This window comes from Rhinatrema bivittatum, chromosome 13 (genome assembly GCF_901001135.1).
Source record: "Rhinatrema bivittatum chromosome 13, aRhiBiv1.1, whole genome shotgun sequence".
NCBI lineage: Eukaryota > Metazoa > Chordata > Amphibia > Gymnophiona > Rhinatrematidae > Rhinatrema > Rhinatrema bivittatum.
The window spans coordinates 23,432,450-23,576,628 of record NC_042627.1 but is presented as its reverse complement, the minus strand read 5'-3'; the positions used below and the strand labels follow the sequence as shown (position 1 = coordinate 23,576,628).

Sequence of the window (144,179 nt, the reverse complement as noted above, 5' to 3'; positions counted from 1 at the left end):
CCTGTGGCCCCTCACGGGACTTCCCCCCGTGGGCGTGGTCAGCTGCCACAGTGTCCAAGGGTCCACCCAAACCTCACTAATTATAACAATCATGGGTTACAAAAAGTGTTTCAGTATTAAGAATCCTCAGAAGGGAGGACTGCACTAAACACAGTTAAACTAAGTACAGTATATACAGATATAAACATGTACCCACTGCTGGGGACAGAACACTTGCATAATATCTCCTTCAGGTACATAGCTCCTTGTTCAGGTCAGACAGCTGAAGACAAATTAGACAACATTTAATTCACCAAATGATAGGCCTTGGGATATAAGCACCATAATTGATGCTCTGAATAAAATAAATTTTGCTAATAGAGACTAATAAGCTAGTTAAGAGACTGGTACTTCAGGCCTATATTATTCAGTTATCCCCTAGGTTCTTGGAAGAAATATTTAAAAAGGAAACACTCTAGATGTTACGATTCCGTCTGTGGCTACGCCACAGGAGGCATTTCACCTTTTTCTGGAGGCCGCTCCGAAGCCAGGGCCTTGCCTGAGCAATTGTCCGGATCCTGCTCCACGGCCTGGGAGGCCTTCGGGGTTGTTTGGGGCCTACTCGAGGCCTCCTCCACTGCAGCCTGGATGCTCTGGTGTGGGCCACACCCTTCTCCTAGGTGGCGGGCCCACGGCTCCTCTCCACTCTTGTAGAGCCAGCGAGGGACAGCCCATCTGGACTCCTCCCAGGGAGTTGCCTGCTCCTGGGCTATAAAAGCTTTGCTCCAGCACTCATGCTTTGCCTTGCATTGGAGTTACACGATTCCTGGATGTCTCCTCTTCCAGTGCTCCGTCAGGCCTTCGTTGTTTGTTTCAGCTTGGTGTCCGGTGTTTTGCACGTTCCTGATGTTTCCTGTTGTTCCTTGATGTTTGTTCCTGACCCTGATGTTCCAACCCTGCTTCAGACTGCCAGTGTGCAGCAACCTCGCTTCAGACTGCCGGTGTGCAGCAACCTCGCTTCAGACTGCCGGTGTGCAGTACATTACCCTGGACTGCTTTGTGCAGCATTCTTCCTTTCCTGCGCTGGTTCTGCTCCCGCGGAGGTGGACCAGGCCAGTGGTACTGGCTGTGTAGGGTGCCCTGAGGGACAGTGCCAACGTCTGAACCTCACTAGCTTCTGAGTCTATGTCTACAGTCTACAGTTCCTGCGTCCTTGTCTTCACCTCCTGAACCTTCATTTGTGTTGTCCTGCGCTGGTTCCGCTCCCGAGAATGTAGGACAGGGTGGTCCGTGACCAGACCAGTGGTACTGGCTGTGTAGGGCGCCCTGAGGGACCGTGCTACTGTTTGAACCTTCTATGTTACGGAGTCTATGTCTACAGTCTATGGTTCCCGAGTCTTCGTCTCCTGTTTTTGAACCTTCGTCTGCCCACGGCTGAGTCCGGCCTGCTGCCTCTTGCCATCCCAGCGGCAGGTCCGAAAGGGCCGGGAACGGTCGGAGGACTGTTCATCACCAACACTCCACAGTTGGTTCCAGAGGCATGCAGGTCCGGCTGGGGTCGGGCTGTCTCTCGTCACCCATGCTACACCTACCCTTGGCCCGGGATCGTGCTAGGGGCCCAAGGGCACACTCCATCCAAGGGGGACCGCTCTCCCAGCGCGCGCTCCTCGTAACACTAGAGGTGGGAGGGAGGGAATAAACAGCAGAGAGAAAGCAAATTATATTGGGAAAATACAGAGTAAAGTTAGATTAAATTAGACTTTTAAACTTAGCCAAAAGCAGGAACAGCTAAGCGGTGCTAGAACCAGGTAACTGTGCTAGAATATTATGTATAACTGGAGTTAGTAGTGCTTGGCTTGATTACCACTTGCTGAGCAACTGATTATAATATGCGCATGTTATAAAAATAGCGTGACCGTGTGCCCATGTGCGCGCAATTTTAAGTAGATGCGCACCTAAGCGTGCAAATACTGCTTCTGTATAAGTGGGGGGATTTTAAAAGCCATGTGCGCGGGGTGGAGTCAAGATGGCGCCCTGACTGGTTGCACTGTTTGTTTGCTGCGGGTGAATTTCCCTGTAAATTCGTTTTTTCCTCCTTTGAAATGCCGCCAAAAAGAAAAGGCAGGGTGAGGAACTACCCCTCCGTAACCACCCTACCTCCCGGGCAAAGAACCATCTTACAGTGCGCCCCAATACCCACACAACCGGGGAATAGTGTTCCGGCTGTTGGACCCGCAGAAGGAGGAGCGGAGCTAACTACGGATGAAATATCCCTATCCCCACCTGATGAGAGGTCACCACCGGAGCATAGAGAGACTTCGACACCGGCTCAAGGGCGGACTCCGAAGTGGAGATTAATTGCTCGCAGGAGGAGGGAGCTGTGCCGCATGACTCTCTAGCCACAAGCCTCCAGGAGATAGAGGCAGTTCAGCCTGGTGAGTGTAATCGGGACGGTGGAGAAGTGCAGGCGGGAAGTCGAGAAGGTAGGCCTGCATTATCCCCTGACCCTTCCACCAGAGTGCTGATAGGCCTGAATAAGCCTGAGGTGGTGACACTGGACGCTCTCTGGCATCTAACCTCTGCCATAGTAAAATCATGTGGAGACTGTTCTGATAAAATCAATATTCTCTCTCAACAAATGGATTTGCTGAATAAAAATCTTGAAACACAAAAGCAGGAGGTAACAGGGAAATTTGAAAAGTGGAAAACAAGATTAAACAGGTGAAATCTGTGCAAAACGTGATAATTCAAGATTGCGGTAACATCAACAGAAAAATAGAAATAATTGAAAATGTGTTAAGACATCTTAATTTACGTATACTGAATTTTCCTAGGGTAGTGGGGGAATTTCCTCGTGGTATTTATTGAAATATTGGAATTTCCCTCTCAAGAAACCCCACCCCTAGATAAAGTATACTTTTTGCCAAATAAAAACAGACAGAATGTACAAGAAATCCCAAGAGACTTTGCCAACTTGATGGAGTTTCTAGAATCTTCGGGATTTGAAATAATTGAAAGAAGTACTTTATTGATTACATTCTATAATGAGAAAGACCTTACAGATGTAATGAGAGCATATTTCAAAAAGATGGAGACATTGTTTATGGGCGCAAAATTGAGAATATATCCGGATTTGACAAAATCCACACAGATGAAAAGAAAAAGCTTTCTGGCATTGAAGCAGGAAACATTGGCGTTAGGAGCCTCATTTCTCCTGAGATTTCCCTGCAAGTGTGCAGTGAAATACAATAGAGATAGTTATATTTTTTTTCAGCCAGAACAGTTGAAGGATTTTATACAATCAAAAAGAGCTCAGTTGATGCTTGAGAATTAAGATAAGCTCATCATATTGTTAATTGGGGTATTACAGGGTTGCCTGAGATTTTTTGTTTTAGAAATTAAAATTACCTGTATACTCCTTCTGTTCCCTCCACCCCCCACCTTCATAGTGGTCTAAAGGGTAACAATAAGGGATTATTTCTGAATTATATATTTCTCATGTATAATTAATGCGAATAGGATGCCATATTTCTGTACAAAGTGAAATACTTTGATGTTTATTTGGAAAAGTTAATAAAATATAAATAAAAAATAAAAAAAAAAGGCCATGTGCGCCGATGCCATTAGCTGTTTTCCAAATTCATTCCCATTTCGTGCAGTGAAGGGATAGGATTTCCAACCCCCCCCCCCTTCCCCCAGTGTAATAGACTTCCTTCTCCCACTTAGACCTGACCCTTAAAACCCTGTTGATCTGTCTAGATTATTTTGTTTTACAACTTGCACGTTCTCCATAGCAGAAGTAAAGTTATGTGGCTGGGGACCCCGGTGCACACTTGTATGGGTAAGAATTTTTTATGCACTACTTTCAATGAGAAATCCAGGAATGCCTATGCCCCGCCCAGACTATGCCCACATCCATCCATTTTTCAGAACTTTTCATTTGTGCCCGTGTACGCGGACAGCTTTTAAAAAACTTCTTGGCATGTGCCAGCCCAACATATTTGTGTATCTCCCGATTTTGCACACTCCATGCTTTTAAAATTCATCTTTATATGTATAAATGCAAGTAAAAATAAATTTAATGCATGTATTACTCTTTAACAATTTGCAATTGGCAAAGTTTCATGCCCTGGAGCTTAAGAGAAAGATACTTACTCTGCTATTTTGCAACTGTGCAACCTTTTATTCTAAGGCTTCAAATCAGTTTAGTATTCCTGCACTGAAAAAAAAAAAAAAGAAAGAAAATAGAAAAAGCTCATGTGAAAGGTGAGCCATTATTTTGTTTCTGAAAGTGTGAAACACTGTAAATAAATACTTGCATCAGAACTGGGCTAGTCAAGTCTTGTGTTCCTGGACTATTCCCAGGGCCGCAGCAGGCACAAATACACATGATGTCAGGTCAGGTATGTTTTTGCTTAAGCAGGAAGCACTAAAACCCACAGACTCCTAGAAAAAAAAAACCTCTTTGCAGAGTTTTCTTTCCTGTGGCCCTCAGACTTCAAATTCTACTACAGCAGGCAAAGGGATCTATCCCCACCTGGATAGTCAGGAATCAAATAGTAAGTTAGGGCTGGACAGGTCCGCAAGTGTTTTTGTTTTCTTCACCTTGTGTGAGTTAGCCATTTGGGAGCTGGCCCCAAAAGGAGACAAAATGGAACAAATAATCTAGGTCCTGGCCACGGGTCAACAACAACAGCTGTAGAATGCTCTGCAAACACAAACAGATAAACAGCAGTGGCTGAAAGACCAATTAACGCAACAAAGCATAGTCTTAACTCAGCTAGCTGAGGCCCTGCCATCTGTTCTGACCAGAATACCTCAGGCACACTCATCTTCACATATCCTGTTTAAGATAAAGGCAGTTAATTTAAATAACATGTCTCAGGTAATTAAATAGTGTTTAGCTTCTTCTGGGATCTCCAACTTCTGACCATCACCAATCAGTAGCATTGTTTTCTGAGCAGGATACAGCTTAACACAATTTACAAGAATATTTACTAAGCTGCCTTAAAGTGATACATTAACATGCTGGTTTACGCTGTTTTTTCCCCCAGAATTTACTAAACTGCAGTCTAGGGGAAATTTTCTAAAGGATTTATGTGTGAAAAAGTTGCATATATTGTAGCAATTTTCAAAAGCATATTTAAGCGCTTAAAGTGCACTTACATGAATAAAACCTATTGACAATTCAATAGCATATATCATAGCAATTTTCAAAAGTCCACGTATGTGTTTAAAATGCATTTATGTGCATAAAATCCAGTTTTAAGTGCATAAATCCTTTTGAAAATGATCCCCTGGGTGAGCGGTGTAGTTAGTAAATCCTGCATTTCCATGGCTAGGAACTCGCGAATGTTACCAGGTGTGGGAATGCGGGTTTTGCAGGCCTCTTGGATGCAAATCTTAGGAAGCAGGTAGCCCTGAGTTTAATCCCTTACTCCCCTCACCCCAGCATAATCTCCCTATCCCTCTAACAGAACTAGGTTGTAGCCCTGCCCTGCCTATGTTGCTAAAAAGAGAAGCCCCCTTCCTTTCCATGAACCCTCCTTTACCTAGAGACTGCCTGAGGTCTTCAGGGGCAGGAGAAGACCCCAATCGCTCTTGTCACACCAACACCGAAATTCAAAATGGTATCGGTTGACCTGCAGCTCCACTTTACCCCACTCATCTCCAGTAAATTTTCAAAGACTTTGATCAGGGGAGTGCCCCAAGAATCTGTACTGGGTATTGTGCTGTTTAACATATTCATAAATGATCTGGAAAAGGGAAAAATGGGTGAGGTGATCACATTTGCAGATCAAACAAAATTATTCAGTTATTAAACCAATAGCGGATTGTGAGGAACTGCATAAGGAGCTTGTGAGACTAAGAAATTGCGCATCTGAATGGCAGATGAAATTTAATGTAGAAAAGTGTAAAGTGATGCATATAGGAAATAAATAATCCCAATTAGAGGTACACAATGCTGAATTATGTATTAGGGATCACCACCCAACAAAAGGACCTCTGAATCCTGGAGGACAATATTTTTGAAATCCTCAACTCAGTGTGCGGCAGTCAAAAGAGCAAATAGAATATTGGGAATCATCCAAAATGGCATGGAGAATAAAATGGAAAATAACATATTGCCTTTGTATTGGGCCAGGATGCCACATCACCTTGAGTTTTTTGTACAATTCTGGTCACCCCATCCCAAAAATCATAGCAGAACTAGAAAAGGTGCAGAGAAGGGCAACAAAAATGATAAAGGGAATAGAACAGTTCCCCTATGATGAGAAACTTCACAGTTTAGGGCTCTTCAGCCTGGAAAAGTTGGCTGAGAGGAGCCATGATGGAATTTTATAAAATCATGATTGGGGTGGAAGGAGTAGAGGACAGTTATTTAACCTTTCAAATCATATTAAAACAAAGGAACACACCATGAAACAACCAGCAATTTAAAACAAATCATAGAAAGTACTTTTTCATTCAACACACACTCAAGCTATGGAATCTGTTGCCAGAAGACATAGTCAAAGCAACTAGCATAGCAATGTTTGAAAGAGAACTAGAAGAAAAGACCATAGAACATTATTAGCCAGGTAGATGAGGCCCTATTGGAGTCTCACCAATACTAGCCCACGTTCCCCTTAGGTTGAGCCCTCGGGTACCAGGCCGACTGGTCTTAAGTGCAAGGTGATGATTTGTCGCGATGAAGACGTTGCAGGCCAGCACGGAGGAAGAAGCAAAGTCAAGGCAAGCAGCGATCAGGGTAGGCAACGTGAGACATGATCAAATTCAGGCTGTGGTCGGAGGCAGGCAGAGTTCAGAGAGAGTCGTGGTCCAAGCAGTGCTCGAGGCAGATGGAGTTCAATCAGAGATGGTGAGAAGGCAGTGCTCAGTGGCAGGCAGAGGTCAAGCAGTGTCGAGATCCAGTCTGAGGGTCAAGCCAGAAATCCAATCCAAGGGGATGGAGAACGAAGAGGAGGATGGAGGACCACAGGAGTAGGAGATGCTGAAGAAAGACTAAGGAAGTCTGACCACAAAGACAAGAACTCAAGATGAACAGGACTGCCAAACAGGAACAGGAATGAGTCACAGGAACATACAGCAGGAACAGGGACTAGGAACAAAAATCAGGAACAGGAACACAGTAGCAAGTACTTTTCAAGCGAGATGACCTATTACCGAGGCATTGGAGGGCATCCAGGAAGGCCTTATATCCAGTAGAAGTTGTGTTGTTATCAGGAAGCGCCTTTGTTAGATTCACACTGCCGGCCCTTTAAATAGGAGGTGATTAGTGCGCAAGCACCCTAAGGGGAGCAGGACCAGGGACTGTGGTGTCTTGCTGCATTTTTCACGGGTCGTGCTGCTGGGCTGCAACGCAGCCTGCTGCAGCGTTCAGGGAAAAAGGTCAGTGTCGGACAATTCTGGGCCTCCTGGGGGAGAGGTAAGAGCGGCGGTCCGCAGGGTGGAACTACGGATCGCCGAGCACAACATAGCTACTCTCTTCTCTAGCATCAGCATTTTGGCGCCAACTGTTTTTGGCACAAATGTTTTAAGTTTATACATTGTGAGGATAATTTTCAAATTTCCCACCCAAGTGCAAAGTAACCATGGATCTTGTACCTAATTTTCAAAAGGAAAGTGCGCATGTACTTTCTTTTTGAAAATTGCCATGAGTACAAGACATCTGTGGACATTTGTATCTGCTTTTTGTGGGGTAAAATGTATCTGGAAAATAGCAAGCTTAGATTTGAAATTCAATCTGAATGAGTTATTTTCTGATCCTGACCAAAACATGCACTTGGGAATGCTTCCCATAAATATGGCTAAAAGTATGTGTGTTGTGAAACAGCATGCAGTCTTTTTAGACGCATTTGGGGGGGTGGGGGGAGAATTTTCAAAGCTGGCATTCTATCTGGATAAATAATTTTTCACCTCATAAATACTTTTGAAAATTGTTGTCCAGGTAACTCTGTGTTCCATCTACCTTAAGAGGGCACTCTTGTAACACAACCTATGTAATACTCTTTCTATTAGTATGAGATGCAGTGTTAAAGTGTTGTGGAACATTTTTAAGGGGACTGATGGCTACCCTGGGACTTTGTGACACCACTGCAGAGCAGGAGTTCAGAGGTCAAGTCTCTTGTCCAGTGGGATCACTAGCAGGGATTTTCATGTAACCCATTTCTTGGAGGGCAACTTGTGATCATGCCTAGATTTTCAGTGTTCATTTCAGTATACTGGTATTTATAGTTCTGCTTCTTCTATTTGCAGTTGGCACTACTAGTACCACAAATTTTGTTTTTCTTTTTTTAGCAAAAGGTTTAATCCTCTTGCATTGGTAATGATATGGTTGTTACAGCATCATGTTCCCAATAGGGTAGGGTGGCAGGGCATTATTCTCCTATACTGTACGGATTCTCAATCTTAGCCAAAAGGCCAAGAAGAAACCATCCTCAGCTTATAGCTCAAATTTTTCACTTGAATTTTTCCCCCAAAAAAGGCTGCAAAGCTATCTCACGTGCTCTTATACAAAAGGTTAATAAACAAATATTAGAAGGCACTGTATGGTTTATACATATCTTGACTACGTTTAGTATACAGATGAGATTTGGGCAATGTTCTCTCAACCTAGCTTGTAGCTAGGTTGAGAGTCAATCAGGCCTACCCTAGGGATACAAATACCTGCCTATGGGCCATGATATTATGGCCAGTCTCTCTCTCTCTCTCTCTCTCTCGGGCTTTCAAATCGTCTGAAATAAGCCTTACGGGACACATCGCAAATGGCGATGAAACCTCACCGCATGGTCACGGCCGCTATCGCACAGCCTAACGCATTTCAAAGAGGTGTAGTTAAAATCTGCGTTATGGCTGTGCGATAGCTCTTCACAGACAGGCTAGCCCAGCCCACTCTCCGCCCCTAACTCCTCCTATTTTTAGAATTTGCATCGCACCATTCGATATGGTGCGATCGCATGCTGTAAACATGTTTTCGCATGCGTTAAGGGCTTATCGCATGCGTTAAAGGCCTATTGCATGCGAAAATGGGGCTTTTCGCATGCGATAAGCCCTTAACGCATGCGAAAACGCCTTACCGCATTTTGAAAAATGACCCCCTAAGTTTGTACCTGAGGCAATGGAGGGTAAAGTGACTTATCCAAGGTCACAAGGAGCAATAGCGGGACTTGAATCCTGGTCTCCTGGTTCATAGCCCACTGCTCTAATCACTAGTCTGTTCCTCCTCCCTATATTATATTGACAGTTTCTGGCTGACTCTATTTAAAGCACCAGCAGCACTGAGTTCCTTAAGGTGTCACCTATTTTTATTTTGCTCCTTCCTGTATACATACGTCTTTTTCTTATGTGTCCACAAATATTTCTTGCACATTTACAAGAAAAATGAGGTGTGCACCTCTCAAGAGCTACAATTTACCAGCATTGAAAGATCCTCCATTTCAAAATGAAACCACACTGTCTTAAACTATAATCATTTTCCAGGCTTTCAGAGTTCCCAATGCTCTTTATTTAGGCAAAGACTCCCTCTTAAATGAACTTTTATTCACTTTCTCTTTCCTAAATTCCCCCTCCCCATGCACTCCACTAAGAAAGTGAGACTTTCCCTCTTCTGAACATCACAGTGTGAGCAGGTATGCATTATGTATGCTGTAGATATTGTAAAACAGGAACCTGCCCTTTATGTACAACGTAACGTGATATGTGCTGGTAAATAAGAGACATTTGGAATTAGCAGATTGTGATTTTCCTTACTGCTTTTTCAAACCCACTGCATAAGAACATAAGAAAATGCCATACTGGGTCAGACCAAGGGTCCATCAAGCCCAGCATCCTGCTTCCAGCAGTGGCCAATCCAGGCCATAAGAACCTGGCAAGTACCCAAAAACTAAGTCTATTCCATGTTACCATTGCTAATGGCAGTGGGTATTCTCTAAGTGAACTTAATAGCAGGTAATAGACTTCTCCTCCAAGAACTTATCCAATCCTTTTTTAAACACAGCTATACTAACTGCACTAACCACATCCTCTGGCAACAAATTCCAGAGTCTAATTGTGCGTTGAGTAAAAAAGAACTTTCTCCGATTAGTTTTAAATGTGCCCCATGCTAACTTCATGGAGTGTCCCCTAGTCTTTTTACTATCCGAAAGAGTAAATAACCGATTCACATCTACCCGTTCCAGACTTCTCATGATTTTAAACACCTCTATCATATCCCCCCTCAGTCGTCTCTTCTCCAAGCTGAAAAGTCCTAACCTCTTTAGTCTTTCCTCATAGGGGAGCTGTTCCATTCCCCTTATCATTTTGGTAGCCCTTCTCTGTACCTTCTCCATCGCAATTATATCTTTTTTGAGATGCATAAAATCTCAGCTGATAAAAAATAGAGTACAGAGGGGGAAAAGATATGTGTTTACACCTAACAGGTAGAAGATGATTTCCTTGAAGCTTAACTAACTGATTCACCTTGGAATTATATGCAAAATTGTGCCCCTAAGGAAGAAACCTCTGACATATTGCCAAGAAAACCTTCCTCCTAGTTTGCGTGGTTTTACACATCTCAGGGAACATTCTAATCTTATGCCTCATAAAAACCATTTGCTTATTTCTAAAGTTGTCAATATATGCTGCTCAATGTCTACAGCACTGAGGGGCTTACAGAATAAGCATTCATTCAATTAGTACAAACAAACAGATTACAATAAAAATACAGGTAAAATGATAATGCCAATATATTAGCATGGCAGGAATGCACATTCCAAATTACAAACAATACCTAAAAATTGTAATATATTTTGACAAGAACTTCTTAAAATTTGAATTAGGAAAAAAACCCAAAAGAGGGAACAAGTTAGCCAATAAAGAGGCAAGTAGCTATTCTAAAGGAAATATCTGGCGTGGCTGCGCTGTAAGAAATAAAGAATGTTTGTTATCACATTTTGAATACTATCAGAATAGAAGCAAGATGTCCATGTTACTATTTAGCAATCAGTATTTTAATTACTGATTTAAAAAAAAACAATAAGAACATAAGAACATAAGAAAATGCCATACTGGGTCAGACCAAGGGTCCATCAAGCCCAGCATCCTGTTTCCAACAGTGGCCATCCAGGCCATAAGAACCTGGCAAGTACCCAAAAACTAAGTCTATTCCATGTAACCATTGCTAATGGCAGTGGCTATTCTCTAAGTGAACTTAATAGCAGGTAATGGACTTCTCCTCCAAGAACTTATCCAATTCTTTTTTAAACACAGCTATACTAACTGCACGAACCACATTCTCTGGCAACAAATTCCAGAGTTTAATTGTGCGTTGAGTAAAAAAGAACTTTCTCCGATTAGTTTTAAATGTGCCCCATGCTAACTTCATGGAGTGTCCCCTAGTCCTTCTACTATCCGAAAGAGTAAATAACCGATTCACATCTACCCGTTCTAGACCTCTCATGATTTTAAACACCTCTATCATATCCCCCCTCAGTCGTCTCTTCTCCAAGCTGAAAAGTCCTAACCTCTTTAGTCTTTCCTCATAGGGGAGTTGTTCCATTCCCCTTATCATTTTGGTAGCCCTTCTCTGTACCTTCTCCATCGCAATTATATCTTTTTTGAGATGCGGCGACCAGAATTGTACACAGTATTCAAGGTGCGGTCTCACCATCCAGCGATACAGAGGCATTATGACATTTTCCGTTTTATTCATCATTCCTTTTCTAATAATTCCCAACATTCTGTTTGCTTTTTTGACTGCCGCAGCACACTGAACCGACGATTTCAATGTGTTATCCACTATGACACCTAGATCTCTTTCTTGGGTTGTAGCACCTAATATGGAACCCAACATCGTGTAATTATAGCATGGGTTATTTTTCCCTATATGCATCACCTTGCACTTATCCACATTAAATTTCATCTGCCATTTGGATGCCCAATTTTCCAGTCTCACAAGGTCTTCCTGCAATTTATCACAATCTGCTTGTGATTTAACTACTCTGCACAATTTGTGTCATCTGCAAATTTGATTATCTCACTCGTCGTATTTCTTTCCAGATCATTTATAAATATATTGAACAGTAAGGGTCCCAATACAGATCCCTGAGGCACTCCACTGTCCACTCCCTTCCACTGAGAAAATTGCCCATTTAATCCTACTCTCTGTTTCCTGTCTTTTAGCCAGTTTGCAATCCACGAAAGGACATCGCCACCTATCCCATGACTTTTTACTTTCCTAGAAGCCTCTCATGAGGAACTTTGTCAAACGCCTTCTGAAAATCCAAGTATACTATATCTACCGGTTCACCTTTATCCACATGTTTATTAACTCCTTCAAAAAAGTGAAGCAGATTTGTGAGGCAAGACTTGCCCTGGGTAAAGCCATGCTGACTTTGTTCCATTAAACCATGTCTTTCTATATGTTCTGTGATTTTGATGTTTAGAACACTTTCCACTATTTTTCCTGGCACTGAAGTCAGGCTAACCGGTCTGTAGTTTCCCGGATCGCCCCTGGAGCCCTTTTTAAATATTGGGGTTACATTTGCTATCCTCCAGTCTTCAGGTACAATGGATGATTTTAATGATAAGTTACAAATTTTTACTAATAGGTCTGAAATTTCATTTTTTAGTTCCTTCAGAACTCTGGGGTGTATACCATCCGGTCCAGGTGATTTACTACTCTTCAGTTTGTCAATCAGGCCTACCACATCTTCTAGGTTCACCGTGATTTGATTCAGTCCATCTGAATCATTACCCATGAAAACCTTCTCCATTACGGGTACCTCCCCAACATCCTCCTCAGTAAACACCGAAGCAAAGAAATCATTTAATCTTTCCGCAATGGCCTTATCTTCTCTAAGTGCCCCTTTAACCCCTCGATCATCTAACGGTCCAACTGACTCCCTCACAGGCTTTCTGCTTCGGATATATTTAAAAAAGTTTTTACTGTGAGTTTTTGCCTCTACAGCCAACTTCTTTTCAATTTTACATTAAATCAAATATATGTTTGAGGCAATAATTTAACATGGCAATGAATAAACAAACAAGACTCTTCTCATAACGAGAAGAGAAATAGACACCGAATATCAATATAGAACTAATGATCAAACTGCTTCACAGAGTAGATAGGTATCTAGCTTGCTATTTCAAATTTTCCCTCAAATTTATGTTGGAAGGGTGTGGTCAAGTGGTTATCTACCTGCATGTGTGGTGGGAATGTACTTTGGTGGGGGATTTCTGGAAGCAGATTATGACAGATAAGCCATATTCTGCACATAGATCTAGATTTGTTGCCATTGGTCTGCTTACTGGATCAGTGGGGAGGCCATAATCTTAATACAGCAAAGAGGACCTTGGCAGATCATTTGATACATGCAGACAGTTCACGATAGCTATCTTATGGAACATAAGAACATAAGAAATTGCCATGCTAGGTCAGACCAAGGGTCCATCAAGTCCAGCATCCTGTTTCCAACAGAGGCCAAACCAGGCCACAAGAACCTGGCAATTACCCAAACACCAAGAAGCTCCCATGCTATTGATGCAATTAATAGCAGTGGCTATTCCTTAAGTAAACTTAATTAATAGCAGGTAATGGACTTCTCCTCCAAGAACTTATCCAAACCTTTTTCTGAACCCAGCTACACTAACTGCACTAACCACATCCTCTGGCAACAAATTCCAGAGCTTAATTGTGCGTTGAGTGAAAATGGATTTTCTCCGATTAGTCTTAACTTCATGGAATGCCCCCAGTCCTTTTATTATCCGAAAGTGTAAATAACCGATTCACATCTACTTGTTCAAGACCTCTCATGATCTTAAAGACCTCTATCATATTGTTTATTTATTTATTTAACATATTTCTATACCGGTTTTCATGAAGGGATTCATATCAGACCGGTTTACATGGAATTTATGGGATTAACTAATTAACCAAACAAGAGAGCCGAAGCAAAGTTACATATAACAAGGAGATTGAACTTGGGGGCTAGAGTAGCCAGGAAGTAGAAAGACAAAAATTAACTTGAGGTAAAATACATATGAAGAGTACTGGGACTTGTGCGAACGTCCCATCAGTTGGGCTGAGTCTGGATTGAACACTTTAGAAATTAGGGGAAGGCTTGGAGGAAAAGCCAAGTCTTAAGTTTTCGTCGGAAGGTAAGAAGACAGGGTTCCAGTCTTAGGTGAGTTGGCAATTTGTTCCAAAGGACTGGGCCCGCTGTGGAGAATGCACGCTCTTTGGTGGAAGTTAGGCGGGCGGATTTATTTGGTGGGACTAGTAGAGTTCCTTTATATGCTTCTCTGATGGGTCTTGCGGATGAGTAGAGTTTGAAAGGGATCTGAAGGTCTAGTGTCAGCTGATTGTGGATGGTTTTGTGTATTATGGTGAGTGCTTTATGTAGGATTCTGTATTTTATTGGCAGCCAGTGCAGATTTCGGAGAATATCCCTCCTCATATCCCCCCTCCGCCGTCTCTTCTTCAAGCTGAACAGCCCTAACCTCTTCAGCCTTTCCTCATAGGGGAGCTGTTCCATCCCCTTTATCATTTTGGTTGCCCTTCTGTACTTTGTTGGACGTACTGGGTGGAACTAGGTGGGTATACCAACATATGATTTGAGTCTGACCCTTTTGTAAATGGATTGAAATGGTCTTGACAATACATGGGGCTATATTTATTGGGAGGGAGTGTCTACTCTTTGAATGTTGATGGCCATTTGTAGTTCAAGTGGGTATTATATAGAATTAATGTGTATATTATACCTTATGTTTTGATGGTTACTATGTACCTGCTGTAACGGAGATGGATTTGGGAGTTGTTGATTTATCTCTTACGTTCATAATTATGGCTGTTCAAAAATTAAAATAAAGTTTAAAAAAAGAAAGGAAAAAAGAATAAAGAGGAGTGTGTACTTAATTACATCTAGCAGAACCCCCAGCCCTAGTTCAGTCATTCAAAAAGAGTCTTAATTGCTAAGAATCATGAAAAAAGTATTGGTTTCCCCTGAAACTCAACTGAACATTTACCTGGGAATTATTTACAAAATTGTTACCCAAAGTGAGAAACTTCCTGATGTTACTGATTTTAAGAAAACCTTCATTCTAGCTTGTGTGATTTTTACGTATGTCGAGAAAAACGTAATCTTATCCCCCAGAAAAACCACATCACTATTTTCTAAAGGAAAATTTCAGTGTATAGTCCTGATCTGGCTCTAACATATGACACCACTAAAGTAGCCATGGTGACTTCTTGTTCCAAAAGTTACTACTACCAATATACTTATCACTGCAGTACTGCACAAAAAATGTGTTTTTTTACAGTGCTGCATATAGAAGACTAGAAGTTTGTCTTAATTAGATTAAGCAAATACTATTTCTTATCTATAGTAGAGTTTGCAATCTAATCTAGACAAATGTACTGTGAAGGGTAGCGGGTGTGTGAGTCCTTTATGTATTTGGCACAGCCTCAAGGGTGAACCCATGAGGTCTATGCTGGCAGCTGGTGAATGAACCCTGTGGCAGGACAGCTTGGAATGTCACCTATACCAGCCACCTCCCCTGTAGGTTGAGCCTTTGGGTTCTAGCAGCCAGCAGGACCTAGGGGGCTCTCTAGGGCAGAGAAGGTAACTAGGTTTGCTAAGCGTAACTAGGTCTGCTAAGCATTCCATCAATCCAAAGCACACATTTGTCAGAGGTGAGAGATAGACCCATTTCAATTGCCGGCCAAAGATTATAGAAAACATTGCCAAAATGTTCTAAGGATGCAGAAAGATTTTAAAATATTTAAGCAGGAATTAAAAACATGGATTTTCAAAATGGCATTTGAAACAGGTCAAATCTTTTATTTTTATTTATTTATTTATTTAAATTTCTTATATACCGGCATTCGCGATGGGAGTCGCATCATGCCGGTTTACAAATAACAAGGTGTGACAACAGAATAAATACTTAATAACTTAATACTTAAATTAAATACTTAAAAATTAAATACTTAATAACTTAAAAACTTAAAAACTTTTAACAAAAAGAAGGTGAAAGAGCTGATAGGATTGGGCGATGTTTAAGGAAAAGATGCTGTCAAACCATAAGATTGTTTTATATTCATGTATTGTGTGTTTTTTTTAATTTTGAATGTTAACTCTTCTGAACCGCCATGCTTGATTTACAGAATGACGGTATCTAAAATAAATAAATAAATAAATAAACAAAGGCACACCGGGGTCAAGGCAGGCAGCAGACTAATGGAGTCAGAGACAAGCCAAGGTCAGGGCAGATGGCTAGCAAGTGTGCTCAGGTCCAGGCAGCAGATAATCTGGGTCAGGTCCAGGCAAGGAGTCAGGTCCTGGTGGCAGGCATTCGTAGTCAGGTCCAAGCAAGGGATCAAGATCTGAAGAGTCAAGCCAAGGGTGGACGAAGATACACTGAAGACACTGGACAAGGCGGATAGGACAAGGCAAGACTGGATGAGGCAAGGCTGGAAGAGACATGGCAGGAAGACAAGGCTGGATTGAGGAACGAAGGAGAACAGGAACCAAGAACACACAAGCAGCACGAACTGCAAGGCAGGAGACCTGATGCTGACGCGAAGCATTGCTAAAATGCCTTTGCTTAATAGCACTGCCCATCGTTTCCCGCTGTGGCGCCTATACTATGTGCGCACGTGTGTGCATGCCTAAGGGAAAGTGGTGGCCTGGCAGCATCAGCGGAATTTGATAGCATGTTGGGATGACGGTGTTCCGCCATGACAGAAGGCCTCTGGCAGCATTGGTCAGTGGAGAAGGGTGAGTGCGGCGGTTCGCAGAGCTGTCCTGCAAGTAACCAAACATAACTCATATAGGTTAAAAGAAACTTTGGGAATTTAATTTATTAAGAAAATGATTAAAATCAATAAGGCTGTGCACAAGTTAATCAGGGGGTTTTGATTTAAAAGCAGCTTCAAAAAGGTATTTTATTTAGAATAGATTTGAATAAGGCAAGAGAGGAAGCATGACACACCAACTTAGGAAGACTATTCCAAGCATGCAGTGCAGCCAGGTGGAAAGCATTGAGTTGGAAGTCGGTGGTAGAGAAGAGCATAAAGGTACATGTACCAAGCTGTGATAGATAATGCACGTAAAACCAGATAATGCACGTAAAACCAGATAATGCACGTAAAACCAGTGTTTATTGCGTGATATACTCATATTGTGTCAATATCGCTTATTTTTCCCCCAGAAATCTGTCCCCTATTGAAATTAACTGCTTTGCATGCATTTGCAGGCATAAAATGTACTAATGCATAGATAATCCTATGCAAATAGAATAACACGGCTTGTCTCAAAAATGGAAGCTGCATTACTGTAACACAAACTCAAGTGTTGTAGATAAAAGATCCCGGGGGCATTGGGATACTTTTCAAAGGGCCACTCAGCCTAAAAATAAGCTCCCCCTCCTACAGTGTAAAATGCAGCCCAGTGGTCTTGGTAGACTTCAACCCACCCACCCCACAACCCGCCACCTATTGAGGTAGCCCTGTGTAAAACAAATAATAGTAAAGCCTTTTAATGGTGCATGGTGATGCTGCGCCCCCTTCCAGAAGCCTTCCCCTTTGAATAAAATAACCCTCCCAGTTCAACTCTTCCCCAGGCATCCCCCCCCCACCCCTTCCATAGAATAGAATCCCGGGTGTATAGTGGTCCACTCACTTTGCCTTACATAGAAAATACATTCTGGTGGTCTAGGTGTGCCCACAACTCCCCCACCCCTGGACTCCTACCATATCTTTAGAAGACACCCCTGGTGGTTCAGTGGCCTGGAGCGCTCCCTAGCCTAGTAATTGTAATAAAGGTTCATGGCTTGTTCTGATTAAGCAGGAAATCCAAAGGAGCAGGAGGAAACAGCTGGGTTAAAAAAAAATGTTCTGGATTTAATATTAAGCAATGAAATGGACTATGTTCCATAGAATAAACAGTAACAATCTATGATCTAATGTTTATTCTAGTCTCCTTTATTTTCCAGTCTTACAACACTTGTAAGGACTGGTTTAAATAGTTTCCTCCCCTCCCTAGTGTTGGAAAGGAAGTTGTTTTGGGGAAAGTAAAAGGTGCAGGGTGGGGCAGAAAAGACTAGAATCGTTTCATTCTTGGGTTCATACCCATAATATTCTGTACTTTGTACACAAATTCCTTAGCAACACTGAACTTTTGACTTTAAATGTGTGTTCAAATATATGTCCACATAGTTAGTAGTAGGCCTTTGTCTTCTTGTCAAAATGCTGCCTCAGGAGGACTGTAAAATTTTCAAGACAATGAAGTAAAGGTCAGTTAGTCCATCTTCCAGGTTCCAAGTGGCATGTGGTCAAGGGCTTCAGTGTATTCACTGAATCCTGTAGAGGCCCATCTTGGGTTCAGCATCCCGAGGGCCATTTTGGGATTGATGTGACCATAATGGCATACCTGGAAACTCTCCAGAATTGCTGGGTCTCTGGGCCAACACCGCAAAGCGCCTATGCTGCCTAGAAGGGGAAGTCACCTGGGCCTGTGCAAGTGGGAAGCAGCTGAAGCATCAGCTGTGCAGCCCAGAGAAGGGGCAGGTACAGTCCACAGAGGAGGAAGAAGGAGCAGAGCAATATTGGTCCACGCATCAGAAAGAACGAGGAGTCCCAGCATCCATGCGGGCCTAAAGAGGAGGCTGCTGCCACTGGTGGATTTAGGGTAAGGAGAGAGTGTGTGTGTGAGAGAGAGAGAGGGTGAGTGAATGGGTATGTGAGTGGGCATGTGTATGTGTGTAGAAAAGAAGTGAAAGTAAATGGGCACATGTTTTGTGAGGGAGAGTGTGTGAGTAAATGTGTGTATGGAAGAGAGAGAAGTATGTATGTGAGGGAGTAAATGAGTGTGAGTGGGCATAAGTATGTGGAAGAGGGAAATGAGAGTGTGTGTGTGTACATGGAAGAATGAGAGGAGTGTGGTTGTGCCAGCAGAGGTTTAAGCACAACTCATTACTGACTGGTATATGTATGAATGTGAATATGAACACATGAGTGTGTTAGAGTGTGTTAGAGTGTGTGTAGAAGAAAGGAGAAAATTTGTGTGCATGTTTGTCTCCCCCCGCTAATCCATGGTGACTTGAAATCAGATGTTCCCTGGTACACCACATACGCCTAAAGATGGGCTGCTGCTGGAGGAAAGAGCCAGTGGAAGCTGGCAGGAGCAGCACAGAACAACTGTCTTGCATGGGGCCAGGAGCCAAAAGAAGAGCTGAGGAGGGGAGGAAGAAAAAGAAGGGGAAAGGTGTTAGTATAGGGGTAAATGTCTTTTGTGGAAATATGGTTGCCCTTCATCCCCTCCCCTCCCCATCCCCTCCCCTCCTGCACAGCTGCTCTCTACCTGCTTGTGGATATGTGTTTGCAAACAGCTGATGCAGGCAAGCAGCTGATCTGGAGCGGCCATGAGAAGAAGTGCTTCTGACTACCCAGCTGCTTCTCTCACCGTCTGCAGATCATTGGCTTATTCTTAGGTGAATGATACAAAAAAATAGGCAACTATGACCTAAAAATGGACCAGTCATTAATAAGTTATGCTTAAACCTCTGCTGGCTCTGTTTTGTTAGAGTATACTGATCTGGTGAGGTGCATAGAATTAGCAAAAAGGGCGAGAATGATTATTAAATCAAACTAAAGGATAACGATTCCAGTTCCTCATTAAGACTATTAGGGGACACCATATGTAATTTAGATAGATCAAAGTGACAAACTAAAGAGTAGCAAATCTCCAGGACTGTGGGGTATTCACCTCAGTTCTGAAAGAGCTCAAACAAAATATCAAACCTGTTTCTATAATCTGTAACCTATCATTTAAAACAGCCATAGTACCTCAAGACTGGAGGGTGATTTTTTAAAAAGCTCTAGGGTTGATCCAGGAAACTATACACCAGTGAGGCCGATGTCTGTGCTGGGCAAAGTAGTAGGAGGTATTCTTAAAAACAAAATTACTGGCCATATAGATAGATGTGGTTTTAGCAAGGGGAAGTCTTGTTTTGCCAATCTATTAGATTTTTTTGAAGGTGCAAATGAAAATGTTGATAAAAGGTGACCACATTGATATATTTTAGGATTTTCACAAGTCATTTGATGAGAAACTCCTTAGGAAAATAAAAAGTTATGGGCTAGGAGACAATGTCCTGTTGTGGATTGGTAATTAGTTAAAAAGACAGGAAACAGTAGAATTAAATGGTTAATTTTCCAAATGCAGAAATTTCAGTTCTGGAGTGTCCCAGGGATTTGTACTGATACCTGTACTGTTTAAAATGATGTGGAAAAAGGAGCAATGAGTGAGATGATCAAATTTTCAGATAACACAAAATTATTGAAAATTGTTAAAACAGCAGATTGTGAGGAATTGCAGAAGTACCATGAGAGACTAGGAGATGACATCTGAATAGCAACTGAAATATGTGGGCAAGTGTAAAATGAGACACAGAAACAAATAATCCCAATTACAGACATAGAAGGCTGGGCTCCATATTAGAAATCACCATCCAGGAAAAGGACCTTGTAATGTGGACAATACCTTCAAGTCCTCAACTCTGTGTAGCAAGGTCAAAAAGCAAAGAGAATGTTATGCATTATTTGGAAAAGAATATCATAATGCCTCTATATTATTTCACTGTTTGGCACTTCAAAGCAGATTATATTCAGGTACAATAACATTTTCACACTTTGCAATACCTGTTGTATGAGAGAGAGAGAGAGAGAACCTAGCCACAATGCCCTCTCCCTAGATAGGTATTTATAACCCTATGGGAGGTCCACCTAGTAACTCGAGGTGAGGTTTAGGTATTAGTGTAGGGGGTTAGGGGCCACTTTGACATTCAATGTGAGATGTACGAACAGAACAGTTGTCTCTTTTGAAGATTTGATGACCTTCGGAGAGAGGAAACTCACCCAAAGATGAGATTGGTGCAATGTTCTCTTCACCTAGCTTGATGTTACCTAGGTAGAGAGTCCATCAAGCTAGGTGGAGAGAACATTGCACCAATCTCATCTTTGGGTGAGTTTCCTCTCTCCAAAGGTCATCAAATCTTCACAAGAGACCACTGTACTGTTCATAGATCTCACGTTGAATGTCAAAGTGGCCCCTAACCCCCTACACTAATACGTAAACCTCACCTTGAGTTACTAGGTGGGCCTCCCATAGGGATATAAATACTAGGGATGTGAATCGTTTTTTAACGATTTAAAATATCGTCCGATATATTTTAAATCGTCAAAAATCGTTAGAGCCGATATTTAATAGGAATTCCCCCGATTTATCGTCAAAAGTCGTAAATCGGGGGAAGGGGGAGGGCGGGAAAACCGGCACACTAAAACATCCCTAAAACCCACCCCAACCCTTTAAAATAAATCCCCCACCCTCCCGAACCCCCCCCAAATGTCTTAAATTACCTGGGGTCCAGTGGGGGGGTCCCGTTGTGATCTTCCACTCTCGGGCCACGGGTGCGTTGATAGAAAATGGCGCCGGCGCTACCTTTGCCCTGTCATATGACAGGGCAAAGGTAGCGCCGGCGCCATTTTGGTTCCTATCCCCCGACGTCACGAGCGTAGGAGATTGCTCCCGGACCCCCGGTGGACCCCCAGGGACTTTTGGCCAGCTTGGGGGCCTCCTGACCCCCACAAGATTTGCCAAAAGTCCAGCGGGGGTCCGGGAACGACCTCCTGCACGCGAATTGTGTTGCCGTACGGCAATATGGCCATATGGCCAGCGCCATTTTGCAAAACTTTTGCAAAATATGGCCATATGGCCAGCGCCATTTTGCAAAAATTTTGCAAAATGGCGCCGGCCATATGGCTAGGCTGGAAATGCACTAGCAACCTGTGATAGGACAGGCCCCCCCCACTTCGCTCCCCCCGCGATTCATAGAGCTGTGCAACATTAGAAAATCCCGGCCTAAATTTGTACCTGAGACAACAGAGGATAAAGTGACTTGCCCAAGGTCACAAGGTGTGATAGTGGGATTTGAACCCTGGTTTTCTGCCCACTGTTCTAACCATTAGGCTACTCCTCCACTCAATAATGATCACTTGAGCCTCAGTGCAAGTTTTCATTTTGGCGCCCCCATCCACCCACACACACACACTCTGGGCACCAGCTGACAGCAGGAGAGCACAGCCATTAGCACAGTGGGCCACTAGCATTTCCTGCCACCAGCACTTCTCAGTGTACCCCTGTGAGGGGTTTTTTATTGGTTCGTTTTGGGTTTTTTTCAGGATGGCAAACAAACCAAATCGAAAAACAAATCAAACAAACCAAATTAAAACAATGCCTACCATCCAAATGAAAATTAAAAAAAAAAATTGGGGGGCTGCATATCCCTACTTCCTACCCAGGCTCCCATTACTAGGGATGTGCATTCACTGGATCCATGAAACAAAAAAAACCACTGAAATTTTGTTTTTTATTTTACATTTCGTGTTAGTGCACACTAAGACGGTAACTTTAAAATGATCATGCAGGTGCACATATATAGTACATGTATATATGGGCACGTGGCTAGATACACAACAGTTTTATATCCTGTGCACACATATGTGCGCATGTTATAAAACAGCCCTGGTGCGTGTATGTGTGCACCTAATTTTAAACTTGTGCATGTATAGCAGTGTAAGTCGGCTTTGGGATGCACAAGTGAGGGAATTTTATAACAGATGCACATCCAGGCCTTGACTAGTTTCACCAGCTAGTCCACCAGTTTGCCCAGTCTAGGACTAGGGTCTCCAAACCCCCCTGGTTCTTTAACCTGTACTCCTCCCAGTTATCCCAAACACCACTTAGATGCCTGGAAACAGTTTTATTCAGACTTGCACCTCATTCATAGCAGAAGTAACTTTGCGCTGAAATATACCTGGGCACAGGCCTAGGCACATACCTACTTGTGCGCATATCTCTTAACCCTGCCAGCAAGGGCCTCATTTCTGGAGATGCTTAAGACTGGGGGGGGGGGGGGGGGGGGGGGGAGAGGAGTGGAGATTAACTGGCGAACAGAGATGTGAGGAAGTGGGGAAATTGAGCTGGGGGGGAGTGGGGATCTTATCATTGAGGGGGCAGAATGGGGACTCAAGGTATTGGGAGGGAAGGGGAGGCAAAAGGACAGGATGAGGGGATTGGGGAGGAGATAACTTGGGCAGGAGAATGAGGGGCTCAGATTGGGAAACAGAATGGGGAGAATAGGTTCTCTGGGATGGGAGAGAGAACAAGGACTTGAGTCTGAGTAAGGATTGGGGGGACAGTGGGGATTGCTGTGATTGGGTGTTAGTTGGGCTGAGGACATAATTGGAGGGTTTCAGAAGGGGCTATAGATGTCAGAAAGGTGTCAGAGAAGGGGACTGAAGGGTGGAGAAAAGTGGGAATGTGGTGTGGAGAATTGAGGCAGAGAGTGAGTGAGAGGCAATGGAAAGGAAAAAGAGAAACTGGAGAGAGGGTGAGAGATAGAAGGGATTAATCTGTGAAGGGGTGAGAGATGGTAGAATGCAGTTTCAGAGGTGATGGAAAGGGTAATGAGTAGGGGTGTGCAGTGGGTTTTTTTTTTTCCATGTCATTTTGTGTTGTTTCTTTGCTTGATTTCATTTTTAAGATGGTTTGTTGTGGTTTTTTTCATTTTCCCCTAATTTTCTGGTTAGTGTGCAGTAAATAGACAGTGATGGTAATTTTAAAATGAGCACATGTGCGCCAATATATGTGCGTATCGGTGCACGAGTGAAGATATGCTGTAATTTTTAATCATGTGTGCACTTGCACACTCATGTTGTAAAATACACCAACCGCGTGTAAGTATGCTCCTAATTTTAAGGTTACTTGAGCACAGCTAGCGCACGTCTTCCATAGGACTTTGTCACCTTTTACCCGCGTATGTCAATGGATTTTAAAATGCCTGTGCAAAGCACATTCCCAGTTTTCCAATTAATCCACCAGTTTGTCCAGTTAATTTTGAGGTCTTTCAGACTCCTCTGGTTCTTCATCCTGCACACTGCCCAGATGACCCCAGACCCTCACCCTGTCATATAAGCCCTAAAACTCATGATCTACAGACTTGCTCCTTGTCAGGAATAGCAGTAAATTTACACAGATATCTAGCCTACACGCGCTGCGGTTTTCAGTTTTAAAGTATGGAGGTATGCAGGCAAGTCTTGGCAGCACCCCAGAACGCTCATGCCTTGCCCATGTCCTGCCCTTTTCTGCCCTCTTGTTCCTCATGCATGCATGGGTACATATGCACGTATTTTGCGTCTTTTTAAAATATGCGTTGCTCGTGTGCAGTCCACATAGATGCGTATATGGGCAGTTTTGCGCGAGCAACACTTTTAAAATCAACCTGTTAGTGCGTACTAAGTCTAGTTAGTGTGCACTAACAGAACTTAAAGGTGAATTTTTAAAGCCGGATGCCTCCAAACTTTGGGTGAGCATCTAGCACATGTGTGTCCACTTGATTTTATAAGCTGCCCACATGCGCACACAAGTCCCGATGTGCAAATATCTCACACTGGGGAAAAAAGAAGCGGATTGTGGGTGGGGAATGGCTGTTCTGGGACAGCCTAGGCCAAGGACTAAAATGCTGGCACTTCCATGTGTTTAAAACCTGCGTTAGGGCTGCACATGGACAGAGAGGCAGCAGAAGCATAAATCAGTGCTTCTGAGCATACTGCTGCGTGTGCCTTAGATCCGCCTCCTGCTGCTAGTGAACTAATGAGCCACAGCAGGAGGAGCTAAGGCACATGCTGAGCATGCTCAGAACCAGTGTTTTACACTTCCGCTGTTTCTTCATCCCTGTGCAGCCTAAATGCACGGCACACCTGCAAAGAAGGAAGCGCCGGTATTTCAATCACTGACGTGGGCTGCACTGTAGGTGGGATCCCCCTTCCCGCGTTCTCTCATTCTGCCAGTGGCTGTGGGGCCCCTCCTCTGCGTGGACCCCGGAGCAGCTGCCCTCCCTGTCCTCCAGTACTTCCATCACTGGTGCAACTTCACCTTGAGTATTTTGCGAGCTCTTCTGGTTGCCTCAACTCAAAAAAGACATCGTGGAATTAGAAAAGTGCAGAGGAAGGCAATAGAAATGATAAAGGGGATGGAAAAGCTAAACTGGTTAGGCTGTTCAGCTTGGAAAAGAGATGACTGAGAAGAGATATAATCGAAGTTTACAAAATCATGAATGTGATAGAACAGGTAAATAGGAGACAGTTATCTACCCTATTAAATAATACTAAAGCAAGGGGACACTCCATGAAACTAACAACCAGCAGATTTGAAGCACATTGTAGAAAGTATTTTTTCACTCACACTATGAAGTTTAAAAGAGGTTTGGACATGTTCCTGGAGTTAAAGTTCATAAATAATTATTAGCTAGATGGGAAAGTCTGAGAATGAGCAACAAAAAATTGATCTACCAGGTACTTGTGATCCAAACGGGCCACAGTCCGAGACAGTATGCTGGGTTTGAGGGACTTTCATCTGGCATATCATGGCACATCTTGTCCCTGTCCTGGGTATTATTAGTGACGTATGATATTTCTTGAGAAATGTTTATACAGCATATGAGTGTGCACACACTGATAATGCTGTATCATGACTCATAGAAGTGACAGAAGTAATCAGTTTGATTGCTGCAGAAAACACATTTTTTTAGATTTGCAGCAAGAAAATAGCTTATTACATAGGCAGCATGCTGAGCGCCCCATTATACTCCTTGTTCACCCTGCCCTGTTGAATTCTCTGCCCTGCCCCATGTGAGTAAATTAGATTACGGTTACAAGTAGATGTTGTAAAAAACCATACAGATACAATTTGCATCATCTTAATCAGCCACACAACACAGCATTTTACTTTTCACAAATTATTACTCTAAAATTCATCAACTGTTTGGTGGAGGGAACTGGCTTTAAATCAGCCAGTTTGGTCTAAGTGAGGCTGTCCATCATAGCTCAGCCCTCAAATTTTCCCAGACAAAAGGCTACTTTTGTCTTCTTGTTTTGATCCCCAGGTTCATTACAATATATTTGATCATTTCAACTATCAAAAGCCTGAGGGACATGGTTGTCACTACAGGGTGACAAGAGATGGCAAGCACCTCCTGCAAAAAATGATTTACTATTCCAAATTCAGCCTGCACATTTAACCTATTTGGGCTGCAGCATCGGGCATGGGTTCCTTCTGCTGCCCGTGCAGTTAATCCCTCTCCGGTCCACTCCGAATGTATTCATCAGTGAGCCTATTGTATTGTGTTTTCTCGTCCTGAAAGGGGTTAAAACATCCATTGTGTGAACAATGGGGCTCTAAAGCCCCATGTGGTTTAAACATCAGCTGTTAGAACTTCATGGGGCCCACACAGTTCAAACAGCAGATGTTTCAACCGTGTGGGCCACAGGAGGCAACCGTGTTTGAAGTTGCAACCAGGGGCATTGCTAGGTACTTTAAAGATCTGGGGCACAGGAGAGACAAAATGGCCGCCTACTGAGAGCACGGCAAACACTCGGCTCTTACCTTTTTCAAGTTTCCTCGGTGAAAACTTTGCTTCATGCTGACGGAGAATGCCCCATACAAAGCGAAAGGCAAAGCTGAAGAGCCTGCCTGTTGCCTTAACAATAGAAGCCTCGCAAAGAAGCATTACTGAGTGTTTTGGCTTACCTCCTGCTCCACCCATTGAGAGGACTGCTGACGGGCAGGGACAGGAGCAGATCTCTCCCATCCTGGTCGACGAATATCACTAAGTCCCGGGGCGCTGGAAACACCGTCTGTTGAGACCAGGGGACATATCGGAGGAACTCCTGGGAGCTGCAAGTGAACCAGAAGCTCAGTGGAAGGCGATGAAGGAGCGGAGCTCCGTGCAGAGAAGCGAATCGAACAGCAGGGAAAACCGGCAGACCTAAAGCAAGGCTCGGCTGGGAATGCTGTTAAAGTCCCCTTTGAAGCCAGCACACCAACTGCTGAGGACCTAGGCCGGAAAATCCAGCATGACCAGGGAGCAAAGCCCAAGGTCAGTAAAAACATAATTATTAAACCCACCATAATTACTTTGGATACCATATGGAATGTAATCGTGAAATTAGAGGCTTCTATAACTTCATTAACAGAAGCTGTAGTGGAGACAAACAAATCTTTAAAAGATAATACTGATAAAGTGAAAGAACAGGAAAAGAAAATATTGAGTATGGATGAGCGATTGAATAAAGTAGAGAAGGTACAACAGCATCAAATTCAAACAGAAGGAGAAATGTTGAAAAAAATTGAAAACTTAGGGGCGGATTTTAAAAGCCCTGCTCTCGTAAATCCAGGCGGATTTACGCGAGCAGGGCCCTGCGCGCCAGTGCGCCTATTTTGCATAGGCCGCCGGTGCGCGCAGAGCCCCGGGACGCGCGTAGGTCCTGGGGTTTTTTGAAGGGGGCGTGTCGGGGGCGGGGCCTGGGTGACGCGGCGTTTCGGGGGCGGGGCGCGGTGTTTCGGGGGCGGTGACATGGGCGTGGTTTCGGCCCGAGGGCATTCCGGGGGCATGGCCACGGCCTCCGGAACAGCCCCCGGGACCGGACCACGGAGCGGGGCAGCCGGCCGACGCGCGCAAAGTTATGCCTGCTTTTAGCAGGCGTAACTTTGCCGACAAAGGTAAGGGGTGGGTTTAGATAGGGCTGGGGGGGTGGGTTAGGTAGGGGAAGGGAGGGGAAGGTGGGGGGAGGGCGAAAGAAAGTTCCCTCCGAGGCCGCTCCGAAATCGGAGCGGCCTCGGAGGGAACAGGCAGCACGCGCTGGGCTCGGCGCGCGCAGGTTGCACAAATGTGCACCCCCTTGCGCGCGCCGACCCCGGATTTTATAAGATACGCGCGACTACGCGCGTATCTTACAAAATCTGGTGTACTTTTGTTCACGCCGGTGGCGCGAACAGAAGTACCCACGCGCGTAGTGTTTGAAAATCCGCCCCTTAGAGAATACAGTACGTGCAATGAATTTAAGAGTACTCAACTTTCCTGTGATGGATCAACTCTCGGCAGTGGAATCATTCAAAGAATATATGACACATACTCTTAAAATACCATCAACCTGTCTTCCAGTTATTGTCATGGCGTATTATCTTGGGGCAAAAAAAGATCTTAGGAGTAAGCAAAAAATCCAGAAGAACAAAATCCCACAGATTTAGCACCACTGAATATTTACGAAATATTACAAAGCTCTACGGATTTAGAAGTAAAAAAGAGAGAAACACTCTTGATAACTTTTGCCTTTATTTATGAAAGAGATACTGTAATGCGATTCTTTTTTCGATCAAGACTATCTACGTTCTATGGACAAAAAGTATGGTTGTATCCTGACCTCGCAAGGAGTACGCAATTGCGTAGAAGTAAATGTATTGCTCTTAGGCAGGATCTGTTATCAAAGGGGGGGTAGTTTTACCTTGAAATATCCATGCAGATGTATTGTAAATTATTTGAATGAAAAGTATGTTTTCACAGACCCGGAACAACTAAAGGGGCTTTTGGGAACAACAGTACAAATCTCTGATAATTAAAATGCAGGGGATTCAGTATTTTCTCTTTGAATATGCATTGTATTGGATTGCTCCATTTTCTTAATGTCTCTCCCCTAAGTTTCCTATATGAATGGGGTTAGGTTTAACTTTGGATTTGTAGTGAAAGTTTATTATATGCTGTTTCTTTTTCTGTAAACCTCATGTTTCCTAATGCAAGAAAGATTCTTGTTAATTTGTTTAATATGCAAATAAAAATAAAATTAAAAAAAAAAAAAAGATCTGGGGCACAGGCCTATAGATCCCCCCTCCCCCCATTTTCCACAGACCAGTCTTTATTATGTTACATATTTGTTGTTACTGATATGTATTTTTATTATGTATATATGCTTGTAACCCACCAAGTACATTGGATTGTGCAGGCTAATAATCTGTTTAAAATTAAATTAAAATTAAACTGGACACTTATTTATTTATTTATTTATTTATTTATTTATTTAAACATTTTATATACCGATAGCCATTTGCACATTGTACCAGTTTACAGATAAGAGATGGAAGGCCACTGGAAGTAGGCATATCCTTTACATAGAATGCAAAACATTAACAGATAACCACCATAATGACAAAACTTTGGTTAATTATTTAAAGATTAATTGGTATAACATAAATACATAATAAATAATTTGTATAATTAGTATAACATATTTACACAGTAGTTATTTGAAGTATGATCAGAAATGATAAAGTACTATGATTTGGAAAAAATAGAAATGTTTGGATTTCAAATGAAGGGGGGATTAAGTAAAGGAAGGAGATGAGAGGGGCGGGGGAGATAGGGGAGGGGAGAAATTGGAGAAAAGCCGGGGGAAGTGGCAGGGGGGATGAATAGGAGTGTAAAAGGGGCATGTCAGTTTATGCTTCGTTCAGTGTAGGCAAGAAGGTAGGAGGGGAGATTTAGGGCGCTTAAAGAAGGATTTGGGTGGGTGTTGTGATGTGGTTAAAGACTGTTTAGGTGAAGGCCTGTTGAAACAGCCAAGTTTTTAGGTTTTTTTTTTAACTTGGGTGTGAAGGTTTCTGTGCGGAGGTCGTGAGGCATGGAGTTCCAAAGGGTTGGGCCAGCCAGGGAGAAAGCTCTTTTAGTGGTGGAGGAGAGTTTAGTGGATTTGTGGGAGGGGAGGTGTAGCGTTCCTTGATGGATGGTACAAGTTGGTCTAATGGAGGTGTGGAGTAGGAGGGGGGGGATTAAACCAGTGCGTGTTTTCATTTACAATTGATTTGTGAATGAGGGATAGGGCTTTGTACTGTATTCTAGAGTTGATTGGTAGCCAGTGCGGGTCTTTCAGTGTGGGTGTAATGTGGTCGCTCTTTCGGGTATTAGTAAGGATCTGGGCGGTGGCATTCTGCAAGAGTTGTAGGGGTTTGATGGTGGTGGAGGGGAGGCCGAGGAGCAGTGCGTTACAGTAGTCTATTTTGGAGAAAATGATAGACTGAAGCACTGTGCGGAAGTCGGAGAAGTGTAGAAGAGGTCTGAGTTTTTTAATCATGTGTAGTTTGTAATAGCAGTCTTTGAGGATAGATTTGATAAATGGTTTTAGAGTTAGTTGGTTGTCGATGGTGATTCCTAAGTTTCGGGTTTGTGGGGAAAATGCGATCGGGGGAGTAGAGGGGGGGTTGGCAGAAGGGGTGTGGTTAGTGGAGATGATGAGAAGTTCAGTTTTTTGGGGGTTAAGAGTGAGGTGCATGTCAGTGAGAAGTTGGTTGATAGAGGTAAGGCATGAGTCCCAAGATTGCAGGGCTTTCTGAAGAGAGTCTGTGAAGGGGATAAGAATTTGAACATCATCTGCGTAGATGAAGTGGTTGATTCCCAGTTTTGTGAGGAGTTTGGCTAGGGGAAGCATGTAGATGTTAAACAGGGTGGAGGATAGTGAGGAGTCTTGGGGACACCTCGGTCGAGGTTGATAGGGTCGGATTCGTGACTGTTTAGGGTGACCGTGTAGTGTCGATTTTGTAGATAAGATTGTAGCCAAGAAAGTGCAGTTCACTTGAGGACCAAGGGGAAGAGGGAACTTGATCGCCTGGTCCTCCCCCCATTTGCATAAATTTTCCCTACAGCTCCTGAACTGGCCTCCTCTCTCTTGTCTCTCTTGTTTCTATTCTAGCATCCCCAGGACAATGGCAATGAACAATCTAACAATGGATTAACGGAATTAACAGGGCCATCAATGATGAGTTATCTACTCATGAATCAACTTGAAACATCACGAGAATTCAGGCATTCCATTAATTGTGTGTTTGCAAATATTCCCATTGTTATGGAAATATTATGAGTGCATCAATCATCCACACTCTTCACTGATCTCTTCTTAAGCTGCTCCCAACATCTGACTAAGGGACCCAGACACAACATAGTACAGCACGCAGTCACTTACATACAACTTTTAGGTTACAGTATTGTAGATATTTAAAATTGTGCTGGCTTTAATTTGATGCTGAAAACAAATTGACAATGAATCTTCTGAAAAAAACAATTATTTATTTATTCCACTTTTCGCACTTTTTTCAGCGCTTCAAAGTGGATTACATTCGGGTACTGTAGGTATTTACAATACAATATAGTAAACCTCCCAAGGCAAAACAGCACTATCTTGCAGCATTCAAACAGTAACAACCATACCAATGAAAAGGCAACACTGCAAATATTACACCAGGCCCTAAAACACCAATATACCTCCTATTATGAAAATAGAACAAGCCAAACTGCTTTAGATCCCTACACAAAATACATGCTAGCAGAATATCTCATCTCAGTCACACATGCAGAACAAACACAAACCCTCACCAAAAATGGAATAAAGATACTATAAAGTATAAACAGAAACATGCAAACAAAAAGTGAACTTGAAACCGCAACAAACCAGAGTCTGTATGCAGGGCAACAGTGGAAAACAGAAATCACATATCACATAAAACATCAAACTATAAAATCAAGAAATATAAAACATCATGATAGTAAAGCCATATTCATAAAACAAATACATATTTCAAAACAGCTGATGGAAAGAATATTCAATAATAAAAACTCATATAATTTTTTTAAAATTTCTCAAACACCAGTAAAATATTTGAAAAAAGCAAACACATCAAATAACACACAATAATTAAAACAAATAAGGATTTTTTTAAAATCCCCCACTTTTCATACCTGGGAACTTTCGATTTCCAGTCATCCTGAGATTGTTTTGGATTACTGGGGGGGGGGGGGGGGGGGCATACAAACTTTCACCTCACTCACATAAACACAATCGTCTACTCACCCATGCTCACAAACATTGTCTTACTCTATCTCTCACACACAAATACATGCTCTCCCTCATATGTTTTCACATGCTCTCTCACACACACACAGGCATACAGATACATTCCCTCTCCCTCGCTCTCTCCCCAGAACATAGAGGGGGAAGCAGCAGCTTCCTACTTGGGCTTATGCAGTGTCTCTCACACACACATGCTCTCATACACAGACATGCTCTCACATAAGCTCTTTCCCATATGTACTCATATGCTCTTTCTCTCACACAACGCACATGCTCTTCTTTCCTTGGAACATGGAGGCAGCAACAGCCACCTTCTTGGAATCGTGCAGTGTTTCACACACACAAGCAATCTCTCTCACATACAGATATGCTCACATATAAGCTCTCTCACATGCTCTCGCTTTCTCTCCCATATGTTCTCCCATTCTCTCTCTCTCTCGTACACACAACCTCTCTCTCCCTAGAGCAGCAGCAGCCTCCTCCTTGAACCTACATAGTATCTATCTCACACACAGATGCACATACATACACACACACATACAAGCTCATACATGCTATTGTTCACTCACACAGTCATGCACATGCTATTGTTCACACACACATGCTATTGCTCACACACTCGCAAGCTCTCACACTCTCTCTTTTCCCAGAATGTGCAGGCAACAGCAGCAGCAGTGTCCTCTCTTTGACTGTGTGGTCCAGCAATGGGGCAGCTTCCTCTCTTCCACCACATGGACCAGATGCAGCAGCCTCCTCTCTTCAGCACAGGGGTTGGGCCGATGTGGCAGCCTTCCAGTTTCACAGTGATTTGCTTTAGTTCCTCTCAGTCATTACCAACAAAGATTGTATTTGGTGTTAGTATCTCTCCAACATCTTCCTCAGTAAAGTCCAAAGCAATGAATTCATTTCATTTTTTTGCTATGAGTGTCCCTTTTATCCCTTGATCATCTAGTGGGCCTCTTTTCAAATTCTTTCTTGGCCTGTCTAATTAATGTTTTACATCTAATTTGCCTGTGTCTATGATCATTCCTAGTCTCCTTATTTGAGTCTGCTTTTTATTTGTTATGTTTAAATTTGTTTATTAAAAAGCAAGTTTCAACAGCCAACCAACATATATTCTCATATCTTGGACATTATAGAAAAACAGTTTACAAATGTATGCTGCACTATGATAGGGAGTTGGTTTCTGCTCCCCCTGCCATCAGCATAGAAAAGTAACCCAAGACATTAGACACACTTTTCAATATAACAGCTGTAATAGGAGTCCTCTTTTTCATCAACCTCTAAGAGGTGCGCTTCTTTCTCCCTCCCTCCTTTCTTTGACCAGAATGCACATGCTTTATCTCATGCTCGCCTTATGCATGCACTTCCTCCTATGCCTTCTTCTTTCTTCTGTCAAATGGTGTCAGATCTCATAGTAAAGAAAATATGTAAATCAAGTACATAAATCAGCATTTATCACCAAAAATTGGCAAAACCTTATGCAAAACTGAAAAAATGTATCAAACTTGAAAGAAATAGGCACTAAATTCTAAAGTACATGTCCATTTTAATCTTGTGCTTGGGAGAGTTCAATTTAAATTCTAATTTTCCAATGCACTTGAAGGAGGCAATGTTCAGACTGTCGACATTGGGACAAAGTCCATAGATGCTGTCCTCTTGCGGACTTTGTACCAAGTTTCAAAGAGAATATGTGCATCCTTTGGCTTTGAAACTTTCCAATGGTGCAAAGTACCCGTGGACTTTTGCAGTTGCTTTCTGTACGGGTACTGCACCTAGTCTTGTAAATGCAATCTGCGCGCATTATTTTCTCTCTAAAGGTGGCTAAAAGTAAGGGGGGTTGATGAACTTACTTTTAGCCATACCGAAAGAGGGCAATTTTCACACAGTCATCTTACACATCTAAATGACTTTGAAAGTTGCCCTCAAACTAACATTACAAATACTTCACCGTTTCCCATCACAGGTCATAATTTCTCAAAGGAGACCTAACAAAGGCTGTGCTTTGGAGATAATGCTTGCTTCAAGGACAAAGTAATAAACTTCTATCCTTGTTATAGTCTCCATCATGTTGTCCTTTCCTCCTTCATGAAAGTACAGCATTCACAAGTCACACACCTTTCCCCTTACACACACCATGCAGTCCTCATTCTCTGCAATTCTGTCAGGGCTTCACAATAGCTTATGGCTTATTAATGTATTTGCTGGTTATGCATAGACCCTAAGTGACTTTCAAAATAATATACATAATAAGATCAATAAACAACCATCACATACAAAATGAACACTCCAAATTATTAAAAACATAAAATAATCTTTTGTTACAGTTGGGTTAAATCATCTTAAACAATCAGGAAAAATCCTAAAATCATCTTTAAACACAATAAACAGGACCCTTTAAACAATTCATTCAGTAAAAATATCCTAAGAATAAGCATCGATAAAAAGAAAAAGTCTTTGTTTTTTTTAAATTTTAATGCTTGAAATGTTTCTCTAGTCAGAGGGCAATCTCACAACCTCCTTCCACACAGGCCAACAACATAGGGTCTCATGTCAGATAAGGGTTCCATTTCTGCATCACTAACCTTACATTCTCAGCAGTCATGACATAATAAAAGTGATCCTGCCTTCATAATTCCCACACCTGGAAGCATTCTGCTACCTTCCACGATGCAACTATTATACAATACTAGCTGGCATAGTACCTTCCACGCTAAGATGCATGCCTCCTATAATTACTTTGAACAGGGATGCATGTCTGTACTTATGGAGGTAACAATGCCATATACAAACAAATGGACACCTGTAGAACAAAGAATGCTGCCGATCACCTATCTTGCCCCTTCTTTAAACCCAGCACTTTAGAATTAACAAAGAGCATAGGAAGTCTGTCAGATGTACCTAGACAGCACAAGCATTTGTGGACTCTTTAAAAGCTTATAATGTACCACCTTTGATACTGTATGAAAAACTGCAGGCATCCTGTTCTCATGCTCATTGCCTGATCAAAAAGAAATGTCAACCATAATTAATACCTATTCCATGATCCACAATCACTACCCACCAGCATTCTTGGAGCTTCACCTCCAGGACCAATACTAGGTTGAGAATTACCCCTGGTGGGTTTTCCTATCAAGTTCAGAAAACTTGGTATGGTCTTGTTTCCAAGCTTTCTATGTGTGAAAAATATGGTCTGCTCATATTGTTGAGCTTAACATATGCTACTAGCGTGTGTCTTTTCTCTAGTCTAATTCTTTGCACTTGTTGGACCCAGTCCATCGCATGTCTTCTTTTTGCAAAGGTTTTGCAGACTGACCCATTTTCCATGAAGTGTCTGATCCTGTCTTTCGGGCATATTGTATGTTTTCTTGGTTCATGTGGCCTTAATGTTTCTGTAACCCCCTTTATATCTGAATTTCTTCTCTTTTCCCCACATTATCCAGAGCATGCAGTAGTCTCTGAAAAAGGCTGGTGCCAGTAGACGTGACATGGCACCACTGGATGCATAAATGCATCCTTGGGGTTTGCTCTGGAGGTGAAGAGATGCCCTTGTTGGATTTGTAATTTTATGTGCTATTATCATTTCTTCTGTGCACCTGCTGCTTTCTGATTTATCTAGGAGGCATTGTGAGTAACTGTCCTTTTTTCTTTCTTTAAATCTTGAATGAACATGCTCATGTACCACCTCTGTGAGGAGGAGCCCCCTTCCCAAGAAAATCAAGGAGAAACTTTACCCCACTCAGAGTTTCCAAAAGCCTGGCACCTTCATTCCCTTTACCTCCCAAGAAGGCAAAATAATTAGAATATTGTTTTTCTTTTAAAATTAAATAAAATTTCTTCTTTGCCATTTAGAGGTCCATATTAGGCATGTTTGTCTGGCTAAAACTAACACTTATCTGGACAAACATCTGGATCTGAAAATCCCACTGGTCGGAGCGCCCTAGACATAACTGGATATGTTTTTAGCCAGCTGAAACTCATCCAGCTGGGTCAGGGGCATCCCGGGACAGAGAGACATTACCTGGCTAAATTCATCAGATAACTTTCGAGCAGCCAAAGTGCAGTCCTAAAGTTAGCCGGATAAACTTATCTGGCTAACTTTAAGATAACCAGGTATATTCAGTGGCGCAAATATGCCGCTGAATATCCTGGCTAAATTAGCTCTACAAGTTTATCCAGCAAGCTTTCCCAGCCAGCCAGCAGCTGAATCTAGACCTCGTAGTATGCTTTGTGATTTTTTCTAGGTGAGAAAATCATGAGTGGGGGAGGCCAAGGAGAACGTGTATGGAGATGCCTGTGCAGTAGAATAGGGGATGTCAATGTCACTTGGAAACAGAGAAGTGCTGCAATGTGCTGTGGTTATCATTGTACTGTCTTTTTTAAAAATGTCCAGAAACAGCTACAAACAAGAGGGGATTTTTTTTTTTTTTGCAACTTTTTTCCAATTCCATTCATACAAAGTAAAGAAAAGAGTGCGACATGGGCCAGCTCCTATCATTTTTTCATCAAAGGGAAAGGAAATTAAGAATACATTTTTCATCCAGAAATGAAATAATGGGAGCTATGTTGGGAGATTTACTCTTGCTTTGAACTTTATTTGGGATAGAGGTCTCAGGGAGGTTAAAAAAAAAGCCCTGTGTCTTAAGTGGGTGAAGAGACATTTGTGGGTTAAAGTGGAGATCAATAATGGAGAGAGTAGGCAGAGTTTGAAAACATACAAAATAATGTCTGAATAGCCCTTGTACAAGAGTAGATATTCAGGAAACACTAATACTCTGCAATCATTTGGAGGCCAAATCCACTCTTTAATTCAGTCTTTCTAACAAATGTCATAGTATTTCCGAGGTCCCCCCCCTCAGACATCGAGCCAGTTACCTATAGTTAAGAGCTGGCTAGCCAGCTAAAGTTGTTCTCCTTGTATTCACCATGTTAACATTGTTACTGAACCCAAGTTTGACTTCCTTGTTTAATGTAATGCCTTGTTTGCACAGGTTTTATGGTTTAATGTAAACCGAATTGATTTGTAACTTGTTACAAGAATATCGGTATATAAGAGCCCCTAAATAAATAAATTAAATAAATAAATAAAACTGGCTTGAATAAGGAGAAAGATTCTACAGGTGATCAGGCTTCTGGCTGCAGCTGGAATTTAGCCTTAACAGTGCAAACCAGAAAAACCGGCTGGGCCAATTCGTCTTTATCTACCATTATTATTTACTATGTTCTATGACGCCCAAATCAATGCCGAGTTGATGCACTGTATCCAAACAATAACCTTTCACCGAATTACAAAGTGAAAGAGCACTTTAAAGAAGCTTAGGGTTCTCCATATTAGGACCTGCAAAGTAGATAAGCTGGCAGCAAAAGTCCCTCTCTGGCTTTAATAGATCAATAAAGCAAAGTGTAATTAAATGAGACATTCCTGAACAGTGTTGACAGCAATAAAAGAAAATAAACAAGGAAGCAATGCTTTGGGCTCAGTTTAATTGTCTGGTTTGGAAGTTCACACAGATTCACATAAATGCTGTTCCTGTTCAGTAAATGATTCTTTGCATAATCCCCTCTACAGGGTACACATTTACAGGCCGGTGGAGCGCACATTTACAGGCCGGTGGAGCGCACTGTTAACCCGCATTTGGAAGCGCGTTTAAAAAGGGCTCCAGGGGCAATCCGGGAAACTACAGACTGGTTAGCCTGACTTCAGTGCCAGGAAAAATAGTGGAAAGTGTTCTAAGCATCAAAATCACAGAAAATATAGAAAGACATGGTTTAATGGAACAAAGTCAGCATGGCTTTACCCAGGGCAAGTCTTGCCTCACAAATCTGATTCACTTTTTTGAAGGAGTTAATAAACATGTGGATAAAGGTGAACCCGTAGATGTAGTGTACTTGGATTTTCAGAAGGCGTTTCACAAAGTTTCTCATAAGAGGCTTCTAGGAAAAGTAAAAAGTCATGGGATAGGTGGCAATGTCCTTTCATGGATTACAAACTGGCTAAAAGACAGGAAACAGAGAGTAGGATTAAATGGACAATTTTCTCAGTGGAAGGGAGTGGACAGTGGAGTGCCTCAGGGATCTGTATTGGGACCCTTACTTTTCAATATATTTATAAATGATCTGGAAAGAAATACGATGAGTGAGATAATCAAATTTGCAGATGACACAAAATTGTTCAGAGTAGTTAAATCACAAGCAGATTGTGATAAATTACAGGAAAACCTTGTGAGACTGGAAAATTGGGCATCAAAATGACAGATGAAATTTAATGTGGATAAGTGCAAGGTGATTCATATAGGGAAAAATAATCCATGCTATAATTACACAATATTGGGTTCCATATTAGGTGCTACAACCCAAGAAAGAGATCTAGGCGTCATAGTGGATAACACATTGAAATCGTCGGTGCAGTGTGCTGTGGCAGTCAAAAAAGCAAACAGAATGTTGGAATGGTGAATAAAACGGAAAATGTCATAATGCCTCTGTATCGCTCCATGGTGAGACCGCACCTTGAATACTGTGTACAATTCTGATCGCCGAATCTCAAAAAAGATATAATTGCGATGGAAAAGGTACAGAGAAGGGCGACCAAAATGATAAAGGGAATGGAACAGCTCCCCTATGAGGAAAGACTAAAGAGGTTAGGACTTTTCAGCTTGGAGAAGAGACAGCTGAGGGGAGATAGGATAGAGGTGTTTAAAATCATGAGAGGTCTAGAACGGGTAGATGTGAATCGGTTATTTAGATCGGATAATAGAAAGACTAGGAGGCACTCCATGAAGTTAGCGTGTGGCACATTTAAAACTAATCAGAGAAAGTTCTTTTTCACTCAACACACAATAAAGCTCTTGAATTTGTTGCCAGAGGATGTGGTAAGTGCAGTTAGTATAGCTGTGTTTAAAAAAGGATTGGTTAAGTTCTTGGAGGAGAAGTCCATTACCTGCTATTAATTGAGTTGACTTAGAAAATAACCACCGCTATTACTAGCAACGGTAACATGGAATAGACTTAGTGTTTGGGTACTTGCCAGGTTCTTATGGCCTGGATTGGCCATAGTTGGAAACAGGATGCTGGGCTTGATGGACCCTTGGTCTGACCCAGTATAGCATGTTCATATGAAAACGTGAGTCCCAACCCCCCCCCCCCCCACCCCCGAGACTAATAGCGCCCGCAATATGCAAATGCATGTTGATGGCCCTATTAGTCATTCCCGCGCGATATAATAAGTAAAATGTGCAGCCAAGCTGCACATTTTACTTTAAGAAATTAGTGCCTACCCAAAGGTAGGCGTTAATTTCTGCCGGCACCGGGGAAGTGCACAGAAAAGCAGTAAAAACTGCTTTTCTGTGCACCCTCCGACTTAATATCATGGCGATATTAAGTCGGAGGTCCCAAAAGTTAAAAATAATTAAAAAAAATTTTTTTTTAAAACAGCCCGCAGCTCGCGGGTTGAAAACCGGACGCTCAATTTTGCTGGCGTCTGGTTTCCGAATCCGTGGCTGTCAGCGGGTTTGAGAACTGACGCCCGCAAAACTGAGCATCAACTGTCAAACCCGCTGACAGCCGCCGCTCCTGTCCAAAAAGAGCGTCTCTAGCGCCTCTTTTTACCACGGGCCCTAATTTAAATATTTTGTTTTACTGTATCGCACGCGCAGGACACTAGCCTGTGCGCCCGCTCTCCCGCGAACTTTACTGTATCGGCCTGTAGTGATCATAACACCAGCTATTCCTAGACCCCTTTATTCAAGGGCAAGGCAAATGAGAACAGAATTGTAACAAAAATCAGTGTAGTTGTGCAACTTACTTTGCTCATCATTCTCAGACTGTTTCTCTGCAGATTACCTTTTCCCAAAAAATAGTCATAAATTGGTGCTATGCTTAAATTTTTATCGTAGCTGGCTCACTGGGAGGTGCATTTTAAAATAAAACAACTTGTAGTGCTCCTAAATGGGATTTCTTGTACCCAAGCTTCTACACATGAAAAATGGAAACATTTAATCAAAATTAGATATCTAAAATGCCACAGTGTGGCTAAGTGGGAGACCCAGGTAGATCCCTAAATACTTGGTGCAGTAATGTATAAGAGATGTATTTAGTATATTTTCTTTATCTAACAGTTTCATTCGACTCTTTTGGGCTTCCATGTTATTTGGAAACAGGGCTGGAAATCTGCTACCATAAGATCTTTTCTCCTATTTGATATCCCCTCCCACAAATATCTACTCTGGTCACTGTAGCAACAGACCTTGACTGAATTCAGCAATCAGAGACCCTGAATCCAGTCACTAAGCATCTTTTGTTAAACATGACTACAGCTCCCCTTGTGAACACTGTCTCTATAGTATCCCCAGCCCTGGCTACTCCAGGGTGTGGAAAACCTGACTCTGGGATCAAACTAGGGACCTTCCACAGAGCGATGCAGAGCACTGCCACTGAGCCATCTCAAGGTATAGCATATTTAGACAACTGACACATTGAAAACTAGGTGAGTGCATCCAGTTTAAGCTGGCTACAGGTCATCGGGACAGCCTGAGCCAATCCTGGTTTTACAGTTGAATAGGGGTAAAACCAGGACCGGTTCAGCCTGTCCCTAATATTCTGGGGCTATCTGATAACCTTAGTCCAACTGCGATGCTAGGCCACAGCCACCACCATTTTTTGGATGCAGTAACTCTAATTTTATGGACATCAGTTAGGTGACTAACTGTCCAGTTTTGGCCAGGCAAATCTGGTTTTGAACATCCCATCCCAATCCTAACCTTCCCACCCACCCGCTACCTTAATAAAGGCTAATCTGACTCTGGAATCATGGTAAGCTAGTACTGTGATCCCCACAGCTTCTAATGTGTCTAGGACAATAACATCAAGAGCATAAGCTCCCAGTGTTGCCTTCTGACAGCAACTCTGGGAGCTTATGCTTCAAATGTTACTGCCGTAGCAACACTGGAAGCTGCTTGGATTGCGCTACTAGCATATCTCCCACCCAATACCTTAATAAAGGCCATATTGGGTAGGAGGGAGTGTTAGAGTTAGGATGAGGAATAAGACAGGGGAAATGGAGGGGAAAAATTACAAAAAGAATGAGAAAAGAATGAGGGACTAGAAGAAGTTAAAACATAGGCAATTTCTGCCATCATATTCCCATCTAGTCTGTCCATCTGCTTATCTGCCAAACTAGTTTAGCTTTAAAATTCCCATTACTCTCGCAGAGATCCTCTATGTTTATCCCATGCAATGTTGAATTCAGATACTGGCTTTATCTCTAAAACCTCTACCTGAAGGCTGTTCCATAAATTCACTGCCCTTTATGTAAAGAAATATTTCCTAAGATTATTCACACTTATCCCATGACCCCCTTGTTCTTGAGCCTCCTTTCTGTTGAAAGAAGTTCGCCTCCTGTGCATGAAAAACTTGGAGGAATCTAAATGTCTCTATCATATCTCTTTTATCTAATCTATCATCTCAGGCATACATGTTTAGGTATTTAAGTTGGTCCCTATATGCTTTAGACTGAAGACCTCACACCACTTTAGTATCTACCATCTAGACTGAATCCATCCAGTTTACATCCTTTTGAAAATATGTGCTCCAACACAATATTCCAATTGAGGTCTCTACTAGGGATGTGCGGGGGGGAAATAGTTTTTATTTTTGGGTTCATTTTTGGGAAGTTTTTGTCCACAAATTACGGTTCATGGAATGTTTGATTTGTTTCATTCATGTGAAAAAAATGAATCAAACATACCCCCCCACCAAAAACAAAAACAGGGCCTCCCAAAGACTTGCATAGGCCGAGGACACAGTAGGTTACCACAACCTCGGCCTCAACCTACGCAAGGTCGACACATTGGTCTAGGCTGGAACCCAAGCCCAGGCCCAATGCCACAACCCAGTCCAGAGGCCAGATCCTGACTCCAGAGCCTCGACCTAGGCCAGGACTTAGGCTTAGGCTCAATGCTGCAGCCTAGCACAGAGGCCAGGTCCCAATGACTGGCCCTCGGCCTAGGCCAGAGCCCGGACATAGGCCCAAAGCCATGGCCTGGCCCAGAAGCTGGGTCCCAATGCTGAGGCTTCGGATTAGTACAGCAGATGCAGGCATCACAGTTAGCTCAACTTCCGTTGCCATGTTATAGAACTCAGTAATAGAAATAGAAATAGAACCAAAGAGCTAAGAGAAACAGATAAGTATGAGAAAAAAATGTGTGAAGCTTGCTGGGCAGACTGGATGGGCCATTTGGTCTTCTTCTGCCGTCATTTCTATGTTTCTATGTTTCTATAAGTACCAGCCTAATAAATGAGATTTGGAGTTTGAGCTAGTATATTTAGATTTTATGCCTTTATTTTGTTACATATTAAGGTTAGTATATTGTTTGACAATAATGTAAAAAGTATTATATTGCAGAATGCTTGATAAGAGTGATAAAAGATACTGCAAATGTTTGATGTTGTAATAAGGAATTTTAATTATGTTTTGGAATATACGGAATGTGGTATCAGGTGCATAAGACAATAGACACAAGATGGTTAGAAAAAAATCTAAATTGTTCTCTGTAATCAACTAGATTGCTTTCTCTCGTTCTCCTACTCTTCTCTATATCACCCTAGTTTTTGTCATGTCTCTCTCCTCTGTCCTCTTGGATGTGTTCAAGATTCCTAATTCCCTTTGTAAAACCAAACTTCTAAATTGTGCTGCATCTCCTAATATTTCCCACCCTCCCAGGGATTTTCCCTGTATTAGCTTTATACTGCTTTGCCTATTTCCTTCTGCCAAAAATCTTGGAGTAAGTCAAGGAGTTTACAAATGTTCTACAGGGATCTTTCCTCTTTCTACATGTGCATCTCACTTTGGTTTGTATTGAACAATATCTATAAGATCTATTCTTCTTTCAGCACTTTTTATCCTCCTCTTTATCAGTTTCTTTTCTCATTTTGAATTCTGGAAAAGAAATTCTTGAACAATAGGTAACAATAAGATGCTCCAATGGGGTAGATGTAGGAGTAATCAGAAAATATTTCTTCATGGAAAAGGTGATTGTTGTGTCTGTCGGTCCAGACAGATACAACCACTCTGCCTCACCTCTTTTTACCTTTCTCCACCTCCATGGGCAAGATGGCTGCCTCCGGTGCTGAGTGCCGAAACCCTCGGCGTCTCCAACTCAGCATGGGCGTCCCCATCAGCCATGCTCCTTCCTGTGGCCTCCTAGGGCGCGTGCACACAAGCTGCCTACGCTTATCTACATGTCATGGCGGGAACCTCAGGGGCATCCCCACCGCATGACGTCAATACCACCGGGTATTTAATAGGGATGTGAATCGTTTTTTGATGATTTAAAATATCGTCCGATATATTTTAAATCGTCAAAAATCGTTAGAGGAGATATACAATAGGAATTCCCCCGATTTATCGTCAAAAATCGTAAATCGGGGGAAGGGGGAGGGCGGGAAAACCGGCACACTAAAACAACCCTAAAACCCACCCCGACACTTTAAAATAAATCCCCCACCCTCCCGAACCCCCCCAAAATGTCTTAAATTACCTGGGGTCCAGTGGGGGGGGGGGTCCCGGTGTGATCTTCCACTCTCGGGCCACGGGTGCGTTAATAGAAATGGCGCCGGCGCTACCTTTGCCCTGTCATATGACAGGGCAAAGGTAGCGCCGGCGCCATTTTGGTTCCTGTCCCCCGACGTCACGAGCGCAGGAGATTTCTCCCGGACCCCCGCTGGACCCCCAGGGACTTTTGGCCAGCTTGGGGGGGCCTCCTGACCCCCACAAGACTTGCCAAAAGTCCAGCGGGGGTCCGGAAGTGACCTCCTGCACTCGAATCGTATTGCCATATTGCAAAATGGCGCCGTCTATATGTCTATATGTATGATTTCAATTATGAATATGTATAGATTAATGTTAATTGTGAATGTCAAATGTTAATAACTAGCGTAACATAAATAAACTAATCAAATTGAAAATGGACAGTGTTCATCTAAAAAATATAATTCAATACCTATAGCATGAGATGCCAAGGTAGCCTGAATCAAGCAGATCGACTTCACTGTTTGTGCTAGAAATAAAGCATAACACCATATCTTAGGCATCATGGTAACAGGCACAATGAATCTTATAAAAACAAACAGGGATACCAAGTAACTCAAGCATTACAAACCTAGCTGCACCAAATGAATCTAACTGAAAAAGACTATTGAGTATCTTAGGCAACATAGCAACAAGCACAATGCATCTTACAAACATAAAAAGGGAAACCAAGTAACTCCAGCATAACAGCACTTGTTATTAGGGATGTGAATCGTTTTCCATATCGTCTTAACGATAGAAATCGTGTGGCAGGGCAAGAAAATCGTCTTAGGCACGATTTTTTAGTTAAAAAATCGTTAAAAATCGTTTTTTCCGATTAGTGCGCACTAACTCGAGTTAGTGCGCACTAACGGGAGTTAGTGCGCACTAACTGGGAGTTAGTGCGCACTAACTGAAAATGATACAATTTGACACTTTTCAGGTCAGTTAAGGTCAGTTTAGGAATGAATATGTATTCCTATTGGCTGCCCTCTTATTTATTCATGTTACCAAGTTTCCTACTGACAGTATATGGGGGATGGGAAATGGAAACAGTTGGTAGCTTGACAAAACAAGTAATGTGATCAGTCAATGTGACTAGAACTTGTGCCCTAACCCTGATACCAGGGGTATTGTGATCTTCCTGCACACAGTGCCCTATCCCTATTAATACCAGGAGTGTTGTGATCTTCCTGCACACAGTGCCCTATCCCTAATACCAGGGGTGTTGTGATCTTCCTGCACACAGTCCCCTATTCCTGATACTGGGGGTGTTGTGATCTTCCTGCACACAGTGCCCTATTCCTGATACCGGGGGTGTTGTGATCTTCTTGCACACATCCCGATATCAGGGATAGGGCACTGCATGCAGGAAGATCACAACACTCCTGGTATTAATAGGGATAGGGCACTGCATGCAGGAAGATCACAACACTCCTGGTATTAATAGGGATAGGGCACTGCTTGCAGGAAGATCACAACACCCCTGGTATCAGGGATAGGGCACTGTGTGCAGGAAGATCACAATACCCCGGAGGAGTGAGGGTCAGGCAGCTCCCCCCTGTCTGTGAAGCCAGCCTCTCACTAGTAATGCAGGGAGGGAGCTGTCTCAGACTTCACCATCCTCCCCCCCCCCCTTACCCACACACCATTCACTAGCTGGGACATGGGGGAAGTCAGGAGTGAGGGTCAGGCAGCTCCCCCCTGTCTGTGAAGCCAGCCTCTCACTAGTAATGCAGGGAGGGAGCTGTCTCAGACTTCACCATCCACCCCCCCCCCCCTCACCCACACACCATTCACTAGCTGGGACATGGGGGAAGTCAGGAGTGAGGGACAGGCAGCTCCCCCCTGTCTGTGAAGCCAGCCTCTCACTAGTAATGCAGGGAGGGAGCTGTCTCAGACTTCACCATCCTCCCCCCCCCCCCTCACCCACACACCATTCACTAGCTGGGACATGGGGGAAGTCAGGAGTGAGGGTCAGGCAGCTCCCCCCTGTCTGCGAAGCCAGCCTCTCACTAGTAATGCAGGGAGGGAGCTGTCTCAGACTTCACCATCCTCCCCCCCCCCTCACCCACACACCATTCACTAGCTGGGACATGGGGGAAGTCAGGAGTGAGGGTCAGGCAGCTCCCCCCTGTCTGTGAAGCCAGCCTCTCACTAGTAATGCAGGGAGGGAGCTGTCTCAGACTTCACCATCCTCCCCTCCCCCTCACCCACACACCATTCACTAGCTGGGACATGGGGGAAGTCAGGAGTGAGGGTCAGGCAGCTCCCCCCTGTCTGTGAAGCCAGCCTCTCACTAGTAATGCAGGGAGGGAGCTGTCTCAGACTTCACCATCCTCCCCTCCCCCTCACCCACACACCATTCACTAGCTGGGACATGGGGGAAGTCAGGAGTGAGGGTCAGGCAGCTCCCCCCTGTCTGTGAAGCCAGCCTCTCACTAGTAATGCAGGGAGGGAGCTGTCTCAGACTTCACCATCCTCCCCCCCCCTCACCCACACACCATTCACTAGCTGGGACATGGGGGAAGTCAGGAGTGAGGGTCAGGCAGCTCCCCCCTGTCTGTGAAGCCAGCCTCTCACTAGTAATGCAGGGAGGGAGCTGTCTCAGACTTCACCATCCTCCCCCCCCCCCCTCACCCACACACCATTCACTAGCTGGGACATGGGGGAAGTCAGGAGTGAGGGTCAGGCAGCTCCCCCCTGTCTGTGAAGCCAGCCTCTCACTAGTAATGCAGGGAGGGAGCTGTCTCAGACTGGTATCAGGGTTAGGGCACTGTGTGCAGGAAGATCACAACACTCCTGGTATTAATAGGGATAGGGCACTGTAAGAGATGACTGTAGTAGATTGAATAAAGATCTGATGTTTCTGCTCTCCTCACACCAAACAAAAACAACACACAAGCAGAGAAGCCCTTCTTACAAAGCTGAGCTAGTGAGTTAAGTAGGAGGAAAAGTAAACATACTGGTGCCAGTGTGGCTACTTAAAAAATACACTTACCAACAATCAATTACATATATTTGAACTGTGTACAGTTCCAGCCAGGACCACCTTTCTAAAATGCACAGTGATTGGCAAATTCAACATGCACTAGCATTTCAGGTGCCTGCTAACAAAAATAATAAACAAACAAGTTCTAGTCACGTGAGTGCTGATCATTACATTACTTTTTTTGTCAAGCTTCCAACTGTTTCCATTTCACATCCCCCCAACCATATTGGTAACATCAATAGATAAGAGCACAGCCAGCCAATAGGAATACATACATACATATTCATTCCTAAGTGACCTTTACTGACCTGGGAAGTGTGAACACTTTGTTTCATTTTCTGTTGGTGTTCGTTAGTTTCCAGTTCCATTTCCCATCCCCCCAACCATCACCTCAGTGGTAACCTTGGTAATATCAATAGATAAGAGGGCAGCCAGCCAATAGGAACACATATTCATTCCTAACTGACCTTCAGTGACCTGGAAAGTGTTTATTTGTATCATTTTCAGTTAGTGCGCACTAAATCGAGTTAGTGCGCACTAACGGGGAGTTAGTGCGCACTAACTCGAGTTAGTGCGCACTAACACGATTTAACGATTTTTAACGATAAATCGTTAGAATTTCTATTGTATCGTGTTCTATAACGATTTAAGACGATATAAACATTATCGGACGATAATTTTAATCGTTGAAAAACGATTCACATCCCTACTTGTTATAATAAATGAATATAACTGGAAAAGACTGTTAAATGTCTTAGGCAATATAGTAACAAGCACAATGAATCTAAAACACAAAAAATGGATTACCAAGTGACTCTGTGCAAATCAAAAACATAGGCATAATAAGAGAAAACAAGTTAATTGTGGAACCAAAACCTTAAACCTCAATGTTGATATGTTAGCAAGCAGTGCAGACTAAAAACAACCAAAAAACACTTACCATCATTACAAGGAATTCAGAAATCGCCAGAAAGTGCAGGAATGAAAAACGCCGCAGCAAATCATTCAGCGCCTAACCGGAAATGGCTCCCGTGGCTCACTACAGATATTTACAAACGTTAGTGACGCCAAAAAACTTAAAGTTGAGAAAGTCACAAAACAAAAAACCCACGTTTCAATAGTTTATGTATAAAAGGATATCTGAACCTTTTGTTAACAGAAATAAAATATATGGAAAAGGCAAACCAGGGAGTGATACAATATGGGGCGGATTTTAAAAGGGTTATGCACGTAACCCTTAAAAAATCCCCCTGTGCACGCCAAGCCTATTTTGCATAGGCTCGGCAGCATGCGCAAGCCCTGGGACACGCATAAGTCCCGGGGCTTTGCTAGGGGGTCGTGTCGGAGGGCAGCGCGATGTTCGGGGTGTTCCGTGGGCGTTCCGGGGGGCGTGGTGCCGGCCCGGGGGCGTTCCGGGGGGCTTGGCCGAGACCTCCTTACCAGCCCCCGGGTTGGGTGATGGCGCGCCAGCGGGCCATCAGCGCGCGTGAGTTACGCCTGCTTCGGACAGGCGTAACTTTTGCGATAAAGGTGGGGGGGTTTAGCTAGGGCTGGGGGGTGGGTTAGGTAGGGGAAGGGAAGGTGGGGGGAGGCGAAAGGTAAGTTCCCTCCGAGGCCGCTCTGATTTTGGAGCAGCCTTGGAGGGAACGGGCAGCGCGCGCAGGGATCGGCGCGCACAAGGTGCACAAATGTGCACCACCTTGCGCGCGCCGACCCTGGATTTTAAAAGATACGCGAGGCTATGCGCGTATCTATTGAAATCCAGCGTACTTTTGTTTGCGCCTTTACCAATAGAATCTGAAGAAGATTTATCACCAATTCACTTATCAGATACATCTTGTTCACAGGGATCGTCATTGGACTCTATATTATCCATTGATACGCCAATTCCTTCTCAACCACCATTAAAGCCTGCAGAGAGCCCACAGCCATCTACGTCGGCATTAGCAACACAGGCAATATAAAAAATTACTACCATTCTTGATTAATTCCTACAGTCAGTAGTCACACCTACATTACCACTCACAGGTCTTCCAAAACAACCAGCTCCTGTTCCTGAAGCTCCATCAATACCTACCAAGGTGCCTACAGGAATTCCACCTTCAAAATTACCAATAGCTGAGGAGGATTCAGACATAGATACTTCCTCAAACTCATCAACGGGTTACCCTTCTGATCTGCCAGAATTGCCCCCACAACCTTCATCTCCTCCGGAAGATCTTTCATACTCTCAATTTATTGAGAAAGTTGGACAAATACTAATTGTCGAAACCAAAAGGATTCCAGACCCACAACTGGAGATGTTAGGAATACTTAAAATATTTGATGTTCCTAATGAGCTGGTGGCTTTACCACAACACCAAGTTCTAACATCATTAATGGAGAAAGCATGGGACACTCCATTATCTACACCATCAACATCTAGGAAAGTAGATATTAAATATCGAATGAAAGATTCTCCATTTCATACTACAGTCCAATTTCCACACCAATCAGTCGTGGTTGAATCTGCGATACAGAAAGCTCACAAGACAAAAATACATTCTAATATTCCTCTAAATAAAGAAAATAAGTCCCTTGATGATTTTGCTAAAAGATCCTTCCAATCCGCTATGCTGAATGCCAGAATACAAAATCATCAATTCTATATAGCTCAATATCTATTTGAGAGTCTACAAGCACTAAAGCCATACCTACAACAAGGATCTCAGGATAACACCTTACCCATTCCATTTTACAACTTGGAAGAAGGATTAAGACACCTGTTACGATCGGTGCATGAGGGCTTTGACATTTCATCTAAGGCATCAGCAATTTGCATTAGCAGCGAGACGTATATCGTAGTTACGTTCCAGTGCTATTCGAGAGGACGTCCATGACAAACTTGCAAATCTACCGTGTCGCCCAGATAATTTATTTGGAGATCAATTTACAACCACAGTTGCAAAACTGAAGGAACAAAAAACTGTGGTACTTTCTCTGACAGCACCCCAGCATTCCACCATAGTGCGACGATCGTACACTAACCCGGCTCCTTACAAGAAACAATCCTTTAAACCATATAGGCCTTATTATAAGCCTCAAACCTACTACCCGCCCAGGCAACAGCCATATCAAACACCAGCACCTCGTCAACGTCCAAGAAACCCCCTTCCAGCTAGACAGCCGGCCAATCCTCAACCAGCAAAACCAGCGTCAGGTTTTTAAAACCTGCTCTGCCATCACCACTGACACCAGTGGGAGGGAGATTATCCAAATTTCTTCCCGCATGGAACAGCATAACATCAGATCAATGGGTTCTATCCATAATACACATGGATATTCTCTCCATTTTTCCTCCCTACCTACCCTTCCACATTGGATCCACCAAAAAGCATTCACATTCCACAAAACTCAACTTCTACAAGAGATACAACTTCTCTTACAAAGCAATTGTATCCAGAAGATACATTACCCACAAACACATCTGGGGTTTTACTCCCAATATTTCCTAATTCCCAAGAAATCGGGAGGATTACACCCAATCTTAGACCTCCGGTCACTCAACAAATATCTTCAAACCAAGAAATTCAAGATGACTTCTCTCAAATCCATATTCCCCTTTCTTCAACCCAAAGATTGGATGTGTTCACTCAACCTGAAGGATGCATATGCGCATATACCAATTCATCCAAGATCCAGATGTTACCTGTTTCCAGATGGGAAATCAACACTTCCAATACAAGGTTCTTCCATTTGGCCTCTCCTCTGCCCCAAGAGTGTTCACCAAGTTTCTAGCAGTGGTGGTGGCACACCTTCATCTACAGGGGGTGCAAATATTTCCTTACCTCGACGATTGGCTGATAGTTGCAGACAATCAATCATTGTTGCGAGAACATCTTCTTCACACGATATCATGTTTAGACGCTCTCGGTCTCCTCATAAACTATGAAAAATCAAATCTGGAACCCACACAGACTTTACAGTTGATAGGAGCCCTAATAGACACAGTCAAGACAAAGCATTCTTACCACATCTGAGAGCATTAACTTTTACAACGATAGCTACAACACTCCTTCACGCTACGACAGTACCAGCACGCCAGGTCCTCACAATTCTGGGACATATGGCTGCATCCATTTATGTTGTTCCAAACACACACCTTCACATGCGCTGACAACAATGGGGGTTGAAGGATCAGTGGGATCAATTTCTCCAACCATTGTCGACTCCTATTTCATTAACCAGCAGTATGAAATGAGATCTAGCATGGTGGTTACTTCCAGACACCCTACAATCAGGCTCCCCCTTACGCCCACTACAACATCAGATCATACTAACCACAGATGCAACACCCAGGGGATGGGGAGCGCACTTGAATCACTTACAGAAACAGGGTCAATGGACCTCGTACGAACGAACATTTCACATCGATCTCTTGGAACTAAGAGTGGTGCGTTATGCCCTTTAAGCCTTCGAAGGACACCTTCAATGACAGATTGTAATGATTCACACGGACAATCAAGTTACCATGTTTTACATCAACAAAGAAGGAGGGTCCGGTTCTTGGAATCTCTGCAAGGAAACAGTTCAGATTCTAGAATGGGCCCATCAGAGATTCATTTTCCTACAAGCGACTTATCTGCCAGGCATTCACAATTCCAGAGCAGACAGGCTGAGCAGGATTTTTCACCCCCACGAATGGGAACTAAATCCAGAAGTGACCAATCACATATTCTCGACATGGGGTCTCCCATCCATAGACCTCTTTGCGACAGAAATCAACGCAAAGATCAAAACCTTTTGCTCGGTTTATCCAAGCCCAAGAAGGCTTGCTCCAGATGCATTTTTAGTCAGTTGGAAAAGCAATCTCCTATATGCATTTCCGCCGATACCCCTCATCGCTCGAACAATTCAGAGGTGTATCGAAGACCAAGCAGACCTGATACTCATAGCTCCTGCATGGGCAAGGCAACCTTGGTACAGCTACCTTACGCCTATCGATTTGCAACCCGATACCTCTAGGGGACAGCGATCGCCTTCTTACACAGGACAACGGATCACTACTACATCCCCTTCACTCTTCCCTACATCTCATGGCATGGAGATTGAGAGGCTCGCTTATCAACACTTGAACATCTCTCCTGCTCTCTAGGACATTCTATTGTCCTCGAGAAAACTTTCCACAAGATTAAATTATCAAAGAAAATGGACTCGATATACTTCCTGGTGCTTGTCGACAGGAACGGATCCTTTCACTTGCTCTCCGGAACAACTTCTCGTGTACCTGCATTTACTATACAATGATGAACTCGCCACTTCCTCTTTAAGGGTACATTTAAGCGCTATTGCAGCTTACCACATTCCTCTTAATGGAGAGCCTATTTCATGTCATTCTTTAGTTTCAAGATTCATGAAAGTAGTATTACGCTTACGTCCACCATTACAGAAGCCACCAGTAGCGTGGGACATTAACACAGTTCTCGAACAACTCATGCTTCCACCATTCGAACCTTTAGAAACCTGTCACCTTCGCTACCTCTCCTGAAAAGTCATTTTTCTGGTAGCAATAACTTCAGTGAGAAGAATAAGTGAATTACACGCTCTGGTTCATTTTCCTCCTTATCTTCAATTTCATCATGACAAAGTGACCTTACGGACACACCCAAAATTTCTACCGAAGGTGATTTCCAGTTTTCATATTAACCAAACAATCATCTTACCTATGTTTCACCCAAAACCTCATCACAATGACAATGAGAGGAAATTACATACTTTAGATTGTAAGCGTGCATTGGCCTACTACAAGCAATGTACAGATTCTCTCAATAGGCTATCCCAATTATTTCTTTCCTTCAACCCGAATTCACAGGGATGGCCAGTAACGAAAAGAACTTTATCCACATGGATAACCAACTGCATTCAGTTTTGCTATGCTCAACTATCACAGACTTTACCTATAACGCCAAAAGCACATCAGGTATGTGCAATGGTGGCTTTCATAGCTAACCTCCATGAAGTACCAATCACAGAGATATGTAAGGCAGCGACATGGTCTTCCCTACATACTTTCACATCCCACTATTGTTTGGACACACAATCAGCGGATGACGCATTAATGGGTCGGACTATCCTCCAGAAGAGCACAAAATCCACAAACAACAAGCCTTCATAGGAACTGTCCGCCTTTACTTATAATATTGACCACATAAAAAACTATAAAGTAACGAACCCGCCAATATCTCGGCTGGGGACTCCCAGACAGCATGGCTAATTCAGATGCTTATCTACGTGAAAAGAGCAAGTTTGCTTACCGTAAACGGTGTTTTCCGTAGATAGCAGATGAATTAGCCATGCTGACCCGCCCACCTCCCTGGACAGTTCTACCATAACTTACTTACTTTGATACTGTTTGAGGAACCTGAGGCAATCCTAGCAGCAGGCAGGAGGGACCCCCTGGCTGAAAGATTTTACTAGACTTAGAGAGAGCTCCGCCACCTAGTGGCATGGAAGACGTACCTAGACAGCATGGCTAATTCATCTGCTATCTACGGAAAACACTGTTTACGGTAAGCAAACTTGCTCTTATTGAACACAAAAGTGCTATAAATAGGAAGGTGGAAGGGAAACCGTTAGTGGCACATAGTATAGAGGCTGGACATGTTTTTGAAGAATATAGATTCTGTGTTGTTAAAAAATTGAACAAAAGTTGGAGAGGGATAACTTTGATTTAAATCTTTTAAGAGTGGAACAAAAATTCATCTTTGATTTTAATACCATGTCACCACATGGTCTTAACAATGAACTTGATTTTTCTGATTTTTTATGAATTCCACTTTATCATAGTGTTTTTACTTTATTGAATTTTTATCATTGTTCACTTCCTTTTATATTTTTAATATATGTTGTTTAAGTTTTACCAGGTGCATTTTATTTCCTATTTATGATTTATTTTTTAATCCTTTTCATTTACATTTTTTACAATTTGTGTTCATGACATAGATTAAATCTGATGTTTTTTGTAAGTGTGATTTCAAATAAGTTAATGTAGAGATCAGTCATATACATGTTAGTTTTTGTACTTCAGGTTTATTTAAGATAGGTTCAATTTAGAAAGTCTATTTTTGCTCTTATTTATTTATTTCTCACTATTTTATAATCTTGACATGGTCCCTTAAGTGTTGTTCACATTTTACCACTTTTTACATTGACTTTCCTCATGCGGTATTATGCCTCAAAAACAGAGGCATAATAAGAGAAAACAAGTTAATTGTGGAACCAAAACCTTAAACCTCAAAGTTACAAGTTACAAGGAATTCAGAAATCGCCAGAAAGTGCAGGACAGAAAAACACCGCAGCAAATCATTCAGCGCCGCAGCAAATCGTTTGCGCACCAGGCGCAAACAAAAGTACGCCGGCTTTCAATAGATACGCGCGTAGCCGCGCATATCTTTTAAAATCCGAGGTCGGCGCTCGCAAGGGGGTGCACATTTGTGCACCTTGTGCGCGCCAAGCCCAGCAAGCGCTGCCCGTTCCCTCCGCCTCCCCCCACCTTCCCCTCCCTTACCCACCCCCCAGCCCTATGTAACGCCCCCCCTACCTTTATCACAAAAGTTACACCTGCCCGAAGCAGGTGTAACTCGCACGCACCGGTGGCTCGCTGGTGCGCCATCACCCGACCCGGGGGCTGGTCCAGAGGTCTCGGCCACACCCTCCAGAACGCCCCCGGGCTGGCACCACGCCCCCCGAAACGCCCCGAACGTCATGCCACTCCCCGACACACCCCCCTAGCAAAGCCCCGGGACTTACGCGTGTCCCGGGGCTTGCGCTCGGCGCGCGCAGGGGGGATTTAAGGGTTATGTGCGTAACCCTTTTAAAATCTGCCCCATATTGTATCACTACCCGGTTTGCCTTTTCCATATATTTTATTTCTATTAACAAAGGGTTCAGACATCCTTTTATACATAAACTATTGAAACGTGGGTTTTTTGTTTTGTGACTTTCTCAACTTTAAGTTTTTTGGCGTCACTAACGTTTGTAAATATCTGTAGTGAGCCATGGGAGCCATTTCCGGTTAGGCGCTGAATGATTTGCTGCGGCGTTTTTCTGTCCTGCACTTTCTGGCGATTTCTGAATTCCTTGTAATGATGGTAAGTGTTTTTTGGTTGTTTTTAGTCTGCACTGCTTGCTAACATATCAACTTTGAGGTTTAAAGTTTTGGTTCCACAATTAACTTGTTTTCTCTTATTATGCCTCTGTTTTTGATTTGCACAGAGTCACTTGGTAATCCATTTTTTGTGTTTTTAGATTCATTGTGGTTGTTACTATATTGCCTAAGACATTTAACAGTCTTTTCCAGTTATATTCATTTGTTTTAACAAGTGCTGTTATGCTGAAGTTACTTGGTTTCCCTTTTTATGTTTGTAAGATGCATTGTGCTTGTTATTATGTTGCCTAAGATACTCAATAGTCTTTTTCAGTCAGATTCATTTGGTGCAACTAGGTTTGTAATGCTTGAGTTACTTGGTATCCCTGTTTGTTTTTATAAGATTCATTGTGCCTGTTACCATGATGCCTAAGATACTTAATAGTTTTTCTGGACATATTCATTTATTGCAGTTAATGGTGTTATGCTTTATTTCTAGCACAAACAGTGAAGTCGATCTGCTTGATTCAGGCTATCTTGGCATCTCATGCTATAGGTATTGAATTATATTTTTTAGATGAACACTGTCCATTTTCAATTTGATTAGTTTATTTATGTTACGCTAGTTATTAACATTTGACATTCACAATTAACATTAATCTATACATTTTCATAATTGAAATCATACATATAGATGCATTAGTTGAATGAAAGTTGTTGTCCTTTCTGTTTTTAATTACATTTTGACATTCCTGTATGTCTTTATGATTTATCATATTATTATTTACTATATTTTTTATTATATGTTGGTATATATGGCTTCATATGTCTTAAATGTTTTTAAATGTATTTACATTTATTTATTTGTTTATATATGCTTTTTATATGTGTTTTTATTAGCCCCTGAAGCAGCTCTCTTGAGCGAAACTCGGCCTGAGTCGGGCTTTTCTGATGCTTAGTGCTGAATAAAGAATTAAGAATCCGTGGTGTTTACCGGTTCTATGATCAATGAGAGCCAAAGTTTAAGATTTAAAAGTAAATGCAAAAAGGTCACTTGAATATGGCCAGAAAGGAAGCATGAGATACCAGAAGATGGCACTGAACCTATATAGAAATAACAAGCCATACAATTTTTGTTGCGACCGTCGCTGCCCGATGTCTCCACTCCGCCCACCTTACCTCTTTGGCGACTCCTTCTCCAGTTGATGGAAGTTTGGCTGCCGCGATGTCACCTTGCCGTTCTCCGGCATCCCCGGACCGGCTAGACACTGCCTTCCCCCATGTTCTCCTGAGGCCTAAGGGTGCGTGTGCGGCACGGCCCCGACTCAAGTACCAGCAATGGCGCAAACCTCAGGGGCGTCCCCCTGAGATGACGTCAGCATCACCGGATATTTAAGATCTTCAGTATTGCTAGCTAGTCGAGTTAGCAAAGGTTAAGCTTCCTCCAGATATTGCTGCGGATGGGATTCGCTCTCCGCATACCTTGCTACTCTGCCTCCTCGGACTTTACCAGGGGTACCCGCTCCTCGTGGGCCTCACTTTCTCTCTTGCTTTTCAGGTCACAGTCTGGAACCAGTACTCGCTCCTCGAGGGCCCACGTTCCCGGACCTGCTACCGAATACTACTTCTGCCAGGAAGTCACTGCTGTCTACAACATCAGTGAGTTACCATCTCTCTCTCAGAGCTTTCCCTGGAAACAGGTTCTCGCTCCTCAAGGGCATATCTTCATTCCAGCTCCGGGGCTACTCCACGGGACTAGTGTATGAGTGTTACCAACTAGTTCTGTTCCTGAACTCTGCATATCCTGCCTACTCACTCTATTAGTTTCTCTACAGTTCTGCTACCTGGGATCGCTGTTCCAGTATCTGAGGGACTACAGCCCAGCCGAGCTCTTCCAGCTCACTACTGCCACCTCTGGTGGCTCAATATACTGTTGAAATAAAGAACTATTGTGTCTGTCTCCAAACCCTGAGCCTGACCAGTGGCCCCCATCGGGATCTTCCCCCGTGGGCGTGGTCATCTGCCCCTGGTCCAAGGACCCACCCACAAATTTCACAAATAAAACAGATTCCTAACTCCATGGATCCAGCACAGCTTAATGCCTTGCAGGCCATACCGGGCCTGGCCTTGTGCATATCGGAGCAGCAAGACGCCTTGGAGAAACTTACTTTAGCGTTTCACCAGCTTCACACACAGAAGGTTCAAGGCACAGCTTCCAACCATGAAGGTCAGTTACAGGAGGTAACTTTAAAGACTGCTGTACCACTGGCGGCTCCAATTCGCTTTTCCAGAGAAATCCAGAAGACCCGGGGCTTTTTAAACCAGTGCTGCATGCATTTTGCCTTACAGCCATCTTTATTTCCTACGGCTCTCTCCAAGACTACCTACATCCTCTCATACCTGGATGGTAGGGCTTTGTCTTGGGCATCTACCTTGTGGGAACGCAAGGACCCCATTCTGCAGGACATAGAAGGATTTATGGACTTATTTAAATCCATTTTCGATGATCCTGCTTGAACCTCTGCTTTAGTGGAATTGAAGCAAGGCAACAGATCATTGGCTGAATTTGCCATAGAGTTTAAAACTCTTGCAGCAGAACTCTGCTGGGACCCCAAATGTCTCAAGACTCTCTTCTTCAGAGGCCTGGATAACAGTTTAAAGGACGACCTAGCTGCTCGAAAAACACCTGACTCGCTGGACGAATTAGTAGCCTTGGCCACTCGGATCGATCACCGGCTCCGGGACAAGATGAAGGAACTTCGGCCTAAGGTGTTACCTGGGTTGAAACAGGCTAGTGCCATACCTGCACCTCAGATGGTTCCAGTAATCCCTGCTGCTGATAAGGATGAACCGATGCAACTCGGTCATGGACGTTTGACTTCTAAAGAGAGAAGACTTTGGAAGAGGCGCGGCCTTTGCATGTACTGTGGTCAGCCCGGCCATGGTGTCTCTACATGCTCCATTCGTCTGGAAAACGGACGGGCCTAAGTCCTGCAGGAGGATTGTTCTTAGGCCTCACTATGCCCTCTCCTCCGCGCTCTCTCCCAGTCTCCTTGACCTACGGACCAGTCACGGTTCAGACTCCTGCCCTGGTGGATTCAGGGGCAGGAGGCAACTTCATTCTCAGACGTCTAGTGGAATACTTGAGGATGTATTCTCCAAAGAAGCGGCTGATATTCTTCCTCAATATAGGCCCTATGACTGTGCCATAAGACTGAAGCCCAGTGCTGAGCCACCGAAAGGACGGGTGTACCCTCTCTCAGCTATTGAAAATAAAGCAATGTCAGAATACATTGAAAAAAATCTCCAGAAGGGCTTTATCCGACCATCAAAGTCGCCAGCCGGCGCAGACTTTTTCTTCGTGGGGAAGAAGGATGGTACCCTACGTCCATGTATCGATTACCGAGGTCTAAACGAAATTACGATCAAAGACCATTACCCCTTGCCGTTAATCTCGGAGCTGTTTGACCGGCTGCAAGGGGCCAAGATATTTTCAAACTGGACCTGAAGGGGGCCTACAACCTAATTCACATTCGGAGTGGCGATGAATGGAAAATGGCCTTCAACACGCGAGACGGCCACTTCAAATATTTAGTAATGCCGTTCGGGTTGTGCATCGCACTCGCCATTTTCCAAAATATGATAAACGACATCTTGCGGGATCTGAAGTACAAGAATGTTATGGTCTACCTGGACGATATTTTAATCTTCTCCCAGAATTTGGACACCCACATTGCAGATGTCAAACAAGTACTCTACCGTCTTCGCGAACACCAGCTGTACGCCAAACTCTCCAAGTGTGAGTTTCACAAAGACTCAGTGCCTTTCTTAGGCTACATAGTGTCAAAGAAGGCTTCCAAATGGACCCTCACAAGCTTGAAAGTATCAAGAATTGGTCTCAACCCACCAGCCTGAAAGCTTTAAGGAGATTCCTGGGGTTCACCAACTACTATTGAAGTTTCATAAAGAACTATTCTTCTTTAACCATACCCTTGACTGCGATGACCCACAAGGATGCCAATGCTTCAAAATGGTCAGCGGAGGCCATTTCCACATTTGATAAATTAAAGACTGCCTTCTCCACAGAACCGTGCTTGTGGCATCCAAACCCCAACAAGCCCTTTATCGTTGAAGCTGATGCTTCAGATGTGGGTGTAGGGGCTGTGTTGAGCCAAACAGGAGACTCAAAAGCCTTACGTCCTTGTTCTTTCTTCTCGTGAAGATTTTCTCCAGCCGAGAAAAACTATGGGATCGGCGATAAGGAGCTCTTGGCAATAAAGCTCGCATTCGAGCTTTATTGCACTCAACATCAAATAACCGTATTCACCAATCATAAAAACCTAGAGTATCTCCGCCACGCACGTCTGAATTACAGACAGGCCAGATGGTCCCTCTTTTTTAATCGTTTCAATTTTGTGCTCAAGTACCGCCCTGGAGATAGAAACACAGGAGCAGATGCGCTGTCTCGCTCTTTTCTTTCGGAAGATGTACCTGATGAGCCACAGCATATAATTGACCCGAAGAAGATCCTCTTGGCATCCACTCAGTCTGTGCCCGTTGGTAAAACTATCATTCCTAAAAGACTCAGGAAGAAAGTGCTCTACTGGGCGCATGATTCCAAGCTGGCTGGCCATCCTGGCCAACATCGTACCCTGCTCAAGATACAGAAGCTGTATTGGTGGCCTACTATGAAGAAGGATACCTATTCCTATGTGGCATCCTGCACCAATTGTGCTAAGAACAAACCTGCTTCTGGACAACCTTGCGGTCAAATGCAACCACTGCCAGTTACAGAATGACCCTGGTCACACGTCGCTACTGACTTTGTAGTTGATTTACCCACTTCCGGAGGGATGAACACCATCTGGGTAACAGTGGACCGATTTAGTAAGATGGCACACTTCGTGGCTCTCCCTGGCATACCTTCAGCCTTGGAGCTTGCTAAGCTCTTCATAACGCATGTATTCCGCCTCCACGGCCTACCATCTCACATCGTATCCGACCGTGGGTCCCAATTCACGGCACGATTCTGGAGGGCCTTGTGCAAGTTGTTTGACATCTCTGTAGATTACTCTTCAGCCTACCATCCACAGTCGAATGGCCAGACGGAACGGATGAATCGAACACTGAAGCAGTTTATTCGAGCCTATGTCACGTCCCAACAGAATAACTGGGCCGAATTGCTTCCATGGGCTGAATTCTAGAGATGTGAATCGTGTCCTCGATCGTCTTAACGATCGATTTCGTCTGGGAGGGGGGAGGGAATAGTATTGTTGCCGTTTGGGTGGGTAAAGTATCGTGAAAATCGTTAAAATCGTGAGCCGGCACACTAAAACCCCCTAAAACCCACCCCGACCCTTTAAATTAAATCCCCCCCCCCCCCCCGAACCCCCCCCCCAAATGCTTTAAATTACCTGGGGATCCAGCGGCGGTCCGGAACGGCGGCGGTCCGAAACGGCCTCCTGCTATTGAATCGTGTTGTCTTCAGCCGGCGCCATTTTGCAAAATGGCCGCCGCAAAATGGCGGCGGCCATAGACCAACACGATTCGACTGCAGGAGGTCGTTCAGCAAGGGTTCGGGACCCCCGCTGAACGACCTCCTGCAGTCGATCTCCTGCCGGCACCATTTTCCGTACGGAAAACGATTCGCGGCAGGAAATCGCTCCCAGACCCCCGCTGGAACCCCAGGAACTTTTGGCCAGCTTGGGGGGGCCTCCTGACCCCCACAAGACTTGCCAAAAGTCCAGCGGGGGTCTGGAACGACCTCCTGCAGTCGAATCGTGTTGGTCTATGGCTGCCGCCATTTTGCGGCGGCCATTTTGCAAAATGGCGCCGGCTGAAGACAACACGATTCAATAGCAGGAGGCCGTTTCGGACCGCCGCTCTACCCAGGGTAATTTAAGGCAGTGGGGGGGGGGGGTTAGGGAGGGTGGGGGATTTAATTTAAAGGGTCGGGGTGGGTTTTAGGGGGTTTTAGTGTGCCGGTTGTCCTGCCCTCCTCCTTCCCCCGATTTAGCTATGGACCGCCGCTGGACCCCAGGGTAATTTAAGGCATTTGGGGGGGGGGGGTTCGGGAGGGGGGGGGATTTAATTTAAAGGGTCGGGGGTGGGTTTTAGGGGGTTTTAGTGTGCCGGTTTTCCTGCCCTCCCCCTTCCCCTGATTTACGATTTTTTGACGATAAATCGGGGGAATTGGTATTGCATCATAGCCCTAACAGTTTTTGACGATTTAAAATATATCGGATGATATTTTAAATCGTCAAAAAACGATTCACATCCCTACTGAATTCGCCATCAACTCTCATCCAGCAACATCTACTGGATTGTTACCTTTTGAAGCGGTTTTTGGACGTTCCCCAACACCGCCACTTCCACTGAAGCTCTCAGTGATGTCCCCAGCAGCTCAATCCACTGCTGATGATATCCATAATCTGTGGGTTCAGACAAAGGACATGCTAATCAAAGCGAGTGACCGTGCTAAGAAGTACAATGATGCGCACCATTCGCAAGCTCCAGTCTTCAAGCCAGGAGACAAGGTCTGGTTGTCAAGCAAGCACCTCAGACTTAAACTACCCTCCTCTCGGTTTGCTCCTCATTACGTGGGACCATTCACTGTTCTTCAACGCATTGGCTACCATCTGGTCTCAAGATCCATAACGCTTTCCACGTTTCACTTCTGAAACCGCTCATTCTCAGCGAATTTTCTTCCAAACATAAGAACATAAGAAAATGCCATACTAGGTCAGACCAAGGGTCCATCAAGCCCAGCATCCTGTTTCCAACAGTGGCCAATCCAGGCCATAAGAACCTGGCAAGTACCCAAAAACTAAGTCTATTCCATGTTACCATTGCTAATGGCAGTGGCTATTCTTTAAGTGAACTTAATAGCAGGTAATGGACTTCTCCTCCAAGAACTTATCCAATCCTTTTTTAAACACAGCTATACTAACTGCACGAACCACATTCTCTGGCAACAAATTCCAGAGTTTAATTGTGCGTTGAGTAAAAAAGAACTTTCTCCGATTAGTTTTAAATGTGCCCCATGCTAACTTCATGGAGTGCCCCCTAGTCTTTCTACTATCCGAAAGAGTAAATAACCGATTCACATCTATCCGTTCTAGACCTCTCATGATTTTAAACACCTCTATCATATCCCCCCTCAGTCATCTCTTCTCCAAGCTGAAAAGACCTAATCTCTTTAGTCTTTCCTCATAGGGCAGCTGTTCCATTCCCCTTATCATTTTGGTAGCCCTTCTCTGTACCTTCTCCATCGCAATTATATCTTTTTTGAGATGCGGTGACCAGAATTGTACACAGTATTCAAGGTGCGGCATTATGACATTTTCCGTTTTATTCACCATTCCCTTTCTAATAATTCCCAACATTCTGTTTGCTTTTTTGACTGCCGCAGCACACTGAACCGACAATTTCAATGTGTTATCCACTATGACACCTAGATCTCTTTCTTGGGTTGTAGCACCTAATACGGAACGCAACATTGTGTAATTATAGCATGGGTTATTTTTCCCTATATGCATCACCTTGCACTTATCCACATTAAATTTCATCTGCCATTTGGATGCCCAATTTTCCAGTCTCACAAGTTCTTCCTGCAATTTATCACAATCCGCTTGTGATTAAACTACTCTGAACAATTTTGTGTCATCTGCAAATTTGATTATCTCACTCGTCGTATTTCTTTCCAGATCATTTATAAATATATTGAAAAGTAAGGGTCCCAATACAGATCCCTGAGGCACTCCACTGTCTACTTCCTTCCACTGAGAAAACTGTCCATTTAATCTCAGGAACCACCTGTCATCAATGCAGAAGACGACTTAGAATACAAAGTCGAAGAGATTCTGGATGTATGTAAAAGAGGCAAATCATTTGAATACCTTCTCTCCTGGGAAGGTTTCGGCTCTGAAGAAAACTATTGGGAGCCTCAGACCAATATCCTCGACAAAGAGATGCTTCGTCAGTTTCACAACACGCATCCTTCCAAACCCAAGCCTGGTACCCGAAGAGGAGATCACCCTTTGAAGGGGAGTACCGTTGCGACCGTCACTGCCCGACATCTCCACTCCACCCACCTTACCTCTTTGGCGACTCCTTCTCCGGTTGATGGAGGTTTGGCTGCCGTGGCGTCACCTTGCCATTCTCCTCCGGCGTCCCCGGACCGGCTAGACGCTGCCTTCCGCCATGTTCTCCTGAGGCCTAAGGGCGCGCACGCATGGCGCGGCCCCAACTCAAGTACCAGCGAACCTCAGGGGCGTCCCCCTGAGATGACGTCAGCATCACCGGATACTTAAGGTCTTCAGTATTGCTAGCTAGTCGAGTTAGCAAAGGTTAAGCTTCCTCCAGGTATCGCTGCAGATGGGATTCGCTCTCCGCATACCTTGCTACTCTGCCTCCTCGTACTTTATTGGGGTATCCACTCCTCAGGGGCCTCGCTCTCTCTCTTGCTTTTCAGGTTGCAGTCTGGAAACAGGTACTTGCTCCTCGAGGGCCCACGTTCCCGGACCTGCTACCGAATACTACTTCTGCCAGGAAGTCACCACTGTCTACAACACCAGTGAGTTACCATCTCTCTCTCAGAGCTTTCCCTGGAACCAGGTTCTCGCTCCTCGAGGTCCTATCTTCATTCCAGCTCCGGGGCTACTCCACAGGACTAGTGTGTGAGTGTTACCAACTAGTTCTGTTCCTGAACTCTGCATATCCTGCCTACTCACTCTATGGTTTCTCTACAGCTCTGCTACCTAGGATTGCTGTTCCAGTACCTGAAGGACTACAGCCCAGCTGGGCTCTTCCAGCTCACTACTGCCACCTCTGGTGGCTCAGTATACTGTTGAAATAAAGAACTATTCTGTGTCTGTCTCCAAATCCTGAGCCTGACCAGTGGACCCCCTCAGGATCTTCCTCTGTGGGCGTGGTCATCTGCCACTGGTCCAAGGATCCACCCACAAATATCACAAATAATAACAATTTTACAGACCTAAATCCAACTGGGGAGGCTGGCTTCATCACAGAAACTCCATCAGGTTCCTCCTCTGCACATGGTCTTTAAATAGGAACAAGTAGAACATTTTTCCAAAACAGAACTTTTCCACAACAGTGAATCTCAAAACCAGGTGTTATTAGGGTAATGCTCAGCAGCAGTGGTTCTGATAACTGCTAATCATTCATAATGGTTAGGGTCTGGCTTCTCCACAACTAATGCACAAATTTCTATATTGACCCACTTCCTAATTACTACACACCATTTGACGCAATTGAGCAACTATATTGTGACCGTCATACTAGGTATCATTGTGTGGTTTTTCAGCCATGATCACTCCACCTTATATATAATCATCGGTCAGTCCATGTAAAATATTAATTTTTTAAGTATTTTCTTGTGTTGATTACACCTGTGCAAAACAATTCCTGTTATTTCTTCATAGATCTCAGTATCAATTCCCAGAAATTTTATGTTCATACATCTTCAAATACTAGTATTCATTTTTGTACTTATCTCCTCTTGACACACTTGTTTTCTTGCTGAAAACCAACCATGAACGTTCTGCCAGCATATATCTTAGCGTTGTGACATTTCACACAAGCTCACTTCTTGCCCGACACCGTACCGTGTTTCGGACTTCACCATGTCCTTCATCAAGGGCTATATATATGCGTCTGAAAGATCAAAATTTACGCTGATAGTAAATAGGTTTTTTTGTATATTCGAAACAATGCAACAGTACTCACATTTAGAGCAGCATGGCGTTTCTCAGCGTGTTCATTCAAGCTTCTCTTCCGGCAGTCAATACACCATACCATTTAAACTCCCCAACACTAATGACGTTGAACCTACGTCACTTCTGGTCATAAAGAATACCATTCTATCTCGCTATTTAAACCTAATGGGCAAACTGAACGCATCCGGAAAATCCATTGTTGTTCTCGCAAATTTAATGCCCGATTAGGGTCCCCTCCTCTTGGATTTAAAGGAACAACATCCATAACTCGCCACTGTAATTGTTGAAAACTATGGTTTTTTTCAATACAATGTGTTGCCATTGGTGCTGTTAACTTGGCTGTGGTGATGCAGCTGCGATGTTCAATTAACCGTGTTCTAATCGAGCGTTTTGTACGCCTGATATAGTATAGGTCACAAGGGCATTTTATTAAATAAATTACTCGTGTTGTCCTACAATCTGTATATTGACGTGCTTTATGAGATACACCAGATTTGTCTATTCAATCATATCCGGTAATAGTCTGATCACAAAGAACACATTGCGATCCTTGTTGACAATGCCAATGGCCCAACTTCTGCAATGGATGATCATCACCACACGGAGCCAAAAATGAATGAGAAACCACATCGCCGATATTTCTACCCCTCGTATATGTGATGATGGGATATTGTCGAAAAATCTCATGAATTTTTAAGATCGGCCAATGTTGGCGGATCAAAGCAGCAACTTGTCCAGCTCGATTGGTGTATGGAATGGTGCATACAGGACGCATATCTTCACGCGTTGCATTTTTATCTAATAACAACCACTGGCATTCGGCATGATAGGCTCTTTTAAATGCTTTTTTAATGCATCTATAAGGGTACCCTCGCATCAATAATCGGCGTTGTAACTGTTCAGATTGAATTTGAAATTCTTGTCTTGAGTCACATAAACGTCTAATACGTAAAAATTGACCCATCGGTAAATTAACCCTTAAGTGATGTGGATGATAACTAGTGTAATGTAGTAATGTATTTCTTTTGCATTCTTTTCGATACAAAGTAGTCGATAATTTGCCTTCCTTTTTGATAATCATGATATCTAAAAAATTGATGAAGGTACTATTGTATGACAATGTAAATTGTAAATTTTGGTCCAGCGTATTAATCCACTGATGGAAAAGTAATAGACTGTCTTCATCTGCATGCCACAAGAAAAAAATGTCGTCAATGTAACGAACCCAGTTCGTTACCGATTGAAATTGAGGTGCTGGATACAATTTTGTTGACTCAAAAGCAGCGACATATAAATTGGCTAAACTTGGAGCCATTGTTGCTCCCATTGCTGTGCCGCATCGTTGTTTATACCATACGTCTTGAAACACAAAATAATTATCACATAAGGCTAATTGAGCAATGGTATACAAAAATGAAGTGGGGATGCGATGTGGACGTTCTCTCTGTTCTAACGCTTGTTCTAAAATTTGTAAAGTGGCTGTCTGTGGTATACTCGTATAAAGCGACTTGATGTCTAATGTCACTAGCAGTACGGGTTCAGAAATCTGTACCTCCTGTAAGATTTTAAGCATGTGCTTCGTGTCCTTACAGTATGAACTAGCTTCTGTCACTTTAGAATGAATTACCACATCAACAAAAGTCGAAAGGGGTTCTAACAACGACCTGATCGTGGTTACATTCGGTTGTCCTGGAGGATTAACCATATCTTTATGCACTTTAGGTAACATATAAATGGTTGGGGCAATAGGATGTTTAACTTTCAAAAATTTCACCTCTTTGGATGTCAAAAAACCTGTCGCAAGGCCATCCTCAACTACTTGATCAATTGTGTCTTGCAAATCTACAGTGGGATCTTGCAGTAAAACTTCATAATTTTGAGGAGCTTGTACATGCGCCAACACCATAGAAATGTACTTTTGCCGATCTAAAATCACAATAGAACCTCCTTTGTCAGCTTTTTTATGATGATACTATCCTCCTTTTTTAAGGACTGTAAAGCTGCAAATTCATCTCTGTCTAAATTATATTGATAAGATGATCGCATACTTTCGATGGTTTCTAAATCCAATAGTACTAAATCCATAAAGGTTTTAATTGAGGCATCAATGGGGCCCGGGGGTAACCACATCGATTTAGGATGTACTATGGAAATATCGATCTGGGATTCGATTTTGGAAAAAAACAGCATTAGTTGTAGTTTCCTAAAAAATCTATATAGGTGTTGGCGACAGAAAAACTCATTGTATTTTTGGAAAGAGACAAAAGATAAGCCTTTGTCTAAGACTCGACGTTGTACTGTAGACAATTGGAATTCGGATAAATTAATTATATTTGATTCTTGCTCTGTGATCTGGTCCAAGATCTTTGATCTATATCCGGAGCTCTGGGTTGCCGTCCTTGGCGAAAAAATCGCCATCCTTGTGGGCGATAAGTTGATCGATAGTTCCCTCTACCCCTATATTGATTTTGATGTGAGTCTTAATTGTAATTTTGACCCGAATGTGTAGTGTCTTTTTTATAAGACAGATCTTCATCAGAATCAGAGGATGACATATCTTCCGAGGATCCCGCGAAAGCTACTTTCTTTGGCGGCGGATTGTTTCTACGCTGCCCATGGGTAAATTTGTCCAGACCCATAATCCTTTTCATCTCGTTGAAATTTTGTGATTTTACTCTGTTTAAGATCAAATCGAAATTTGTCTAACGTTTGATTAGTTTCTTGAAGTTGTTTTTCATACATTTCCAAAACCTCTGATTTTTATAAACTTGCATGAGTTTCTTCACATTCATCACGAACCTTATTAGCTATTTTGTTGGTAGTTTCTACGAGTAATAACATAATGTCGAGGGAACATTTATTAAGGATTTGTATCCATCTATTTACGAATTCTGTATCTTCAGCGTAGATCGACGGCTCCAAATTAATACGTAAGCCTCGTGGAATCTTTTCAGATTTAACATATTGGAGTAAGGTTGCTGAATGTAATTCTAGGCGAATTTGCCGTTTTTTTAATGCCAAAAATCTTCCCAAGATTTACTATCTGTAGATGGTTCATTCTCATCCAATAATAGATGGCCTTGTAGTGCTTGGTGCACTTGCTGCTCTGAGTAACTGTACACATTAGACCACATTTTTTTGACGATCGGTCTAAGCTAAATCATGTAACTCAAAAACAATGCTTAGCAAGATCGAATACAGTTCAGAGAGGTCACAATTAATGCACAAATTTCTATATTGACCCACTTCCTAATTACTACACACCATTTGACGCAATTGAGCAACTATATTGTGACCGTCATACTAGGTATCATTGTGTGGTTTTTCAGCCATGATCACTCCACCTTATATATAATCATCGGTCAGTCCATGTAAAGCATTAATTTTTTAAGTATTTTCTTCATAGATCTCAATATCAATTCCCAGAAATTTTATGTTCATACATCTTCAAATACTAGTATTCATTTTTGTACTTATCTCCTCTTGACACGCTTGTTTTCTTGCTGAAAACCAACCATGAACGTTCTGCCAGCATATATCTTAGCGTTGTGACATTTCACACAAGCTCACTTCTTGCCCGACACCGTACCGTGTTTTGGACTTCACCATGTCCTTCATCAAGGGCTATATATCTGCGTCTGAAAGATCAAAATTTACGCTGATAGTAAATAGGTTTTTTTGTATATTCGAAACAATGCAATAGTACTCACATTTAGAGCAGTATGGCGTTTCTCGGCGTGTTCATTCAAGCTTCTCTTCCAGCAGTCAATACACCATACCATTTAAACTCCCCAACACTAATGACGTTGAACCTCCGTCACTTCTGGTCATAAAGAATACCATTCTATCGCGCTATTTAAACCTAATGGGCAAACTGAACGCATCCGGAAAATCCATTGTTGTTCTCGCAAATTTAATGCCCGATTAGGGTCCCCTCCTCTTGGATTTAAAGGAACAACATCCATAACTCGCCACTGTAATTGTTGAAAACTATGGTTTTTTTCAATACAATGTGTTACCATTGGTGCTGTTAACTTGGCTGTGGTGATGCAGCTGCGATGTTCAATTAACCGTGTTCTAATCAAGAGTTTTGTACGCCCAATATAGTATAGGTCACAAGGGCATTTTATTAAATAAATTACTCGTGTTGTCCTACAATCTGTATATTGATATGCTTTATGAGATACACCAAATTTGTCTATCCAATCATATCCGGTAATAGTCTGATCACAAAGAACACATTGCGATCCTTGTTGACAATGCCAATGGCCCAACTTCTGCAATGGATGATCATCACCACACGGAGCCAAAAATGAATGAGAAACCACATCGCCGATATTTCTACCCCTCGTATATGTGATGATGGGATATTGTCGAAAAATCTCATGAATTTTTAAGATCGGCCAATGTTGGCGGATCAAAGCAGCAACTTGTCCAGCTCGATTGGTGTATGGAATGGTGCATACAGGATGCATACCTTCACGCGTTGCATTTTTATCTAATAACAACCACTGGCGTTCGGCATGATAGGCTCTTTTAAATGCTTTTTTAATGCATCTATAAGGGTACCCTCGCATCAATAATCGGCGTTGTAACTGTTCAGATTGAATTTGAAATTCTTGTCTTGAGTCACATAAACGTCTAATACGTAAAAATTGACCCATCGGTAAATTAACCCTTAAGTGATGTGGATGATAACTAGTGTAATGTAGTAATGTATTTCTTTCGCATTCTTTTCGATACAAAGTAGTCGATAATTTGCCTTCCTTTTTGATAATCATGATATCTAAAAAATTGATGAAGGTACTATTGTATGACAATGTAAATTGTAAATTTTGGTCCAGCGTATTAATCCACTGATGGAAAAGTAATAGACTGTCTTCATCTGCATGCCACAAGAAAAAAATGTCGTCAATGACATTTTTCGTTTTATTCACCATTCCCTTTCTAATAATTCCCAACATTCTGTTTGCTTTTTTGACTGCCGCAGCATACTGAACCGACGATTTCAATGTGTTATCCACTATGACACCTAGATCTCTTTCTTGGTTTGTAGCACCTAATATGGAACCCAACATTGTGGTTTGCGGACCTGATCAATTTGGCAATAGTTGGACCATTGTGGCTCGTGCATCTACCGAGGCTTTTTCATCAGGGTCCAATATTTTTAGATCAGGCAGATCACTTTTGTCTCGCGACTTAGCTTTTAAGAAACAGTGTTTGAGGGGGAAAGGATATTCAGAGGATGTCATTTCCACTTTGTTGCAGGCTAGAAGGCCATCCACTTCCTTGTCTTAGGTGAAGATCTTGAAAGTCCTTGTGGCCTGGTGTATGGATCAGGGAGTAAAACCTGCTCAGGCATCGGTAGCACACATCTTAACTTTTTTGCAGAAAGGGTTGGTAAAAGGCTTGGACTTTAACTCCCTCAAGGTGCAGGTGGCGGCCTTGGGTTGTCTTCGTGGCCGCTCATCCGGATGTGGTGCGATTTCTTTGGGGGACAAAACATTTGCATTCTCTGGTACAGAAAATATGTCCTTCCTGAAATCTTACCTTGGTCCTAAGAGGGATGTGTGTGGCACCCTTTGATTCTTTAAGGAGGGCAACTATAAAGGATTTAATTCTGAAGGTAGTTTTTCTAGTTGTGATTTGTTTGGCCCAAAGAATTTCTGAGCTTCAAGCATTGTCATGTAGAGATCCCTTTTTGAAGATCTTGGACTCCAGGATCTTGTTGCATATGGTATCTCTTTTCTCCCGAAGGTTGTATCAGTGTTCCATTTGAGTCAGATAGTGGAGCTTCCAGCTTTCCCAAATTTGGACACGTCAATGCTGCACTTCAGGGATCTTAGGCTTTTGGATATAAAACGGGCTCTGTTATGTTACATTAAAATCATCAGTATCTTCCAGGTGTCTGACCATCTCTTTGTGCTATGGAGTGGGGCTAAGAAGGTGCAAAAAGCCTCAAAATCCATGATTACGCATGCTCTTCTGTGGTATTCTAGGAACGAAAATCAGCAGTTAAGAACCAATTTTCCTTTCCTGTTCCTACCCTGATCAGTCCAGGCTCCTGGGATGTACCCAAGCTTCCCTAACTAGGGTGGGACTGTGAGAGTACCTCTCGAAGCTATAAGCTAGGCTTACGTGTGCTGTCCTGGTGGTATTGAGGGCTCACTCTACTTGGTCGCAGGTGGCTTCTTGAGTTGAGTGCTAGCAGGTGTCACTGCAGGAGATTTATCGGGCGACCACTTGGAAGTCGATGCACAATTTCGGCAGACATTATCATTTGGACATCCAGAGACCATGGGCTTTGCCGAGAGTGTTCTTCGAGCGGGACTCTCACAGTCCCACCCTAGTTAGGGAAGCTTGGGTACATCCCAAGAGTCTGGACTGATCAGGGTATGAACAGGAAAGGAAAATTGGTTCTTAACTGCTGATTTTCGTTCCTAGAATACCACAGATCAGTCCAGAGACCCACCCTGGATGTGGAGGAGAATTTGCTCATCCTTTTGTATATATGCTGCAGAGTTGCTCAGGATTGTTCTCCTGTTTTGTGGTTGGAAAGAAAGGGTTTTTCCATTGCGGGGTTCTGCCTTTTCTCTTGCTCATTGTGGGAGGTTGTTCAATTACATTAGGATTCTTATGCTTGGGTCCAGATCAATACTGAGGGACTGCAGGTGACACACCAGATTATATGGCAGTTTCAGTAAAACTTTCTCTGTCTCCATCTGCTGGAAAGGAAGCAAAACCCAGGAGTCAAGAGTCTAGACTGATCTATGATATTCCAGGAACGAAAATTAGCAGGTAAGAAGCAGTTTTCCTTTCCTTTCCTTTCCTGCCCTTTCTACTGCAGGTACTGTCACACTGCAGCCAGCCCCACCCTATAAATTTCCTGCTCTGCCGAAGTGTCTCATTCCTGTTGCGTTTTCAGCCGCTGCACAGCCTCCCCTCCACCAGAGGACTCCAGTGAGCTCAGCTTCGAACTGTACTCTTCTACACATCCCTGGTTTCTTGCCTCAGCCAGTCCTTCAGCCTCTGCACCACCAGTGGACCTCTATGAGCTCACTTCCCTGGCTAGCCAAGCCCTTCTTGCCTACCTGCACCATGCCCAGACCCCAGTCCTATTTAGCCCCTCCCTTCCGTAAATTCTTGCCTCCTTTCCTGTCAATCAGAGAACAGGATGAGAGAGTATGAGGCTAGAGTGGACAAAACAAAACAAAGAAGAGCCACTCTGCTCCGTAATTTAGCCTTCCACTGCTATTTACCCCATCTCCTCCTGTACTGCAGAGAACAGAGGGGGGAGAGTGGAGAGGACATGCATATTTATAATTTGTGGTCACTTATTCAGTATTTTTTTTTTAATTCTTTATTTATTCAACTTTTCAACTCTACAAATCAAACAAACATTTGTAGCAGTAATATCAGGTAATTTGCATGAAATCTTTAGAGATTTATACAAGAGAAAAAAAAGTTTCCTGAATTAAACATAACTATAAATAAGTATAAAGCCGCATATTTACTTCCGTATATTTATATTAGTAAATTACCTTCTCTTTTACTGTCAATTATTCTAACTAATTAAGGGCTAGAACATAGGAGTTTATATAGGTAACCTGTCATTTCTAAAAGGAAAAAAGTCAAAATAGACAAGCATAGCATACCTGGCATATTCTAACATTACAACACAGAGGTTGATGTACTGGGTTTCTTAGAATCTATAGAGACTTTTAATTGGTCTGGGAAAAAAAATATAAAACATTCATCTCTCTTTTTCACAATACATTTCCACAGGAAATGTAGCAAGAATGTAAACCCTAAAGCAACCACTTCTTGGAGAAATGCTTGAAAGTTTTTTCATCTCACTTGGGTCAATAACGCCAAATCAGTGAACATTTTTATTATTATATCAAGAAATTTTACTGGGTATTTTCTGAAATAAACTTTCCTTATTTTATTAATATCATAAGTAGAAATTAGAGAGACCAAGAGCATACCCTTATCTATCACTTCCAAATCCGAGTTCTCCAGAAAATTTGTCAAATCATTTTGGATTTGCGCATTGGTCTCTCTATTCAAATTCCTAGCTCTAGGCAAGAAATAACAAGATTTAATAGCGGGCATTTCATCATTTGAAAAACCCAGTCCTTCTTGTAGAAACCTTTTTAGAGTCAAAAAAGGAATTTCCCCTATGACTCTAGGAAAGTTCAAAAATCTTAAATTCAAATTTTTGGCATTGTTTTCAAGTTGTTCCAAGTGCCTGGCTAACATTTCTCTATCTTTTGCAACAACTGCTTTAAATTCCTGTGTTTTCTTATCACTTTTTTCCAATTCAGAGACTGTCCAAACCATTTTCCACCTTCTGTTGAGTTTCTCCCAGATCTGGTTGTTGCTTAAGGGTGGCTTGGTCTAATTTCAGGTTTAACCTTCTCATTTCAGTTACAAACCCAGCCATCAAGTCCCACAGGTTGTCTAAGGTCACGACAGACGGTTGGGTAGGGGGGCCCTCAAACTCTCCACTCCCGGCTTCCCCGTTTGTACCTACTGTGATCTGAGCTCCGGATTCAATCACTTTCTCTCCACCAGAACGATTTGCATTCACTGTTTCACCTCTGTTTTCCTCCAGAATCACAGAGGTACTTTTAAGTAGTTGTAGCTCCGGGGATTCCGACTCCTGCGGCTTCTCCCCCGATGTTCCTCCTTCTGCTCCACGTCTAGAATCGGAAGTGACATCACTTCCCGGTCCCTCTTCAAAGCTGTCCCCGACCTCTCTCTGCGCTGGTGGCCTCCTTAGCTCGGGGCTCAGTGAAACCTCCTCTGCCGGCTCAAGTGGTTCTCCTACTCCACTTAGCACATCAGGATCCTCGGGGGCTGGTATAGTTCCAGGTAGGACATAAATTTCGTGATTTCCAACTGTATTTGTAAGGGCAAAGATTCTGAGGGATATACCCTCACCTTACCCTTCCTTTTGGCAGGCATAATGTTTAAATTCAAGCAAAGTTTGTGAAAATCTTAACAAAGGTCTTACAAACGTCCAGCTTCTGCCGCCATCACTTATTCAGTAATTTTTAAGGGTTTTTGTGTTCTCTGTTGTGAGACCAACATGAAGTATTCTGCTACCATGTAGTTTCTGTGTACTCCAGCTTGTTCTATTTTGCCAATAGGTTTATTTCTGATAATAAATATGGATTTTAGTCTGTCTTTCCAAATAATGTTCAAGGTAGCTTTCAGCATTTTTAGAATTCAAGTACAATAAGTTCCTGCCCCAAACAGCTTACAATCTAAATGAGTACTTGAGGTAATGGAAGATAAAGCAACCAGGAGTAACAGTGTGGCAAGTGGTTTCCCTTGTTCTCAACCCATTACTCTAACCCAGTGGTTCCCAATCCTGTCCTGTTATGGAGGCAGTGCATGCAAATTTTCTCTCATGCATATTCATTGTGGATATCCTGAAAACCCGACTGGCTGGCGGGTCCCCAGGACAGGGTTGGGAACCACTGCTCTAACCACTAGGTCACTCCTTTTTTCTGCTAGGAAGAATAGCAATGTTGTTCTAAGGCCTGATGTAATATCTGCTTTGCTGCCTTTTCATAGGTGGCAGTGTTGCTGTTTGAGTTCTGGGAGTTGGTGCTGTTTCATATGGGAGATTTGCTATACAGGTTCTGAGTGACTTTTTTTTTTTTTTTTTTTAACAGAGTTTTGTGTTACTTCACCTACCTGTTAATGGAAGTTTATATCATATGTTGGTTCAAAGTTCACAGTTACTTTTATGTGCTGGCTTTGTCCCATTCTTAAAGGAAAAATATGTGCATAGGTTTTCCTTATTTGATTGTTGCTCTTTGGCACTTCAAAGTGGATTATATAGAAACATAGAAATGACAGCAGAAGAAGGCCAAACGGCCCATCCAGTCTGCCCAGCAAGCTTTCACACTTTTTATTTTTCTCTCATACTTATCTGTTACTCTTGGCTCTTGGTAACCTTTTTTATTCTATTTCCTTCCACTCCCGCCATTAATGTAGAGAGCAGTGTTGGAACTGCATCTAAGTGAAATAGCAAGCTACACCCATGCTTATCTGTTTATCCAGACTATGTAATTCAGTCCTTGTTGGTTGTTGCCTGACTATAAATCCACATTTCTTCATTCCCCCCTGCCGTTGAAGCAGAGAGCCATGCTGGCTGCATGGCTATGAACCCTCCTATAGCGGTTCTACGGGAGGCTCCTTACCTCTTCCTGGGGGCCGCTCCGAAGCCGGGGTCTCGCCTATGAACTATCCAGGATTTGATCCAGGGCCTGGGAGGCCTCAATGTTCTTGGGGCCTGCCTGAGGCTTGCTTGTGTCTGCATGGCCTTCCTGGTTTGGGCCACGCCCTTCTCCTAGGGGCCGGCCCGCAGCACTCCTCCTTAGTTATAGGGACAGCTAGGTGTGGGCCTTCCAAACTCCTCCCAGGAAGTCGCCTGTCTGCAGCCCTATAAAAGGACTTCAACTTTCAGTCAGCCTTGCCTTGCATCAGAGTTACTTCGTCTCTGGAAGCTCCTGCTGTCCAGCGCTCTGACAGGCCCTTGTCTTCTTTGTGGAGCTCCTCGTCTCATCTGTGTCTAGAACCATGTCTTCATTGCCTGAGGTCCCCGTCCAGGTGTCCTGATGTCTGATCTTCCTGATGTCTGTTCCTGCAATGTTCCAGCTCTCTAGTCCTCCAGGTGACCTCCATGAGGGTAAATCCATTCCGTCTGGTTCCTGTTCCGGTCACTGGAGCCTCTGCCAGCTGGATTCCTTTCCTGCGCTTGTCCTGCTCTCCGCGTGGTCCGTGACCAGTCTCCTTAGGCTGTGTAGGGCGCCCTGAGAGACAGTGCCAATGTCTTCCTTCCCAGCTTCTCGTCTCATCTGGACTTTGTCAAGTTCCGATGCTGTTGCATCCGCCCTGGTGTCATGTCTCCGCTTCAACCCTCGTCTGTGATGCCGTCGCATCAACCTTGGGCTCATGTCTTCGTGTCAAGGCCTCCGTCTGCCCTCATCCTCAGGCTGGCCTGCTGCTCCATGCCGATTCACGCTGCAGGTCCGAAAGGGCTCGAACAGTCGGAGGACCGTTCCCCTACCAACATCATCTGTTGTTGGTTCTGGGAGCTTGCAGGCCTGGCAGAGGGTAAGACCGTGTTCTGCCATGCTGGGACACGTCGCCAACCCTCGGTTTGGTCCTGGATTCGTCTGGGGTCGGGCTGAGGCACAAGAGCACACTAAACACCCGTTACGTAACAGCTGGCTATGCATTGAAAGTGAAGTATCAGTCTTGATCCCCTGCCGTTGAAGCAGAGAGCTATGCAGGATATGCGTGAAGGTCAGACTTCCTCCCCTGCCATTGAAGCAGAGAGCTATGCTGGATATGCGTGAAGTGTCAGACTTTCTCCCCTGCCGTTGAAGCAGAGAGCTATGCTTTATAAGCATTGAAAGTGAAGTATCAGGCTTATTTGGTTTGGGGCAGTAACCGCCGTAACAAGCAAGCTACTCCCGGCTTTTTTGTGAATGCAAATCCTTTTTTCCACATTTCCTCATTGCTGCTGAAGCTTAGAGCAATGTTGGAGTCGCATTAACCATGTGTATGTTTATTGAGTAAGGGTATTATCACCAGGTAGTAGCCGTCATTCCTGTGAGCCACCCACTCTTCATTCACATCCTCTAGACTTTATGGATCCACAGTGTTTATCCCATGCCCTTTTGAAGTCCTTTACAGTTTTGGTCTTCACCACTTCCTCCGGAAGGTCGTTCCAGGCATCCACCACCCTCTCCGTGAAGAAATACTTCCTGACATTGGTTCTGAGTCTTCCTCCCTGGAGTTTTAAATCGTGACCCCTGGTTCTGCTGATTTTTTTCCAACGGAAAGATTTGTCGTTATCTTTAGATCATTAAAACCTTTCAAGAATCTGAAAGTCTGTATCATATCACCTCTACTTCTCCTTTCCTCCAGGGTGTACATATTTAGATTCTTCAATCTCTCCTCATAAGTCATTCGATGGAGACCATCCACCTTTTTGGTCACTCTTCTCTGGACCACCTCCATCTTGTCTCTGTCTCTTCGTAGATACGGTCTCCAGAACTGAGCGCAGTACTCCAGGTGAGGCCTAACCAAGGACCTGTACAAGGGGATCATCACTTCCCTTTTCTTACTCGATATTCCTCTCTCTATGCAGCCCAGCATTCTTCTGGCTTTAGCTATCGCCTTGTCACATTGTTTCACCGACTTCAGATCGTTAGACACTATCACCCCAAGGTCTCTCTCCTGCTCCATGCACATCAGCCCTTCACCCCCCATCGAATACAGTTCTTCCAGATTTCCACACCCCATATGCATGATTCTGCACTTCTTGGCATTGAATCTCAATTGCCATATCTTCAACCACTCTTCCAGCTTCTTTAAATCTCGTCTCATTCTCTCCACTCCTTCCGGCGTGTCCACTCTGTTGCAGATCTTAGTGTCATCCACAAACAGACAAACCTTACCTTCTATCCCGACCGCTATGTTGCTCACATAGATGTTGAACAGGACCGGTCCCAACACCGATCCTTGCGGCACTCCGCTTAACACCACTCTCTCTTCAGAGTAAGTTCCATTTATCATCACACATTGTCTTCTGTCCGTCAACCAGTTCCAGGCCACCACCTTGGCACTCACTCCTAAGCTTCTCATTTTATTCACCAGCCTCTTGTGCGGGACCGTATCAAAAGCCTTGCTGAAATCCAAGTAGATGACATTGAGCGCTCTTCTTTGATCCAACTCCCTAGTCACCCAGTCGAAAAAGTCAATAAGATTTGTCTGACAGGATCTTCCCCTGGTGAATCCATGCTGCCTCTGGTCCAACAATTCTCCCAACTGTAGATAGTTCACTATTCTTTCTTTCAGCAGCGTCTCCATCACTTTTCCCACCACTGAGGTGAGGCTAACCGGCCTATAGTTACCAGCCTCCTCTCTGCATTGAGGTACTATAGGTATATTCATGTCCCCAGAGAGCTCACAATCTAATGGGGTCATTTATCAATGGCTTATTGGGGCGGGGAGGGGAGGAGTCAGGGCGGGGGGGAGCGGAGTCGGTGGTGTCTTCGCTGCCGGCGATAACGTTACCAACGTTATCGTCGGCAGTAGCGCACCGAATAGCACCACCTTTCATGGTGGCGTTATTCGGTGCAAAAGCCGGCAGCCGGCACACTGTGGTGGTGCGAAGGCTGTGGGCTTTCGCAGGCCCGCCCCCCCATTCGTCCCCCTGCCCCCCGTTTTCACTGGATTCATCATTCTGCAATGAATGATGAATCCAGGCCTAAGTTTGTACTAGAGGCTATTGAGAGTGATATGACTTGCTCAATGTCACAAGGAATGACAGTGGGATTTGATCCCTGGCTTGCAGCCTGCTGCTGTAATCACTAGGCTGTTCCTCCATGCTCTTGCCTAAGTACCCCCTAAAACTGTGTGTCTTTAGGCACTTTTAGGATGAGCAGTTTTCACAAAGCCCTTTTACCCAGGTAGATCAGTATCTTCCCATGTACTCCCTATGTATAATTACGTGTTTTTAATGGATTGTTCTGAAAGGACGGTAGTGGGATAATCATGATTGTTGAGTTTAATTTTCAAAATCTCAGAGGAGAAAGTGGCCTAAGGATCTGAGAGTTAATGGGGAGCAGCATTCTATGGCTGTATCACAAACAAGTTAATCTCACTCCCCCTATTCCTTTTCCACTAGCTCTTATGTACACTTTTACTCTGGCTCTCTTTCCCCTCTATCGATACCCCACCCCCAATCCCCCCCCAATGCTAGCCCTGGTCCTCACACCTGCTGCCAAACACATGGCAATGTGGAGCCTGGAAGAAAAAGATGTCAGACAGCCCAAACTTACAGTACTGACTTCAGAGAGATGGGCAGGAGATAGCATCACCTTCTCCTTGTGCTCCCCTCAGCATTCAACCCCCCTCCTTGCCTTTCTAATATTCAACAGCTTTCATGCTGTCCCCTTTCCCAAGCATTCACGCCTCCTCACGTCACCCTAATATTTACTCCTTTTTGCACCATCTCTCAAGCATTCACCCCCTCTAATACCGCCCAGGTATTTACCCTCTCTCATCTCACCTCACCTTCTCCTCCACCTGCCATCAGATGAGTCCTGAGTTCCAGCCCCCTCCTCTCCTGTCCCCCAGACAAAAGGCAGCAGATGTGACGGGAAGGTGAGGGCAGGGAATGAAAAGTCAGGAGCTGGATTATGGAGTAGAGCACACTGTCTACACCTCTCTGCCTGCTCCATCTTGACCTTCTTCCTTCCTTTTCCTGCAGAGGACGGGAGAGAAGGGACTGCATTAGTGCTTTAGGGAGTAGATTTGCTCCTCTCTGCTCTAGTCTCAATAACCCCTCCCCATTTCCTGCAGCTGCTTCTCTTCTGCCTGAGATTTGAGCTCTGACCAACAGAATCATGGAGCAGAGCCCTGTGTGCTCATCCATAGAAACCTCTGGTACAAATGTCTAGATGCATAATAGAAGAACAATCTTTTTCCCCTCTGTATCTTTCCTTCTACTCCCTATGTACCCTTTTGTCTCTCTCCCTACTATGTGTTCCTGTCGTTTCCTCCACTGTGCCTTCTTGTCTATGTTTTCTATCCATCCTCTATACCAGTGGTTCTCAACCGGTAAGTCGCCACGCTTCCTGGTCCCCTGCTGACCCAGCTGCTCCCCCTACCAAGATAGGTCCTCCACCCGGGCTTAAAACGCTGAAAGCCCGGGCGGAACGCAGCAGGAGAGCTGGAGTCAGCGACACTGGCATGCTCTCTAATTCCCGCTCCCCCCCCCCCCCGCGGCCTGGAAGAGATGAGCAGCGGGTGCGTGCGTGGCAAGAAGAGACTATGCTAGTGCAGGTAGTGTCGGCCCGAAGAAAAGAAGAGAGGCGCAGTCTGAAGAATGTGCAGCGCAGCTCGGAGAAAAACGAAGAACAACGTCAACCCCTACGGCCGATGGGTCTCCGCAAGGGCTGAAAGTGAATGAGGTTGCTGCTGCTTTTAGGGTTGGAAGTGGAGGAGGCTGCTGCTGTCGCTAGTTTGGGGGGGGGGGGAGAGTGAGTGAATGAGCAAGCATATGTGTTTGAGGTGCTGTGTGTGTATGTGTATGAGTGAGACAGCATGTATGTGAATGATTGAGGCCTGTATATGTGAAAGAGAGTATGTGTGTGAGGGAGAGCATGAATGGAAGTGTATGACTGAGAACCTGTATGTGTAAGTTTGTGATTGAAAACCTGTTTGTGTGAAAAAGTATGCGTGTGTGATTGAGATCCTTTGTGTGTGAGAGATCATGTGTATGTATGATTAAGAGCCTGTGTGTATAAGTAAAAGAGAGAGACCATGTGTGTCTGTGTGTGACTGAGAGCTGGTTTAGGTGAGGGAGTATGTGATTGAGAGCCTGTGTTTAAATGAGAGAGAGAGAGAGCACATGTGAATGAAAGTGTGTGTGTGAGAGAAAAAGACAGCATGTATGTGTGCGATTGATAGCCTGTATGTGTAAGCGTGAAAAGACAGACAGCATGTGTGTAAATGTGTAATTAAGAGCCTATACAAATGAGAGAGAAAAAGTGAGCTATTTAGAGCCAGTGTCAGAGAGAGAGGAGAAAGTTGCAAGCAAACCATCCTTCCTCCTGCTAATTCAAAACTAACTCAGGGCACCTGGATATCAAACGTTCCCGGGTATGCAAAGCAAAACATTTTTTGTATCCTTATTATTATAAGACATAACCTAGTCTTATAATTAGCAACTGTTTATTTAACTTAGGCCTCCCCTTATAATTAGCAACTGTTTATTTAACCTACATTAGGCACTGTATCTTTTACTCATACCTATATTAGGCAATGTATCTTTACTGGTTAACCCCATATTTACTTATCCAAGTTATATCGACCTGTTCTTTGTAAGACATTTACTTGTCAATGTTATTGTTCTGTTAAAATGTAAACCGAATTGATCAGTAATTCTGTTATTGGAAAGTCGGTATATAAAAATGCTAAATAAATAAATAAATTTTTCATTATTGGGCCTTTTGTGTCTATTTTGAAATATTTTATTGGTATCTAGAAATGTTTGATATGTTTTTAATTATTGGATATTCCATTCATCAGCTGTTTTGAAATAATCTGTTCTTTTTGTTAGTATGGTTTTGCTGCTATTGATTTTATATTTCTTGATTTGTTTTATAAGGACTGGTGATGTTTCTCTTTTTCCTTTGTAACACTGCATACAGAGTCCCTGGCTTGTTGCAGTTTCCAATTCAGTTTTTGTCTGCATGCTTCTAGTTATGCGTTTTGGTCTCTTTATTCTTTGTTAGGTGAGGGTCAGCACATATAATTCAGGTGAGATTTTCTGCTGGCGTGTAGTTTCTGTGTAGGGCTCTATAGTAGCCTGGCTTGCTCCGTTTTCCTAATAGGAGGTGTATTGATGTCTTAAGGCCTGGTGTAATATTTTCAGTGTTGTCTTTTCTTAAGTAAGGTGTTTACTGTTTGAGTACTGGAAACTGGTGCTGTTTTTGGTGTGGGATGTTTACTATTTATGCAATTTCTGATCAGACAGAATATGTATCTTTCCCTTGTGTCATTCTTAACAATAAAAATAATATTGGGCCTTTATTTTTTTTATTTCCGCTGTGAATTGTAATGAGCAGTGTGTCACACATGTGAGCGTGGTCTGTCAGGTGTGCCATGATGGGAAAAAGGTTGAGAACCACTGCTCTATACCCTGTCTCCCCACTCCTGATATACCCTAATCTCTTTTCTCCTCTTCCACACCTTTTTGTCTCTTTCCCCTCTCCCATTTGCCCCCCTGTTTGTTTCTCCTCCTCCACTATACTTTCTCTCCCCCTCCCTGTTTCCCTCCCCTCTTCCACTGTACCTTCCGTTATCCCTACCCTATACCCTCCTCCACTGTAACTTTTTGTGTCTCTTCTCCTTACCATAAGTCTCATCTATCTTCCCTCCTACACGTTATTTTATTTATTTTTTATTTAAAGAGTTTTATATACCATCATTCGGAAATGTCAAAATAACGCCATCCTAAAGGTTTACAAAATAGGTTATAGGGAAAATGGGGGGGGGGGGTAACAAGGGTTGTAAAGTACAAACTGTTATTAGGATTAGGAGGTAACATAAGTAATGATTAAGTTCAGTTTATGAGTTGGGTTTGTTTTTTTTCTTATTTAAGAAAAAGCATAGATGTGCTGATTTTTAATTAATCATGAGGTTGGAATGGATGGTGATGTTTAGTTGATCCTTTGGGAGGATTGGAAGGCTTTGTTGAACAACCAAGTTATCTTGCCTCTCTCTCCCCTTCCACCTTACTATCTCTCTCCCCTTGCTTCCCTTCCCCATAACCTTGTCTCTTTTCTCCCCCACTGTACTCACCTCTTCTCTCTCCCTTATATTCATTCTGTCGCTCCTCTTCCGTTATACTATCTTCTTTTGCCCCCTCCTCTATATCTTTGTCTCTCCCCTCTTCCCCCCATACCCTCTGTCTATCTCTTCCTTCCCCTCCTCCACCGTATCATTTTATCTTTCACCCCTCTTCCTACCCTGCATCTCCATGTCTCTCTCCTACGTATCTTCTTCCATGCCTCTTTCTGTATCTCCCCCTGCTCCCTACCCTATAGGTTTTCTGTCTCTGACCCCCTTCCTCTGTGCCTGCCTCTCTCTTCCCTAGCTCAGCAGCACTCTCCAATCACCGTACAGCCATGGTGGAAATCGGACCAATTGCCGCTAGAGATCACAACCAACCAGTCTCTTCTGAGAGGGATCGGCCCGCCCCCTAACCCGGAAAAGCTGCTGGGGCGAGGAGGAGCCGCCTGACGCATTCAGCCTAGGAAGCAGACTTTCAGATATCCGCCTCGAGCCGGCGCATAAACCGTCTGCTAACGTCAGCCTGGTGTGCTGCCGACTATACCCGGACGGATAACACTGAAAATCTGCTTTCGGTCTAGCAGGCTGCTTTAGCCGGATAACGTCTTATCCTGCTATGGCAGGGCAGCCAGACCTGCAGGATTTTAAAATGCCAACGTTTTCCCAGCTGAACGTGCTGAATAAAAAGTGTTAAGAGCAGTAGTTCCGGCCAGGCACTGCTTAAAACTCCAGCAACCCTAAGTAAAAAAAAAAAGGCAGAGAGAAAAATAGTAGGAGCGCCTCACTGGGCAGAGCTCCTGTAGCAGTGTAAGGAGGGCATCTTGTAAATAACATCAGTAACGTGTTTTAGGAACCTATGTCCCGTTTGCATTTCAGCTCTCCGGCCTGGAGCTTTTCAAAGCGTCCGAGGTAGCCCTCGTGAGCGACGGCAGATTCCTTCCCCCGCCTCGGGGGAAGCAGTAGGGGAGGGTTGGGAACGACCTATCGCTCCACAAGCGGCCTTTGAACTCCGGGGTTAACAGCTGGGAGACAAACACCAGGCTGCTAAAAATTAAACCCGTCCGAAGCGGTAGAAAGAAAGAAAAAAAAACCAAAACCAACCCCAAACAAACAATCCTCCCCCGGGCAGACAGAGCCATTAGAGAACAAGAAAACCGCCGAGGAAGGAGAGAGAGAGGATGGCGCTGCTGGATAACCTGGCCGTAGTGGTGCACGGTATCGGCGACCTCCGCCTGGTAAATTGCCTCCCATCCTTACGGGCTATGTCAGAATCCCATTATTATACATTAGATGACCATACACACACAACCAGCACCATTTTGGTGGGGTACATTCCTTTCAGAGGAAGGCTACTTTCAGGGTGAAGGAAACTTAACAGGAGGAAGGAAAATGCAAGGGGTCGGCTGGCTGACAGCAGGTGTGGGTGGTCCAGGGGTTCCCAGAAATGACTTTTGCATGGCCAGATCTGGCATTTAAAACAGCTTATTATCTCTATGAATGAAATAAGCGCAGCACATATGTGTTCAGTGTACTAGTTTTGGATAACTTTGCTTGCTCAAGTTCTTCATCTCCCACCTCTACTGTCTCATAATTAGTGGTCTGGAGCTTTAAAAAAAAAAAAAAAAAAAAAAGCTTGGAGGAGCTAGACTGATTTCCTTATCATTTAATAGCATGTCATATGCCACCCATATGAGATGGTTCTAGCTTGCTCAGTAAATATTTAAAAACATTAAACTTATAAAGATATAAATTATAAAAAAAAAAAAATATTAAACTGGAAGTTTTAATTTATAGTTCTTGGTCTTTGGCTGCTGCATTGAGTTGTCTCAAACTACTGTGGGATTTTGCCTTCTCCTGTATCCCTAAAAATAAATCACTGCCCAGACATGGAGGTAGCTAATGTGGATTAAACTAAGTGGACTGATGTCTCCATTCAGGTTGAATAACAATGAGCAACTTGTACACTAGGAAGGTGTTCACCATGTGTATGTCTTTGACAATTACTACCTGTATTGCAGTTATAGTATTCCAACTTGATTCCTGCTGTTTGGTCTTTTTAATATATTTTATATACTTATTGATAACGCAGAAGTCCCACAAGTTTGCAAGCTATGAAAATTCTGCTCAAAAGATTTAATCAGGTGTGATACCTAGAATTATTTTCTTCTTGAAAATTAAGAAGTTCATGTTGACTTTGAATTCTAGATGCATCTAATTTTGATATATTTGGGGCCTTTCCTTGTGACTGGTCAGTAAAGCACTTGATAGAGGGACCATGGTGTGGGATTATAGCAAAGGAGAAGAAGCTGTGGATAAGGAACAGAAGAAATTCTATAGTTTTTAAGACAATACTATAGAATAATATGGTTGCATGTGCTATAACATATTCCAGATAGACAGAGCTGGTTCTACAGGCATACTAGGTAGTTGCCTAGAGCACAGCAATTGAGAGCAGCACCAGGGGCCTCTATGCAGGAGGAGCACATAGGGCTATGCTGGATGACTTTATTTCTTAAGTTCTCCCTGTCCCCTCCCCCCTGTTATTTGTATTTTCTACCTTTTGTTATTATGTAAACCGATATGATGTGTACTTTAATGTTGGTATAAAAAAGCTGTTAAATAAAATAAAATAAAAATTCCAAGTTACATAGATACATACTCACTGCTGCAACCTAACCTAGACTACTGCAACTCCCTATTACTAGGCCTACCGTCAGGACTTCTGAAACCACTACAATTACTTCAAAATTCCTCTGCTAGACTCTTACTAGGAACAAGGAAATTTGACCACATAGAAACATATAGAAACATAGAAGAAGACCAAATGGCCCATCCAGTCTGCCCAGCAAGCTTTCACACTTCTCTGTTACTCTTGGCCCTTATTAGTAACTTTTTGGTTCTAGTTACCTTCCATCCCCACCATTGATGTAGATAGCAGTACTGGAGCTGCATCAAAGTGATGTATCAAGCTTGATTGGTTAGGGGTAGTAATCGCTGCAATAAGCAAGCTACACCCATGCTTATTTGTTTACCCAGACTATGCAATTCAGTCCTTGTTTGTTGTTGTCTGAATGTAAATCTTCTTATCTTCATTCCCCCCTGCCGTTTAAGCAGAGAGCTACGCTGGATATGCATTGAAAGTGAAGAATCAGGCTTATTTGGTTTGGGGTCGTAACCGCTGCAACAAGCAAGCTACTTCCCCCGCTTTTTTTGTGAAATCAAATCCTTTTTCCACATTTCCTCTTGCTGTTGAAGCATAGAGCAATGTTGGAGTCGCATTAACCGTGTTATGTTTATTGATTAAGGGTATTAATCACCAGGTGGTAGCTGTCATTCCCGCAAGCCACCCCCATGCCTCTTCTCTTCATTCACATCCTCAAGACTTTATGGATCCACAGTGTTTATCTCAAGCCCCTTTGAAATCCTTCACAGTTTTGGTCTTCACCACTTCCTCTGGAAGTGCGTTCCAGGCATCCACCACCCTCTCCGTGAATAAATTCTTCCTGTCATTGGTTCTGAGTCTTCCTCCCTGGCGTTTAAAATCGTGACCCCCTCGTTCTGCTGATTTCTTTCTAATGGAAAAGGTTTGTAGTTGACTTTGGATCATTAAAACCTTTCATATCACCCCTGCTCCTCCTTTCCTCTAGGGTGTACATATTTAGATTCTTCAATCTCTCCTCATAAGTCATTCGATGAAGACCATCCACCTTTTTGGTCGCCCTTCTCTGGACCGCCTCCATCCTGTCTCTGTCCCTTTGGAGATACGATCTCCAGAACTGAGCACAGTACTCCAGGTGAGGCCTCACCAAGAACATTTCCCTTTTCTTACTCGATATTCCTCTCTCTATGAAGTCCAGCATTCTTCTGGCTTTAGCTACCGCCTTTCACATTGTTTCACCAACTTCAGATCGTTAGACTCTATCACCGACTTCAGATCGTTAGACACTATCAATCCAAGGTCTGCTTTGTGCACATCAGCAGTTCACCCCCTATCAAACACATTTCTTTTATATTTCCACACCCCATATGCATGACTCTGCACTTCTTGGCATTGAATCTCAGCTGCCATATCTTCGACCAGTCTTCCAGCTTCCTTAAATCCCGTCTCATTCTCTCCACTCCTTCCGGCGTGACCACTCTGTTGCAGATCCTAGTATCATCTGCAAATAGACAAACCTTACCTTCTATCCCGTCCGCGATGTCGCTCACAAAGATATTGAATAGGACCGGTCCCAACACCGACCTTTGCGGCACTCCGCTCATCAACGCTCTCTCTCTTCCGAGTAAGTTCCATTTACCATCACACATTGTCTTCTGTCCTTCAACATCACCCCCTCTCTGATAACACTACACTGGCTTCCTATACAATCCAGAATTCATTACAAAGTATTAACTCTAATTTTCAATATCATCAACAATACTAACCTATGCTTACTAGGTGTGTCACTTCAACATTACTCACCACAGAGAGCCTTAAGATCACAAAACAAAGGACTTCTAAAAGTGCCATCTATTCGGAAGAAACACCTAATGCAAATAAGAGAACAAATGTTCTCGATAGTGGGCCCCAAGTTATGGAACCGTCTTCCAGAGTCATTACGTTAGATGATAGAGAGAAAGAGTTTCAAGCGTGAGCTAAAATCATGGCTCTTTAGAAATGCATATGATTTGACGTAAAATCCCCAAATGCTGATAACTGCAATGTCAGTTCCAGAGACTAAATTTGCGGAGCGAGCAATAAGGACCAAACAATGTAAAATGTATAGTTACTAGAATCAGAATCTGTAGTTGCTGTTGTGTCAAACTAGAAAATGTATGAATTTGTACTAGATTATACATTGCTAATGCGTTAACCTAGAATATATATGGATATGAACGAGAATATGATTTTGCTGTTGTGTTGACCTAGAGTATGAAAGCCGACAACAATATGAATGCTGACCAAGAATTCTAAAACTGACTTTGTAAACCGTTGTGATCTTCTTTTGGAACGACGGTATATAAAACACCTACATAAATAAATAAATGTGCACTCCTTCTGCTGCTGAAGAGCCTATGTGTGTAGTGGGCACGGGGACTGTTAAAGAGCCACAGGACCAGATGGAGCCACAATGACAAGTCTGGAAAAAAGGGCCATGGAACCAGAGGGAAGCAAATAGATTTATTTATTTATTAGTTTTTATATACCGGTGTTCATAAGGACATGTCACATCGGTTTACACTTACTAGCATTCATTTAAAAATAATATTTGCATTTCAAAAGTTAAAGGAGAAAAATACATAATTTCGTAAAATAAAACAAAATATTAAAATAGTTGAGGTATTAAAAATTACAAGTTTAAAGATTCAAAAGGTTAAGAACAGCAGAAAGATAAATACATATTAAATTCTAAAAGGGATTAAAATTATTGGAAGACCTGTTGGAATAGCCAAGATTTTACACCCTTTTTGAATACTTTAATATCTGATTCCATCCGCAAACCTTGTGGTAGAGAGTTCCACAGTTGGGACCCAGCAATAGAAATCGCCGTTTCTTGTACATTATTGAGGTGTGCAATTTTAGGAGATGGAAGGAAGGGAAAAATAGCATGATTGCTTGGATTGAGTCTGCTTGAACTTGATAGGGGGAGGGGAATGAAAGTGCTGGGTTCAGGCTGGGAGTTGGGGGTAAATGGATGGAGGTGATGGGAAGGAGATGGAGAATGCTGGGGAAATGGGTCGGAGTATGCTATGATTTATTTTTTTTGTAAACCGGAGTGATTTGTAATTCTCACAAGAACTTCGGTATATAAAAATTAAAAATAAATAAAAATAAATAAATGATTGGGCTGGGATGGGGGGGGGGAGAGGGTTTTGGGCTCAGGCTGGAGAAGGGGGGAAGAGAGTTCTTAGGTTGGGAATAAGGGGTGGAGTGTACTTAGGCAGGCTGGAGAAGCTTCAAAAGAAGAGTTGCATCCCCATTTATTTTTAAATTAAAATATTAGATTGTTGAATATTGAAAAGATTGTTGCAGCGTGGAAGAGAAGCGTAAGGGACCTTTGGGATAGAATTAGATGGTGCCAAAAATAGTGGTACATTGGGAGACTGAAATAAGAACATAAGAAAATGCCATACTGGGTCAGACCAAGGGTCCATCAAGCCCAGCATCCTGTTTCCAACAGTGGCCAATCCAGGCCACAGGAACCTGGCAAGTACCCAAAAACTAAGTCTATTCCATGTTACCATTGCTAATGGCAGTGGCTATTCTCTAAGTGAACTTAATAGCAGGTAATGGACTTCTCCTCCAAGAAATGATTTGAAAGCTCACAGAGGACAAAGAAGAGCTGAGCCTGCTATGAATTGAAAGAGCCACAGTAAATCTTGCTAACTAAGGATTGGATTCGAATGATTGAACATCTTCATAGAAGCTTAAAAATGTGCAGGGTCTTAAGAAGGTCAGTTTGAGTGTTCCATTTTAAATGTTAATGGGGATTTTTATGTTAGTTGATCGTGGAAGATAGTATTTTTTTTTTTGCCAAAAGAGTGAGTCCTATTCTGGAGATGGAAAGGTGGCAACTTTTTACTTTGATGAGATGTGCCAGGTTTGTACGTGGTGGCATTCAGGCTATGTCGCCCACTCCTGCAGTTTCCCGATGTTGATTCACAGAGACTCTTTCAGCTTTTGTCTTCCTTGTATTTTAATTCCATTTCTTCTTTGATGTTTGAAAAACATTGTTGTGGTGTCAAGAAGAGTCTGACAGGATGGTGCTGTTTCTGATTCTGAAATGATTTCTCATCAAGTCTAGAATTTGAGCAGAGAGTAGTCTGCAATACCCTGATTGTGTAAATCATTTACTGTAAACAAATTTTAATGTTTAACCTTTCCTGTTTAGACAAAGCCAAGTGTGTCTACATGCTATTTTTGTACTTTCTGTGTACTGTTTAATGATACTTTGATAGTTAACATTTATATAAATGTTTTTCATGCAGTTAATGGTTATTTGTTCCAGAATATTCTGTAATAAAACAGACTAGCCAGTTTTTATTTAACACGGAATTTAATGTTTTTTAAGTGATTTGTTTGGAAATGTAGACCGTGATGGCAGATAAAGACAATTCAGCCCCATCTAATCTGCCCAGCCACAACTTTTGCTCTTCTCTCGTCTTCTCCCTCACATCCCCTGTGCTTGTCCGATGCTTTATGAATTCTCACACTGTCCTTGTCTCCATCCACCTCCACTGGGAAGCCGTTCCATATGCTCACCACCCTTTCCGTAAAGAAAGATTTCCTTTGATCATGATTTATTTATTTAAAACAATTTATGTCCCACCTATAATAGGAACCCATGCGAGGTGGATTACAGCAATGTTAATGCAATAAACACAATAAGATAAAAACCTCTTCACAATTTAAATTTTGCGTCTTCCATATTAAAATACTGCAAATCTTGAACAAATAAATGTGCCTTTAGTTGCTTACAGGTGGGAACATCACCTGTTTCTTTTTACCAGTCTGGAAGCTGATTCCACTTCCAGGGACCAATCATATAAAGGCCCATTTCCTTATCTCTACTAGAAGAGCCTATCTGAAAGTGGGAACCCTCTGTGAACATAGATCTCAAGATGGTATATATTTCTTTAAGAGCTCCACCAGATAGGATGGACCTTCTGTTTTTAGTGTTTTAAAACCAATACATTTTCTCACAGGCAACCAAAGAAGATTGATGAGTAGCAGGGGTACATAATCCCATCTTTGACCGCCACTGATCAGTCGGGTGACAGAATTCTGCAATATCTGAAAGGGTCGAATTGTAGAGGCAGGCAACCCAATATAGAGTGCATTGCTATAGTCTAAAATGGTAACTACAAATGCTTGAATGAGTGCCAAAAAATAATTTTTATCTAAAATGTGCCTCAAGTGTCCTGAGCAGGCGTAATTTGTAAAATCCTGTACATAAACATGATGGACTTGGGGCCAAAGAGACAATTGGGAACCAAGAAGAAAACCTAAATTTCAAACTACAGGCAGGAAAGAGAGGTCTCTTCCCATTAGCATAAGGGAGGTAGTATTTTGTTTTCATAGGACTGCCTTGAAAAACAGATAAGCTTGGTTTTAGCTACATTAAGTTAAGTTTCAAATGATTTTCGAACATTCAAGATCCTATAACATGAAAAATGTTAGAAGCCATTGCCAAAGTAGACATTAAAGAGTCCTTGACAGAGAAATACATCTGACTGTCATCTGCATGCATTCGAAAAACTATAGTATGTCGGTCTAACAAGGACACAGATATAAAGTATCCATTATACAAGGCAGCAGACAGTGTAGACCCCTGCAGTACTCCTGTAGGGACAGTGAACCATTTTGAAGGAAGGCCCGTTGACAATAACCTTTTGTTCACATGAACTTAAATATGAGTCAAATCATCTATAAACAGTTCCATCCACCCCCAGTTCCCTTAATCGCTCCAACGGGATTTGATGAGGTACAGAATTGAAAGCTGACGATACATCTTGGTATTCTCCTATTACAGCCCTTCCTTGGTCAAATTCACTTAACAGTTTGCCACAGTAGTTAATAGCGTTTCAATGCTTGTGTTTAGCTCTAAACTCACATTGATGCTTGCCTGTCTTTTATCCAGACTGTTCTGGCTTTGCTCTGCTTGCTGTCTGCCCCAACCTTGACCTGGCATTTCTTCTTGCCTGCCCCGAGCCTTGCCTATTACTACACCTCCCTTTCTTCTACGCACCATCATCTTTCATCAGATGCCTCCTGCTGGAGCCAGATCTGCTTACAGATCAGGCAGTGTCAATCCAACAGTGAACCAATGGGTACATATCTAAGCCCGCACAGGCCTGAAAGGACTGGAGGAGTAACCGAGTGCTACCTCTTTATAGTGCCTTTTGGTACCATTCTTCACCACCTGCCTCAATTATGCTTATGTCATCAAGGTGTGCCATAGGATTTTCTCTCTTTAGGCCCTATAAAGCTCAATTCTTCCTGGGTGTGCTGCTAGTGAGCTACAGGATGCTGGGAGCCATGCTGGAAGGCCACAAGTGAGCACAAGACACCATAATGGAGCTGGGACAAAGAAGTGTTGAGGGTTGGCGACAGTGCAACCTGCTGGGGTTGGGGATATGTTACAGTACCTCCTCCAGGATCTTTATTCATGTGGAAATAGCTGAATAACTTCCTGATCAAAATCAGCGTGTTAAGGTTTTCTGCTGGTTCCCAAGATCTTTTTTCGGGCCTGTATCCTTTCCAGTCCACTAAATAATAAATCCTATTTTTCACTATATTGGAGTCAGTGATTTCTTGAACTTCAAATTCAGTATCGGTGTCAGGATAAAGGGAGTCTGGGTAAGGTCCATTCTGGCATATCTGTTGAGGGATAGCAGCTTGAATAAAAAGATATTGATGAAGTTAGGAATGCAAAATGAAGGTGGAATTCTGAGCTTGTGTATGACTGGATTGATTTGTTTTATGATCCGGTAAGGACCAATAAAGCTGGGGATGAACTTGACAGAGGCAGATGTTCCTGGTGCTGATATCTTTATTCATGAGCAAATATCTTGGGGAAGAAGTATTTCTTGGACTTAGGAGGTTTATGACTATGCAAGGAAAGTTTGTGAAATGCTGGCATTATTAATTTGGTGATGAGGAGCAATAAGAGTGCACCAAGCATTCCTATGAAGTCCACAGACAGAAGCTTGAATTGCATCAGCTGCAAGGGTCTGAAAGGCAAGCAAATGAAGGTTCTCCAGGAGAAACTTTGGAAATTGAAAGGATCTGTGCTATGTATGCTATGCTGTGAAAAAGAGATTCATTCTGCTTTCTACCTGTGTGACTACAGTCCTGTCCAGTCTGAGGGCCTTCCATGTCCTAAACATTCACTTATCCTCCCACATCAGTTTACTTATTGTAACGCTGAAAGAGCATCAGACAGGGATACCTTCTTCTGAGATTGTATGTCTACAAAGCTGCACTAACACAAAATATAACTGTTGATTGTAGCGAAGGAAGAGAATATCAATCATTCCAGTATCTGCCTGTGGCAGGAAGCCAAAACAAACATATCCATATTAAAGCAAATAATCTGAATGGATATTCTGTTACAAGAAAGAAAAGCTTTTGCAGAAATTGGAGAACTATTGTTTTGACAAAGCCATTTTATGTTTTAAGAAGGAGGGAGGCATTGTGACCATTTCCTTGTCAGTCTAGTAGTTATTGTCAAAGTGACAGCATTTGCCAGAAGAACCTGTCTTGAATGATAAGTTGATTTACTGTGAGGTAGGTCCCCTCTGCTCTTTCTCTGCTATTAGCTTTGCTTCAGATGGTCTCCCCTCAGAATCATCTCCTCCAGAATATCAAAGGAAATCCTCTCCTTCGCAGGATATGTTTGGGTGATGATGAAGGCCATACCATTTCAGTTGCATACTGAAGAGGAAACCAGGCACAAAATGCTAGTTATTCTCCAGTATGTGCAGCTTCCCAAGGAGATCATAGAATTCCTGTGCACAAGATCCTTGTGGAATTATTGATGAGGATATGGGAAGGCGGATGGGGTTTATCTTGTCCAAAAGGCTCTCAGGAATTGACAAACGTCAGCTGCCCCATGAATCGATGGTCATCAGATCTGCTCTTGGTGTCCCCGGGGAAGGATCAGAGACTGATGGATGCTCTTGGGAGGAAGGTGCTCCAGGGCGCAATGCTCATTGCCCACATAGTAGCCTACCTGCTCTACATGAACCAGTATTCGCTCGAGATCCTGAAGCAGGTGCAGGAGGTTGGCAAGCAACTTCCTCAGCAGCAGCAAGATACCCTCCAGTTGCTTGTGCATAAGATTCTGGAGTGAGGAAAACACAGGATCCGTTCAACCTATGAGGGCATCGAGGGTCTCTGCAGCAGGAATCGGCACTTGCAGACTCACATGGCTAAGGGCCTCGGATCTCCAATTGGAAGTGCAGGAGCGATTCGCTGATGTGCCATGTACAGTAGAGAATCTCATCGGAGATAAGGTGAACGATGCAGTGGCCCAAATCCAGGATCACCATGCAACACTCCAACAGCTCTCCACTGACACTCAGGACCTGTCCTCCTCAGCCTGGCCCAAACCATCAAAGTTTGGGCCAGGAAGTCCTCCTTCCGCCCAAAGAAGTACTATCCTCTGCCCCCTCGCTCCCATCAGCAATACCAGGTCCCTTGTAGCCATTCCAGGCAACAGAGGGCCTCAAAGCCCTAGCCGGCACATCAGTCAAATCCAGGGACAGGGGTTTGATTGGATCGCAGGGATCTTAGCCAGGTCACCCACACCCAGAGCGATGGACCTGCCGATTGGGGAAAGGCTACGGTTCTTTGAGAACCGGTGGCCCAGTGTAATCTCAGAACAGTGTTTTTTTTTCCATTGTTTGTGAGGGGTACAAATGAAACCTATTGTGTGCCCCACCAAATTGACCCCCCCCCCCCCCCGAGCCCATTTTGGGACCCAATAGCACATCAGAGCTCTCCTCCCTCTTAATGGCCAGGATGGTCGAGCCCATCCCACTAGAGCAAAGAGGTCAGGGATTTTACGCCCAGAACTTCCTGATACCAAAGAAAACAGGGAAACCCTGTCCCATCCTAGACCTAAGGGTCTTGAACAACTTCATCAAAAGAGAAAAGTTCAGGATGATTTTCCTAGGTACCCTGATCCTTTCTTGCAAAAAGGGGACTGGCCATGCTTCCTCAATCTAAAAGACGCCTATACTCACATTGAGATCTTCACAAGTCATCAGAGGTATCTCTGATTCATGGTGGGAAACTAGCACTTCCAGTATTATGTTCTGCCATTTGGATTCACGTCAATCCCTTGTGACTTCCCGAAATGCCTAGCCATGGTGGTGGTGGTGCACCTTCTCAGTCTGGGAGTTAACGTTTTCCTGTATCTGGACAATTAGCTGGTTAAGAGCACTTCTTGGGTGGGGGCCGAGGAGTCCATGCACTCAACTCGCTGGGTGCTGGAGTTATTAGGGTTTGTTGTCAATTACTCCAAGTCCCATCCCATCCTTTATTCAGTAAGGGGTAATAGCACGCCGAAAACGTGCGTCCAAATGTGGGTTAACAGTGCGCTCCACCGGAGCACACAATGGGCTGTCCCCCCCACACTCATTCCCCATTTTCTTTCACATTCTCCTAATCGCTTCTTCCCCTGCTCAAGGATGAGGAAATACTGTGAAGTTTAGGAAGTGCACATATCTGTGTGCTGGTAGATGTGGTGTATTTGGATTTTCAGAAGACGTTTGAAAGAGTTCCTCATGAGAGGCTTCTAAGAAAACTAAAAAGTCATGGGATAGGAGGCGATGTCCTTTCGTGGATTACAAACTGGTTAAAAGACAGGAAGCAGAGAGTAGGACTAAATGGTCAATTTTCTCAGTGGAAAAGGGTAAACAGTGGAGTGCCTCAGGTGCGCTATTACCCCTTACTGAATAAGGGGTAAAGCTAGCGTGTCGAAAACGCTCATCCAACCCCCCCGAAACTAATAGCGCCCGCAGCATGCAAATGCATATTGATGGCCCTATTAGTTATGCCCACGCGATTCAGAAAGTAAAATGTGCAGCTAAGCCGCACATTTTACTTTCTGAAATTAACGCCTACCCAAAGGTAGGCGTTAATTTCTCTTGGCACCGGGAAAGTGTACAGAAAAGCAGTAAAAACTGCTTTTCTGTACACCCTCCGACTTAATATCATGGTGATATTAAGTCAGAGGTCCCAAAAGTTACAAAATAGTTAAAAATTTAAAAAAAAAAATTTAAATGGGCTCGCGGCTCACGGGTTAAAAACCGGACGCTCAATTTTGCCGGCGTCCGGTTTCCGAACCCATGGCTGTCAGCGGATTTGAGAACCAACGCCGGCAAAATTGAGCGTTGGCTGTCAAACTTGCTGACAGCCGCTCCTGTCCAAAAAGAGGCGTTAGGGACGCGCTAGTGTCCTTAGTGCCTCTTTTTACCACAGGCCCTAATTTAAATAAATTAATTTACTGAATCGCGCGCACAGGAGAGTGGCCTGTGCGCTCTCCCGCGATTTTTACTGTATCAGCCCGTTTGTCAGAGAAAAAGAAAATCTTAAAAAGCTTCAAGGTGATAAAACTCAATAATGCTACAGCTCACATTTATTAGATTTTAATCTGTTTGAGTGGCCCCGATTCTGCAAAAAAAAAAACATCAAGGTGAGCTGGATCATAAAATATATTTAGCTTCTCTAACTTAATCACACATTTACAAGGAAATCTCTGTGTAAAGGTTCCACCTAAGGCAATAACCTTTTGCCTCTTCTCAAGAAATAGCTTACATCTCTGTTGCATAGCTCTAGAAAAATTCAGATAATGAAGTCACATAGTGACCTAATAAAGTCTTTGGCTTAGCACAAAAAAAAAAAAATATATATATTTTCATGGTCCAGTCTTTATATGATTCTAAAGCAAAAACAGCTACCAATATTGTCGCCCTAATAAGAATTTCTGTTTGTAAATCTTGCAAAAATGGAGTAAGATCTAAACTTTCCGAAGAGTGTTCAGATCTCAAAGGAATACTTAATGCAGGTTCTACGTTACCATGAATAGGGAGGTAAAATGCCTTAGAAACTGGAGGAATAGATTCCAATGGAACATTCAAAATTTTGCAATAAAATTTCTTTAACATATCTAGAGACGCAATCAAAGGAGACTTGATGGAATTTAGAAAGCGCAAGTTGAATCTCCTAGAATAATTCTCCAAACTGCGGCTCATTTCAGTCTTATCCTTAATTAAAGCTACATCTGAAGACTTTAAATCCTTGCTCTGAGACTCAAGCTTGGCCAGTCGCCCCCCCCAATCATCACCAAGTATCTGAGCATGGGAGTTTCTCTAGCTTTTGTTTTGGCCATGTGAGCCTTTTCTATATCGGCGTTTAAGGGAATGCATATTATGCACTTAAAACCCTGTCTTAGGCGCATAAATGGCACTTTGAAAATCATGGGATTTCTGCAGATAAAAGTGTGCATGCCAGCCCTCTTATGTGCATGCTTTTACCCGCACCCGAAGTAAGCGTTCTGGAGGGGTGAGTTTGGGTGGGGAAAGGATTTTTGAAAAGTATGTGCGTAAACCTGCGTGCAGAAAGTTATCCTTGCTCTGGGACCACCCATGAATTTACAAAGGGGACCTATGCGCGTCAGTTCTCTTTGAAAATCTGGATAAAGACTTTAGCTCTTTAAGGCTGTCTGAAACTTAACGCTCTTAAATACAGGCTGGTCAGTCACTTTTGTTTTTTTACTTTTTTTGCTCAGGGGTGGAGGAGGGGAGGGGTTATAATTTGTGTTGAGTTCAGCACCCCCAATCATTTTCAGTGGTTGGCTCCTATGCATGTGCAAGAAGATTAGACATGAATGCAACTCCTCCTGGGAGTCCATAAAATAAAAGTTTGGGTAGTAAAGGTTCTTTTCCTGGCATGTAGTCTGGGGGTTCAGATTTTAGTCGAGTAGCTGGTGAAATGGACCAAGTTCAGAGGGAATGTAAGTTCATGCTGGACAGGGAGTTAATAAGCAAACCTGGCTACCCCCTTTTGTGACTCTTAAACCCCCTCCCCACAAAGTAAACTCTGATCATCAAACTTCAAACCTTCCTTGTCAGTCTCAGGATCTGTAACCCACGCTTTTGGCTCCAAGAATTCAAGGACAGACTGAGGTATTTTTTTTCGGCGATTCTAAATTATATAATCAAGGTAGGTGCTCTTCTGGGGAATTTGGCAGTAAAACACAAACAACATTAGTTGCCAACAGTTAGCATAATATAGATAACTCTGCCTCTTTGCAGCTGGACAAACACCCATCTGGCCCAGGAGACTTCAAATGAGGAAGTGATGCAATAACCTGGAGCATTCAGCCTTGACAATTGAGGAGGAGACATACGTGGTAGCCATTCCATAAATATTTCAGTCCTGATAACAAAATCCAGCCTTTCCTCCTAGATAACGCAAGGATTGCTCACTCTTACTCAGTCCATTGAGTTGATGATTATCTTACATAGGAAAATTGTTTTTCCTGATGTCTGTGTTCATATATCCTCCTAGGGCTCCTTCAGGAGAAATTAAGCATTAGTGCCTAGGAGTAGTACCTTGGCACTCCATTATCAATGGCAAGATCATTGTAGCCACTTCTGGTATGGAAGAACCCAGGGAAGCTAGCAGAACCCTTGAACAAGTAATATTCTCTTGAGTTCCAGTTGCAGATTATCCCATGTTTTTTTTAAGACTTATCATCACTTAAGAAAATCAGTGTTAAACACCCCCTCTAGTTGCCATACCACACTAACTTAAAGGCAGAGTCACAAGATTACAGCTTAATACTACAAACCAACTGCCTATAGAAATTGAAAGTAGAGGTTGAGGACTAGAGGTTAAGGTACAGTTCACTTCCTGTGCATTAGTAACAAAACTACATCTGAAAGGTGCGTTATAGAATCTATTCTGCTCTTACTGCATTTATTTATTTAAAACCCACTCACTCCAGGGTTCACGATGGCGTACGATAAAACATGCTCAAACTGTAAATCTGAAACTATATGTTTTCATAGAAATATAATTTTCTTTTAGGAGAACCGTCCAGTTCCTGAACCAGGCCCAAATGGTAAGGCTAGATAAGATGTCTTCAGATCTCTCTTTGATCTCTTTTTCATACTCTGGGAGGGGAAGTTTCAAAGCCATTTACCTGGATAAATTGGCTGACTGATAATTCTCCTCACTCAATGTGGCTGAAAGGACACGCAGGGATAGGGGAGAAGGGATGTTGTGAGCAGGTTCTACAAATATTTATTTTTTTATTTAACAGCTTTTCTTTACCGACATTAAAATACACATCATATCGGTTTACATTGCAACAAAAGGTAGAAAATACAATAAACAGGGACGGGGGAGGAGGGATAATAAAAAACAAACGAGAGACCGCTCTAATGGGGAGCTGGAGAGAAAGGAAACTACACAGAGTGCAGGCAACTAAGGTTGGTGGCAAAAAACTATATACAGTGGTAGGGAACTGCGCGAAAGGCTATTCAACTGAAGATTCACATCTATCCATGTTTATTTTTCAGCAAACCTTTGCCTGCACTGAAAGGAAGTACAGAGCACCCACAGGAATTTTCAAATTGAAAGTGTGCACATACTCTGTCTTTGAAATCTGGGTCTAAGGCTGCAAATAAGAACTCGCAGTTCAGGGGCAAAAGGGAGCCTCGGGTCAGCCTGTGCCATTTTGGATTACCCTCCCAGCGGTGCAGGAGCAACCGGGGATAGTTTCTGCCCCATTTACTGCTCAGGGGCTCCTGATGCTGAGGAGGAGTCTGGAGGGTGGGATTGTAAGCCAAGGGTAGGGGGAGGGGAAGATGGTGATGGAGGGGTAGCAAGTCACTCGGGGCTTCCTGCCCCTTTACAATCACAGTCCGGGAATGCACGTTGCTGTGGCCGGTGATGCGCGTGCATCCGGAGCACGAACGTGGGATTTATTAAAGTGCAGCACGCCCGTACCACAGGTCGATAAATCACACAGAAATGGACTTGCTTTAAAGCGACTCTGTTTTAACACTGGCTGGTAAATCTAGACCCCTTAATTCTTTAGAGTTTAGGGGCCTGTGCGGGGTTTATGTTTGGAAATGCAGATTGGTGGTGGGGAAACACGGGTTCTTTTTTCTTCTTTATCTACAGACTTTTGCCCCTTCCTTGAAGCAGGTACACACGTGATTTCAAAATGAGATCTCTGCTCACACTTTCACCCCCTCTGATCTGCCCCTGCACACTGAACAGCACACATACTTGTACCTATACTGGGGGGAGAGGGGCTGAAATATTCAAACTGTGGTTTTGTGTTGGGTCTAGCCAGGGAAACTCTTTTGATTATTATCCCCTTACTTTATACATTCTCTATCCAGATTTAAATTGTGACGCTTAATGTGTTTGCAGAAAGTAAGTAAATGCGGAAAGCTTGTGTATATGTCAAAATACTTGTAGAACTTACAAATAGATATGCATTACTTTTTCACAGTGAAATATGACTTTTAATGTGTGAAAGGCCAGATAAAATAAATGTATTTAATAGTAAGATAGTTGTTTAAATTGATAAAGAGCGATCACAGATTACTGATAATGTCCTGAGCAGAGATTACTTGTAGCCCTTTCGCACAGACGGTCTCAGTTGCACACCTTCCTCACTGTACGCTTTCTTTAAATGTGGTGCTGATTGGCTGTTCAGTGCTATACCTTCAACCATTCTTCAATATGCTGTATAAAATCTCTGATATGGGCCTGCTCTTTGACCCACCACACTGTGCTGTGAGGATTCTAGCTTTAGCTCCCCTGTGTGCTGCTAAGGGGGCACACAGAGGTCCATGGAGGGAGAAAAAGCATTTGTCCCTATCGGCCAACCAGAGGTGCTTGGGGGGTTACTGTCTGGAGGAGACATCCCTTCTATTCTAGCATCGTGTAGGCAGCCTGTCTACAGGTCAGGTGGGGCAGCAGAGACTATTGAGAGATTACAGGGAGAAAGACCAAGGTAAAAGCCTATAATACAACATCAGGAGCATGTATGGTTGAAGGGCACAGTCTGAAGCAGGACTTCCCAAACCTTTCCTGGAGGCCTCACAGTCAGTCGGGTTTTCAGGATCTCCATGATGAATATGCATGAGATAAATTTGCATATCATGGAGACTTTGTGGCTTTCCTGAAAACCAGACTGGCTGTGGGGGTCTCCAGGACAGGTTTGGGAAGCTTGAATTGTTCCCTATGTATTAATGGTATTTATTTATTTGATTGGTAAAGCTTCTATGATGGTTTATGCATTTATTTATTGGTATTATTTTGTCAGAGGTGCTTCTGAAGATGCACTCAGTTGGAATTTGTGGCTCTGATGTCCATTACTGGCAACATGGCCGTATTGGGGATTTTATTGTGAAAAAGCCAATGGTGGTCGGTCACGAAGCTGCTGGCACGGTTGTCAAAGTGGGGCCATCTGTAACCCATCTCAAACCAGGTGAGAGCAGCCTCCATTTATTATACTTCAGTGCTGCACAGCTACAGAGGAAGGAGCTAAAATGTGTTTAGTGGTAGTGCATTGGGTTACTGGGTTCTTGTAGTTGTGGTTGAGCAGGTGGGATAGTGCAGAGGTGACCAACCTTTCATGCACCAAGAGCCAAGTAAACACTGTACATACAGTGCCAAAGAGCCTCTTGTCTTCAAGAGACAGGGGGCCCTTTCAGCAGCCTTTTCCCTCATCTCCACCAATGTCTTTCTCTCTGACCACCCTGTCCCTACCAGTTTCTCTCTCAATTTCCTCACCCTTTCCTCACCAGTTTCTCTGGTACCTCTACATCTCTTAATCCCCCCCCCCCTAACCTATCCCCACCAGTCTCTCTCTCGGGGTTTACTTCAATAAGGGCGAGCACAAAGGCGACGGTCAAAACAGCGAGCATTAAAGGGCACCATGGAAAAAGGCGCCTTTTATAAAGGTCGTTGATTAGTAAGGGTGCGATTATTAAGTGTGCGCCTTGATTAAGGCCACGGGATGGGAGAGAAGGGGGTTGGGGGGTGGGGACAGCAGCTAGAGGGAACTCTGTGGCACTGTCTCACTGCTTCAAAGCTCTCACCCCAACCCCTTTCTCTCCCGGCCTGCGGCCTTAATCAAGGCGCACACTTAATAATCGCGCCCTTACTAATCAACGACCTTGTTCCACGGCTCCCTTTAGTGCTCGCCCTTATCAGAGGATACCCTCTCTCAGCAGCACCAGTTTAACATTCCCTATCCCCTACAAGAACTACAGAGACTTGGTGGTCCCAACATAACACCTCCCAACCTTGCAGAAGACATAATATTATGCAGAGGAGATAAATATCAAGCAGATTGTGATAAATTGCAGGAGGACCTTGCAAGACTGGAAGATTGGGCTTCCAAATGGCAGAAGAAATTTAATGTGGACAAGTGCAAGGTGTTGCATGTAGGGAAAAATAACCCTTGCTGTAGTTACACAATGTTAGGTTCCATATTAGGAGCTACCACCCAGGAAAAAGATCTAGGTGTCATAGTGGATAATACTTTGAAATCGTCGGCTCAGTGTGCTGCAGCAGTCAAAAAAGCAAAGAGAATGTTAGGAATTATTAGGAAGGGAATGGTGAATAAAACGGAAAATGTCATAATGCCTCTGTATCGCTCCATGGTCAGACTGCACCTTGAATACTGTGTACAATTCTGGTCACCACATCTCAAAAAAGATATAGTTGCGATGGAGAAGGTACAGAGAAGGGCAACCAAAATGATAAAGGGGATGGAACAGCTTCCCTATCAGGAAAGGCTGAAGAGATTACAGCTGTTCAGCTTGGAGAAGAGACAACTGAGGGGGGAATATGATAGAGATCTACAAAATCATGAAAGGACTTGAACAGGTTAATGTAAATTGGCTATTTACTCTCTCAGATAATAGAAGGACCAGGGGGCACTCCATAAAGTTAGCAAGTAGCCCATTTAAAACAAATCAAAGAAAATTCTTTTTCACTTATTGCATAGTTAAGCTCTGGAATTCATTGCCAGAGGATGTGGTTACAGCAGTTAGTGTAACTGGGTTTAAAAAAGGTTTGGATAAGTTCATAGAGGAAATATCCATAAACTGCTATTAATCAGTAAGGAATAGTAGCATGGGATCTATTTAGTGTTTGGGATCCTGCCAGGTACTTGTGACTTGGATTGGCCACTGTTGGAAACAGGATGCTGGGCTTGATGGACCCTTGGTCTGCCCCAGTTTGGAATATCTTATGTTCTTATCCCTTATACTGCTCTCTCCCCCTCTTTCCCCTCCTTCTGCCCAGCACCAGTATCCAACTTATACCCCTTTCCCCCATGCCCCCATTTCCTCTGCTTCCTCCCATACCCTCTGCTGAGTCCCAGTATCCCCCTCTTCCCACCCCTCTCCTCTCTCCCCCCTTGTTCATCCCTCTCTTTCTTTTCCCCAACTCACCTCCTCTCTCTCTTTTCTCCTCTTCTTGACTATATCCTCTCCGCATATCTTTCATACACCCCCTGGCATTACCCCTTTTTGTTCTCCCCTCATCTGTCTCCCCAGTCATCATCTCTGTCTCTCACCCCTCCATCCCATCACACCTCTGGCTGACATTCTTTTCCTCCTTTCACCACTTTTGACTCTGTCACCCTCCCTGTCCTCTTCACCTCTGGCTCTCTCTCACACACACACCTCATCGCCATCTCTTCCCTAGCCTTCACCCTGACACTATTTCTAGCTTTCACCAACCACATTCCCCTCTGTCACTACCTCTGGCTTTCTTTCACACACACACACCATAGGTTTCTCATAGCCCTCTACTACCTTTACCCTGAGTTCTTTTGACCTCCTCCTACTCCCAACCCAGCTCTCTTGTACTCTCTTCACTCCTCACACACCATTTCTTACACTACTTCCCCTCCCTCTATCTCAGCCCTCTCCCATACCCTCCGTCCCCTCATATCTGCTGCAGAACACATGGCAGCATAGACCTTGGGGAGGAATAAGGTGCCAGACCGTTCAGTTTCCTTTGCTGACTTTTTGGAGATGGGGAGGGAAATGATTTTCATCCTCCTCCTCTTCCAACATTCATCCCTTTTCACATCACTCCTCCTCGCACCACTCCTCCCCCAAGCAGTCACACCCCTTACCTCTTCCAATATTCACTTCTCGCACTGCCCCCACCCAAGTATTTACCGCCTGCGTTCATGCCATCTCCCCTCACCCCCTTTTCAGCATTCACCCCCTGACTGGAGCACCAGATGACTACTTCCTTCCCCTCTGCTGTCAGCTGAATTCCACGTCCTAGGAGCACAGTGGTCTGTTGTGCCTGGGGTGGTGTCCTCTATAGCTCCTCTCCTCTGGACAGCACAGCCAAGAAGAGCAGCTGGGGTGGGGTAGACAGAATGGGGAACCGACTGATTCTTCTCTGCTGTCCTGTCTGTTCCATCCTTGCCCTCTGTCCTGCTGACCTCCAGTGCAGCTGGTTGCAGACAGGAGGGGAGGGGCACTGCCAAAAATAGTCCCTGCTCCCTGTTCTAACCTCACCCTCTTGTGTCCATGGCACTGTGAGGACAGGAAAGGAGGGGCTGGAACAGAGAGTGGAATGGATTTTCTTTGTTCTGTTGTGTGTGCTCCCTGCCTCAGCCCCTCCCATCCTGTCCTCTGGATTGCTGCCCATTAACCATGGGAACAGAAGGGCAGAATCATATTTTGTATATTAAAGAATTGATGTGGCACCCAAGTCACAGGTCAGCCTCACCTGGATAGGATTGACCAACCCCTCTGTGAATAATACAGTTCTCAAGAACTCTCTTAGAAAACCACATTTGAAAATGTAGGGAAAGCAGATACCTTCTTGACCCAAATACACCACTTCAGGCTACTCTGTTCGGGTACAGGCAAAACAGTTGGTGGTTCCAAACAAGGTTCGTTATTTATAGAGGAAAGGAAAACAGAATTCATATAATGAGAGACCTCTAAACTCAAGGGCTTAAATCCACAGTACAGTCAGTTGTTTGGAATAAAATTCAAAAGTTGAATTTCCTATTTCCAGTCTCTCAGCTGATCTTTCACACAGAAGGTATATTCCTCGGTCTGATTTACTCAAGCACTGAGAGCGCTGGAACTCCTCTGTGGATGTGGTCTTTCTCTGGCTGTCTGTATAGTCCTCTAATAATATCGACTGTATTAGTAGGCCCAATGCTAGGAGCCTAGTCCTAAGGAAGGCTGGCAGGTTGGATGCTGACTCCTCAATGACCAGCTGCACAAGTCCACAGAGAGAGACAGAACTAGAGACCGTGTACACTTTGTAGCACTATATAAATGTGTAGCGGCATTAGTTTGACCCCCCACAATATATAATCTCAACTTGCTAGTCTTTATCTTTTTTTTAGGAAGGGGGAAGGGAAGGGAGGGGAGCTTCGGAAATGAAAGAGTGGCTTTGTTAGCTTGCATGTTTTCTCATTTCAGGTGATAGAGTTGCTATTGAGCCTGGTGTTCCTCGAGAAAATGATGAATTCTGCAAAACTGGTCGATACAACCTGTCTCCTACCATTTTCTTCTGTGCCACCCCTCCCGACGATGGGAACCTGTGCAGATACTACGCGCATAATGCCAGCTTCTGCTACAAGTATGTTGCAATAAATAAATTCTGGTGGTGGACACCGCTCTGCCTCCTTTTCCTCTCAGCCCACATTGTCAGTGCCTCCTCTTTTCAGCCACATATTGCACCCTGCTTCTTCCAATGATGGCATCTACTTCTCCCTGCCCGCATGAGCTGGAACAGGAAGTGGTGGCGCCTGATCCATGCAGGCAGGCAAATGTTCATGCCGACATCTCCGTCCCCAGAACCGTGGTGCTGTAGGCAGCCATCTAGTGCTTCCACTGGCCCTGTGTGTGTCTGTAGGTGGTAGAACAGTGGGTTGTTCGGTGGGCGAGTATATGACGTAAGTGTGGCTGTGTGTGTGTGTGTGCGGGAAGGATATGTGTGTGTTGGGGGGGATATGGTGTGTTTCCGTGCATGGGATGTTGGAACTTTGGGGAAGGTGGCTTTTGAAAGTACCTTTTGTTCCATTTATAGCCAGCTGCTCGTGTTAGTTTTCCCTCTCTTTGTCTGCCTGTGTTGTCCTGTGGCAAGAGGCTAAAAGTGTAAGGGGAGCATTTGGAGTGAAACATTGTAGAGCATTCTAACAGCTTTTAACTATTTCCCATACAAAGCAATGAGGATTTTTTATTTATTTTTTTTTTGGAGGCTTAGTTCTTCAGAAATATTGACCAAATTTTCTAGGTTTAGAACTTGACTGGGATATTCACATTTTTCAATTTCTGTCCCTTTTTGGAGAGTTATTGTGCCAGTGACAGACAGACAGACATTGATCCCTTTTATATGATTCTATCCAACATTCAACATAACATAACATACACAACATTCAAACATAACAAAAAATAATATTTCTTCCAGTAGTTGAAACGTTGGTTTAAAACAATTTGAAAGCAGAAATGTTTAATAGTAATCACTGCAATACTGAAATAGTGCAGTACTGACAGTGTACTGCAGCTATTAAAGACTAGAATATATGTAATAACAGGAAGGTCTTACAGTCTCTCACATCTGCATCACTACATGGTGGCAGCTACTCCACATGAAAACTGTTTTACTATCCAGTTATTATTATAGTTCTTTACATAGTTATATAGAATTAAGAAATGCTGGCATTGATTTACAGGGCTTTGAGGCTTCAAGGAATACAATTTTGGAGGAATTCAAGGTCCCACAGTGGGTGACATAAGCCCCAAGGGTGGGAGATACACTCTCTGTGAAGACCCAAGTAGTCGTACAAGGAAGCGCACACAGCATATGCTGCACTCCTGGTAGCACAGAGAAAAATGGTGTGAGCCGCCATCATTAGCAGGTGGATTTGTGAGATAGTTATAGGGACTGAATGTCGGGGAGTAACTAGACAGGTCGAAGTTACTGCTTTTAAATTTCAGACTTGTACACCAAAGATTTCGGTATTGCATGAGTTATTGGAAAGTGTTTTAGGGAAAAAAATTATTATCTGCAGTGAAAGCAGGCCCAAATCTCGGTGGGTAATTTTTGAGGGGGCAATAATCAAATAAAAAATGTCCTGTTTGGTTTTGCTTTTATTATTGGTGCAAACCTTAGCTGCTGCTAAAAATTAGGAGTGGGGCTTCACCAGCGCAGGTACTTTGCTTACTGCCCCCAGATGGTTCTCTTTCAAAACGATTTCAATCCTTATCTATTGCTGGATTTGGATTTAATTACGTGCCCTTTTCAAACCCAAGCTGAAGGCAAATTATATTTCGGGTACAGAAGGTATTTTCTTGCCCCAGAGGGCTTACAAGCTAAGCTTTTGTACCCAAGGCTATGGAAAGTGAAAAGACTTCTCCAAGGTCACAAGGAGCATTGGATTAAACTGAAACCCTGACTTCTCTGGTTCTCAGCCCATGCCCTAAAAACTCTTGAAGTAGAGGCCGAAAAGAATGTCAAAGATCATGTGGTCGGTTACCATATCATCATCTTTACTAGATAAGGTAATATTGATAGGGAGCTCCACAGAAAGGCAATCAAGCCTTGGCAAAGAAGAAAAGATTGTTCTGAAACGGAGAGAGGCCGTTCCTGATATGTGACTAATCTCCATTGTAAAGATTCAAAGCAAGAAAAACATACAGTGGTTATGGAACATGAAAAAAGATCAAGGAAGTGCAGCTGGAAAATCACCTTATGAGTGCCCATTTGACACTAAGCGCTCGATTTCTCTGCCAACACCCAGGAGGTTTTGCATAATAATTTACATGTCCTTTGTGTAACCGTATTTTGTTAGGAGTAGTGAGGTGTAGCCCATGCTAGGGGACCATGGACATAAAAACCAGGTGCTGAGAGGTCCTGATCCTTGCACTGGTGCGTGGGTTCATAAAACGGTCGGGGAAGATTTGGATTGGACCGGGCTCAGAGGTCTAAGGAGTATGGATTTTTTGGCTCGGGGGACAGGGCAAGAACATATCCTTTCCCCTTCTGTGACTGTCTAATTGTCCTCTGTACAACGCCTTGGTGGAAGTTCCTGACATTTTCTTTGGATGACTCATCTCCATTTAACCCATTACTCTGGAACCCAACAAAAGGACTCTCAGACAGATGGCTTTATAGTTCCTACTTAGCCTACTTTATTTACTCCTCTTGGGTGCCAGCATTAATCAATGTAACAAAGATGTGTTACGGGATCCTGAGAGCAGAGATAATGTACATTGGGTCTAGGGTGTGGCGGGGGGAATATATGTATGTATCCAAGATAGCCTGGGATACAAAGATCCCAATTCTTGCTAGCAGCATAGCAATTAGAACTGCCTCAGCTCTTGGAAAAACACAGAATTTCCCCCTCCCTTCCGGTTCGACCCCTTGATAAACCAGTTATTACTCACTCATGAGTGCTATGTGCAGGAAATTATTCTGGCAGCTAGTTGTGCCCATTCTTTTTCCTAGGGTTCTGTATTCAAGACTAGGCGTTCTTATCTAAGAATAGTCTCACGTCCGCATCCATTGTAAAAGGTGAGGCCCTTCTGGACTAGAAAAACCAGAAAGCCTTAATGGATATACGTAGAACTCAAGGAAAGGTCCTGCTCCCTTGGACTCTTTCGCCCCCCTGTATAAACTCTTGACACAATTTATATATACAGAGCTATAGCCCATCTAGAGATTGCCTCTCCAAGTACACTCACTAAAAGGTATAGACAATGAAGTGCCATCCTGTGCTGCTGAACCACCTATGCAGAATAGTAGAGGTTTAGTGAAAATCAAGTTGCACCTGTGGTCTCCAAATTTGGACTGAAAAGGAATCAGGAGAACTTAACTTGAGTATTCAATTACAGATTTTATTACATCAAACAGAAGGCATTGTCTTTTTAGAGAAGCCGTTTTCTATAGAATTGAGTTAGTATGACAGATATGGGAACCGACATTTGATAAATTCATGATGGAATTAAAAAATTCATTAAGTTTTGTGTTTTATTACTGTTTTTATGTTGATTATGTAATCCGCTTAGCATGATTTTATTCTAAGCAGACTAGAACTATTTTAAATAAAATAAATAAATATGCAGATTGTGCAACTCGCCTATCACCTATTGCACTGAAGAATTCTTTCTAATGAAGTATGATTCACAAAGACTTTGTGTACACCCTTACATGCCATTCTTTCTTGTCTTTTGACAATTCACACCACAAGCAGTGACAGGTTTTTTTTAAATCCAAGTTACTCTAGAGGTACTAGAAGACGGGGGAGTGGAGGGTAGAGTGCATGTCATCCTTTTGTTTCTTCAATTCAATAGTAGCAGAGTTCGGTTCATTGTCTGAGCTTCATAGATGTGATCAGATATCCCCATGCATCAGAAAGCTTGTATTGGCCTTGGCCTCTTTAACCTTGGTTCAGGAAGTTTGTAAGGGCCTTGGATTTGTTCCTTTTGCTGTGTAGGGCCTTCAGCAACTGAGCACCTTCTTTAATTGACACTTTGCATATGGCTTGTTATTATTCAGATAAAATTAGTGCTCCTTCTAAGTGGGTTATAATAGCATAGAAAGTATTTAATATCTTAGAGGAGGGGGGTCCCCAAACCACTGCCCACGGACTGGATTCAGTTCACAGAGCTCATTTTCCCAATCCCCCATACCTTTCCTTCCTGGGGCCGTGTCCAGCCCACGGAGGAAGGTGGCAGCAGCAGAAGGGCTGGCAGGGTTTCCCAGCACTGTCAGTAGCTGAGGAGCCAGTGGATTAGGATGGGTTTTAATTGTCAAGTGTAGATGCTACTATATGTAAATCACCGCCAGCCTTGTTAGGTATGATAATCCTTAAGAGTAAATAGAAATAAATAAATGGAGAGGCATTGGCGGCGGGAAGCCAGGCCTTTTCAGCAGAAGATCAAGAGGTGAGGGAGGTTTGGGGGGATGGGGGGGGGAATGAATGATAGGAAAGGGAGGGGATCAGAGAGTGGGAGGAGGGAGTGTGCCACCCACACACACACCCCTGGTACATCTCAGGGGGAAGGCAGGGTTGACAACTTCTTTGAAATCTAGAAATATTATTACGGACACTCTTAGGTGCCAAACCCTTGGCGGCCTTGCCTCCTGCCTCTCCTCTTTACCAGCATTTGACATCACTGAAAGAGAGAGGCCGCACATGTTACTCCCTTCCATGCGACCACCTCCCCGCTCGCTCAGCAGATTCCCCAGCCTCTCGGCGCCCTATTGGTGATAGGATATATCCTATGTGGCTATTCCCTTGAAAAGTCTGGGGACCCGTGAGATCTAGAAGATTAAACACCATATTCCTTTTGTGCTTTGCTCATATGCTAAGAACCACAACATTTTAGAGACATTCTAGACAGCTTAAATACTAGTAAAAGATATCTTTTAGAACTGCAACTGGTGACTTCAAGTTTGAAATCTGAAGGACACTATGTTCCCCTATTCTTTTAGGGGGTGATTTTGTAACACTATGCATAAGTTAGCCAGCAAGTGTAACAGTTATCAAAGTAAATTTAACACGGGTAAGTCCACTTTGAAAATTATCCTAGCACAATATTGCCTGTTGTGTCTATGCATAGTTTAGCCAAAAGAAATTACATGACTGTTTTTGGTTGCATAATTTTCTAAAGGGCCATTTCTGTGGGTGAAGTACTACTTTACCTGCAGAGGTCCCTTTAAAAATGTCCCTCCCCAAGGGCATATGCTTTACTGACAACACCCACTGCTCTATGTCTCACTGCTTCACTTGTATAGAATTATCTCTGCTTTCACCCCAATGGGTTTGATCTACCATGGAAGGATGCCTTCTCTAGTGGAGCAAGGGTTAATGAGAGATGAATGGGATAGTAAGTTAATTTCCTCTCTGTGTAAAGCTATTAATACACCTCTGTGGGGGCCCCGACTCCCCTAATAGTGCAGTGGAATGTATACCTTGCGCTAGATCTCAGTGAGAAGGACTGGAAGGGTATATAAAAGGCTTCCCATAATATGGAGCCACAGAGGGGAATTAATGTACAAATTGTTATACAGGATATAGAGAGATCCCCTGGTTTTTGCAAAGGATGTGTTTGGACGGGATGTGGAGAAGAGGGATCCTATTTGAACGTCTGGTGGTCCTCTCCGCAGGTCAGAGATTTCTGCGGCAGAGTGGAGAACGAAGTAACAAAAACTGTAGGCATTAGAATGAGCTTTGTGCCTGCGCTTTGCCTGCCAAGTCTGTGGAATGATAGAAACACGGGGGCTTGAAATCGCTACCGTATATAATTTTATTGTGTTGTAAAAGGCCATAAGCTTCCCTGGGAATAACACGCCATAAATGTAAATATAAATAAATACATTCAAGGAGAGGCACTGGCAGGAAAGAGGTAAGGGAGGGGGTGAGAGAGTGCGATTTGTATGTGTAGTTGTGCCAAGAGAATTTATGTGACTATTTTTTAAAAGCAAAATGTATGCGCTTAAGTCCTAAGCCCACGCAGACTCCACCCCCGGAGCGCTTCTGCTCTGTGTGCATAAAGGTACATGTTTACAGCGTGTGTGCACGTTACTTTCTGCGTACATCGGTCGCACAATTTCCTAAAGGGACCATTTCTGGGGGTGAAGCACTATTTTACCTGCAGAAGTGCCTTTGCAAATGATCCTCCCCAAGCGCATGTAGCTTCATGACAACACGCACCTTCACAGGTGTCATGACAACAAGGTCACTTTATGGCATCATGATAAAATATCAGAATGATATTACAGTCAAAGATAAAGTACTACAATTGACAAATAAAACCCATCCTATTCCACTGCCGCCACCTCTGCTGGTGGGAGCTGGGAAACCTTGCCAGCCCTCCTGTGGCCACCACCACATGTGACAAAAAAACTCCCCACATCGTTCCTCCAAGGGCTGGATCCGGGCACAGGAAGGAAAGGTATGGGGGACTGGGAAAATGCGCTCTCTGAACTGGATCCAGTCCATGGGCTGTAGTTTGGGGACCCCCTGTTCTGAGGTGTTACTTTCCATGCTGTTATTACCCACTTACAAGTAGCAACAGTGTTATCAGTAGAGCAAATGGAGGAGATAGTACACCAGAGTACTTGTGAATCACGAGTTGTACGCTGCTACCCAAACGTTACGGACTGAAATCTTTGACAGCAAAGCTCTCCCTTTCTCTCCCCCTGTTTTAATGAAGTTTTGTACTACAGGACGCATCTCTTTTCATTCCAGACTTCCTGACAATGTGACCTTTGAGGAAGGGGCACTAATTGAGCCACTCTCTGTTGGAATCCACGCTTGCAGGAGGGCAGGCATTACCCTGGGCAGCAAGGTTTTCATCTGTGGAGCAGGTACGTAGACCAATGCAGCACAGGAACCAGCAAGTTTGTGTACCCAGTCCTAGGTATCAATTGGCATCATCCTCTCCCATACACAAAGCGTAAGAGTGTACAGTTTGCCAGTGTTTTGCGTGCAAGACATGCCAGGAAGGAAACAGTCTAGGCAGATGGATCTCCATTGTAAGAAGTAGTCTTTCTGAATTGGTTTTGATTCTAGTGAACGTTGAGCACCTTGATTAACCTGTTATTGGGTGTCGAATCATTGCCATGAGGAACCCTTCTGTTTTATGGTGGTGTGTTGCTGTTAGAAAGTTATAGCATTTTTGGAATATGGTAATTTCTTGGGTGGTTTTTTTTTTTTTTTTGCTGCTAGGTCTTTCCTTGGATTAATAGCATAAATCAGGGCTTTTTATTTAACCCGGCTCTCAAGTACCCCCTAGCCAGTTGTTTTTTCTGGATACCCTCCACAATGAATATGGATGAGCGAGATTTGCATGCACTGCCTCCATTGTATGGCAATCTATCTCATGCATATTCATTGCTGATATCCTGAAAACCCAGCCGGCTAGAGGGATATTCGAGGACCGGGTTGAAAATCTCGGGTATACACTATCATGCTGCCTGTCAAACATTTCGGACACTGTACTTTCTGCAGCAATACTGAACATGTATAAATATGTCCTGTTTCATTGCTCTCTCCCGGTTTTTTTTTTCAGGCCCCATTGGTTTGGTTACCTTACTTGTGGCCAAGATGATGGGCGCATCACAGATAGTAATAAGTGGTAAGATTCTCTGTAAAATCTGTTTCTGTTAAGTGAAGGCAGATTACTAGCAGCCGGTTTGTTCAGGAGGAAACTGGATTCTGTGCAGGTTGTGGGACCAACATAGCTATGACCCAAGGATTGCGTTGCACCTGAGCCCTTTAAACCAGAGAGGGCCCCTGCACAAGGATCTTTGAATCATTCGTAGGTTGGTCTAATGAAAGGTTTCATGAGCTGCAAAGTATCTTGAAAGTAAAAGTGCACAATTCCAGTGACTGTTTTGCAAGCCGCTTTGAAAAAGCTCAATAATTGCCCTGGTACATGCACAAAATAACTTGCAAAAAGTGGCCCCCTGCTCTTCTGAGGATGTAACTTGTGTGGTTAACTTACGCACAGACTTCTGAAGATCAAATCCAACTCTGCCCTCCAGGCCACCTCTCCTCGGTGCACGTGAAAGTTCGTGTGAAACTGGGTTCCAGGCATATTTTACGCACTCCGAGCCCCGGGAGATTTTATAACGGCAATTTGCCCGCATAAAATCGTATTTTATGCACATAAATGGCTTTGAAAATTGGGATCTAAATGGGTTTTTATGAACACTAAAACAAAATGACATAAAAGAAAACACCCCCCCCCCCCCCCAAAATAAAACAAAATAAATGAACATTTGTTGCCTGCCCGCCCCTGTTATCTCCACTGAAGCAAAACTTGGCTAGGTCTCCCTCTGAGGCACTTGCTATATTTTCATTACCAGTTTTGCTGCCATTTTTCTTAAGACTTATCCACCTGCCGCTTGGAGAAGGCCAAGGAACTGGGGGCTGACTTCACTCTCCAGATCATCAAGGAGAGCCCCAAGGAGGTTGCTGAGAAGGTAGAAGGCGTGCTCGGCTGCATGCCGGAGGTTAGCATTGAGTGCACTGGCGTGGAGTCGTGTATCCAGGCTGGCATATATGTGAGTATTGTCAGGTAATATCAGGGGGGCTGCCGTTTTCGTTCTCTGTCGTTTCATTACAATGAAATGTATTTTCCTGGGAAAATACTGGGTGTGAGCAGCACATGCAGATCTCTTGGTATCCTATTTGTAAAAGAAAAGCTTCTGCACTCAGTTGAGCTGTGTACTTTGTCCAGCCAGTTACACACAGCTTTTCACTTTAGTGCACAATTGATCTAAAGCCAGCACAGGCAGAACTAAGCTCACCATAATGATACCCTTTACAGTGAAATATGGGGATGTTAGGAGACATTTTCACTTGGATACGTTAGATGTTCAGTGAGAAGGAGCATGCCTTCTGAAGCACTAACTAATGGCTCTACTAGGATGTAATTAAAAAAATTAAATGTTAGGATAATTGTGGTTATTAATTTTGGCTTTCCATTTTTAGTTAATGTTTTCCTTACCTTCTTGTTTGTTTACTTAGCGACATTCTCACACTGTCAGGTCAGCGTTTCTCTACTATCCAAATTCAAACATTTGACTTATAAGCATTTCTGAAAAGCCCATAAAAGAGAAAAACAAGCAACCTGCCTGTGTTAACAAAAACATTAATTTAAAATATGCAATGTAGAGTATGAATAAATTACACCAACTTAAAAAATACAAGTACTCGTTTAATAAAAGTTTATAAGGGCAATATTTATAGAAGTTTACACAGGTAAATGCATTTTTACTCGTATAAAAATACAAAAACATTTGAAAATTGCCTCCCGTCCATATAAAGAATGGGCGGAGGTAGGTGATGGGAAGAAAAGTAAGCGTGGTGATTGTATTTTCAAATCGCTGTGCTTGCTTTCTGGCATGTACTTTCCACCTGCTTCCATGTGGGCATTGCTTGAATTTTCAAAGGGAAACTCTACAGAGAATTTCCCTTTGAAAATTCACTTGCTGGCAGAGCTTTAACTACCCTGTGGTCAATATGGCCTGGACCACAGGTACCACTGCCAAAAGAGTACCCTGACACTGCTGCCTCTCTAGCCCAGAGGGGGAAAATCAGCAGGAGTGGAGGGGCTGGATTAGGGAGCAGAGGAGCTTTTGTTTGGTCTGTTCTACTGTAACCACCTCAAATTCTTTCCTTCCCCCTCCTGTTCACTGCAAGACAGGAGTGGAGGGGCTGGATTAGGGAGCAGTGTGGCTCTTTTCTCCTCTGCTCTATCTGCTCCAGCCTCTGTTTCACTCAGCCCCTGGCCTGCAGGCTGCCAGGTAGGGGACAGGAAGGAGCAAGAAGCAGAGGGCTTTTCTTTGCTGAGTGGACTTCCTTGCACAAGCCCTATGTGCCTATGGCTAGGGAAGGGGAACGTGCTAGGGACAGTCCTGGGGCCAGAGAAACGTGAGCATGCTGGGGTATGGCTTGGGGATAGAGGGGAGAGTACTAGGGTCATCCCTAGAGGTGGAGGAAGTTAGAGAATTTGTATACAGAGAGTGGGGGTGAGGGGTAGAAGAGAAAAACTTGTTGCGGACAGCACCTCTTCCAATCCACACGGAATCTCAGGCTGGCGACACCTCAAAGGTTCCCAGGTATGGCGTTTGCAGACAGGTGAGAGGGAGGGTTTGCGTCTTCAAACTGCATACAAATACCGTGCGCTGGAAAAGTAACCAAGCCTGGCAGTGTCATCAGAAGTGGAGCAAGAGCTAATGACATTCATAAAAAGAAAAAAAAAAAAAAAAAGTTTGGGTTAGAGAAGTAACCAGGTGAGAAGAGGCGGCGTTGCATTGAGAAGAATTGTTGGACTTGTGGCAAACAGAAAAATCTAGTGAAAGATGAAGCAGTGGAAAGTGGGTAAGCCAGGTACTGGGGGACAGGAGCCTGTGTTGTGTGAAAGGCTTTAGCTAACAGGAGCCCCGGGCTCTGCAGGGAGGCCTTAGTATGGCTATAAAGGCTGTGAGTGTGCTTTTAGTAGGGATCTGTGCTGCATTACAATATGCCTGGTAGTGGAGGGAGTTTGCTTTGATGTTAATGAGATATAGAACCCACCGGCTGAATTTTAAAATGGCCACACGCGCGCAGCACGCTTTTTCAGAAGGGCCCGGCCACGCGTGTAAGTGACGATACGTGCACAGTTGCCGGGCCCTGAAAAGGGCAGGCCGGGGGCGTGGTCTGGGCGGGACGGAGGCCGGCTAGGACAGCAACCATTAGCCGCTGTCCCGGGGAAGCGCGCGCCAGCAGTCGGCCGGCGTGCACAAACTACTTCTGCTCCAGGGGAGCAGAAAGTAGTGAAACAAAAAAAATGTAAGTTTCTGGGATGGGTTAAGTGGGCGGGGAGGACAGGGGAAGAGGGAGGGCTTTTAGGTAGTGGGGGAGGGAAGTTTCCTCCCAGTCTGCTCCTTAATTGGAGCGGATTGGGAGGGAATGGGGGAAGGCCCGATTTTGTTGCCAAGTGTAATCTATTAAAATCCCACCCCCCTCGTGCGCTGCCCACACGTGCACGCGCAGATTTTAAAATCCGGCACGCATGTGCGCGCTGCCCATGGATTTTATAAGCGCGCATGTTATAAAATCCGCACGCACCTTTTAATATCTACCTCTAATATAATAAATATCACATAATTCAATAGAAGCAAAAAAGGCAAGACATCATCATGGTTTAAAGGCACACACTCCATTTTCAACCCCTACTGGTTAAAAAATGTAGAGATTACTAATCAGTTGGGTAGAGGTTAGTTTTAGTAGAGGTTAAGGATCACATCCATATAAAGCTAAAAGTCACATTTTTGGGACCAAGGTCACACTTGTGACTACTTATAGGATATAAATAATAATAGTGTTGTGTTTTAAATTAAAAAAAAAACCCCAAACCCTTAATGGAGTCTCCCAGCTCATGGTGTCTTGTGTTGTGTTCAGGGTGAGGGGGCACTTTTTCACCTGGCCATATGGGTCAGACTATCTGTCTGAGGCCCTGCTTGCCCGTGGACCTGCGAGCTGCTCACAGGCTTTCAAACTTGCCTTCCCCATATATTAAAACAGCAGGGAACCCATGTGGGCTCTGGGTATTTGCTTTAGTTTCTTTTTCCCACTTGTTGCAATTCGTTAGATCTCTGTGCGCATGTGTAACCGCTCTCCCTTGCTTGATTTCGAGCAGAATGTTATGCGGTGACTGATCTCACGAGGGTCCAGCTCCTGGGGGGAGGGGAAGGCGTGGGGCACGCACCAACATTCCGCGGGCCCCTGCCCGCCGCCCAGAGTGAAGCACTGGGGGGTTTTGGGGGGGAGGTGCTGTTCTCCAGAACTACTGACCTGAATGTTTCAGGTTTCCGAATTCATCCAAGGCATCCCTGTTTTCTGCCAGCATGCCAAATATAGTGATAGTTTACCCCTTCTTTGGAGAGTTTTTTTTTGCGCCCAGATTGACAAGACAGATGGACAGACATGAACTCCTTTTGTATAATGGCTTTCCAACATTTAGGCGGTTAGAAAGCATAAAACTGGGTTAAAACCCATAACTTATTTTTGGGACTTTGGTTTGCATAAGTGGTGCTGTATTGTTCAAGCATTTTGTCATATGAAATTAATTTTTAAACTGTAGAATGCCAGAGTAATTGCTCAGGGCAGGAGTTAATTTTGGCGAGTAAAAATGCATGCGTCCAGTGCACATTTTTTTTTGCATCAGGGGGAATAGATAATAGCCCCATCAACATGCATTTACATGTGATGAGTGCTATTACCTACGCGTGCGATTGGATGCGCGTTTTGGACATGCAAACCCCCGTTGTGCATTGGGGGTTATGAGTGCGTGTTGAGACTTGCGCTGTGGCCAGTGCACGGTACTGAATCGGCCTGTAGGATTGTAGATTAACATTCTACTTGTGGCCATTTTGCCTTACACATTTAAGTATCTGCACCCATGTTAATAATCCTTAGGCAAGCAAATCGCAGAGAGGCTACCCACCACACTAATATTACAAACGGAGCTTTAATTTTAATAATTCCTGGGCTGCATTCTACAGGGCCCTCCAGGTTACAGCCCAGTACTGCACTTGTACAATGAGAATATTCCTAGCCCACATAAGCATGCTAAATAAATGCTGGCTGTGATGCACACTTAGAAGAAGAGTAGCCCAGTGGTTAGAAGAGGGCTGAGAACTAGGGAAGCCAGGGCTGAAATCCTGCTTCTCCTCCTTCTCCTTGGCAGCTTGGGCACGTCCCGTCACTTTTCATTGCTTCAGGTGCGAACATCGGGTCTGATTTATGAAGCATTTTCCCCACAGACCCAGAGTGGAAGAAAAGGCTTATTAAATGACCCTTTAGATTTTAAGCCCTCTGGGGCAGAGAAGTACATTCTGTACCTACATTTGTAACTTGCCTCGAGCTTGGCTTTAGAAAGGTGATTAAAAAAAATCCAAGTTCAAAAAAGCCTGGAATAAATACAGAGGATCCCTAAATGGAAAAAAGTAAAGGGGAAGCCAGAGATCAGCTGGGGGACTATGGCTATGCCGCAGGAATGAAACTGGGCAGACTAAATGTGATGTAATGTCCTTTCAGTTTGCTCACACTCTTCTCCAGTCCTTAGCTGACATTTTTCATGTTTCCAAACTTCCTCTGTATCCTTTTCAAATCTGTACACTGCATTCCAGGAACTGACAGACCAAAAGTAATGAAAGGGAGCCCAGAGTGACTTACAGGGACTCCTTTGCTGTGAATAGTTCCCTTGATAGATGCCAAATCCTCTAGTGCCTTGGCAGCTGCTGGCTGGTTTTCCAGCAATAGTGTTAATTACTTCGTCTGCAGACTCTTTCGCAGCAGAATAGGATCCCTGTGCTCAGGTCTCAGGTACAGCAGGACGTGTAGAAAGTTGGATGTGCTTTTTATTCAGTGTTCAATTTATTTCTTGCTTTGCACTAGAGACTCTAAGCAAGTTACACTGTCTCTAGAGCAAAGTAAAAGTACAACCAACAGCTAATTAAGGAATGGCTTACTGACAAGAAGCTGGTCCTGAATATTGCAAAGACTGAAATTCTAATTCCGAGCTGCTTTCCTCCTCCTGATGTCCCTAAAACTTTTTCCTTTGATAGCTTTGAGGTACAGATTTCAAATATAACTTAAGGATCTTTTTTTTGATATGCCCTATATATTCTCAGGCTAAAAATGTTATAAAGAATGCTTTCCTTAAGCTGCATTTGTTTGTTTCTTGCTGCTTGAATGTTTCGGATCTGTTTTGCATGCGTTGGTCATGTCTTACCTGGATTATACTGAGCAACAAAATAAGCAGGCTCCTTTTCATATACAATATATAGAAACAAATAAACAAGGTGCATATATAAGCCATAACCTATGTAGTGAACATGGTGTTGGAGTTGTATAATGTGCTGCAAATAAGCCACTGCCTGTTGCTGCACAATGGGCCTCAAGCAGAATCAGACAGGAGCACTTAGTCTCAACTTATCTACCAGTTCAAAACAACCTATTAATGCTTAATAAAAAAAACCTCTGAGATTTTGTATTTTGACATAAAAAAAAAACCAGGGAGGATAACTTTAAAAGACCTGCCCAAGCTCCTATATGCGCATGTATATCTTGACATATATCAGGTCTATCCCAAAATGTTATAACCCACATGTATTTGATATGCATGTATTGTTGTATTTACTAATGAGACTGTACGGAGTGCAGTGTGTCTGGTGCAGGAAATGGCTCTGTGCAGTCAGCGTTGGACGTGCAAGTCTGCCATAAACAGTTCATCTGACACATACCTTGGCGTGACATTTATTATAATCACAGCCTGGGCTCTCCCTTGATCTCCCTGGTATTGTAAACACTCTCGTAACCTACATTTGATGCAGAATTTCCTATTACTACTCTGTAAAGATTAGTTAAACTCTGTACTGTGACGCACTTCCTTGTGTCCCACTTACAGGGGATTATAGCTGTAATTCTCTTTAATTGACATGAGGGTTGTATAGCATTTTGGTCAACACTGTAACAGCTATCAAAAAAACAAATGCACACAAATCTCCTCCGAACAAGAATTAGCTAGGAAGAAGGAATGTTGTTTACCAATTTGTTTTTACAGAGGAATTTTTATCCTGCTACCGCTGCTAAATAGAGACAATTATGCTGGCTGCTGTAAAATTGTATTGAGGACTAGCTTGTGAAACTGGCTTGCAAGGCCATAACATCATTTTCTGAATTTTACATGTAGCTAACAAGAGTAGAGCAGCGTCAGAAAAAGATATTGTACTACATGTGTTTTGTTTGGGACTTTAAAGGTTTTACAGCCCATAAAAGATTCCATAATCCAGTTTGATAATTAAAATTATCGCCTTCTGACTGCACTGCCTGTTTTCAGGTTCATCTTCCTACGCATCTCTCTCCTTTTTTTTTTTATCTGAACCTCCCCAACTCAGCCCTCTTTGCCCCCCCCCCCCCCCCCAATTCTGCCCCCACCCATGCAATGGTCCGTCTACCCCTGTTGCTTCCTCCACCCCGATTTCTTCCTCACTGGCTTTCACCTGCTTTCTATTTACCTCGCCCCTCCCCTCCCCCCCCCCAATATAATTCTTTCCCCCTTCACAGCCTTACTCCCTCATCTCAACTTTTTTGCTGATACGATATTGCTGGACAGGCTGGTCCTGGGCTCGGCTGCTGCAAGGGAATAGTAGCAGCATCTTGTCGTGCTCACGGCCCCTGTGGTGACACCCCCCCCCCCCCCCCCCACTACTGCATCCCGCAGCAGTCGTCCTATCTGAAAAGGAAAGCCCCATGCCAGGGGAGGAGGGACCACTGCAGGGACTCGGTTTAACCACGCTCACTGACTGCTACTGATGCCGCTGGTACAGTGTAGCAGCCGGCGTTTTTTTTTCCGAACTGACACCTGCAGCTCCCCCAGTTCAGGAGAGAGGAGCTGGGATAAAGAGAAGAGGGATTGGGGGAGGGAGGGGGTGAAGGAGGGGGAGCACAGATGAGGGAATAACAGTCTCTTGATGGGGAGGCAGGCAGTCGGTGGCTTGATAACAGTTGTATTGCTTGTTCAAAGGTCCTGCCAGTGGCTGTCCTCTCCTAGCTAAAATTGTCAGAGTGATGCGGAAGTCATCCCATTCCAGCTTCTGTCTGAAGAAGATGCCAAGCACAAAATGTTTGAGATTCTTCAGTTCGTGGAGCCTACTAAGGAGTTCCAGTACATGAGATCCTTGTGGAGTTGCTGATGAGGATTTGGGAACAGTGCCTCTCGCAAATAGGAAGGTGGACGGGGTTTACTTCATCTAAAAGGCTGCCGGATTCAGCAAGTGTCAGCTACCCCACTAATCGGTGGTGGTTGAATCTGCCCTCAAGAGGGCCAAGTATCATCAGACCCACTCCTCAGTACTCCCAGAGAAGGACCACAGAGCGTTGGACGCTCTTGGAAAGAAAGTGTTCTAAAGCACCATGCTTATTGCCCGCATCGCTGCCTACCAGCGCTATATGAGCCAATACTCGGGGGACATCTGGAAGCAGGTGTAGAAGGTAGCTGAGCAGCTGCCTCAACAGCAGCAAGACACCCTCATGCAACTGGTGCTCAAGAGTTTGGAGTGTGGAAAACATGAGGTCCATGCGACATACGATGTTTTCGAAATGTCATAGAGGGTCGCTGCAGTTAGAATCGGGACCCGCAGTCTGGCATGGCTTTGGGCCGCGAAACTCAGACCAGAGGTACAGGAACGACTTGCTGACGTGCCATGCACTGGAGAGAATCTCTTCAGAAATAGAATGAAGAATGCTGTGGCCCAACTCCAGGACCATCATGAAACCCTCCAGCACCTCTCCACTAGCACTCCTGACCCGTCCTCCTCATCCAGAAGGCCATCAAGGCAAGAGGCAAGGAAGTATTTCTTTTGCCAGAGGAAGTAGTATCCTGCACCTCCTCAATCCCATGTATACCATCAGAGCTCCCGTGGCCATTCCAGGCAGCAGAGAGCTCCCAAGCCCCAGCCAGCTCCTCAGTCAACTCCGGGGACGGGGTTTTGACTGGGTCGTAGAGAGTGTAAGCCAGTTGTCCATACCCGGGACAATGGACCCTCCGGTCTGGGGCAGGCTGTGATTCTTTGCGAACCAGTGGCCCAGTGTTAGCTTGGTACCAATTAAACCTATTGGGTGTGCCGCCAAATTGCCCTCTGTGCCCATTTTGTGGGCTGGTAGTGCATCAAGAGGTACTACAGGAGGAGCTCTCCTCCCTCTTAACGGCCAGAACAGCCGAGCCCATACCACCAGGGCAAATAGGGTGGGGATTCTACTCCAGGTACTTCCTGATTCCAAAGAAAACAGGAGGACTCCATCCCATCCTAGACCTGAGGGCCTTGAACAAGTTTCTAAGAAAAGAAAAGTTCAAGATGGTTTCCCTGGGCACCTTGATCCCCCTTTTGTAAGTGCTGTTTCCCCGGTAGTGGGGAAACAGCACTTACAGTATCGGATGTTGCTGTTTGGGCTTACATCCATCCCATGAGTCTTCAAGAAATACCTAGCCATGGTAGCAGCGTACCTCCACAGACTGGGAGCGCATGTTTTCCTGTATCTGGACGATTGACTGGTCAAGACCACTTCTCAGGCAGGGGCCATCTGGTCCATGCGCTTGGCCATCCAGGTGTTGTAGTCACTAGGATTCGTTCTCAACTACCCAAAGTCCCATCTCAGTCCATCACCTTCATCGGAGCCCTGCTAGACACGGCTTAAGCCAAGGCCTTCCTGCCATGCCAGAAGGCTGTTGCTCTAGCGACCATTGCTACAGAGGTGCGACAGAACCAATAGGTATCAGCTTGGCACATGTTGAGACTGTTGGGCCACATGGCCACCACCGTCCATGTCACTCCCTTGGCACGCTTACATATGCACAGAGCCCAATGGACCTAGAGGTCTCAGTGGCAGCAAGCCACTCAGAGCCTCGAGGATTGCATCCGAGTCAACCCGTCACTCTGGGATTCTTTGTCCTGGTGGTAGGTACTTTCCATTCTGGAATGGGGGATTTCCTTTCAGAGTCTTTCCTTTCAGAGTCTCCTGGGGTGGAGAGCTCATATAGATGGGCTCGGTACCCAGGGACTGTGGTCTGCTCAGGAACGTTCTTGTCAAATCAACTTCCTGGAGCTTCGGGTGATCAGGTAACTGCTATGGGCTTTCAGAGATCGGCTGTCCAACAAAATTGTCCTGATCCAGACCGACAACCAAGTAGCTATGAAGTATGTGAAAAAGCAGGGAGGCACAGAATCGTACCTCTTTTGTCTAGATCTGGTCCTGGGCCCTGGACCACGGGATGGTGCTCAGGGCCATGTACCTGGCTGGAACAAAGAACATGTTAGCGGATAAGTTGAATCGAGCCTTCAGACCCCATGAGTGGTCCTTGAACCAGGGGTTAGCAAATTGGATTTTCCATCTCTGGGGGAGCCTAGATGTAGATCTGTTGACGTCCCCCTGCAACCATAAGGTGTCTCAGTTCTGCTCCTTGTCCAGGTCAGACAGCAAACCAGCTTCAGACGCCCTTGCCTGTCACTGGGGTAAGTGTTTTCTGTATGTGTATCCTCCAATTCCCTTAGTGGAGAAGACTCTCTTGAAGCTTTGCGTGGACAGATGGACTGCGATCCATATAGCCCCTCATTGGCCGAGACAGTTCTGGTTTCCACTCCTGTGGGAGTTGTCCATCCAGAAACCTATCAGTCTGGGGACTTCCCTGGATCTCATCATACATGATCAGGGCAGGCTGCAGCATCCCTGGGGAGTTGACCCATAACAGATTGCTACCTCCTTCCCTTACAGGAGCATCCAACAGCAGTTCGCTAACAGATTACTAACGCCGCCCTCTTGGCAGGGTAAGCACTACAGATAGCTAACTCCTCCCTTCTGGAGGAGCAGATCATGCCAGATTGCTAACTCCTCCTCCTTTCAAGAGAAAAGCAGAACAAGATTGCTAAATCTGCCCTCCTGGCGGGGTGAGCGATAACAGATTGCTAACTCCTCCCCTCTGGAGGAGGAGAGCGTATCATGGAGGGAGAAGTGAGGTTTTCCAGGCCCCACAGTGAGGATGACAGGGGTGCCAAGTGGGCAATGAGAGGGAAGGGAAGGAAGAGAGAGGTGAGAGAAGAGGAGGGTAAGTGAAGGGAGGTGAATGAGACGGGAGGTTAATGAGACGGGAGAGAAGAATGGGGAAAGGGGTGAGTGAGAGAAGGGGTGACAGGGAAGAGAAAGGGTGAATGAGAGGGAGAGAACATGAGGAGTGAATGAGAGAGAATGGGGAGGAAATGAAGAATGGCGGAGAGGATAGTGAAACAAAATGGAAAGTGCAAACAAGAACTAGGGCCCTCCTCAAAGACACATATACATGTGCATGCATACACACACACACATTCTCCCTGCCTCACTCTCCTACTCAACCCCACCTATACGCACTCCCACTCTTCCCCCTCACACCCACCATCTCCCCTACCCCACAAATACTCCCACCCTTTCTTCCCACACATGCCAACCCCTAACCCCATACCAACCCTCACCCACCCACACATACACATATTCATGCTCACTATCCTGTCTACATCCACTCTCCCCAACACCCACGCCCCCTGCATCCCCACAAATACATTCCCACACTGACTCTTTCTCTGTCGTTCCTACACAAATGCTCGCAGCCACAACTACTCCTCCCCACTCAAACACACACATGCCCATTCTCCCTACACGTAAACTCCCCCCCAACACACACAGGGGAGTCGGAGGAGGAGGATAAAGTGAACAGTGCAAGAGGGAAAGAGTGCCCCCAACACACACACACACACACACACTCTCCACTTACACCACCATATACCCATCCTCCAACCTACGTATACCTCCGGCTAGCCTCCCAACCCACACCCCGCTGAATCCCACAGAAACCCGTTCCTCCACCCATATCCCTGGAAATGCAGGGACGCACGCATTCAGGCCATGGAGTCGTAAAGCACTCTCTTTGAAGTTGACATGCAATGTTTCTCCTTTTGGGGGCTTTTGCAGTAACAACTCTGCACGCTCGGTTACTGGAACCAAAGGAGGAATGGGGTGAAGAATTCTCAACTCCTTCCCCACCCTTTCCTTTTCTTAGGTCACCAAGCGGCCTGTCAGTGCCCGAGCAGTCAGTCGCCTCGGCCAATCATTCCTCGCATTTTCTGTCTCGGTAGGAACGTGAGGTCGAGTGGAGTGCCCACCGGTGGGGCTGGCAAGAGAAGTGAGCGGCGGCACAGCCCCTAATGTATATAGACATTTTTTTTTATTTGCCTTTTCCTGGGGCCTTCTTAGTTTGTTTAAAGTAGAGGAGTGTGAGATGTGCTAATCTCCCCTTGAAAAGCCTTGGAGAGAGAGGGGAATTTAGCAGTGTGGTAGCAGGAAAAGATAATGTATTTACCCAAAAAAACAAGGAAATTGTTCTTCTAAAGTAGTAACTGGCCATTCTGTACAATTGTTGCTTGCAGTTAGTTACCAGCATGCCAATGTTTCTGATTCTGGAAGGAACATGAATTTTGTTAACTATCAACCCAGAGTTATCGCCTTCCTTTGGGGAGTCGGGGTACAGGGGAAGGGAGGCTTCAAAATGTTAGAAATGTTGGCTGGAGAATTGTTTGCCTTTCTCCGCCTAAGAGGTTGTGAATCTTTAATTTCCCTTACAAGCTTCCCCCACTCCCTTTATTGTCTGAGAAAAGCAGCGATGGTTGCTCAGAAGGAAAAGCTTTCCAGTATTGAGAAATGAAAGTTCAACAAACCTTCCTATTTGACTTAACTTAACGCACGCGAGCCGTGCTTCCGCCATCAGCTCAGTGCAGAATGAGCTATGGATGATGTTGCTGCCTGAATATAAAAACAAACTAACGCTGCAGTCGTTGCTTGCTATATTCACTTTATTCAGGCAAACATCGTCCTTAATTCAAAGTATATGTTTATTTATTTTTAAAGTCTTATATTCCGCAACTTCCAATATATTTTCCAGTGCGGATTACAGGTTATACAACCACAGTTAAAAGCAAACAATATACATAAAAAGACATTTGACATTTATGGCATGAACCATCACTTTAATAAAAGCCTCCGTAAAATAAAAAGCTTTAATCTTCTTTTGAAATGTCTTCAACTCCTTTTCTTCCCTGATCTCAGCAGGAAGAGCTTTCCAGAGAGCAGGTCGTATGAATGAGAATATCTGATCTCGTGTAGATTTTAACCTGCAAGTCTTAAAGATGGAGTAAAAAGAAAATGATATCATATCCGCTCAGCATAAAGAAAATGCAATTAGATGTCCTCATACTAAACTACATTGCTGTGCAAATCCTGTGGTGGTGGTTCTAGGGGAACACTCATGCCTTGTTCTTGAATCTTGCTTGAAATTGTTTTCAACACTCATCGGAAAAGCACCTGTGCAATATGAATCAGTCCATCCAGAGGCACTGAAACTGGCACAATGGGCCCGATAAGCTGGAAACGTGGTGGAAAGTCACCCATGGGGATGGAATTTAACCTATTGAAAATGACCTGACCCTGATCAGGCTGAGCTCGTTTTCATCAGTGGAGCATTGAAAAGTGCTACAAAATCTATTCATTTGCATAGCATTGATCACCTTGCTTACATTTTCAGCTAAGGATATTAAATGTTAATCATTTACATGATCGAAAGGTAAGTAAAGTTTTACCATTTAGACAATGAAATGTTAATATTTACCACCAGGAGCTGAGGCCCTGCTCAAGTTGGCCTGTAGTTGACATCCGGGTTCCCCTTGTCCAGTGGGCTTCATGGGGCTGAGGGTGCTGTTAGCTAGTCTGGGAAGCCATCAGGGAAGGGACTGGGAATGTGTTGGCAAGTCAGGGGATGTGCCCTGCAGGCAGCTTCTCATGCAAAGATTGTTTAAACAACCATTCAAATTTCAGTAGTGAGAAATCTTTTGAGTGTATGAATTAAGAGTAGTAAAACTGTATGGTTTAAATGAATATTAGATTTGTCTGTTTTTTTTTAAATCATAGACATGGATGGTGTTACGCGTGCTGGCCGCGGCAGACCCGTGGCTCGGCCCCATTACCTCTCTCAAGTCTTCCAGTGCCTGGTCCCTCGTCCCTGGCGGTGGTAGGCCGCCGGCTCCGTCCTTGGACCAGCCCTGGTGCCTCCGGTTCAGCTACAGATCCTTGTGCTCCACATCGGGCCTCTCTGCGTGGTTCGCAGAGAGACGCCGCCACTCAGTGCCGCGCCCATCCCTAGGCATGTGCGCATCACTATGTCTTAAGTAGGGCCCGTGGCGGGAACTGAGCCACGGCTCTGGATGATGATGTCAGCGGAGCTCCGGTACTTAAGCCCGGGCTCCACTCCCTCAGATTGCCTTTGCAACAGGTCTCCTCACTGGTCGAGTACTCGTTGCCTCCTAGAGATTCTTCTTGTTCCTGATCCTTGCTGACTCCTGTTCCTGGTTTTCTCGTTCCTGTGTTCCTGATCCTCAACCTATCCTCAGATTGCCTCCTCGGACTTTGACTTCTGCTTTGCCTGACCACGCCATTGACTCTCTCCAAGCCCGGACCTCTGCTTTGCCTGACTACACCATTGACTCTCTCCAAACCTGGACCTCTGCTTTGCCTGACCACGCCATTGACTCTCTCCAAACCTGGACCTCTGCTTTGCCTGATCACACCATTGACTTTTTCCAAGCCTGGACCTCTGCTTTGCCTGACTATGCCATTGTCTCTCTCCAGATCCAGACCTCTGCATTACCTGACTACTCCGTTGCCTCTCTCAAGACCCAGACCTCTGCTTTGCCTGACTACTCCGTTGCCTCTCTCCAGACCCAGACCTCTGCTTTGCCTGATTACGCCATTGCCTCTCTCCAGACCTCTGCATTGCCTGATTACTCCGTTGCCTCTCTCCAGACCCAGACTTCTGCATTGCCTGACTACTCCGTTGCTTCTCTCCAGACCCAGACCTCTGCTTTGCCTGATTACGCCGTTGCCTCTCTCCAGACTCAGACCTCTGCATTGCCTGATTTCTCCGTTGCCTCTCTCCAGACTCAGACCTCTGCTTTGCCTGATTATGCCGTTGCCTCTCTCCAGACCTAGACCTCTGCATTGCCTGACTACTCCGTTACCTCTCTCCAGACCCAGACCTCTGCTTTGCCTGACGCTGTTGCCTCTCTCCAGACCCAGACCTCTGCATTGCCTGATTACTCCAAGGCCTCTCTCCAGACCCAGACCTCTGCATTGCCTGACTACTCCGTTGCCTCTCTCCAGACCCAGACCTCTGCATTGCCTGACTACTCCGTTTCCTCTCTCCAGACTCAGACCTCTGCTTTGCCTGATTATGCCGTTGCCTCTCTCCAGACCTAGACCTCTGCGTTGCCTGATTATTCTGTTGCCTCTCTCCAGACCCAGACCTCTGCATTGCCTGACTACTCCGTTGCCTCTCTCCAGACCCAGACCTCTGCATTGCCTGACTACTCCGTTGCCTCTCTCCAGACCCAGACCTCTGCTTTGCCGGATTACGCCGTTGCCTCTCTCTGGACCCAGACCTCTGCTTTGCCTGATTATGCCGTTGCCTCTCTCCGGACCCAGACCTTTGCATTGCCTGATTACTCCGTTGCCTCTCTCCAGACCCAGACCTCTGCATTGCCTGACTACTCTGTTGCCTCTCTCCAGACCCAGACCTCTGCATTGCCCAACTATGCTCTTGACTTTCTCCTCATCCAGACCTCAGCCTTACTTGTCACTGCTTCCAGATTGCCACCGGTCCCGACTCTTGCTTGCCCTACGACGCCTCTTCAGTCTATGTCCTGGACCTGGCCTATTCAGGCTTTGGCCTGATCTTGCTCGGGCGCTCCCTGTCTGACTTTGGTTCTACGGACTCCACCTCGTCCAGTATAGACTTTTTCTCTCCTCTGTTGCTGCCTTTGGGCTGACCTCGATCCTTCCATCGATGATGACATACGGAGTCCCACTTAAGTCCAGCCAGCCCCAGTACCCAAAGGCTCAACCCGCAGGGAACGAGGGCTGGTATTGGTGAAGCCTGCTGACGGTGGGGACCCATAGGATCCCTCCTACAGGTTGCGTCAACCCCACCTCGGCCCAAGGGTCCACCTCCGGCGCAACAGATGGAGCTTTAGTGTGATGCATCTAAAGCCTTTTCTGATTTATTCTTATTTATTTATCTATTGGTTTCCGATATTCACTTTTTACCATGAATGGCCTCAAAGCTTATTACAATAAATTTAAAGTAGGTTACTATAGTGTTAAATCAACAATATTGGTTGAGGGCCTTATATATTTAATGTCAGATTCATAGTTAGATGCTCACTGTATAATGAGAGACAATATGGTTATGGATATGGATGTGATTACAATTGCTGGAAGTGTGTTGTATAAGTGTGGTAGAATGGGGCTGGTATAAGACTGAGCCACACCGGAAAACAGTTCAGATAAGTTCTTTATGACTGATATGCCCAAACAAACTTAGTCATGTAAGTCTAGTCAGCAAACAGACCGAAACAAAAATACAGCTTCTCAGTAACAACGTAAACATGGTCACTAAGGAACTAAGAAGGAAAAATAGTTGCTAGCGATCATTTCTCGGAAGCATAGAGCGTGCGCCTGTGGCAGTTCAGGAACTTGCCAGCATCTCTTTCAATTGCGGACCTATTTATAGCTAACTCACATTAACATACATTTTTAGTCATAGGCCCCCAATGAGCCCTCTCCCCCGTTAGATCCGAGTTAAGTGCGGAACTAAGTTTCTAAGTTTGAAGTTATTTATATCCTCATACCAGGTTAATGTATTTACCGGGATTACCCTTGTTATGTCACTCTATTTCTATCCTTTCTATACATTTCTATACAATTTGTATATGCAATTTTTCCTAGATTTGGTTCGATGATAACTTGTTATATGTAACTTTCCCATGGTTTGGTTCAATGTAAACCGGTGTGATAAGAATCTTCGTCTTGAACGTCGGTATAGTAAAAGGATGTAAATAAATAAATATTGATTACAACTCATTAGCACAGGCCCTTCAGACTGCAGGCCTTGCTTTTCAAGCCTTCCCTAATTTGGGCATGTCTGCACCTGGATAATCTTGTTCCCCAGCAACTAGCTATCTTTCTATCCAGACTTATCTCACATGGAGTAAGAGAGGTGAAAAATCCCTGGTCTGGATTAAAATCATTAGTTTTCCTGTACCATTGGATAGTTTTAGGCTTTAACCTGTCACAGTGATGCAATATGCAGGACTGACAGATGGAAGGATCTTTATTAATGAATATGCCCAGTGAAAGGTGTGTCATCGGTGGCAGGGATTGTGTCCTTCCTGTACGTGTGTCATTCTGAAAATGGATGGTGTATGGTTTTTGATTGGTTAAAAATGTTAAATTGATAGAAGGGAGGTATGTATTACTGTCCATATGAAACAGAAAGATAGGACGCTTTTGAAATGAAGATATGGATAGAAAACAACGCAGTTGAACATAAGAACATAAGAACATGCCATACTGGGTCAGACCAAGGGTCCATCAAGCCCAGCAACCTGTTTCCAACAGTGGCCAATCCAGGCAATAAGAACCTGGCAAGTACCCAAAAACTAAGTCTATTCCATGTTACCGTTGCTAGTAATAGCGGTGGTTATTATTTAAGTCAACTTAATTAATAGCAGGTAATGGACTTCTCCTCCAAGAACTTATCTAATCCTTTTTTAAACACAGCTATACTAACTGCACTAACCACATCTTCTGGCAACAAATTCCAGAGTTTAATTATGCGTTGAGTGAAAAAGAACTTTCTCCGATTAGTTTTAAACGTGCCAATGCTAACTTCATGGAGTGCCCCCTAGTCTTTCTATTATCCGAAAGAGTAAAAAACCGATTCACATCTACCCATTCTAGACCTCTCATGATTTTAAACACCTCTATCATATCCCCCCTCAGCCGTCTCTTCTCCAGGCTGAAAAGTCCTAACCTCTTTAGTCTTTCCTCATAGGGGAGCTGTTTCATTCCCCTTATCATTTTGGTAGCCCTTCTCTGTACCTTCTCCATCGCAGTTATATCTTTTTTGAGATGCGGTGACCAGAATTGTACACAGTATTCAAGGTGCAGTCTCACTATGGAGCGATACAGAGGCATTATGACATTTTCCGTTTTATTCACCATTCCTAACATACTGTTTGCTTTTTTGACTGCCGCAGCACACTGAACCGACAATTTCAATGTGTTATCCATTATGACGCCTAGATCTCTTTCTTGGGTAGTAGCACCTAATATGGAACCTAACATTGTGTAACCATAGCATGGGTTATTTTCCCCTATATGCATCACCTTGCACTTGTCCACATTAAATTTCATCTGCCATTTTGATGCCCAATTTTCCAGCCTCACAAGGTCTTCCTGCAATTTATCACAATCTGCTTGTGATTTAACTACTCTGAACAATTTTTATCATCTGCAAATTTGATTACCTCACTTGTCGTATTTCTTTCCAGATCATTTATAAATATAATTGAAAAGTAAGGGTCCCAATACAGATCCCTGAGGCACTCCACTGCCCACTCCCTTACACTGAGAAAATTGTCCATTTAATCCTACTCTCTGCTTCCTGTCTTTTAGCCAGTTTGTAATCCACAAAAGGACATCGCCACCTATCCCATGACTTTTTATTTTTCCTAGAAGCCTCTCATGAGGAACTTTGTCATATGCCTTTTGAAAATCCAAGTACACTACATCTACCGGTTCACCTTTATCCACATTTATTTATTTATTTATAAATTTTTATATACCGCCGCTCATCAAAGATATCACGTCGGTGTACAGTGAACAGGAACTTACGCCGGAGCGTTTTACATTTAACAGAGTTATATAAGTGTTATACAATTAAAAAAGGCAAGTATATAAATATTTGAACATAAAACAAGTAGAATCTTTTAAAAAAAAAAAAAAACAGAACTATCATTTAGTTGTAACTTAACTGAGCTGAATTAAAACAATACTATAGAGTATGAGGGTTCAAGGGGAATAGGTAAAAGCTAAGGGAGATGTTTATTAACTCCTTCAAAAAAGTGAAGCAGATTTGTGAGGCAAGACTTGCCTTGGGTAAAGCCATGCTGACTTTGTTCCATTAAACCATGTCTTTCTATATGTTCTGTGATTTTGATGTTTAGAACACTTTCCACTATTTTTCCTGGCACTGAAGTCAGGCTAATATTGTATTTTATTGGAAGTTTATTTAAAAATGGTGGAGTTCCTGTTTGTCCTCCAGCAAAATTTAGCGCCAAAGGAAATCATCCTAAGAGAGAGGAAGGAAGGTGTTTACTGTGTGCTGTAGATAAGTCTTGAAATCCCATTGAGACAGGTGCTTTTTTGTAGATCAGGATATTCTGTTTTACTGACCAACTTTGAGAGTTTTCACTTATGTTTTGTTTTTTTCGTTAGCACTGCAGTTTCATGGTTTGTTTTTTTTTATAATATTGACCTGACAAGGTATTTCTCTCAGAGGTATGATTATGGGAGCAATTTTCAAACTATGAGTTTTGAGACAAAGTTGATGGGCACTATTTAGTGTGAGGATTTTGTCCTAATTTTCAAAGTGAAAATATATGTAAAAGCAATTTTCAGATGGCTGCTTTACATATGCAAATCATTATTTACATAGATAAATGGTTTTGAAACTTTCCTCTATTTGTTTTGGTCCCTATGAGGTAGCCATTCAAAGACCCATTGAGCAGGCAAGATAACTGGCTAAGTTATTTAAAAAAAATGACCAGGCCCCATTCAGAAGTTCTGAAGGGAGATTGGTCAATACTTTTCAAGCGACTTGAATAAATTAATATTAAGGAGTGTGAGCTAATGATCCCTACCACTAGTGGGTAGTAAGTATGCAATGGCCTGCCTCCGGGATGGGAAAAATGGAGATGGGGCAGTAGGAAGAATGTTTTGCATTCCTAAGGGGAAGCTGGGAGGGATATGGCAGGAGAGGGCGGTAGGAGGGTGCTGCTGGGAGGGAGGGTTTGACTCTTGGGAATTGGAGGGGGTAGCTGGTGGGTAATTTCGGGTAGGGTTTTTTTTCATATATCGGGAGTTTGAGGAAGGGTAATGACAGGAAGATAAGGGTTTCAGGACACTTATTTAGGAAAATAATGAGGGAGCGAGGGTTGCAGGTTAGAATAGGTGAGGCCTGGTTGGCTAGAGTTAGCTCTCCTATTGCAGCACTTAGATTTGTTTGGCCAGGTTACGTGGCTAGTGCTGAAAATTAGAACTAGCTCCCTAACTTTCTCCCCCTGACCTAACCCCACCACTCCAGACCCAGCCAGAATTTTGCTGGCTAAATGTAGGTTCCTAGTAAGACTTAGATGGCTAAATTTAGCTTAGTTAGCTCAATCAGTTTTCCATGGCTGCATCCTTATTTAACCAGCTAGATCCCTTTGAATATTGACTGTATAGTAAGCATGGATGTGCCTGATTGTGGAGACTAAAATTATATCGTCCTCCATTTTCACCTGTCTGCAGTAACAAGGAAGTGGTAATTAATTATCTAGAGACTATATTCAGGGCCCAGCTTTTGCGGCGTGCATCCTCCATGGCTACACAGGGTGCCATGCTCAAGGGGATACCTCTACCCCCTGCCTCCCGCTTCCTTCCATATGATCACTGCAGGGGAAGGAGGCTTCTGTCTGTGGTGGTAGGTGAAGGATCAGTTTCCAGGGAGGAGGTGCAGCCAGAAAACAAGAAGGGTGTGCTGCTGAGCAGAAAAGAAGGGGGCAGGGGGGAGAGAGAAGAGGATGAGAGGGGGATACGGGACACTGTGGGCAGGGGGAGCAAGAGCAGGGCAGAGGGGATACTGTTGCTCAGTAAAGAATGAGGAAAGTGCATGTGTGTTGGAGGGAGATGGGCACACTGTGCCACAGTCACTGCCAAAGGAAGGAGTGCTGTGCCAGAGCTGCAGCCAAAGGAGAGGAGAGCATCAACCTTTAGTCTTTGCACAGGATACCAGTTATCCTACAGCCTGACCGGAAGAAAAGAGTAGGTGCTCTCGAAAGCTTGTCAAGAAATATATTTAGTCCAATAAAAAGGTATTGCCTTATAGATATATATAGATATATATATATCTTGGTTTGTATTTGTTAATTTTATGTCTGTATATTAAGGAGTTCCTTTGCTTCACGAGTATTTTCTTCTTGTATACTTATGTGTACTTTGTTTAACATGGCCAGTTGCCATGAAGGCTTTTGAATGATATATGTTTTTTGTTCTCTGTAAACAAACCTCAGAAATTCCCATTTTGCTAGCCCTCATAGTGTCCCTTTAAGCATTCAGCTCATGTGTGTCTGTACCATGTTAAGGGGTACAGTTTAAAACAAGCGTGCATGCATCCATGTGCGCACACGGATGCGGAGATTTTATAACATGCGTGCGTCACCGTACGCATATTATAAAATAAGTTTCCTGCGCGCTGGAGTTTAATATCCGCGTGCGCATGTGTGGGTGGGTTGCGACTCGCACGCACGGGGGAGGGGAATTTAAAAAAACAATGCATGGCGACATGAGTAGGCCTTTCCCAGTTCCCTCCCAGTCTGCTCCCTCTCCTCCCCGACCCCTGAACCCTAAAGGCCGGTCGGGCCCTGCCCAGACTGTGCCCCGCCTCCACCCTGCCCCGCCTCCGCCCCGAGTCCACCCCTTTCACCAAGCCCGGCACGTCTGCGCTTATCTGGAGATAGGCATGTGGCTGGGCTGTTTTTAAAATGCGCTCTGCCCGGCCACACACGTATCCCCCGGAGTTTACGCGTGCCGGGCTTCGAAAATTTGAGCGCGAGTACTGATCTCTGTAGCTCCCTTAATTGCATTTTGTATGTCCTGAATTATGAATGATTATTATAGTCACACACATTAACTGAAAGGAAATCTTAGATTTATTATTCCAACTCACTGATTCTCTTTGCTCTTCCCAGTGGTCAGGGTCCTCTGAAAAATATACCCATCTGCTGTTGTTATGTGGCAGTGACCCTGCCTAACAAAAAGAGTGTCCTCTGAGATTGTGGACGTCTTTTTCTAACTTTCCTTCATTTCTTTTTTGCATCTTGTATCGTTGCCAAGGCCACGCGTTCTGGTGGGACCCTGGTTCTGGTTGGATTGGGCCCTTCAATGGTGCATCTTCCCATTGTGGATGCCGCACTCCGGGAAGTGGACATCCGAGGAATATTTCGATACTGCAATACGTGAGTACTGTGCCTTTCAGGGTCTTCTAAGGCAGCCACAGTAGCAGAAGTGAGCAGAGTTTTATTGTTTACGCTTATTTACGGCGTAAACGCTTGTTTATTTACGGCGTAAACGGCTTCTTTACGGCTTCTTTACGGCGTAAACGCTTGTTTATTTATGGCGTTACGCTTGTTACGGCGGTTACTACCCCAAATCAAATAAGCCTGATACTTATTTATTTATTTATTTATTTAAGGTTTTTTTATACCGGCATTCAAGAACTCGTTCTCATCATGTCGGTTTACAGAAAACAGGGGTGCAAAAATATAACCGAAAACATAAATAAACGTGGAGAAGAGAAGCAGTTACAATTAACAAGGGTTCATGAACTGGGATTATCAGAAATAAAAGAGATAGAGAAGGATAATTATATACAAGTGTACAATGTAAATAAGGAGTCCTCTGTATATACAAGAGAACAAAATAAATATGGGGTCCACTATATACAGCTACTTAGCATACTTCACTTTCAATGCATATACAGCAAAGTTCTCTGATTCAACGGCAGGGGAGAAGAAAAACTGATACTTCACACATCCAGCAGAGCTCTCTGCTTCAACGGCAGGGGAGAAGAAAAGAGGGTTCGCACTCACAAAGCGGGGAGTAGCTGGCTTGTTACGGCGGTTACTACCCCAAACCAAATGTGCCTGATACTTCACTTTCGATGCACATCCAGCATGGCTCTCTGCTTCAACGGCATGGGAGAAGACTTATACGTCACGCATATCCAGCATAGCTCCCTGCTTCAACGGCAGGGGAGAAGAAAAACAACCAATAAGGGCTAATAACATAGTCTGGGTAAAACAAATAAGCATGGGTGCAGCTTGCTTATTGCGGCGGCTACTACCCCTAACGAATCAAGCTAGATATTTCACTTGGATGCAGCTCCATCACTGCTCTCTACATTAAAGGTGGGGGTGGAAGGGAAATAGAACCAAGAGCTAAGAGAAACAGATAAGTATGAGAGAAAATGTGTGTGAAGCTTGCTGGGCAGACTAGATGGGCCATTTGATCTTCTTCTGCCGTCATTTCTATGTTTCTATGTTTAATACCAGATATTGTTACATGCATCGGAACAGCCAGGCCCAGGGGACCAGCTTAGTGTAGATTCCAGTTATTGGACTTCATCTCTAGAAATCAAGGATTGTTTTACACTTGTTAACCTTCAAACCTACAGACTTCCATATTCATCTGCATTTGTGTGTTTATGCATGGTGACTGGATTCTTTGCAGGTTGAGATATATTTTATTGGACAGCATCAGATCTATCTAGAGATGTTCTTCATGAACTTGTAAGACCACATAGTTTTTTTCTTCAGATGTGGCTCATTCTTACTCTTGTTCATAAGAACATAAGAAATTGCCATGCTGGGTCAGACCAAGGGTCCATCAGGCCCAGCATCCTGTTTCAAACAGATGCCAAAGCCAGGCCACAAGAACCTGGCAATTCAATACAAGAATTTCCACCTATCTTTCTTTCCAGGAACGCATGTGCCTGAGATCCACTGATGTGCATGGATTTGAAATTTAAAAAAAAAAAAACAACCCACACCCGTGTTGGAGTTCTCATTTCCCCCCTGACATGTCCTAAATTTTGGTGTGGCTAGGACACCAAACAAAAATGTTTCACACAGACACAGTGATCTCATACGCATTCTTTCCCTTCAGAAAGTAGGATAATGAAAAAGAAATTCTACCAAGTAAAACAGAATGGTTAAAGACGTTAGTAGAGATCTTCTTAATAAACCAGACGTTTCACCCAGAGCTAAAGGAGCCTTGTTTCCGGGAAGCACGCCTCTGCAGTCTGGGGCTGTGCATAAAGCCAAAAATCCCCCACCCCTGCCAGAGTCCTACTGTCCCCCTCTGACATGTTCCGTAAAGCACAACGTTATTACAGACATAAAGAGAGATACAGAGAGGTATAGTGATCTCGAAAGCTTTTTTTCCCTAAGGAAAGTATTGTTTGTTAGCTGCTTAGGACACAGGATAATAGCAGCCTATAGATTTTTTAAAATGAATAAAATAAAAATAAATAAATAAAAAGTTATCACAGCCTGCTAAGGATCCAGTTTTGACGTGAGGACAATTATGGGATAAATTTCCAAAGCCATCTTGCCGTTTGACTAGACTTTTCTGGCTAGATCAAACCCTTTGAAAGTGTTCTGGGGCTGAGCAGATACATTTTAGCCACTTGGTTTCACTAAATCTTGCTAAATTTAGTCTCTCAGATTTTGGGTGGTCCTGGGGCAGGGTTAATTCCAAGAGGGAAGACAGTTTGCCAGCTAGTGCTAATTTTCAGTGCTACCTAGCCAAGTCTAGGTGGAGGGCTATCTAGCTTAAATCTAGCCGGCTCTGTCTACACCTGGATCTTTGTCCCTCCCAAGCCTAGAAGCCTCGATTAATCAGAGAACTCCTCTCCCAGCAAATGATGGGACCGAACTCCCCCGCCCCTCTTCGCTCCCACACATGGCACCCAGTTTGATCAGGGAAACCCCTATGCTCCCCCCCCCCCGGAACCCCCATCCCATAAATCACCAGTGCACAATCTGTACATACAATTCTGTAAGAGCGCTCAATATCATATACTTGGATTTCAGCAAAGCTTTTGACACGGTTCCGCACAGGAGACTGGTGAATAAAACGAGAAGCTTGGGAGTGAGTGCCGAGGTGGTGACCTGGATTGCAAATTGGTTGACGGACAGAAGACAATGTGTGATGGTAAATGGATCCTTCTCTGAAGAGAGAGCGGTTTTAAGTGGTGTACCGCAAGGATCGGTGTTGGGACCGGTCCTGTTCAATATCTTTGTGAGCGACATTGCGGACGGGATAGAAGGCAAGGTTTGTCTTTTCGCGGATGACACTAAGATCTGCAACAGAGTGGACACGCCGGAAGGAGTGGAGAGAATGAGACGGGATCTAAGGAAACTGGAAGAGTGGTCGAAGATATGGCAGCTGAGATTCAATGCCAAGAAGTGCAAAGTCATGCATATGGGGAGTGGAAACCCGAATGAACTGTATTCGATGGGAGGGGGAAAGGCTGATGTGCACGGAGCAGGAGAGGGACCTTGGGGTGATAGTGTCTAATGATATGAAGTCTGCGAAACAATGCGACAAGGCGATAGCAAAAGCCAGAAGAATGCTGGGCTGCATAGAGAGAGGAATATCGAGTAAGAAAAGGGAAGTGATTATTCCCTTGTACAGGTCCTTGGTGAGGCCTCACCTGGAATACTGTGTTCAGTTCTGGAGACCGTATCTACAAAAAGACAAAGACAAGATGGAAGCGGTACAGAGAAGGGCGACCAGGAAGGTGGAGGATCTTCATCGGATGACGTACGAGGAGAGATTGAAGAATCTAAATATGTACACCCTGGAGGAAAGGAGGAGCAGAGGTGATATGATACAGACCTTCAGATACTTGAAAGGTTTTAATGATCCAAAGACAACGACAAACCTTTTCCGTAGGAAAAAAATCAGCAGAACCAGGGGTCACGATTTGAAGCTCCAGGGAGAAAAATTCAGAACCAATGTTAGGAAGTATTTCTTCACGGAGAGGGTGGTGGATGCCTGGAATGCCCTTCCGGAGGAAGTGGTGAAGACCAGAACTGTGAAGGACTTCAAAGGGGCGTGGGATAAACACTGTGGATCCATAAAGTCAAGAGGCCGCCAATGAAGAGTGGGTGACTCGCCAGAATGATGGCTACTGCCTGGAGACAATACCCTTATTCAATAAACGTACACATGCTTACTGTGACTCCAACATCATTCTAGCTTCAACAGCAAGAGGAAATGTGGAATAAAGGATCTGCACTCACAAAGGGGGAGTAGCTGGCTTGTTACGGCGGTTACTACCCCAAACCAAATAAGCCTGTTACTTCAATTTCTATGCAAATACAGCAGAGCTCTCTGCTTCAACGGCAGGGGAGAAGAAAAAAGGGTTCACACTCACAAAGCGGGGAGTAGCTGGCTTGTTACGGCGGTTACTACCCCAAACCAAATGTGCCTGATACTTCACTTTCGATGCATATCCAGCATAGCTCCCTGCTTCAACGGCAGGGGAGAAGAAAAACAACCAATAAGGGCTGTATAACATAGTCTGAGTAAAACAAATAAGCATGGGTGTAGCTTGCTTATTGCGGCGGTTACTACCCCTACTACCCCTAACTTATCAGCTAGATATTCACTTGGATGCAGCTCCATCACTGCTTTCTACATTAATGGTGGGGGTGGAAGGGAAATAGAACCAAGAGCTAAGAGAAACAGATAAGTATGAGAGAAAAAAGTGTGTGAAGCTTGCTGGGCAGACTGGATGGGCCATTTGGTCTTCTTCTGCCGTCATTTCTATGTTTCTATGTTCACTGGCAGGAGGAACGTGAGTCTTCCTGTCTGCAGCTCCTGCCAAATGGTGCCACCTACCAGCAGGTTGGGAGATGGAAGGATAGGGGGCACGAATGGGTTTTCCTGGTCAGCCAGGTGCCCGGGAGGAAGAGAGGTTCAGAGGCACAGGGTGGGGTGTTCTTTCAGAGATTGGGTGTGAGGCTAGTAGGGCAACCATCTTTACTCTAGTTGGCTGGATTAACTTAGGTGAATTTTCAGCTACATCTTGGCTGGCTGGGTTATGGCTGAAAAGTTTCCTAAATCTAGCCTGCTTAAACTTAACCAGCTAGATTTAAGACAGGCAGGCTCCCCATTATGAATTTGTACCACTGTAAGTACTAGAACACTGCACTATGTGCAATGACCATTTCTGAACATAGGGTCAACTTAGCTGCTTGTCATTTTAAAATTTAAATTGAGTAGTGACATGAGTACCATACTCTGCATGTTTACTTCTGTGTAATAGCTGTGTTCTGTCATAACACTGACACTCAGGTTATTTGTTTTTTCTCGTCTTTATTTCTTAAACTCCTATGCTGGCATTCACTGTAGTGAAAGTCTGGTCCGTGGAAATTCCAAGCAATGGAAGTGTAATACTTACTAGAACACAGTCTGACACACCGGTGACCAGAGATGACGGGCTTTTATATTTGACAAAGTTAAGCAGTTCTGTTAGTTCCAAAGAGGTCAAGTGCAAACTTACCTACAGCCTGCAACTTAATATTAATCTAAATGCCTCCTCCTGAGAGTGCCCACTGTGCAGAGAGGCACCTGACAGTTTTCCGCAGCTGATGGTCCAGGTCATAAGCACATGATATGCACATGGCTGATTACTTAGATGGCTTGAGACACTGGTGATCTATCTGAGATCTCCTGTATGATAACACGGAAACATCAGATTATCTTTCGGTGACAGGATAATTATAGCTCCATTCCCAACTGTTAGCACAAGGAATTAGTGTGCTTAGCTGCTGTGTTGGCAGAATCTCAGTGTTAGTTCTAGCGCCTGCAAAGCCGCTGTGGTAGATGTTGACTTAGAAATCTATGATCTAACTTAACGGAACACAGGCAGATATGGCCCTAATGCAACTTTAATCTAGTATTTCCCTTGGAAAATCCTGATGCATTTAAAACATTTTTGCACTCAGTATAACTTTATTGTTGGCTAGGGACTCAGATCATTTGATGTCATAGCATTTATCGTAACTCAAAATGACTTTAATGAGTGACAAGTTTGTACCAGGGATTTCTCTCTAGCACATGCTGCCACTTCACAAAGGTTTACCCCACTAGCTCTCTCACAGTTGTGACAATCAGCACTATTCATCAAGAAAGTCTTATGAAAGGGCAGTTTTTCAAACTGCCTGTCCAGGTGCAAGGTCTGCAGGTACTCTGTATGCATGCATTTACCCTTTGAAGAGTGTCCATGGCTAGAAAGGACCCATGAACTTTGCACCTCCTCTTCTGTGGACACAATTTCAATGGAAAAAAATGCAAGCAGAATTGAAAATAAAATCTATGAGCCCCCCCCCCCGGGAATGCCTCACCTCAGTGTGGCTAAAAGTGCGTCCACTATGGAAGTCCGCATGCGCTTCTAGCCAGATTGAGGGAGGGCAGCTTTCAGCCAGCCAGTTTACCCGGGTAAAGGGCTTTGAAAAATCGCACTCCACAAGCTCAAATTCTGTCCATTTGTACAAGTTTGGGAGTCAAATTATAGCTAAAGAAGATCAATTGAATAAGAATCAATGCCCCTTCGTAATGTGCGTTTCACTTTTGCTTTCTCAGGAAGCAGAAACGAAGTGTGCGGTAGGAATTAGCAAAATTATCAACCATTTGATGTTTTACTACAGTGGTACTGACTTTCAAGCTTTAATGAGTCAATAACATTTCAGAAGGTCTCATCTGTAGCTTCACATGCTAATTTTCAATATTCAGAATGAAAGTAGAATGCAGGTGAATTTCCAGTATGTTTTAATAGTGAATAAAGTTATCCAATATGGAGAGCTCAAGCAGAGAAATGTATTATGTGCTGCCTTTGCTGACAGGCATTCAGTCTGCATTTATTTAACTCGATTGCAGTTCAGTTCATTGTGGTGATGAAAGGTAAAGTGGCTTGCCCAAGGTGTATGTCAAGACAGTTTGTTACTCTTTCTCTCTCCATACTCTCCCAAAAACATGAAAATAAGAATGGGAGGTATTGCAGTAAAAGCACACAAGAAATTCTGGGTATTCTGATTAAATGTAAACATGATTCTGTTCTTCACTGGCCTATCAGCAGAGACTGAGGCCTGGTGGGGATGAGAAGGCCTCGGTCTCTGCTGATAGGCCGTATGGTCTTTTTCTGCTGTCAGGTTTCTATGTAGCACGGGGGAGCACTGAACGGTACCAAGGGATGCTTCTGAGAAGAAAATAACATGAGCTGGAGTTGCCATATATTACCTTATAAATTGATGCTCAAGAATTAGATATTTGACTGCCGTACGCCATTTCTGTTTGTCTTCCTAGTGACAAAAAACATATATGCACAAATCTGCAAACCTCCCATTCACCTTGTCTTGTATTTTATGCCAATAACGTGTGTGTGTGTGTGTGTGCGCGCAATCTAATTTGTTTTCCCTGTTCATAACTGTTGGGATCTCAGTGTTTGTGATGCTGTAACAACTGTAAGGACTCCTGACAACATTAGGCCTAGAAATGGGCATCCCTATCTAGCTCTGGGTCCTAAAGAAAAAGAAATACATTGGTGTCCAGGCCGTGGCTGGGCTACTGCTGGTGGAGAAACTAAAGAATTAGGTTTGTTTCTGGTGCTCTGGAAAAAACACAATCCGAAGCAACGTCATCTTCTTTACCTGCTGTCTGAATACAGTCAAATGTCAGCTGGGGCCTTTTTTTTCCCCTGTTGTAACTGGAAACAAACCAAATTTCCTGTGATGTCCCATGCATGTGTGAGCAGTGCAATCCCCTATAAAACCCAGGCACATGTACAGCAGGTACCGTGTACAAGAAGAATTTGTTTTCCATCCCTCATGTGACCAGAATCAGCGCTCACAATGTTGAGCATCCAAAGTAGTCTCTGCGTGTGGCCTATCACCACGTGGCCACTGTGCAGAGCCGTGGTGAGACAAGGAGAACTGTATCGCTGCTGAAGCAATTGAGGGGATTGCTTTATAAAGCAGAACATTTTTGTGTGCTGTTGGTCCTCCAGAACCGAGACAGATGTACACAGTTCTAGTAGTGTTATGAGAAAGATCTTCATATCTTTTTAAATTGTGAATCTTTCTTTCAGGTGGCCCATGGCAATAGCGATGCTTGCTGCCAAGAAGATAAACGTGGCACCATTAGTTACTCACCGCTTCCCACTGGAGCAGGCTCTCGAGGCTTTTGAAACTACTAAGAAAATGCTGGGTGTGAAAGTAATGCTGAAGTGCGATGAGAAAGACCAAAATCCATGAAATAAGATTTCGCTGCTGTGATAGATCATCCACTGTTTTAGCGTAATTGCAGTCTCTGCTGGAAAGAAGAGCAGAGAATGAATAATAATAATAATGTGGATGAAGAATACATTAATTTGCAAAGCTGTGCATTGGAGGCCTGTAGATTGAAGAATCTCTGTCCACTCTATACTTAACTGCAATCTTAGTTCCTTAGTCTTAGTCTTAGTTCCTTATTTCCTTAGTCTTAGTCTTAGTTCCTTATTTCCTTGACTGTCCAAAGAAAATCTTACCAGAGTTTGATTAGGGACTTCAGAAATGTTTTTACTGTAAGATCTTTGCTATCTCAAAAAACTTTGTCCTATCTGGAAAAAAAACCAAAATGCTGACAAGTAGTGCATATCTCAGAACTTTTATGTAAAAGGGATTTAGAATAGCCAATGCTAGGAGCCAGGGAATACCACATAAGCCTTGTTTAGAGTGTCTGCCTATAATTATTCCTTTCCAGATATGTCCACATGTTACACTAATATGCCTTGATTCACCTTTTTATAAATAGGTAACAGGAGTTTGGACTTACAAACACTCAAAATACAATCTTCTCTTATATAAAATATACCATTATATTAAATAATGTAATATTAATTTCCTCAGTATGTTTTGGATTATAACATATTTGACAAGATGAAAGTTATTGAAAAAGGGTGGGAAATACAGCCATCACAATATTTGAAATGAATATGCATGAGATAAATCTGCATACACCGGAGACCCAGTATATGCAAATCTCCCTCATACATATTCATTGTGACAGTCCTGAAAACTCAACTGGATAGGTGTGCCTCCAGGAGAGGGGCTGGGAAACGCTGACATAATGCCTTGCCAGTCAGTCTATTCTGTCCTCACACTGTAGGGTTTTCACCTGCCAGGCTGATCCAGTTCTGGTTGTGCCCCATTGCATCTATGGCTTTATAGTCTTGCCTTTCCTAGAGAAATTGGAACTACAAGTTCATAGATACAATGAAGCAAAACTAGAACTGGATCAACTTTCGGGGTTGATCTAGGTCATGTGGCAACCTTATCTAATACACTAAACAAGAGGAATATTAGACTAAGACCATGATTCTTCACATTTCAAGTCCTTGTGAGTATTTCTCCATTTAACAGTGTATTTAATACAGACTGTAAATTAATCTCCATTATCCTCTCAGAACACAATATCAAAGGCCACTATGTAATAAGATGCAATTAAAGAAATGTAAGCTGAACTTCAGTACATATTTTCTTTCCTTACATGCGAAAAAGAGAGTTAACTCCCGATGCTGACAGTATGCTACTATATCAGGAGTTTAAAAAAGGTGTGTAAATCTAAAACTGTGCATAAAAAATGAATAACGTGCATAGATCAAGTTTAATGCACAGAAACCATAAGTTTGGCGCACAAAACATAGTTTATCCGCAGTGTTTTATGATTAACCTGTCTTCACTAAAGAAAAGGAATTACCAGGTAAGTAGTAATTTCTCATTAATGCACACAAAACATGGTTTATGTGTATTGTGTGCAGAAAAACTGTTTTATGTGCATAAAAGTTTTGCTCCAAAAGTTGCATGCAGAAAACATGAGTTAGGACCAATAAAAATTGTGTTCCTAACTCATATTATGTGCACACTGTTTAAGTGCACAAATCATGCTCTGCAGAAAACAAGTGCACAAACCATGTTTTATGCTTATGTACATACATGCTAATTGCAGGACCCTCACTCCAAGAACTTTGGGTTTAACTACATAGACAGGGCCAGTGCTAGCTGTTTTGCTGCCCTATGTGAACAATTATTGTGCTCCCCCCCCACACACACACACACTTAATTCAGTCTCACTCTCGGGCCTGCCAAAAAAAAAAAGCCCAGTTCCTTCCAGTGACCTAAACTTTAAAACTGTCTTCACCCCCTCCCCTGGAACCAATTTCTGGTGCAAGAGTATTAGGTGCCTAGGCAAATCTTATACCCTTGCACCCCGCCTCCTGCTCTCTCCCTGTACACTGTTAAAAATTATGCATTCATTATTCAGGTTCTACATGAAAATGAATATTCAAAGTACAGTCTTCTGAGATGAAAAAATATCACAAGAATTTGCATGCATTTCTTTGGTGCCTACCAGAAAACCCGACAAAAAAGCATTTGGAACCCATATAGCATTAATGTAATGTGTGTTAGGTGTGGGCTTGACCCTCAAAAAGCCATGAGTAAATTACAATTAAAATATAATAAACCTACCACACCAAAATAGCACTAACTGCCAGCACTTAAAAAAATAACAACCCTACCTATAAAAAGGCAACATTGCAAATATTACACCACGCCCTAAAACACCAATACACCTCCTCTTAAGAAAACAGAAGAAACCAAGCTGTTATAGATTCCTACAAGCTAGCAGAATATCTCTCCTTGGTCACACATGCAGAACACCAAATACAGAATAAAGAGACCATAAAGTATAAATAGAAACATGCAGTTGAAAACTGAATAGGACAACCGCAAAAATCATACTCTATGCAGTGCAACAATGGAAAAACAGAAACCATCACCAATCCTCAGACATTAAACAATAAAATCAAGAAATATAATAAATACGTTAATCATAATAGCATAAACATACTAATAAAAAGAATATTTCAAAACAGCTGGTGAATGGAAGATCCAATAATTAAAAACTCATAAACAATTTGTTTTAAATTTCTCAAACCCCAATAAAATATTTCAAAACAGCAGACACATCAAACAGCATCCAAAAATTAAAACTAATAAGGATAAAATAATTCACACTCTCCATACCTGGAATCTTTTGATTTCCAGTCACTCTGAGAGTGTAGTGGATTAGTGAGAGAGAGATGCATAAACTTTCTCCTCTTTCTCTCATAGATATATTTCTGCACATACACATACATATATATGCTCTCTCCCTCATACACACAAATGCTTCCTCTTACATACACATGCTCACATG

At 43.7% G+C, this 144,179-nt stretch overlaps 1 protein-coding gene across 2 annotated transcripts; it reads left to right on the top strand.

Moving 5' to 3' along the window:
- Window positions 1–82,562: 82,562 nt before the first annotated feature.
- Window positions 82,563–142,448, top strand: SORD (sorbitol dehydrogenase). 2 transcript variants are annotated; one of them, XM_029575145.1, is made up of 9 exons: window positions 82,563–82,796; window positions 97,145–97,178; window positions 99,402–99,566; window positions 103,555–103,714; window positions 110,334–110,452; window positions 111,157–111,222; window positions 111,978–112,153; window positions 133,209–133,330; window positions 141,031–142,448. In XM_029575145.1, exons 1-9 carry the CDS (start codon window positions 82,740–82,742, stop codon window positions 141,194–141,196), a joined length of 1,065 nt encoding a protein of 354 aa, XP_029431005.1. In that variant the 5' UTR covers window positions 82,563–82,739; the 3' UTR covers window positions 141,197–142,448. The 2 variants fall into 2 exon arrangements, with proteins under 2 accessions (XP_029431005.1, XP_029431007.1); XM_029575147.1 differs by lacking the exon at window positions 97,145–97,178.
- Window positions 142,449–144,179: the final 1,731 nt, after the last annotated feature.

Coding starts and splice junctions, on each gene's coding strand:
- SORD (XM_029575145.1), top strand. CDS start 82,740: ATGGCGCTGCTGGATAACCTGGCCGTAGTGGTGCACGGTATCGGCGAC. Junction 97,179..99,401: donor TCCTGAACCAGGCCCAAATG/GTAAGGCTAGAT, acceptor TTATTTTGTCAG/AGGTGCTTCTGAAGATGCAC. Junction 110,453..111,156: donor GGTTTTCATCTGTGGAGCAG/GTACGTAGACCA, acceptor TTTTTTTTTCAG/GCCCCATTGGTTTGGTTACC.